The sequence below is a fragment of the Aedes albopictus genome, chromosome 1 (genome assembly GCF_035046485.1).
Source record: "Aedes albopictus strain Foshan chromosome 1, AalbF5, whole genome shotgun sequence".
NCBI lineage: Eukaryota > Metazoa > Arthropoda > Insecta > Diptera > Culicidae > Aedes > Aedes albopictus.
This window is the reverse complement of record NC_085136.1, coordinates 317,584,815-317,728,993: the sequence shown is the minus strand read 5'-3', so window position 1 is coordinate 317,728,993 and position 144,179 is coordinate 317,584,815. Positions and strand designations below refer to the sequence as shown.

The following is a 144,179-nucleotide window of genomic DNA, read 5'->3' as shown; positions in this document are numbered from 1 at the left end:
GGAGGTATAAGAGAAAGAGTGGCGGCCATACTCGCTGCCATTTTGTAACCCCAGCAACTATGTCCTTAAATTTGATAATTTTATGACAAATAATGCGGAATATTATTCGGTTGGTCAATTCTACGATAAATAAGCTTTCATTTGACGTGTTCACATATTGCGTGTGATACAATGCATGAGCTGTACGAGTGCACCGAAATTGTGCTTTCTCTGGGGGGAAATGGGTGAAATCACAGTGATTTTTCAATTGACTGTTTTCCATGACAAAAACGCTTTTTTCAATGCTTTTAAAGTCCATGTTATCAGGTTATATTACGGAAAGCTGTTTAACATCTTTTTCGGGACAATATTTGCCTGAAAAGTACGTCTTTTTAATGAATTTTGAAATGGTTCAAATTAAGATTACAATTTGACTAGTTCAAAGTTTGATTTCTTACCCTAATTCGGTGCATTTTGGCAGTGAATTTACGGAAAAGTTCCCAAAAGAGCTTGAAGCCGATGAAAAAGTTTTCATTTTTTTTTCTATTTTAAAGCGGAAATAAAATTTCATGGGAAAAATTGTGAAAGGTTCTTTCGACGAAATCATATGTGAAATAATGGCTTCTTTATAGCATTTGTGAGTGTCCAGGAACCGTCATCTATATCCAAAATAGACGTTGGGACTATCATTACCTCAATCCACTAGACAACATTCCCATTGTCGCCAAACCCTTCGTCTCTCCGGAACCACCAGGGCAGCGGCGCAGTGTCAAACTCCTCCAGTTTCAGCATCCGAAAAGAGGTTGGTTCGATCAGCCAGGACGTTGATTCCCGTGCAATCGGTGATCAATTCATCGGGCTGCAGAGTAGGGGAGACTGGGGAGACTTGATCCCTTTTTCTTAATTTACCTGAAACTTTAAGAAAAAACACAAAACTAGATCCGATTTCCGTACAAAATGGCAGGTAAACATCTAATGCAAGTTAATACACAACAGAAGGCCTTTAAATTATTGTTAAAGTTTTCAAAACTGTGTTTTTATGGAGGCATGTCTTATGATGTATTTTTCAAAAATGGGTGACACTTGATCCCCCTTTGAGCACATGGTTTATTTAAAGGGAAAATAATTCCAGAGTCTTCCTATTCATTTTCTTTTCGAGTTTTCTTGTATTTTCGATGAATATGGAGTATTTGAAATTGTAAGATTTCCTTAAATTTTTAAGGATATGCAGTTTTTTCAAAATGGGGAGACTTGATCCCCCTTTTATTGGTTTGTACTAAAGTTATAATTATCTGACACATTTTATCATTGAAAAGACTAGAATTCCAAGTAAATAGAGGCTTTTGAATAGAATTTTATTTTTCACATGTATAATCTGGCTTAGGGACAAAACGTCGAAAGACAAAACGTCGCCAAAACATGCCAAAACGTTGAATGCCAAAAGGTCGAATGCCAAAACGTCGAAAGGGACAAAACGTCGAAAGGACAAAACGTCGAAAACGAGTAATCTAAGCAAATAGTGAGTTCTTTATTCTTTTAAAGGATACTCATTCTTTCACTTGTATCTGCCAACTAGTTCAGTGGGAAACCTTCCTGATGCTTCCTGAAACAACACCTCAGGGTCGGCATGTTCCTTGACCAGTTCTTCGTGGGTAGGGAATATTCACACTGTCGTATATAAAAAACTCACATCACGTCACGTTAAGTGTAAAATTATTTATTCCCGAACTTTCCCGGCTTTTCTTCTCTTACTTCTTTGAGGCCCCTTCTACTGGCATGTGTCATCAAATCTTATGTGCGTCCTGACCAAGGTGCTGCCCTAGGACTTGGTGACGCATCTGCATGCATGCATTGTTGCGCGAATATATGCGCCATAATGAAATGGGACATTTTGGCATCGGGCATTAAGATTCTGCACCGAAATCCGGATTTTCCGGTAATCCACGGTGACCAAACTAGTTCCCCCTCTCAATAGAGGGTGACTTTCTGAATCGAATCAACCCAAGATATTTGTGAAAAAATGGCAAACAAATGACCATTTAAGTTTACCAGGTACCAGGATGCCATGTTTTTGCGGGTGCAGTTCTTGATCAAATTTTGAACTGAACAATGTTCAAATATGTTTGATCGCAGCGTGCCGCTTTTGAACTTCAACGCAAATTGATCGCGTTCAAATGCAACACTGCGAGTGGCACACTGTAACAAGTTTCCTTCCACAAATTTTCAACATTACGTCACAGCATCCTTCAGGGTAGCTTCGATGGTAGCCTCTAGCTATCGTCTGCCGGATCTCTGGCACCTTAGGATGGCGATGGCGATCATCGGGTGCATTGTTCCTTCAAGGGCGTCTGGTTTGGTTTACAGCACGACTTGCCGGTACTTTCCATTCCAACGTAAGAGGTGGGAGGGAATGTCTTCCTCAATCAGAACCGGAGTTCTACTTGAAATAGCGGGGTTTTGACTAGCTGTCCTTCTCCGTAATTCATCCGGTATTCACAGAATATGGTACTAGTACAACAATGCTAAGTATCCTCGCAATAATCTTTACTCAGCTAGTGGTTTTAACTGAAGCATTATAGAGCGCAAAATGAATCACAGACCTTCAGCGTTCGGGCAGTGACCCCAGATAACGAGACAATGTTCGTGTGTCCCCATCAATCAGTTCGTCATCCTGTCATCTTGGTGGATCTACCGTATCACCACCCCTCTCAGGCTACCAACAGGATCGATTTGAATTCACACAAAATTTCCAAAAAAAATCCACGCTGAACTGTGAACACATACACACTTTTCGACGTTTTGTCCTTTCGACGTTTTGTCCTTTCGACGTTTTGGCATTCGACGTTTTGTCACCCATTCGTATAATCTGTGTGTAATCCTCGAGGGATCAAGTCTCCCCATGTCACTGTTGTGTATACTAAGCTGAATTAATTAAAATATGTTGACAACAGCCTTAAATGGATAAATAAGTTTGAAAGTATTTTATTTAAACTATGTGCTGTGAAATTTTGACACGATTTGGTTCAATTTTAACTAGGGGTCGCAGTACCGACCACTTTTGGTGAGTACCGGTATTTCGGTACCGAGGCTCACAGTACCGGTAGTACCGGTAAAATACCGGTACTGGAAAAATTTTCACTAAAATGAAGGGTTATCTATTTTGAACAATAAAATCTGCCATTTACCAGACATTTGTGAATTCCGGTTTTCAGGGATGTCATAAAATCAAACCATGAAATTATAAATAGAACAAAAATGTAAATAGATAAAAATATAGATGAAGTTGTATGAAACTGTTTTTAGAGCTATTGTTTAGCTTCTGACCAGTTTTACAAGCAGTACCTTAGCCAGGCTAAAATAAAACAGGAACAACCTCACATATAGAAAAATCAGATAGATAGCTACTATATATAGATAAAAGACGATTAAACTGATTTTTCCCTAATTCCTTCTGAAGAAAAACAAGAAATCCTTATCTAACAAGTTAAAATCAAAGCTAGTAAATCCATTTCCAACATTCGACATCCAATAAATCAACTATTGCTATGATTATCCTGGATTTCCAGAAAGGTTTCATATATGAAACGTTTGTTTGTCATAGTACTTTTTTTTTTTTCTAAATAGTTTATTTATGGCTCGATCGTTTACCTAAAAACTTAACAGAGCCGACATCTTGTCGAATAGTTACAAAAAATATTCAAAAGATTAAATACATATTAATAAAATTGCATTCGGGTGCACTTCTTTCTCGGTCGCGGCACGGAACCAGAGCTTGAATCACCACCAGAAGCTGCGAATTGAGCCCGTCGCTGAGCCACCCTAGCGTTTGCCGTTGTATCCTGACTTTTGTTGACCTCCTCTTTAGATGTGTCTTCTTTCCGATTCATCTCATTCCTAGCTGTATGCATGTTATTGCTTCCATTCGGTTGCACCTGATCCACATTCAAAATGTCCGCGTTTTGGACGATGATTTCTTCCTCCAGAACTTCTATTATATCGTCCTGCACAGTGTCTTGCGAATCCATATCCACTGGTACAACGACCTCTCCAGACACTATCCCAGCGTACGTAAGTTTCTGCGTGTTTTCCCGAACTTGTCGTTGAGGACAAGAGTCCCTCCGATGCCCTTCCGCTTGACATAAGAAGCACGTCTCCTTCAGGCCTTCATAGTAAAGCCTCCCTTTTCGGTTACAAACGTCGATCCATGACGGGATTTTTGTTGCAACCTCCATGAAGACACCACGAACTCCGTTGTGCAAATGATCGAGGCCAAGCCCCGCGGGGAACTTCTCTCGAACCACGCGTTGCACTTTCCCAAATTTTGCCAGTTCCGCAGACAAGCTCTTATCCGTTATCTCCGGCGGCAAATCAAACACACGAATGTATCGCATATTGACTCCCGCAATTGTCATCCGGACTTCTATTGATTGCCCGTTTGAATAGGCGAATCTTCTAGCCTCCGTGTTCTTCCGCAACGATTCGTCCATGGCATCCCGCGACACGAACTTCACGAACAAAGAACGATCGTGTGCCGTTTTATATGCAGTTTCCATCTGCTGCAAGTCAGTGTTCAGCGTCTTCAAAAACGCAGCAATTTCCGCCCAGGACGGCCTTGGGCTACCCGGCGGGAAGCGAAACTGCACCGTATTAACGAACGTTTCGTTCATTTCAATCATTTTTGGCGCTTTTCTACGACACCACCAACGAACGACGGTATGATCGACCGACACACAAAGCAAAGCGATACGCGATATTCAATGCCTAGCAGCGCAAGCCGGAGGCAAAAAAAACTACCTGAGCAAAGAGCACAATCCGTCTACATCGAACAACAGCAGCGACAGAACTGAGTCATAGTACTTGGATTTAAATGTTTTCGTTTTTTTCCTATTGCATATTTGCTATACTAATGACTGGATTTCAACATTTTGGGAGAGATTTCCCAGTACCGAAAGTACCGGTACCAAGGCTTAGTTAGTACCGGTATTTCGGTACCGAAAATTGATCGGTAATACCGGTAATTTCGGTACCGGTACTACCGGTACTACATCCCTATAACACAGTTATTGAGATTTTTCGGAATCGTCTAAAAGATTTCTGAAGGACTGAAAACAAACCATCAGCCGTTAAAAAATAATGCAATGTACAATCGAAATCACTTGTAGCCAAAACATAGTCGTTTGTCCAGGAGTAGTTTTGAAAAAAATATGCTAGAAGAAAAATGTTTTTGATCCCGAGCAAATATGGGGGTAACAAGTCTCCCCAGGGATCAAGTCTCCTCAGTCTCCCCTACAGTCCATGAAAATCAACAACTACCTGTGGAGAACACTGACCGGAGGAACCTGACATTGCACCGCATCAAGGCTGGGTCCCAGGGTGCTCCCGTATGACAATGGTACCGGGCTGCTGATGTAATTAATCGGACGATAGAGCCAACTTTAATTACTGGCTTATAGTTTGACACAATTCATCTCATTGCGATGCAATTAATTTGTTTGTTTACAATTTGATACACAAGATTTATGACGTACTCAGCGGGAGTTTGCATAAATCTGCATCAAGAACGTCATAAATAAGATTAAACTTCTTACTTCTTATAAGTTGAAATAAATTTACCACGGTTTTTTGGCGTTCTTGGTAGAGATCAACCAGGCTGCATTGAGAACGTTATAAATCTGAGTAGAGTAAGGTGGGGCAAAAGTTCGACCCTAGTTGAAAATTCAATTATTTTCTCAAAAAATCGAAGCAGATAAAAATAAATGAATACCGTGTGGTGATTCTACCATCCATGAGTTAAATTTTTGCTGAACAAAGTTACACCAAATGTCTTTTCAATTTTGAGTTACAACACTTTTTGTATGTGTGTGTCTTATTCGAACTCTTGCCCCACCACTGGGGCAAAAGTTCGAATCTTGTGTTTGTGGAATTTCGCTAACCGTAGCAAACTATTTTGACACTTTGGTAATAGGAATATCTAAAACCAATTAATATTTGATGTTGGAACTGAAATACACATTAAAGTTCGATCTGGATTTAACCCAATTCAGGGTTAAATTTACTACATCGAAAATTAGTAGTTCTCGGCCAAATTCAGGTAAAAGAACTTTTTATTTTAACTTTGATCGAGTTTTCTCACTAATTCCATCATTTTTAGAAATAATATTTATATTTTGCCGAATTTTAGTTGTTTACCTAAAGTTGCCGCTTGACTCAAACTCTTGCCCACAATTCGAACTTTTGCCCCACTATGTGTAAAATATGATTTCCAAAACTTTTTTGCAAAAAGTTTTACATACTAAAGCTTCTTCAAAATATGCCTAGTTACGTCCCAAAATGAAATATCGAATTCGATTTCATTTCAATTCCATTCCATGCGTTGGAAGGATTATCCCATATAACATTTTTTTGACCAAAAACCAACATTTTGTCATAAATTTTCGAAATATTAATCAATTTTCATAATTTTTGGAGTGAAAGACTCTTTTTCAAAAAGACTTCGAACAACCTTGACACCAGAAAGAAATAATTTGAATTGAGCTCAAAAACTTCAAAAGAAACTCTTGCCCCACTCGAACTTTTGCCCCACTTTACTCTATTCTTGAGCTACCCTTTCCACCCTTGCGTGTGTTGAAGGGAATTTATAACAATCTTATGGTAATGTGGAATAAAACCACCGATTATTAATGACGTCTTCGAGGAATTCAACTGAAGTTATGTTGAGAAAACTCATGAATTATGCTCTATTAGTCTACTGACCTGAAATAATCATTTTAATAATTTTATTTCTCCATTATTATAGCAGCGCTTTGCAATTTTTGGATGTACCATGCAACATACATATATACGATGAATTTCGCTTAGCAGTTAACAACCTAGTTAAACTAGGAAATTGTTCCCAATTTGTGTTAGAAATTAATACCGAATGTATCATTTTCATGGTGTTTCACCGACTCAATTTAACTAATTATCCAACATAAAAGCTGCAGCAGTGCAGCAGCAACAGAAAACCCTTGAAGTGCTCAGCCAGCAGAGATCAATTCGTCTAGGAGACATCTTGTGAAGTACAATGGATTTTAAGTTATTCTTTATATCAACTCTCCAAGAGGCCCATCTCTTTAGTCTTATGGCGGATTTTTGATCGGGTTGAAGTAATGTTGCAGAGTAATGGCGTTTATATTCGGTTTTAAGGAACAGGTGTTGAATAATAATTCAAAAGAATTATAAAATTAATTTTGTTACTTGCACCTTCCCAACCGCAGGCTCAGATCTAACGCGACGACAGCAACGCTACCAGGATGCTATCTCGCCCCCACTTATTTGCTATAAGGGTCGAATTCGACCCTTTAGGGCACCGGTATGAACTAAGTAGCCGACTCCGCACCCTTGGACCATCTCTCGTATAGCGTCTGAGCAAGCCATTCATCAAGTCCACGCGCCTCTTCCTATGTAGCTACATGACGATGTGGGTGATAGCCGATAAAACGGAATCCCAGCCAAGCTGGTCTGTACACATCCTCAGGACAAAATTGTCCGGAGTCGTGTCCACATCACAGGTGCCAAGCATACATGTGTGAAAACGCGGGCACACGGACAAAACGTGTTCCGCCGTTTCCTCCATACTAAACCGGATGGATTCACTGCCCTATAGAACCAGGCTCTGCCGCTTCCAAACCTCTGGGAAAGCTCCCCCGTCCAGGCAGGTTTGCATAGCAGACCTGAACGTCCCGAAAGCCTCTGCAATAGCTACTTTTTGTGGGATGAACAGTGAGCGCCCCTTATAAACTGGCAGCACTGCCATGTTGCACATTGTACAAGTGTATGTTGTTTGTTTTTATGTTATCCCCTTTTAGTCAATAAGTTAACGTTGCGAGAGAAACATTAAATATACGATAGTCCTTAGCAACACCGCGCGTAGTCTTTCTTTTGCGATCGGGTAATCGTTCTTCGTTTCGGAGGTCGGCCAACAGGTAATGGGTCCAGTTGCGCGGCGCGAGTGACAAGAAATTGCAGCGAATCGAAAAGAAATTGGAGAATATTTCGGTTGATTGTTGGTGCTACTATCGTTCGACGGCAGAATGGCGGAGGCGAAGATCTAATTCGAGCGGCTCAATAATTTCAACTGGGCGAGTTGGAAGTTTCGTATGGCAAAAGCCAACCGTGGTGCCTGTGGGATGGCTGGCGAAGGACGGCAAGGCAAGAGCAACTATCGGATTGGCGTTGGATAACGACCAGTTGTGCCATGTTATGGGCGCAACCATCGCGTACGAAATGTGGGAGGCATTGAAGAGCTACCACGAGCGGGGTTCTTTGACCAACAAAATTTATGTGTTCCGTAAGCTGTGTTCGCTAAAGTTGGAGGAAGGCGGTAACATGGCAAATCATTTGATGGAAGTTGCTGAGCTAGTGCACCTACTAATTGCTCTTGGTGAGGGACTGCAAGAGCACTGGATTATAGCCATCATTTTGTCAAGCCTACCAGCGAGCTATGATGCAGTAATAACTGCTTTGGAGAGTCGTCCAGTGGAAGAGCTGAAACAGGACTATGTCAAGGATAAGCTGCTGGAAGAGTGGAAGCGGAAGAACGAAGGTATGGAATCCGACAAAGCGATGAACACTCAGAAATAAAAGTATACACGGAATTACTATTATTTATGCATTTTGTATCCGCATCTCTCTCACTCTCTTTCTGTTTTCATTCTATCTGGTGCTTCACCTGGGTTGACGAAACACTTCTCTTCAACCCAGGCTAAACGGCAGATAGCATGAAAACAGAAAGAGAGTGAGGGAGATGCGGATACAAAATGCATAAATAATAGTAATTCCGTGTATACTTTTATTTCTGAGTGAAGGCTTCTTTTCGCGGTCGGGCATCCCGTTCGAAAAATGAAAGCGGCGACAACAGCGGCAGAAGAAAGAAGAAGTGTTATTGTTGCCAACAGTTGGGCCATTTCTGGCGGGATTGCCCAAAATTGCATGTGAGCGACGACGACGATGAAGAAGAAGAAGCGAAAGTGTCGACGGTGCACCCAAAGAAGCGGCAACCGACCTATGATGAACAAAGAAACTGTTTTGCTGCTACTGATGGAAAAGAACATCGAGCGAAGGATACGGATGATGATGGTTGGTGTTTAGATTCCGGTTGCTTGATGCACTTGACTGGAAATGTAAGCCTTTTGGATGGATTAGTGGCCTGTAGAAGAAAAGTCGTTTTGGCAGATGGTAGGCAGATTTATTCTAGAGCAATGGGCACGGCAAAATTGAAAGTTAGCAGGGGAAATGACAATCGAGTGATTCCGGTTCAAAATGTTCTTTTTGTTCCCGGATTAGCTGGTAATTTATTGTCTGTTAGTAAAATCGCCGAAAGAGGATTTAGTGTGAGGTTTGAATCCAGAAAGTGCCAGATTGTTAGAGATGGAGAGGTGATAACGGTAGGCAACAGAAAGAAGAATGGGTTGTATGTCGTTGATTGAAAAGTATTTTTAGGAAGTGTGGAAAGTTGTTCAAAAGAGAGTCGTGTGAGATAGAGAACATGCTTAGGAAGAAATGTGGCAGGAGGAGCGACAAAATGAACAAAGATGTGTAATAAAATGGTTATATTTGTAGACGATAGTAATGGAAGTCAATATAGGATTATGACGGGGCTTACACTGAGGAGGAGTGTTGGATGAACAGTGAGCGCCCCTTATAAACTGGCAGTGTATGGTGTTTGTTTTTATGTTATCCCTTTTTAGTCAATAAGTTAACGTTGCGAGAGAAACATTAAATATACGATAGTCCTTAGCAACACCGCGCGTAGTCTTTCTTTTGCGATCGGGTAATCGTTCTTCGTTTCGGAGGTCGGCCAACACTTTTAAGGCCATGTTTGGAACTCCATGATCGCATCACACGCACGCGAGAGAACCGCTACCAGTTTGTCGCCGTCTAAACCAAGTAGGTTTCGTTCATGATGGAGCACCTTCCTAGATACCCCTTCGTCGAAGTATGACGTCTTCCTCCTTCGAGGATTTCACCTTGGCCTATTCGTCTCTTCCTCTACCCGCTGCCTGCTGTTGTTGTAGTCGATACTCTGTAGCGAACCTCCAGGTGAGTGTGGCCATCGTCTACTCTCCAGTTCGAACTACTTGTTAGGTCAGGACTACAAAAGTAACGTCAATAATCGACTTCGCACCGATCCTAAAGGTACTCAGACTGCTACAGAAGAAGACCCCGGTTACTTTGGCGACCACGAAACCCTCATAAGACCCATCCGAGATCTAATTGCCGTTGCTGCAGGTATTCGATATGGATCAGTAGTATGGGACAAACATCAAATTCTCGCTCCAGTCGACTTTTTTGATTCCATTTAGGTCCCATATGAACTGTGCAAAATTTCAGCGCAATCGGTGAAACTATAATTTAGCGCAAGCGGTTCAAAGTTTTCATAGGATTTACTATGGGAAAAGTTACACTATCAGATAAAAAATCCCAGAGGTCGTCCCTAGTCTCCTTAATTCAAAACAATCAATGCTTCTTGTAGAAAAATCATTTATGAAACTTTCTTTCGAAGACCACAAAGCGATTGGATGCTTGTGGAAAAAGTTATTGATTTATTACCGATTAGTGATCCAACGAACGGCTTTTTGTTTTGTTTTATCAGCAGCACTGTACCTGCTGCTGCTGTTTCTGGGGGTGGTGATGCCTCCCGCCACCCCATGCAACAACGGCAGCAGCAGTGCTGCTGATAAAACAAAACAAAAAGCCGTTCGTTGGATCACTAATCGGTAATAAATCAATAACTTTTTCCACAAGCATCCAATCGTTTTGCGGTCTTCGAAAGAAAGTTTCATAAATGATTTTTCTACAAGAAGCATTGATCGATTTGAATTAAGGAGACTAGGGACGACCTCTGGGATTTTTTATCTGATAGTGTAACTTTTCCCATAGTAAATCCTATGAAAACTTTGAACCGCTTGCGCTAAATTATAGTTTCACCGATTGCGCTGAAATTTTGCACAGTTCATATGGGACCTAAATGGAATCAAAAAAGTCGACTGGAGCGAGGATTTATTTTTTCCATACAAGCGTGTCCCATACTAATGGATCAGCTATGATGGCGATATCCGTCCCCCACTCAAAAACCGCCTGACAAAGCAGTTGCTGGTCTGCGTCACAGTGCAACCCCCTGTTCCCTTCCATCTGGGACGGGCCAGTCTTTTCAGGCCTACTCTTCCCAGCCTTCTGGGACGCCTGGATGGGGTTCGACTTGCCGGCATTACTGCCGACCTTCGGGTTTAGTATCCACCTAGCCTAGCGGGCACCGCCGGACAGCTCCCCACCTGACGGCTGCCTCACCTGCTTCTGCGAGTGCTTATCGAGTGTTTATCGAGACCTCCGTCTGGGTAAACTTCGTAAACTTGCTTCCGCCGGTTCTGCCACTGCTGCTGCAGTCTCCACGAGTCTCTCGTGATCTTGCTTGGCATCGTCCATTGACTTACGAAGTCGCAACAGGGTCGTTCAGAGGACCTTGCTTATGTTGGACTTCGTGGACGCAAAGTCGATGATCTTGCCAAGCTGCTGCTCAGCCACCTCTATTGCAAATACTTAGCGTATGTCTTTTTTGGTTGATGGCTTGCAGCTACCACTACTACTACTTACTACTTCCAGTCTTGGGCACCCACGGTGGTGCAGAGGCCCAAATTGAAAGATTTCCATCCTGGGCGATTGCCAGCAATCGCCTTGACCTGTGGCCAGGTCAAATTTCTGTCGACTTGCTTGATTTCGTTATTGAGGCTGCGCCGCCATGAGCCTCTGGGTCTGCCTCTGCTGCGATGTCCTGCTGGGTTCCAGTCTAACGCTTGTTTGCAGACTTCGTTTCCGCCCCTGCGTAGAGTGTGGCCGACCCACCTCCACTTTCGCTCCCGAATTGCTGTCGCTATCGGATTTTGATGACACGTTGGAGATACAATTGTGAGGCCACCATGCACGAATTATATACCGCAGGCATCTATTGATGAAGACCTGTAGCCGTTGCGTGTTCTCCGCTGATACACACCAGGTTTCACTGGCGTATAGCAGCACAGATTTCAAGTTCGAGTTAAAAATTCGGATTTTGGTGCGTCGACTGATCTGGTTGTTTTTCCATTTTTTTTTTCTGTTCGGGTGAGCCACTGCGACCAGTATTTAGATCTTTTGTGGCATTACCCGTATCCTTAGTATTTAGTTCATGTCGTACTTGTGGAGCGGATCTGGTGTGATGGTTAGAACACTTGACTGTCACGCCGAGGACCTGGGATCGAATCCCACTCCCGACAAACTCGCAAAATGTGAGTTTTTCCTTCGGAAGGGAAGTAAAGCGTGGGTCCCGAGACGAACTAGCCTAGGGCTAAAAATCTCGTTAATACAGATAAACAACATGTCGTACTACTCCATTGTCATTGAGAGGCAATGAAGCATCGATTTCTGTACAGTTCCTGTTTTGTTATCCCAGAGGTGCAAGAAATCGATTGCGATGAAAAGGTCCCGTTATCATAGAGATTTAAATCCCAGTGAAAGAGCGCCCCTAATCAAACACAATCTATTTGAATCCCGTGAAAAACAAAACGGTGGTACTGATATTTATCCATGCATCTAGCCCCATCCATGTCTTGCTTCTAGTTTAGTCCCAGGACAACAAAGAAAACCCCGGGGCTTTAGGCTAGTTGCAAAACTCTGTCAAATTAAAGAATGTGTTCTACAATAAGAATACACGTGAGTCCTTGGATTACCAGAACATAACAGTCCTTGATAGGTTAGTACGCAATTAGATACGTAAAGCATGTTTGTTTTCCTAACATCAAGTGTAGTCTCGAATGGGCAAAGTCCGATTCTTTAACTATCAGCAAGGCAGAATAAATGCAATTTTAGAAACTGTCACCAGTAACAAGGACTTTGTACCGCGAATCCTTATTACCAAAACACATTACCCCAACTTGACAAACCGGATGTCACTAGGGTTCGGTTTGGTAGATCATGATCCGTAACGCATCACATAAAGGCGATCTACCTACGTTACCGGCTCCGTTAAAGATCGAGCATATTTTAAACCCCCTCAACCATTCATCCATCAGCACGGGTCGCCTGACACCTTGGATTGGGGTTCCCTGTTTAGTGGACTTTTACCCCCGGAACAGGTGGTCCGTAGTGTTATTCTTAGCCAGTTGAGACAACCGCTACCGACACTACACAGCTATCTAGGCTGATCCGGAGAAGAAGTTAACATTGATGGTTTTCCATACATTTCTTATACTCGCAAAAGCAGCCCTCGCCTTCTTGATCCGTGCAGCTGGCCATTTGGCTACCAAGATATTGGAAGCTTTCAACATTCTCCACTGATTGCCCAGCTACCGTAAAGGTGGAAGGGTTGACCGTGTTTACATCCAACGATTCGGTCTTGTTGACGTTGATGGTAAGACCTGCCGCTGAAGAGCGATTGGCAATATCATCGAGCTTGCTCTGCATATCAGAGCGCCCGAATACCCCACAGACTCCGTTACCGATCGAGCTTCTTTTACACCCCCTCGATTACTCATTCCTCGGCACGGGTCGCTTGATACCTTGAATTGGGGTTAGTAGCCCGCGACTACGCGGCTGACTCGCAAGCGGGGGGTTCGTCAGGTCCTGGGACTGTAATCCCTGCTGCCCGAAGCCTCAAGAAGTCTCAGTCTGTTAAACAGGACACCTGACATTATCGTGTACGCTGAGTTTAAAAGAGTAAACCTTCTACAACTCACACACTCCAGTCCGGACCCTTTCTTCAACATTGGGTATTTGAGTTCAAAGGGGATTTTCATTTCTTGTTGCGCTACTTTAATTGCAGTCCTATAGTGCTCCATTCCATAGACGACAGGACTTATGGATCAACGGCACGGCGCTGCTCAATGAGCCGCTTCCGTCTAATTGATGATGACCAGTTGCAAATTTGAACATGTGATTTTGTGAACGCGCTCGCACGCCATTGCGGTTTTAATTAGGGACGGTAGGTATAGACTTGCTCTGTTTATTGTTATTAGGTGTGCAGCTCACGTATCCCCATAGCGCGTAGTTAGTTTAAGCCGGCGCGGTGGCCGCTCACAAGCTCAAACCGTTGGATGACATTGAGCCCAGTTTATAAGGAAGCTGTCGGTCGCGTGTTCGATCGACTGGCCAATTCAAAGATTAAATTTATATCCTGTAGAGATGGGGAATGCAGGGGGCGTACGTAGGAACGTGGTCGAAATGTCACGTCGGGTGCGCGATTTGGCTGGAAGTTTTAGAGGGAGGGGGTTAATGGTATTACTCGGGAAGCTACGCTGATTGATGTGGAAGAATAGCTAGTTAATTTAAATATTTACAAGATGAGTTGACGGGGGTGTTGTAGGGGGAAGTTTGTCCAACGATTCTGGATTCTTGGGCGGTATTGGAATTCAGTTTTCCTTTGATCGGCGAACGGTAAAGGTCGGGTTTCGGCCAATCAATTCTCTTGGTTAGTATTTCACGAATCTTTCCTAGCAAATCTCAGTAATGATGAAGCATTAGAACGTTATAGTAAGCAATGGAGCACGTTCGGTGTAGTACTAGATTTGTAGTAATGAGTTGAATTTTAGTATGGTGAGAAGGTCAGTTCTCTGTTTCTGCAATGAAATGGTACAAAAAGCGTGGGTATTATGATTCGTTGCCTAATTTGATGCCGTTTGAGCAAAACTTTGGATAACTATGTTGTTTATGTTGCAAGAAATGGAGAAAACAACAACACTGTTGCCCAAAGTTTTGCTCAAACAGCATCAAATTAGGCAAGGAATCATAATACCCACGCTTTTTGCACCATTTCAGTGCAGAAACGAAGAATTGACCTTCTCACCATACTAAAATTCAGCTCATTATTACAAATCTAGTACTTCACCGATCTGTCCTATAGCCTTATGACAGGCAATAGAACTGATAGGCTTTCGTTTCTCCTTAACTCAAACTTTCTATCTCGTTTTCAATAGCATTATGTTCATTTGCACTTTATTTGCATCTGTTAGACAGTGTAAAACTATGACTAACTGCATTATTCCATGGGCAGATGTAATGCCAATATAGTGCCACCGCTTTAGTGCCTAATGCTTACTCTGGTGAATCAACCCATCACGCTTCCTGTTTTCGATAGCTGCCAGCGTAATTCCTCGTCCTGAAGTGTTTGGCTTACGTCCTAAACTAGTTACTGCCAGAATCCGAGTCAAAACCCAGAGTAATCAATCCGTTTTCAAATGACGACGTCGAACGGCACGCACCGCGCCTCTTGAAGGGCGCTTTGCGGGAGCGCAGTAGTCAATAGGGGTTTTTCTCTGATCTGAAGTGGATTTCGCTACCTGCCTGTTCTGTGTTCCACGATGTTTATGGTTTGTTTATAAATTTGCGAAATGTTGCCAGTAGTGTTCGGCATCGCGTTGTATTTGTCACCTGTGCTGTGTGGTTAGACGGCTGATGGTGCCGCTCCGTTGTTGGCATAGTGGGTGATAAGACGAGGAGTTTGATTTCTTCGTTGGGTGTACACGACAAAAGCGGCATAGTGGCAAGGCGGTTCTAATGCTCCTGCCTATTGTTTTATTACACAGAAATGAATCATCATTTCTTGAACTGCCAAATCTTCTTGAACTGTCGAAGCTTAACTTTCGTTGAAAGTTAACATGTATTCTCCTGAAATATTCAGAAAAAGATAAAAAATGACACTCTTTAGTACCTAACCCACCCACCTGTCTAGATTTCGTAGTGTACCATCAGGACAAGTCACACAGGCTGCTCGTGGCCACTTGAGAATGGTTCTTCAAAGCAGATATGACTTTCTAAGATATTTAAGAAAGTGCCCTTCACGGACCGATTGCTAGTAATATTCAATCGATTGATTCAAACGGATGCTCCCGAACGGTGGTAACATGCGGTGAAGTGATTTTAAGGGACCTCTTTTGGATTAGATAATTGAAAATCGATCGACTTGTTCTGGAGGTGGTAAATTTCTATCCGAAAAGAACTTTCAAGTGAGTTGAGTGATTGGGATGAAATTTCTGAAAATGTGACCTATTTTACTGGATATGAACAACTTCTACAAAAGTGCACTGTGTGATTGTTCCTGAAACTGATGAAAATTTCTTGTGTGGTTCTGTTCTTAACCCCCTAACAGGGAATTGGTGGTCTTAAATGAATCCAGCTGAGCTCAACTACCAACCAGTGGCGACGTTCGAGAAGTTCGAAAAGGACAACTACAGAATGGAGAAAGGAACTCCATCGCGGCAGTTTTTGGCGGGAGTGATAGGTGAGTTGGTTGTGAAAGGTGGCGAGTGCTGAGAAACTAGTGAATCTATGAAATGAACCCAACCCAATTCTAAAAAAATGGACTGAAAAAAAAACTGAAGTGATTTGTGAATGTTTTAGCAAATGGTTCATTGAAAAGTCAATCAAAAGAATCAAAGTTAGGGATTTCTTTGTAACGAATCACTTTTTAAAAACTACACTTCTACACAATTTATTGTACGTACTTTACTTAACGACTACCTACACGGAATTCTGGATCAAGAAAGAGGGCGAACCACGCTGCTGGTTCGCTTTTATGAACTAAACGTGCTTACCTAGCGCATTCCATGCGCCCTATCACCTGACTGCCGTGCCGCATGGCGCATGCGCCGTGGTTCGCGCCAACGGCTCCTATTGGCTAATTCACCTAGCAGGATTTCCTAACGCAATTAAGTGAAGAATTTCAAGAGACTGCAAAATTCAGTCATTCCATAGAATATCGATAAAGTTGATCTCAGAATATCGTGATACTTGGTGAATTTGGAGTTCAACGGAAATAGATAGACCCGTATTTTTTACTTCGTCAATAAATATACTGTTTTTTTTCTCATTTTCGTGGTTTCGGGACCAAAAGAGGTACCTGTTTTTATACTTTTATTAGAAAATTCAGATGTAATTGATGTAAAGCTAAAAAAATCATGGATCACCTACATATGCAATATAATGCACATTATTTTATTACTTATGAGGATTTACAACTTAAGAAAAAAAAAAGAATTGTAAGCAATAAAATAGGGGAGACTGGGTAGACTTGATCCCTTTTTCATAAGCTAACTGTAATTTTAACCGTAGTGTGGTCAGCATAAAAAACACCCGTAGTATGCCGGCAGGGTACCCGGGTACCCACGAAACTGAAATGATCATATCTCCGTCAATTTTCCACCGATTTTAATTTTTTTTTTTGGCTCATTCAACTTACAAACTTATTGTCTATCGATATAGTACATATTTGGTTTGGTCACCGTGAGTGCCGGGAAATCCGGATTTCCGGGCTTATGTTTTTATACAAAACAATGCTTGGAATTTTCGGTAGGTTAGTGGCAATATCGGTATCAATCATCCTAAAATTGCTTCAGCACATAGTATCTGACCAGCCTGCGATCATAAAACGTGTTGACTTTATAGCTGCGATTTCGGATCAGGCTTCCCGTGGGGCCATGGCTGGCAATGGCCACTATACGGTATCCTAGGCTCAACGATGTGGGATTGAATATGGTATAAGGACATGATCCCGAAAATCCGGATTTTCCGAAAACTACAGTCATCAGATCGGCGCAACCACATATTTTCTAGATAGATAAAAAACGATAGATAGATAATGAGTAAAAAAAAATTTGAAATCGGGTAAAAATTGACCAAAAAATATGATCATTTCAGTTTCGTGTGTACCCGGGTACCCTGCCGGCATTCCACGTAATAAAAAAAAACAGCGACCCCTCCCCCCGACCCTCCTCACTTGGAAATTCGGTCAACCCCGTTAATAGATATATATTCGCGAGTTCTAAGATCTTGCAGAGTTTCAACTCCCTACTCTCAATAATCATAAAAATATCGAGAATTGAAATCTAAAAAGGTACCCGGGTTCCCTGCTGGCCACATAAGGGTTAAGCAAAACACGAAACTAGATCCGTTTTCCATACAGAATGGCGGGTAAACATCTTTTGCAAATTTATACACAACAGAAGGCGTTTAAATTATTGTTAAAGTGTTCAAAACTGTGTTTTATAGAGGCATGTCTTATGATGCGTTTTTCAAAAATCGGTGACACTTGATCCCCCTTTGAATACATGATTCATTTAAAAGGAAAATAACTCCAGAGGCTTCCTATTCGTTTTATTTTCAAGTTTTCGTGTATTTTAAATGAATATGGTGCATTTGAAATTGTAAGATTTCCTTAAATTTTTAAGGATATAACGTATTTTCAAAATGGGCAGACTTGATCCCCCTTTTCATGGTTTGTACTAAAATAATAATTATTCGACACATTTTATCGTTGAATATACTAGAACTCCAAGTAAATAGAGGCTTCCGAAACGAATTTTATTTTTCACATATATAATATGTGTGTAATTCTCTGTATATACTAATCCGCATTTTTTTTGAATATGTTTATAACAGCCTTATTTGGATAAATACGTTTGATAGTGTTTTATTTAAACTATGGGCTGTGAAATTTTGACACGATTTGGTACAATTTTCACAAAGTTATTGAGATTTTTCGGAATCGCCAAAGGTTTTTGAAGGACTGAAAACAAACCATCAGCCGTTAAAAATTAATGCAATGTACAATCGAAATCACTTGTAGCCAAAACGTAGTCATTTGTCCAAGGGTAGTTTTAGAAAAAAAATGCTAGAAGAAAATTGTTTTCGTTTCCGAGAAAATATTGGGGGAACAAGTCTCCCCAGGGATCAAGTCTCCTCAATCTCCCCTATATGGCTTTATATTTTCAAAAACTCATACATATCTCAAAATCTTAAATGACTAGTATTCCAATAATGTGTTACGCCAAACGTTCTAAATTTTCTGATAAAATATAAAAAAACAGGTACTTCCTATGGTCCCACGACCATGAAAAGATGAAAAATCTAATATATTTAAATTGCATTCGGTTCCACACATGATGTTGAGTATTCTCACTTGCAAGAGTTTTACTCACATGCTTCTATCTCAGCTCAGAAGCATGCTATCCAAAAAAAAGGTGTATGAAGGACATGTACATTGTAGTTTTATCTAGAAGTTTGCCGAATAAAGAAATGCACATTGAAGTTTCATCTAGTTTCGCCGAATAAAGTAAGAGCCACACACGCATATTAAAGTCGTGAGAAAGCTGTGAGCACGAGGTGAGTAAAATTAGTGTAATTTATACTCACTTTGTACTTACCGCTCTCTCACGATGGTATGCGTGCGCGGCTCTTACTTAATTCGGCAAATTTTTAGATAAAACTACAATGTACATGTCCTTCAAACACCGTTTTTTGATAGCATGCTTCTGAAGTGAGTATAACTTTATGCAAGTGAGTATTCTCAACACCGTCTGCACAAACTTGCGCTCTTTCAATATTTTTTTTTTCTGAAAACTGCAGTTTAATAGCTTTTAACCGATAAAAAAATAAAATTGACCAGCTGACTCAAAGGTTATGATTTTTGAAAATTAAAAGTTTGAAGTCTACTTTTTCGGACCATCTTATCCTAAAATTGTCCAACCAAGTATCCAGACATTTGGATTACACTATAGCTGTTCGGATCGTTTAAAAAAGTCCTTCAATTGGCTCCCTTGTCGCCATTTGAAGGCTCATCGATTGGCGCGCTAAATCAACAATTGGCCATTATTGATTTTTTTATCTGTATTAACGAGATTTTTAGCCCTAGGCTAGTTCATCTTGGGACCCACGCTTTACTTCCTTTCCGAAGGAAGAACTCACATTTTGTGAGTTTGTCGGGAGTGAGATTCGATTCCAGATCCTCGGCGTGATAGTCAAGTGTTCAAACCATCACACCAGGTCCGCTCCACGCCATTATTGATTATTTGCAAAAGTTTTAGGTATTTATTCAGGAATTTCAATGGGGAACAAGCAGAAGCTTTCCAAAATTTAAATTAAAGACTTTTTCATAGTTTTTGGATATGCGTGAATGATTTAGATTTTTAATTTCCCAAGATACTTCCATTTATTTTTTTCTTCTTGCATGAGTACCATATCCTTGCATTTAAGAATTTCAAGAATTTCGCTAAGACCAACATTATGATTAGAATTTATCACAACTGTTATACAATTAATTAGAAATTACATTTCGGATTCTTAAGGACCTGGACAATAAATTCCATTGATAAATTGAACAGCTTTTCATGTTTTCTGGATTGTTCTTTAACTGTATTTCTTTTTCAAAAATACTTTATGAAGATTCAGGATTTTCATTTATTGTCGTTTTCAATTTTTCGTAAACATACTAAACATTTCCAGTTTAGTAGTTTTCCAAATATTTATAAACAATTTTTCAAGAAATAGGGTATCGGGATGCTTCGTTGGCATAGTCCCCTCGTTCGGCCTATCTCAATGTAAACCAAAAACTCAAACAAACACGCATAACTGGATATCGGAAAAGCTATGCGCCAAACAACTGTAACATTTCGTTTCTATTTTTGCACTTTGGAGCATTAAAATTGAATGAAAATGTTACTTTGTTTAGCTTTTGTAGACGCCATGATTCTTCGGCTTAATGGGTAGTCTATACACATGGCATGATTTTGGAACATTTCGAATTGACTTTTCAATAACTGAACATTTGATGCGACGGTTAAAGACGCTATTTTGAGCTTGTGTATTTATTTTCAACGAATAATAGTTATTTATGTAACGAGTTGCAAAAAGTTGATTTTTTCAGCACGAGTCGTACATTTCATTATACAACTCATTTGAGTTGCATAATGTTCATAATGCAACTCAAATGAGTTGCAAAATGAACATTATGCAACTATTTTTCATTATGCAACTCATTTCAGTTGCATAATGAACCGGTACGGAAAAGTAGGTCATTATGATACTGAAATGAGTAGTATAAAATATAAATTATAATACTGAATTGCATAAAAACTATTTTACAAATTGAATGTGGGCCGAATATTGAGGACATTTTTTCACTATGTACCCAAATCTTGGCCCATCAGTGAAGTGACGTCAAAAACAGCGATAAAAAGACGTCAACAACATTTCTTGTGTAAGAACCAGAAAGAACGAACAGGAAGAAAGATTTTGTGTGCGGTGACTGTAAAAATATAACACAATAATAGGGTTGCGTTGTTTTCGTTACTATATTAATAAAGTACTTTAGTTAAAGTGATTTATTTATAGTTTTTTAGAAATTTGACTCCGAAAATGTCATTTAAAAGTAAGATTGGTGAACAAACGAATATAATACTTCAGCAGAAATATTGAAAAAATGAGATAATTAGTGGTTCTAGTGCATGGAAAGCAATAGGCCAACGTTGTATCCACTAATAGGCCAATATTTGTACCATAGACCAACGTTGCATACCATGGCATCGAATCTTTTCAACTTAATTAAGTAAATTCTTGAATATTTACGTTAGTTTACTTCCAATTGGTGAAACATGCATTGCCTAGAGTGTGTAATAGGGTCAACATATTATTTCTAGTGCTATTAATTTATGAGTTATGGTCAAAATTGCCTTGACTTGAATTGGCTTGCAAATTAGGCCGAGGAATGGTACATATACAGTGACCCCACACCGATGAATCACCTTAATTTTGTACACTATTTATGAATAACCATGTTGATCAAATGAGTGATCTATAAACTGTGGTTATTTTTGCCAATTCATAAATTGTGGGGTCACTGTACCCTACAATCATAAAACTTCCAAGAACGTTTTAGGAAGTAGCAACATTTATACTAACAGCTTATTGTATCGATAGGAGATAACAATTCTAATTGAATTACCTATGGTAGATTCATAGAAGTCATACATTGACGAGTTCACGAATAAGCATTCATAAAATATTTTATGCAATTCAGTATCATAATTTCTATTTTATGTATATAGGGTATGTGTACCATTCGTTGGCCTAATTTGCAAGCCGCCTTGACAATTTTGACCATAACTCATGAATTAATAGCACTAGAAACAATATGTTGACCCTATTACGCACTCTAGGCAATGCATGTTTCACCAATTGGAAGTAAACTTACGTAAATATTCAAGAATTTACTTAATTAATTTGATAACATTCGATGCGATGGTATGCAACGTTGGTCTATGGTACAAAAATTGGCCTATTAGTGTTGTGTCCACTTGCTTTCCATGCACTAGAACCACTTATTATCACTTTTTTTAATATTTCTGCTGAAGTACTATCTCTGTTTGTTCACCCATCTTACTTTTAAATTACATTTTCGGAGCTAAATTTTCAAAAAAACTTAAGTTCTTTCTTTATTTAGTAACGAAAACAACGCAACCTAATTAATGTGTTATATTTTTACAGTCACCGCACACAAAATCTTTCTTCCAGTTCGTTCTTTCTGGTTCTTACGCACGCAATTTTGTTGACGTCAGTTTATCGGTGTTGTTGAAGTGACTTTACTGATGGGCCAAGATTTGGGTACATATTGAAAAAAAATGTCCTCAAACCCCGTAACGTGGGTAGATCACCTTTGAATGGTGCGTTGCGGTGTAAGATCTACCAAATCGAATTTTGATCTTGATATTTACCGTATTTATAAATATTCCAAGATCAAAGTTTGATGCACTTTTTCGTGTTTTGTAGTTTATTTTGTTTCAACGTACATTTTATTTCAGCAGGATTCAGGTAAATTTATCGTATGATATTATAAAAATATGTAACTGTGGCGAACGTATCACTAATATGTACCTAGTTTATTTGACGTGCGATGTTAATATTATTTTGTATTTCAGATTACCAACCGAAGAATCTAGTAATTCAACCAAATGCCATCAAGATGACGAGGAAACCAGGATGATTCGGGCAGACAACTGATTCTAAGAAGTCCAACTACGGTGCGCCTGAACGTTGACCAAGCGTATCCTTTGGAGTTTACCCTTCCACTAACAACACCCAAATTCCCGCGACACCTAGGCCTGAGAGATCGTAGAGTTGTCTACATCTTTCATAGGTGTCCAAAACTAACCATCCTTTCCCTTTCCTCAGCAGTCGCAAGGACGTGGCCAGGACAGTTCACGACCATTGGAGGATTGCGTCAGTCATGTCTAAGAGTCAGAGATTAGCCCCAAATCTTTGTGCTTTGGTTCGGACGGGAAGGAGGCAACCCTTATAACAGCGGTCTAGGACTGTACGACCTACGAATTTGTGCGACTCGCTTAATGCTAATGCTAATGCTTATGCTAATAGTGAAAAAAATGTCCTCAATATTCGGCCCACATTTAATTAGAAAAATAGTTATTATTCGTTGAAAACAAATATACAAGTTCAAAATAGCGTCTTTGACCGTCGCATCAAATGTTCAGTTATTGAAAAGTCAGTTCGAAATGTTCCAGAATCATGCCATTCATGATCATGTGTATAGACTACCTACTAAGCCTAAGAATCATGGTGTCTACAAAAGCTAAACAAAGTGACATTTTCATTCAATTTTAATGCTCCAAAGTGCAAAAACTGAAACGAAATGACACAGTTGTTTGTCGCATAGCTTTTCCGATCTCCAGTTATGCGTGTTTGTTTGAGTTTTTGGTTTACGTTAAGATAGGCCGAACGAGGGAACTATGCCAACGAAGCATCCCGATACCCTAACTCATTTTGGTATCATAATGGCCAATTTTTCCGAACTGGTTCATTATGCAACTGAAATGAGTTGCATAATGAAAAACAGTTGCATAATGTGCATAATGCAACTCATTTGGGTTGCATTATGCATATTATGCAACTCAAATGAGCTGTATAATGAAAAAATCATTGCATAAAATTTTGTATGGAACTCATTGCAAAACTCGATTTTTTCAGCACTCTTCGTATTTATCCAACTCGGCAAGCCTCGTGTACGACTCGTGCTGAAAAAATCAACTTTTTGCAACTCGTTACATAAATAACTAATAAATTAATACTGAAAAAGACAAAAGATTTTTTGGGTTACTAAAAAGTAAATACAGGTTAGCGCTAACAACGTTTCCTAGAATTTTGAATTTAAGGGAAATGCTTGAAAATATACATTCCTAAGTGAGTATGCTGAGTATTGTTTTCAAAAGAACTTTCGTTAGAATTAGTAAATTTTTAAAAAGCCTTAAAGTTTCATTCTTATAGTGGTAATCACGTTCAAATATGTGCGTGCCTTTTTAGTAGATGTAGTTGTGAAACTGTGAGGGAAACATTTGCACTCCTAACCCGGATGTTAGTTTTATCATTATTTACCCGTTTTACTCAATTCGATTGGGTAATATTTGCATATGCAATCTGAATAGCCTTTGAATTAGTGTGCATTTTTGTGTGAGGAAAAACTCGCGCTAGTGTTCGTATGTTGAAATGTCACTTATCTCTATTGTTCATTAAAAAAAAAAAAAACAAATCGAAATAATTTCAAAACAAAAAATTAAACTGGGTACAGAACCGTTTCAACAAGAACTCTGGCTGTTTCCACTTATAACTTAGTCATCTTGTACCCTAAGGGTTGAAGTCCCAGTGAACGAAGACCGCATTCAAATCGGACGCCTCATTAATTAGCTATAGATTTTTATCCAACTGGAGAAACTTTTACAGTGATCCTCCAACTTCCCAGCAGGCAACATTGCTGCATATGGCGCCAAGGATAGCAGATAGAAATCATGGCCACTATGTTTCACTGCAAAATGCAGTGTTGCACATCGAATAGTTTAAGGCTTTAGGGGGCATCATCAGAATCATCAAACATTGCTCTTAAACTTTGAAGATGTAAATCTCGAGTTCTACTGCATGAAATGAGCTGGAAAATTGATCGTTTGTATGCTTACATGTCATGAACAATCGACTAAGTTTTCAGTTAGATCAGTCCACTGGAACTGAATATTTGCATCGTCAAAGTTTCGAGGGTAATGATGATAAAAGAGACGGAAGATAGCAAAATTAACACGGCGTCTCGTATCACCTTAACCATCATGACTAAAGATTTGGATTGGATAACAATCTTTAGCTAAAAAATGAAGCATGCTATTTGAATGCAGTCTTCGGCAAAGTTGTAGTTGATAGAATAGCATAGGAGTATCAATGGTTAACTAACTCTCCAGGGCACTTGGGGAAATGCTACGGTCGATTGAATGGAAAACATCGTTTTCCCATAGTAATTCCTATACAAACTTTGATAGGCTTGTGCAGTCTCAATTTTTGACCAAATGAGCTCAAATTTTGGGAGAAGGCATTCAGTCTGCTTATAAATCGAATAAGCGGTGTGGAGCGAAACCGATATTTTGAAGCTCGCTATAGCATGTCAAAATACGTGTATTCTCTAAACGCGAACACATATTTTTTATCGGAATGATTTCGAATGGCATATTAGCATGAACAAATTCTATATATACCTAATATAAGATGTTAATCACTTACTCTGGGCCCTTATTTTTTTTTTTAATTTGACGGTTTTAGAAGGTACAAATGCTTCTCTTTTCCTTCCGACATAACACGCTTTAAACACCCTTAAACGCTCCCCTCCTCCGGCAATTCTTTCGGGAAGTCTGCCAGTAATTCCGGCAGGAATTATTTCAAGGATTGCGTTGGCAGTTTTTCAAGGGATTTTGGAATGTCTCTAGAGATCCCTTCGTGTATTTATGAGAAGACTCATCTTCAAGCGATTGCTTTAAGAATTTCTCCAGAGAGCTCTAAGGATTTCTCCGAAGTTTTATATTCCAGCGAAGCCATTTGAAGTCTCTACAGAGATTCCCTTTGCAGTACCAGCAGAAATTATTTTTTCTTTCTATTCTTTCTTGAATGACTCAAGGGGTTCCTCAAATAATCTTTCGGGGATTTTTTTTTGGGAACTATTGAACTGTTGTGGTGTTCTCAGTCTGACATTTTTCAAGGGATAAGCAGTCAACTGTCTGGAGAAGGTCCAATACACGGGACCGAAACGTAGGGCTATGCCAAAATAGCCGTTTGAATTCTGCCAGGCTGAGAAAGCCACAACAGTTCAACATGTGGGAATTATTTCAATGATTTTTTCACGATATCCTTCTATGGGTCTTTCGATCATTTTTGCAGTGATTCATGTGAAAATTCTATCGATTCTTTTAAATTATTTCCAGGAATTCCTTCAAAGATTTTGACAAAAGTCCTCCAGAAATGATTTCGGAAAATATTTTGCAAATTTCTTCGAGAATTCTTTCAGGAACTGCCAGAATCAGGATAAGAAGGAATTCAGGGTATTTCAGAATTTTCCATAATTCCCATAGGAATTTCTTCAGGAATTTATCTAGGAATTTCTTCGGATTTTTTTTCAGGGAAACCTTCAACGACCCTTTCGTTAATATTTCGAGGATTCCTTCGGGAATTCTTTCGGGGTCTTCTCCGAGGATTTCTTGTAAATTTTTCAGGAAGCAATATCTCGTAGCATATTTTCTACTTTATTCATTGTGTAATGATTTGCTTTACTATCTTTTACGTATGAAACATGTTTTTTTTTTGCAAATAAAAACCCTTGAAACTACGTGAAAGTTTTTCAGTTGTGTTATTTAAACTCCTTCAAGTATTCTTCAGGAAACTCCTTCAGGGATTTCCACCAAAATTTTCTAGTGTTGTCTTCGATAATTACTTCAGGCATTTTCCGGGATTTTTTATTCAAGAATTGTTTCGAACTATTTTTCAAGTATTTTTGAAACATATTTTTTACCTTAGCCTTGGCGCAAATACTTGATTTAGTATCTTTGAGGTATATGGTAAAACATGTATAAACTATCTTTATGGGACATGTTTTTGCAAATCTTGCTTGCTTGAAAACTTCCATACCTTTCAAGAAGAGAGTACCTAGATTATTAAAACAAATTTCTGAAAAAATGGCTCCGAGATCCACGAATCTTCTCCAATATCATGCTTAAACATTTACTCTACAATAATTGAATCTTTTTCTTTGAGATTTAATGGAGAAACCCCTGAGTAATTCTGATCGCATGCCTATAGATATTGTTGTGTTATACTCTAAAATCGAATGCACTATTCCAGAAATAATCCCTGAGAGTAGATGAATCTTTAAAATGATTTCCCAAAGAAATCATTTACCTACTTTTTGTTTTCTAATAAATCAGATGTTCCTGAAAAAATCTCTGGAAGTATGCCTTGCGCAAGAATTAATAAAAATAATTGCTTTAAGAATTCCTGAAGCTATTTTTGAAAAATTCCTTTGTACATTCCTGGAGTAATCTCTGAAAGTTTTATAAGCTTAATCTTCGGAAGTTTTTCTGAAGAAAGTCCTGAACGTATTCTTGAATATACCGTGGATGCTCCTCTGAAACAAAAAACGTCAAGGCATTCTTAAAAAATCCTCTGGAAATGGTAGTAAGTATGCTCTGACAAATTTTTTTAAAGAATTCCTGAAGAAATTGCTGGATGAACACCAAAAAAATTTCTTAGTTGTATTACTGAATAAATCACGGTGTCTGGGACAAAAAAAAAACAATATCGAAAAAAAAATCAGTATGGCTAAGTCACCTACCGAATGAAAGCTAAGAGTCTCCACTTTTATATGGTGCTAAGAAGAAAATGTTCTATGGGGGGCCTAAAACAATTTTTTTCGTGATTTCTAGAACAAATTTAAGAGAATTACCCATTTTTTGGGTACCTTTCAACGAAAATTTATATGGGAAAATAACCCCGGATAGAACATTTAGCTCTTGGCATGAAATGAAAGAATAGACTCCCAGCATTCATTTGATGGGTGACTTAGCGATACTGATTTTTTCGAATAATATTCTTCTACCATAGACACCGTGAAATCCATGAAAGTGTTTCAAAAACAAAACAGAACAATTTCTGTAACAAACTTGAAATTTCATCTCTACAATTTTCAAAATAACCCTTGAGGAATCCCAGAAGAAATACTCTGAGGAATTTCATGAAGAAAGTTCTGCGAAAAAAAAAGTTGGAATTGTTCAAGAAGAAATCACCAAGAGAAATTCTTGACCATATATCTGTAAGTCCTATTAAATAATCAGCATTACTGAATACCATACTTGTTCACCTGGCTGCAATTTTGACATATACAACACTGATGCAAAACCTATGGTTTTTGTGTAGTCCAGCGCCATGTGGCGGAAAATTCGGATCTATGGTTTGTGGAAGACCATACCTTACTATCTTGCATAAGTATCTTGCCAAAAATCTTACGGAAATAACTTTGTACACTAGGTCAGCTTTAGACACGAATTCCACTTAAGTGGTGGCTCAAAGCTTGCCTGTTTAGTTTTGTTCTTCTTTCTAGCCTCTTCACGGTTCATTAGTATGAGGTAATAGCTTCTACCTAATCCAAATTCTTCTTCTTTCCATATCATTTCAGTAAATCTAGCATCGGTTGCCCTCGGCACGTGTTTGGGCTGGACCTCACCGGTAAACAGTCAAATAAAATCCAACGATACCAGTGTCAATCCCTTGGATGACATACCGACTGAATCGGAATCATCATGGATCGGTTCCCTGGTGGCCCTGGGAGCTCTGATTGGTAACATCTTGTGTTAATTGCCGTTAGATGTACAAACTTTACTATATATCCTTCTTTTCCACAGCTCCATTCATCGCCGGACCCTTGGCGGAGAAGTTCGGTCGAAAACTTACCCTGCTCGGAAGCTCCGCTTTCTTCATTCTAAGCTACATTATTCTGCTATTCACCACCTCAGTGGGAGCCGTCCTGGCTGCACGGTTGATCCAAGGTTTCGGTGTCGGGTTTGTCATGACCGTCCAAACGATGTACATTGGTGAAATCGCCAGCAACGAGTTCCGAGGGGCGTTGGGATCCCTGATGCAGCTGTGCATTGTCAGTGAGTATTATCCAGAAAGTATGTAAATGACCAACCAATCAATGTGCAATTGTTCCAACAGCTGGTATCCTATACGTATACTCGATTGGACCGTACGTAAGCTACGCAGCGCTACAGTGGGCCTGTCTGGCACTTCCCATAATTTTCGCCGCAACGTTCTTCTTCATGCCGGAAACGCCGGCGTACTACATTTCCAAGGGGCGCAAAAACGATGCCATCGATTCGCTGCGATTCCTGCGAGGTAAATCCGCAGATGGAGTCCAGGACGAACTGGCGGAAACGACCCAGTCGGTCGAGGAATCCATGAAGAATAAGGCCAGCATGATGGATCTGTTCAAGAACAAAGGCAACATCAAAGCGTTGATCATCTGCTCCGGGTTGATCAGCTTCCAGCAGCTATCCGGGATCAACGTGATCCTCTTCTACAGTCAGACGATCTTCGAAAAGACGGGCAGCAGTATGTCGCCGGCCATATCCACTATTTTGGTGGGCGTGGTACAGGTGCTGGCCAGTGGTGCTACTCCGTTGATCGTCGATCGCTTGGGTCGGAAACCGATTCTGCTGGTATCGGCCGGAGGAATGTGCCTTGCCCACGGAACCATGGGGCTGTTCTTCTACATGGACCACATCAAGTCGGAATCGCTGGAGAGTATCATGTGGTTGCCGGTCTTTTCGCTGATCTTCTTCGTGACCGTGTACTGCGTAGGTTTTGGACCACTGCCGTGGGCCGTACTGGGTGAAATGTTCCCGGCGAATGTGAAATCGATCGCGTCGTCGATCGTTGCCTCCAACTGCTGGGTGCTGGGCTTTTTGGTGTTGCAGTTCTTCTCGACGCTGGACGCCGCCGTCGGATCTCATTGGTCGTTTTGGCTATTTGGAATTTTCTGCGGGGTGGCGTTCTTGTTCACGCTGACCACGGTTATGGAAACCAAGGGCATGAGTCTACAGCAGATCCAGGACAAATTGAACGAGTAGGAATGAGTGCAGGGTGTTCGATGAAAGATGATCGATTCTTAAGTATAGTTAAGAGATTTACAGTTATTTATGATATATTGTGACGATATTTTCGAGAATAGATGTTATATTTTATTGTTTGTGGTGAATAAATGTTAAATTGTGTTCAAGATCAGTACCCATAGAGGTGTATTTGTGACGTAAAAATATTGATTTCTGGTCATATCAGACTACCCCTTCTTCCACACCGTCTAATCTTAAAAACCTGAAAACTTGTATGAAGAGTGGAACTCAGTAAGACTCTTCCCTTCTCTAATTTCTACCGTCAGATGTTATTTACTGCTTTGCCGTTGAAAAAGTAATGTCAATCAAAAATTAGAAAAAAAAACTTAAGGTATTGGGAGCGGTAGGCTTCCCTTTATACGTCACTGAAGCCATCTGAAACCCCTTGAACTAATCCCCTGATATCTACTAAAATGCATCGAAACCTCGCTGAGTACCTGTAGACTTCCCTTGAACTCTGCTGAAGCTCCATGAACCTCATAAATCCCCTAAAACATCTCGAAACACTTTTAAAAGTTTTAAAACTCCTCAAGAACCCTCCTCAGACTTTCGTGAACTTTCTTTGAACTCTACTGAAGCCCCCTGAAACTCTCTAAACCGTCCGCAGCCCCTGAAATTAACTGAAACGCTCACATGAAACCTGAACTAACTCGAAACGTCCAAGAAACAGGGATGGGAAAGGTCATTAACCCTAAAAGGGATACCTTCATGGCCTCAGTTTCGTCACCTCGCTGAGTGTGTTCCATCACAGACGAGCTCTGAAAGGCGCCTGGGGTCCAATGGACCCCAGGTATCCCTTTTAGGGTTAAAATGCATTTTTGTTATTTTCTTTTTTCACTACCTCAAGCAAGAAACGATAATCGACTACATCATTCAGTATTATGAATTGGCGATGTTCAAGGATGGAAGTTCGTACCGAAAATGGTGGAAATAGGAAAACAGTATGCCTTTTCTCGTTAAATTTCGTGGTATTTCCCATCCCGGCTCAGAAAACCCCACTAAGATTCTCGCAGACTACCCTTTAACCTCTAACTCTACTGAAACCCTTGGAACTCCCAAAAATATATTGATACGCCTCGAAAACAATCATAAACCTCATAAAACACCTGTAGTTTTCCCTCAAGCTCTATTGAAATTCCGCTGAAATCAACTGATACGCTTAAGGTACCCCGGGGCAAGTGAGAATCGGGGGCAAGTGAGACCTATAGCTAGTATTTTTATTATTATTTATTTTTAAGACTAACATTCTTCATGGAAAACATAGGTATCACACCTACGGATACTTTAAGTACAAACAATGTTATTGTTTCAACCATAAAGAGACCATATACGTTATTGTTGTTCATATGTAGTTTTCAATTCACTAGGTGAGATTGACATGCTCTACTACATTCGTCGTTTAAAAATAAATTTGTCATTTTACAAATACTTTTTCGGTTTCAGGATAGTATTTGGAGTTCTTGCAAATGATTTCAAGCGAAAAAGCTGTATTTTATTTTTATTTATTACCGTTAGTTTACTGCTCTCACTTGCCCCAGTGCATTTCGCTATCTGGGGTAAGTGGGTTCTATGAGAATAAACAAACACAATTTTATGGGGTCATCTCGCCTTGTCCAGCCTAAGATGAAATTAGCACGAAAGTCAATAAAAATTGACGCGTTAAGTAATCTACTGTTGAATTATACTTTATTACCTCTAAAAAAATCAAAAGCGTGTATTTTTTATGTATTTCTCTAAATATCTTCCATTATTTTTTCACATAACTCTGCATAATGAATTCTTTTGAGCATTCAGGAACCGTCCATGAAAAATTAAAATAGGGAAATGACCTTTTCAAAATTCATGATTTAAAAAAAAAAAAACATTATTTAATGATCGTAAGATTATGTAAGGGAGAAGATATTACTGAAAATCTCGAAACCCCAGATTTACTTTTGGCGAGATTCATCAACTATATAATATAGATACCAAGTTTCGAAATCTTTTGTCGCTTCACTTTACGGCGCTTTTTGTATAAAAAATCAATTTATTTTGCATGAGCTGCTAGAGTTGATTCAAGTATTTTTTTCCTCAGCGATTTTTCATGTGTTACGTAATTTATGCACGATACCATAAACCTCTTCTTATTTTAATCTCTAAAGATAGTCATTCACATAAGAGATTTATGATTTATGTTACCTTATTTGTTGCAACTTATATTAAGCCCTTTGAACAAAAACTCTGAATAGGTCCCACTTGCCCCGTGAAACGCAGTAAATGAGGATCTGCTTAACTTTTCATTAGATGCACAATATACGGAATTTTAAAATTTTGAAACAGTTTTAATGTACGTTAATAAGTACAAATATACCAACAACGTCTTTTGGGTTCATTGGAATTATTAAAAAAAATGTGTTCTGAAATTTTTGGCATGACAAAACCAAATTAGCATTTTTTTAGGTCCCACTTGCCCCAGGGTACCTTACCTCTCATCGAATCTGTCATAATAGCCCCCCTGAAACACATAGAACCCTTTTGAAATCTCTCGTCTTTGACCGATTTGAAACACCCTCTGATGCTTTAATGGAAGTCCGTGAAGCCCTTGAATCCCCCTGAAACACTCCTAAATGTCTTTGAAACGCTTTTAAACCCTTCTTGAGAGCTCTCCTGGAGGCCCCCAATGTCCAAAGGTATCCCAGGGGACCCCTCAGACAGCTCCATGTAGGTAATTCTCCATTTTCCACCCGACACATTACCTGAATCAAGGTTGTGATTCCACCCACATCTGTATTTTCAATCGGGGCGTCACGCCAGCCTGTGTGTATGCAACCGCGTTGGATGGAAGCTATAAGACGGGTTTCCAATGCAAAACATCGCGTGAGAGACAAAAGCAACGAGAGGAGTCGCACGCTAAGAACAGTTGGTTCAAAATTTGATTTGTGTCACACAAGTTTTTTTTTCATATACAAATAACCATTTGCATTTTTGATCATCCAATAAAGATGATTTTTTTTTTTGGTTCTAAATGTATTCATTTGGAACAAGAGCTCAGATCACTAAAAGTTCACTAAAGCCGTCCCCATCAGAAAACTAGGGAAGAATCCTTCCATACCTAAAAGTTACGGAACCATCAACCTTATTCTACCGCAATCCAGATAAATATAGAGGTGTTCTGGACGATCTAGAGCTTCAGGTTTTCCCTAGCTCTGTGAATAAGGATTTCTGTCGGGAATCAACTTAGACAGATGATCTTCAGGATGACAAAACAGTATTGGAATATTGGAAAACCAGCACCTATTTCTAACACAGCCTCTCTTATCGTTAGACTTCAGATCACCATAGAAAACAGAATCGCAGAATGATCACGTTCTGATTAACGGCACTTCTCCGACATTATCGACATCAGGACCTATCGTGGCGCTAACATCGACTTCGGCCACTACTACCTGGTGATGGCCAAACTGTGCCAACAACTTTCCGTCATTAACAATGTCCAGTACCGGCGACCGCCACGCTACAACCTTGAGCGACTGAAGCTACTGGATGTCGCCTAAGCCTTGACCTTAGCATACACGCGCACAATCTCGAGGCAGCGGAGCCAGACGAGGATAGGGCAAGGCCTCTAATAATCAAATAAATCCGGAATATATCAACGCTGTACATTTACTTATTTAAGGCATATTTACGTGAAAATTAATGCATTTATCTGACAAAGTTGAATTTTGTCCAACTTTGGAGAGCTTCGTCTCCCCCAACTAGGTTACTAGTGGGTGCCTATGCTAACGCATCATTTGTTCATGGACTTGAAGGCGCAACGACTTCAATTGCACAGAGCTATGGGAAATCAGCGATGAAAACCCGGATGAAAACGACCTTTCCTTGAAAGCTGACCAGACTATTCAAAGTAACGATGGACGTTGTGCAACACTGCGTAAGGGTTTTGGGTGAACTATCCAGTTCATTCGAATCTCGCCATGGACTGCGACAAGGTGCCATAAGCGTAACTAGGTCATAAGTCTAGGGGAGCCATGGCCATATCGATATAGATTTTTATACTCCAGAACTGCTCAAAAGATACTTTCTGCCTGAATCTCGTGATTCTGGAGGGGGCCAGGCCCCACCTGGGATATTGGTATTTACACCAATGAAGGTGACGGACTCTCATGCCTACTCTTAACCTTTCGTAACTCACGCGATTGGCCATCACCGTCAGCACCACGCGAGATTTTTACAAAATATTACAGCGCGATCGCTCCAGAGTTAAACAACGCTGTGGAAGGTGTAATGCGACGAGCCGGACTCACCAGCTGGGGCACGGTTTTCACAAAATCCCGTCAATTTGTGTGCTTCGTGGTCGACATGGACAGTATCGTATCGTCAGAACTTTTGGATTGTATGAAATGGTGCTGTACAGTGTACACCCGCCTGAAATGCGAAGCAGCAAAGGTCTGACTGGCGGTGAATGTGTCAAAGTTTCAGATAAAACAAAAATTGGTTTTTGCTACAATGTTTCTGAAGCGAGTTAACAGCAAGTGAATGTAACTGATTGCAAATGAACGATTTCATCCTTAGGGCAGTCTATATGTCCCTACAGGGTATCCGAAACCAGTAGCGCCCTAGCAGTATCTCTGCGAACCTTAAATGGCTCCCAGTTGACCAGCTGACATCGATTTTTATATCATGGAAGTCGATACGGGTCCGACCATGGTAATCTCCGTAGTGGCGTTGTGCATACCTCAAAAACCGACGAGGCACAGACTAAATTCGTTGGAGGACAGCGTTGTTGTACTGGGGAGCCCAAACAACTGAGCAGTACTCTAATACCGTATTACCCCGCTGGTTCGACACGTTTTAATACGACACTTTTTAATTCGTACCCCGTTTATTCGACATACATTCCCGATCAAAAGTTTGGGGACACCTCCTCAAAAACATGTCATTTTTTAGGCCCATATCTCCGCCAATTTGCGTCCGATTTCAAAACTCTAGGTCTCTTTCAAAAGATAATAAGTCAAAGTAACTTTGAACATTATTTAGGTGAAACTTTTACAAAAATATTTGTATGTAATCTTAACCCAAAGTTGCCAAGTTTACTAAAAAATGAAAATAAACTTTCGGCAGTTTCGCTGGAAATTGGGTCGACCAAATTTTAAGATGAGCTCGGTAATATAATCTATTTTCTATAAGCTTTCAACTGCTTTATATCAAACTTGGCTAAAAGTCTAGGGGAAAAGTTATCAAGTAAGTTAACTCTTGATGTCATCGACCAAAAGTTTGGGGTCACCTTTCAATATGATGGATCAGCCAAAAGTTTGAGGTCACTTTCGTAAAACATGGAAAAGTGTTGTGGTGATATCTTCGTCATCTATTGTTCAATTTTAATTATTTTTGGCTCGTTTCAAAGATAATTAACTAAATTTACGTTTGATGTCTTTAATTTAACGTATTCAACGAATTTTGTATATAAAAATGTTAAGTAAAGTTAACACATTTCACCACATTTAAAAAAATGAGGCATTTTTAGGCATTTAGGCCCGCTATAAGCGGCCCCCAGACGACATCAATATATTGTTGGTTTGAAGAAACACATCAATATATTGATGCCGTGTGAAGGCGACATCAATATATTGATTCAAATATTGAGGGACATCAGAAAAGTTTGATTTCGCGTTCCAATATTTCCCCTCATTTCCCCTCTCAGTTCGATTGCGGTAGCCGAGAGCAGCCGAAGCGAGGTATGTTTTATGCATGTCACCGGCATTTGTTTCGATCGGCATCATAAAAAAAATCGACTTTTGTGAGGAGCGACTCAGTGTGGGTGACCCGGGTCGGTCTCGTTGAAAATATTGTCGAGAATTATTGACAAGAAAAATATTGACAATACTTCTGTCGTCTGGGGCTCGCTGATCGAAAGAAATGCCGGGGACATGCACAAAACATACACTCAGGCAAATAACCGTAAGGAATTCATAAAAACGCATTATGAAACTTAGCCATAACTTAAACATACGATATTCGTATGCATTCATTATAAAACATGTGGAAATGGAACAGATTCTGTTGCCGGTATCCTTAAAACTGCATTATGAAATCATAGAGAAGCCCATACGAATTCATTATGTCACATTATGAAACTTAACGTGTGTTAATAAATTCATCAGAGCTTGATTATGATTTCATAATGTTGTTTTTATGATTTCTTGCTGCTGAATTGTGAAGTTAATTATTCAAATTAAGAAAATCGTAGCGCTTAGCATGGAATTAGATTCTGGGTGAAATGATGCAATGCACGTGTAAATTGACTCTGAAGCGAATGCTTTACGCATGATCTGAACCATTTTGAATCCAGAACTAGTTTATTTGTTGTTGATTGTTCAATTTCATGGTAATGAAGCTTTCGCTCAAGAGCCAAACCTCTCCTAATTTAACCGTTATGTGTCCGACAAACTTTTTGATTTTTTCTGCACCGTGCTTTTTAAATGGGCGCTGGGTACCCGGGTATTCTGTCGGCCACATAAGGGTTAACGAAGATGGTTTACGGTAACTAATTCGTACGAACCGCTGCATATTTGTGACAAATGATGTCGCCGTGGTGCAAATTTAGTTCCTCATTTTTGGAAACTGAAACAGCACATAAAGCACATTATGATTGTCTAACTATAGATGCATTGAAAAGGTTAGTCAGTTCTATGAAAATCAGCATGATCGTTACGAAAATCATAGCTGCCCTATGAACATATTTTTTTTTCATTTTTCTTGCTGTTTCATAAAGTCTACTTTATGAAATTCGTATGTTCAGTTGCCTGAGTGTACTTCGCTTCGGTTGCTCTCGGCTACCGCGATCGAACAGAAAGGGAAAATGAGGGGAAATATTGAAACGTGAAATCAAACTTTTCTGATTTCCCACAATATTTGCATCAATATATTGGATGTCGCCTTCAAACGGCATCAATACATTGATGTGTTTCTTCAAACCATCAAAATATTGATATCCTCTGGGGGCCGCTTAAAGCGGGCCCCACACGAGCATCAATACACTATATCAATATCGGTACTTTTAGTCGAAATTTTCGTCAAACTCATGGTTTTCCCAACGAGTTTTTGGAAAATCTTTCGATTAAGCTGAAGGTTTGATAAAAATTTCGACTTAAAGTACCGATATTGATGAAGTATTGATGCTCGTGTGGGGTCCGCTTAAAGGAGACCCCACACGAACATCAATACTTCATCAATATCGCTACTTTTTGACGAAATTTCCATCAAACCTTGAGCGTAAGGCGAAACTAGAAGCATTCCCTCACTTTTTGGTTTTTGATTTTTTATTAAATAACGAAGCAATATTTTCAAAATCGGTTTTCGTGCACATGTAGAGTATGGATCAAGGTATCTTCTGAATTTTTTGTTGTAGTGGAAAATGTTTTTCGTTTTTGCAAAAACCATTTTTGAACAAAATTTCACAAAAAAATGGTTTTTGCAAAAATGGAAAACATTTTCCACCTCAAAAAAATTCAGTAGACCTTGATCCATACTCTACATGTGCACAAAAACCGATTTTGAAAATATTGCTTCGTTATTTAATTAAAAATCGAAAACCGAAAAAATGAGAAAATGATTCCAGTTTTGCCTTAATCGAAAGATTTTCCAAAAAATCATTGGGAAAACCAAGAGTTTGACGAAAATTTCAAAATAAAGTATCGATATTGATGAAAAATTGATGCTCGTGTGGGGCCCGCTTAAGGGTTCCATACTTACTATCTCAAACAATTTGGCAATGGAACAAAGCGAAGTAATGCCACTATACCCAGGTAACCGCTAAGCATTTAAATAAGCCGTACAGCAGACCGTATTAAGCATTTGAACTGCTTGCTGCCCTACATAAGCAGATTGAATGCATAACTGCCTTGAATTAGCATGTCCTGTGCTGCTCAAAAGCTTTTGGTTGTTAGTTAGCATTTCAAATGCTTTTGGTGTTAACGCGTGGGAGCATTCAGATTGCTTTTTATCTGCTCTTCAAATGCTACGAGCAAAGAGTATGGGAGACATGTTAGGGGCCGTCCATATACCACGTGGACAGAAAAATCGTGATTTTTGACCCCCTCCTCCCTCCCCGTGGACAAGTGTGGACTTTTCACATACCCCTACCCCCTCCCCAAATGTCCACGTGGACCACAAAAAAATATTTTATTTCTTAATTTTATATGTTACGAATGTTTTCTTATTTCAAATTATCTACACAGGCTACCATGGCTCTCTGAATGTTCAACCCATGTACCCCCCGGTAACTTCGAGTCGGTAAACACTACAACTCTGGTGAAGCTCTATCATCAAACAGTTTCGACTTTGGGTTGGTATTAATTGATTATTCACGAGTTGAAAAGTACGCAACAAATTCAGCTTCCGTTTTGTCTGCAACAAAAAAAATCGAGATCATGTCATTATCTGTTACCAGTAGATTAAAGAGTAATCGTCGCACCTTCTTTGTTGCTTGTTTTGTGCCTCTTTTGTCTGACAATTCTCTTCACTGCTTTAGGCTTTACACACAATGAACCAAATTGAAAGCAAGCGGAGCGTGGAGCGTGGAGAACTTGAGCAGCCAACATAATTGAGTAATCTTCGGATCGTTAGTTCAAAACCCAAAAACAACTAAAACTTGCAAAAAATACCACCTTACATCTTCTTCTTCTTCTTTTTTCTGGCCAACTAGCACCGTTCGGCGCCAGTTGTGTTTTACGTCGGCTGGGTCTAGGAGCTAAGCCTTAAATTCCGACGCCCCAGGGAGACAGCCACCACACCTGAGGACCCTACATATCGAACCCATCAACACATGGGCCGGGACCTACGTCTTTAGGGGCCGTCCATATACCACGTGGACAACTTAGAGGGGGGAGGGGGTTTGAGAAAAGTCCACGCTTGTCCATGGAGAGGGGGTGGGGGTTTGTCAAATGTCCACGTGGACAATATTGATTTAAGAGAAAAAAAAATCATCAGCGAAACAAATTCTGTCGTATTATTGATGTGATTCTTCTTCATGAAAGTTTATCTATTATATTATTTTTATTTAATTACTTGTTTTTAGTTGGCGACGGCTACTCAAAGGATGAAATCATAACATTTCATGTCAATTTCTAAATTTATATAGCAAAATTTCTTGAAAAACTATCAGGATTTCGAACTGTCTACTAAAATATACTGAACAAAATTCAGGAGTATCAAAATGAAGCGTAGATCGTCTCAGTGATGGAGTTTCTATCAGAATTTACGTTAAAATTATGAATGGATTTTAAGAGGTTTATATCACTTTTTAATACTACTTCAAAATTTTGAAATACATATTTGTAAATACTTTCAAATAAAGAAACTTTGCAAGTAGTTTCTTCTAAAATGTAATAGTAACGAGTTGCAAAAGGTTAATTTTTGCAGCATGAGTCGTACATTTATCCAACAAGGCTTGCCTAGCTTCATACGATTTTTTGCAAATTTTTTTCATAATCCAACTCAAATGAGTTGCATTATGAAAATTATGCAACTAATTTTTATTATGCAAATCATTTTAGTTGCATAATGAACCTGTACTAATAAGTATCATAATTTCTATTTAATACTACCCATTTCAGTATCATAATGACCTACTTTTTCGTACCGGTTCATTATGCAACTGAAATGAGTTGCATAATGATTTTTCATTATGCAACTCGGCAAGCCTCGTAGGATAAATGTACGACTTTTTGCAACTCGTTACATAAATAACTATTATAGCACTTTAAAGTCAAAGTCATATCACTATGAGTGAGTTTTGAAACTACACTATGCGCTTTCGAAATATTACTGTAATTATTTTTTTGAGCAACGATTAAAAAAAAAAAATCTTTGATAGTTTTCATAATACAAAAGCATAAAAGTCATCTAAAAATATGGGACAATCATGGATTGAACATTCAGAGAGTCATGGTAGCCTGTGTAGATAATTTGAAATAAGAAAACATTCGTAAAATATAAAATTAAGAAATAAAAAATTTTTTTGTGGTCCACGTGGACATTTGGGGAGGGGGTAGGGGTATGTGAAAAGTCCACACTTGTCCACGGGGAGGGGGGAGGGGGTCAAAAATCACGATTTTGCTGTCCACGTGGTATATGGACGGCCCCTTACTTCCTATCCGAGGGAAGGCGTGATCACGGATTTTATGTCTCAGAAAATCCCATCGGCGACGACGGGAATTGAACCCCGACCGACTGGGGTGAGAGGCAACCACGCTTACCACTACACCACCGACGCCGACCTTACATCAGCTGGAGTGTGCAAAGACAAGGAAGCGAGAACGTTGAGAGAGCGAGAAGCAGACGTAAAGCTATTTTTGTTTTGTTTTGCTCGACGAGGCGTTACGCTTCTTTGACATTTTGGTACGACGTTCCTGAAGGTGCAGCACTGAGACAGCCCGGTATTTTGCCAAAGCCTGCTGTGGGGTAGCACAGGGTAGCACTAAACGCGCATATACGGTTAAATAGCATTAAACGCCTTGTCGTAAAGACTACTATAATGCTAAATTAATGCTATTTTAAATGCTTACTGGTTATTCGGGTAGTTACTAACCTCGTATGTGGCTAACCGCGTCTGTGGCCCTTCTTATGAATAGGGAACATGTGTGCGAGTTTCCAGCAGGATGGAAAGATGCCAGAAGCAACGGTAGGGTCTGGAACCATTTGGGCAGGAGCACCTATTTTGGGAGCATGGGGTTCCATCAGGTCCTGGATTGTACGAAGTATTTGTAGTGACCGGAGGAAGGAACAGCCGAATCCTTCATCCGAATGGCAAACGGGAGAAAGGCCTGCGTACAACCTACTCATCCAATGTATTTTACAAGACTGAAGTTTATTTTCCTTTTCATCGCTTGGTTTGTTTTGCCGCCAGCGTTTCACCGCTCCCAAAGCTATATGCCCTGTTTCTCACTTTCTTAGTATCACTCTCAATCCCTACAGTATTGAGTTTCAAAAACGACACTACTAAAAGGGGGAACGCTGCTGGCTACGAGCATGATGTGTGCATCACTCATTGCTCATCCTATTGCTCACTTCTTAGAGAAGAGATTACTAATATCTTTTCGGATTTGAGCTGATGGAGTTCGCTGGTTCGCTATGGAACATGGGCCGTGTGGTGGATCTTCTTCGGGCCGTATTGGAGCAGCACTGCCGTAATTCTGCAAAGTGACGTAAGCGCCATTTAAAATGTCGATATTTTTTGGTATATTATATATAATAACTGGTGTAAAAATAACACTGTGGTATGCCTGCTGTATTAGAATGCAAGATCTAATCGTAATCTATCATCTATGGAAAGAAACTTAGAGGATGAGCAAGAGTTTTGTGCACAACAACCAAAAAATGGACCAAAACGTTCAATGTCGCTTACGTCACTTTGCAGAATTACGACAGAGCAGTTTCAACATCCTCGGCGTCTAAAGTATCGCTCAAGTCTAAGCCAGATAGAAACTGAGATATGCAACGGTGATCACTTGATTAGCATTACGGTACTCGTAGCGGACTACATCGGGTGTTCGGTAGTGGATAACATCGGCATAATCGTTTGCCAGCGTAGTGCTGATGGTAAGCAGTAAAGGTGGATGATGATATGTTGATTTTACTAAAGGAGTAAATGCCTTGCACAAAGGAGGATCTATATCCCACGCACTCACAAAGCAGAGGTTTAAGCAGTGATTACTCTTATTAGTGACATGATTGGTTTGAGAGAATGTCGAAGAGTTGTAGCTGTCCAGCAGCGAGAAGCATTGGAATGGGTAGTGGAGTGGCTCACATCTAGATGGAGAAACCCATTACGCCATTCCTTCCACTAGATACCAGAGAGATTGAAATCGCCTATCACAATGATCTCATCGCTGGGTTTAGCCATGTCCAAGATGGAAATGCCGACCGGCAGTGTGTATTAGTGAGAACTGAGTCTTTTACGCGAGAAGATGGTTTCGATCACGTGGTTTGATTGATGTCCATATCTGTTCAAGCAGATCCAAGAAGAGATTTCTTCCAGAGTCACATTAAACCTTGAGATTTTAGTTATCAGTACGCTACCACCAGTCACTTTTTTACTATGATCAGCACACCGAAAAATTTCGTAGGCGCTGTCGAATATTTGATTAGGAAGCTTCCGGCCGTTCAACCAGGTTTCGGTGATGACAAGAATATCGAAACAGTTATCGGATATGGCTACATGGACCTCATCGCCGTCACCACACACAGGACCAGGACGGCTGTAGGTCGCTGGCGGGAGGGGCTCGATTGTGGCGGGCGGGTCTGAGGTTTCCAAAATGCTGGGGGTAGCTTGCGATCTAAAAAGATTCATCCGGCACCAAATGCACCATGTACAAAACACTTTTAAGACCGGTGGTCCACTATGGACACGAGCCATGGACCATGCTCTAGGATGACCTGCAAGCACTCTGAGTTTTCGAGAGACGCGTGCTAAGGTTCAGCGGCATGCAGGAGAATGGTGTGCGGCGAGGGGAGATGAACCACGAGCTCGTAGCACTCTTCGGCGATCCCAGCATCCAGAAGTTGTCCAAAGTCGGAAGGATACGGTGGACAGAGCATGATGCACGAATGCCAGATAACAACCTTGCAAAGTTACTGATCGGGTAATACAAAATGTATCGCAGAGAGCACGATGGGTGGAGCAGGTGAAGCATGATCTGGCGAGCATTGGGCGTGACCGGTGATGGAGGAAGAGCGGCAGCCACAAACCAAGTATTGTGACTTACTATTGTTCAGCATCACAACAAGTAAATGTATGGATGTAACGATGCGGGGTTTCCAGTTAGCCTAGTGGTAAGGCTTTGGATCGCCAACGGTGGGTTCGATTCCCGTTCCGGTCGGGAACTTTTCTCGACTGCCCTGGGCATAGTGTATCATTGTATTTGCCTCACAATATGCAAATTCATGCAATGGCAGGCAAAGAAAGCCCTTCAATTAATAACTGTGGAAGTGCTCAAAGAACACTAAGTTGAAGTGAGGTAGGCCAAGTTCCAGCTGGAACGTCGAGCCAGAAAGAAGAAGTAGAAGATGTAACGATGCGAGCTTCTACACCAAATTTTGTATTTCTCATCCAGCAAAATCAATTGCTGAGACGCAATCAGCAAATTTCATTTTGCTGAAACATCCGTAATGGTAACTGATAAGTCAGCAATGATTGCAATTGCTGAATCACCAGCAAATCAGTTGTCAAACACTTGTAGTTTCCGGGAAATAATGTTGCGCACTAGGCTGCGGCTTATTTTCAAAAGTTGTTGAAACCTGGAATTCGTAAGCTCTTTTGGATTCTAATGACACAAAAAGGGAAACCTCTGAGTTTAAGCCAAAAATATTGAGATTTAGAGGTCGCGCAATCGCTTCAAAGTCGAATTTTCGAGTAATAAAAAGGTGTTTTCACTTCAAGTGCCATAACTTTCTCAATTTTCAACCGATTTTCAATCTTTTTTATGAATTTCTCATAAATTGAAAATCAAATAAACTCGTAGAACATCATTTTTTTCCAAAATCACGCAAAATGTGAGTTTTTGAAGATTTAATTCATTTTTTTCTTCTTTTTACAAAAAAAATTAACTCTAGAGTCCTATAACTTTTTAACCGTTTGACCAATCTTAAATTTTTTAGCTTGCTTTTGTAGATATTTTTGTTGCCTAAGAATGCTGTGAATAAGTTGTACCTTTAAAAAAACGTTTTAAAATAGATAAATACCAAAAACCGTTCAGAAACACGTATTCTATTGGAAAAATCAGAATTTTGGCAAATTTTAATAGTTTTCATGCTTAGTTTCGAGCTCAAAGTGAAAAATTTATACTAATTAATCATTAGGAAGCCTTAAAATTCAGTTTTTGGGGTGTTCCGAATCAAAAAATATTTTCATGTTCGAAATGCGAGAAAAAAAAAATTGAGAAAAAATCCTCCAATGTGTTCCATATCCCTAAATATGATGTTAAGTATCTGGTTCGGAGTAAAAAATTGCAAATAATCGTCAAAAACTCCAATTATGCGTGAAAAAATCAAGTTTTAAGGCATGTTTTGGCAGTTTTTGGTGAAAAGTATCATAAAAATTACTACTTCGATGAAGAGTTTGTTTAGGACAAAGATAGGCAACAAAAATATCTACAAAAGCAAGCTAAAAAATTTAAAATTGGTCAAACGGTTAAAAAGTTATAGGACTCTAAAGTTAAATTGTTTTGTAAAAAGGAGAAAAAAAATGAATTAAATCTTCAAAAACTCATATTTTGCGTGACTTTGGAAAAAAATGATGTTCTACGAGTTTATTTGAATTTTAATTTGTGAGAAATTCATTAAAAAAGATTGAAAATCGGTTGAAAATTGAGAAAGTTATGGCACTTGAAGTGAAAACACCTTTTTATTACTCGAAAATTCGACTTTGAAGCGATTGCGCGACCTCTAAATCTCAATATTTTTGGCTTAAACTCAGAGGTTTCTCTTTTTGTGTCATTTGAATCCAAAAGAGCTTACGAACTCCAGGTTTCAACAACTTTTGAAAAATAAGCCGCAGCCTATTGCGCACTCATCCTCTCCACAACACTGGATCACCAAGAATTCCGACAAAAAAAGCGTCTTGCAGCCCGAAATGTAAGGCACCGCATCCGTTATGGATATTTTCTGCCTTTGAGCATCCAGATAGCCAGGAAATATCTGATTCAATTATTTAGTTATAATACTTGACAATTCGTTAACATTTTTTGAAAATAAAAAAGAACAAAAAATTTCAGCTGGAGTCGAGCGCGGACAAAATTGCTGGTCAACCAGCAAAATATGCTGTCAATACACATTGCTGAAGATCCAGCAAAACATATTTTGCTGGATGGGTTGCTGTATTTACAGCTTGGCAAAAACCAGCAAAATTTTGCTGATTTACAGTGAAATAAAAATAGTGTGTGTGACCTTGTGTGTGACTATGATTCATACTTTTGTGAATTGTTTTAAGCGTGCACGAGATTCAGGCGTCCCTCTCTCTTTTTCAAAAGTAAATGACTCTCCGACGCTCGTTGGCCAGTGAAGCACGTGGTTGGCTGTTCTTTTTGCGCGCAATCGTTCGCTCCAATATCAATACCCGGTTCGATAGATTGCGAGCGCGCTCGTAGAGCTCGGAGCTAAAATGGTTTGCACATCTCGTTCATGTATTCCTGTAGCTATATTTCCAGGATTGGCGATTACCCGATGATGGGTACCAATTCCACAGCTCAGTAGCGGTGTAGCCTCCGTCGCGAATCGACTCGAAATATTAACTGTAGTGAACAGTAATTCTCCCAGGATCTTACCCAATTCACCCTAAAGATAAACAGTATCTTCCCTTATGGGTGATGGGTATATAAATTGACTGTCTGGCTTTTACGACTGGATGGAAACCTGAGACATAACTAAATAGTTCTCCGCGACGGATGAGTGCAACCGCTGCGCTAGCTGCTGGATGTCTAGCATCCTCACATCACAGACGAGGAAAAGCGACGAGATCGTTTGTTTGTTTTCGAAATTAGTGAACCGTGTGGAAAAGCAGGCACGCGTGTGAATCTTGCGAGTGATATAGGTGATAGTTTTGACGAATTGCTATAGTGAGATCAGCTGGCCGGTCGGGATGATTCAGCTCGTGCTAGATGTCATCCGAAGGAAGCGACAGTATGTGGCAGCTCTCATCGGTAAGATTGATTGAGAAAACGGGAATTTTTCCAATCGCTATCAACGGATGATTCCGTTGTGTGCTTTTTTTGGGTTTTGTTCAAATTTGATTGGATGAACAAGGTCAAGGTTGGGAGTTGAATGTTGATTACTTGGAAAGAATGCAATATTTATTTTGGGAGACACTGCATTGGATTGCTTCATTATAACGGTACTGATGCTGGACCTGAACCTGATAAGCTATCTAATTGATGAGAGGTGAAGATGAAATCGTAACAGCTATCTCGATAATTGCACTGCGTTGATAACGGAATGTGTGCTCATGATTGCACTTTTGGCTTTATGGGGGTTTTGGACGGTACTGTAAAATATTTATTTGCTCTATGAATTTTTGAGATTATGATTATTTGCGCACTGTTGAATCGGTATATGCGTAATTGAAATTCCTCAATGTAGGGTAGAGTGTTTGTGATAATAATGTCGATGCGTTCACATATTCTTGGACTTGATTAGTTATCAATCACCTGCAAATGTGTACTTTTTTCGTTGTACCCGCTCAATTCATGTTTTTGTTTGAGATAGATGTTCTGTAATTTTCACACAAAGACAAACAGACGTTAAACTGGCAAAATTTTCATCGACTACACTTATAACGATCAGCCAGGGGCGTGCACATCGTTTTTCTTCCCGTTTGTCGTTTCACACTTGTGTCTTTTGCTGATGTTGCACAACTCAGTGTTTTGTGAAACATCTGCAGCAACATTTGAAAAGGGCATACAAGCATAGTAAACAATGACTTCAGACGTCGCTGCTGAGCCCCCATTAGCTTATTCACACAAACTAAGACCGTTATCAGATAGAGTGAACATCGATCTTTCGGATAACGGTGTTCATTTGCGTGGGCGGGCTGCTGTTATGCCCTATGGATAGTTTTCGAAAAAAGACACAAGACCTCTTGAACCCTTTTCAAATGTTGCTCCAGACATGTTCACCAGGTGGTGATATTCTAAACTAGGCGATGGATTTAAAAAACAACCCCAGATTAATCCACCTAGCGGTGATGGCGCCTTTCTCGTGCTTTACAAAACCCATTTCAACAGAACTCAAGTGACATGTTGATTAATAATCGCACTTCCATACGTTTAACAAAAATATTTCATGGCACCAGAAATCATATAGTTTATCTGGCTTTTGATGTTTAAGCCACAAACTCTTAAAAAAGCTGCAATCTTGAATTTTGAGCCGCCATTTTGGATTCAAGTCCGCCATCTTGAAAATTCTGGTCGCCATTGTTTTACTCCACCCTTCTTCCTCATACTAGATATACTCATATTGAATGATTTTAGAGTCTAAAAAACAGCCGCCATCTTAGATATTGGATATTGCTATCCTGTTTTATTCGTTGGTATTTTTTACTCCGGAAATCGTCCCTGTACAAAATAAAATACACCCATATGGAATGATTTATTGACCTTAAAAATCATTGAATAGCCGCCATTAGGTCGCCATATTAGATTTTAGATCGCCATCTTGGGTATTCCGATCGTCATTTTTGAACTCCAGACATCTTTTACATATCAAATATACCCATGTTTCATGATTTTAATGCCTAAACCTCCATTAACCCTTATGTGGCCGACAGGGTACCCGGGTACCCAGTAGTATGGGATAAGCATCAAATTCTCGTTCCAGTAGACTTTTTTGATTCCATTTAGGTCCCATATGAACTGTGCAAAATTTCAGCGCAATCGGTGAAACTATAATTTAGCGCAAGCGGTTCAAAGTTTTCATAGGATTTACTATGGGAAAAGTTACACTTTCAGATAAAAAATCCCAGAGGTCGCCCCTTGTCTCCTTAATTCAAATCGATCAACGCTGCTTGTAGATAAATCATTTATGAAACTTTCTTTCGAAGACCGCAAAACAATTGGATGCTTGTGGAAAAAGTTATTGATTTATTACCGATTAGTGATCCAACGAACGGCTTTTTGTTTTGTTTTATTAGCAGCACTGTAGCTGCTGCCTTGGCTGCTGCTGTTTCTGGGGGTGGTGATGCCTCCCGCCACCCCATGCAACAGCGGCAGCAGCAGTGCTGCTGATAAAACAAAACAAAAAGCCATTCGTTGGATCACTACTCGTAATAAATCAATAACTTTTTTTACAAACATCCAATCGCTTTGCGGTCTTTGAAGGAAAGTTTCATTCATTCTACAAGAAGCGTTGATCGATTTGAATTAAGGAGACAAAGGGCGACCTCTGGGATTTTTTTGTTTCAAAGTGCAACTTTTCCCATAGTAAATCCTATGTTAACTTTGAACCGCTTGCGCTAAATTATAGTTTCACCGATTGCGCTGAAATTTTGTACAGTTCATATGGAACCTAAATAGGATCTAAAAAGTCGACTGGAGCGAGGATTTAGTTTTTCCATACAAGCGTGTCCCATACTAGTACCCAGCGCCCGTTTAAAAAGCACGGTGTTGAAAAAAAACAAAAAGTTTGTCGGACACATAACGGTTAAACCACCGCCATCTTGAATTTTGAGACGCCTACTTGGATATTCTGGTAGCTATTTTTGAACTTCGGCCATCTTCCCCATACCAAATACACTCATATTGAATGGAGCCTGAAACTCCATTAAACAGCCGCCATCTTAAATTATAATCCGCCCTCTTGGATTTTAGACCGCTGTCTTTGATGCTCTGATCGCTATTTTGGAACTCTGGATATCTTCCTCATACCAAATATGCCCATGTTGCATGGTTTTAGAGCCTAAAGCATCATTAAATATCAGCCATCTTAAATTTAAAGCCGCCATCTTGGATTTTAGACTGCCATTCTGGTCGCCATTTTAGGACTGCAGGCATCTTCTTCATACCAAAAATACCCCATATTGTATGGTTTTGGAGCCTAAACTCTATAAAACAGCTGCCACCTTGAATTTGGAGCCGTCATCTTGAATTTTTGGCCGACATCGTGGACATCTCCAGTGTTGATTTCCACACAGAATTCGTCAACCATGCTAAAGGTTACAAAAGTCGCCGCAGTTTGATGTGTCGCGATGGGGCTTGGTTTAGTTTTTAATACGGCCAGTTCTACCGGTGCTGGTCCGGATCACTGAAATGGCCATAGCTTCGGAACACCTTATCCGATCCGGACCATTTTTAATAGTAAACAATGCGGTAAAATTCCGGTTCGATTCGAACTATAAACCGAAAAAATCGGCCAATTAGAAGTGCCTTAAAAGTGAGTGCCCTGTTTGTACACAGACATACATACACTACACACCCACATACATACACAACAGACACATACATACACACAGACATCTCAGTTCGTTGAAATGAATTGATTGGTATATCTGGCTTGACCATCCCAGCCTTATATCTAAAATCCGTTTTTGAGTGAACGTATAGCCTTTCAGAACACTTTGGTGTACGAGAAAGGCAAAACTGTTCTAATCAATTCTAATTGTTGCATCCGTACTAGAAGAACGAGAGGAGGACCCCTTAACCATGCATACATTTCTGGTAAGCCCATTCCGATAAAAGGCTGTAAATTTAAGGTGGACGCGGATATGAATCTGGTAGTAAAATTTTATAAGAGAATCTTCCACAAGAAAATCTCCAGAAAATTAATCAGGGATTCTTTCCGGAACTTTTTTGGAGATACTTCGTGAAATGCTTTCCAGCATTTCTCGTCACCACATAAATTTTCTCTCGGAGGTTAACCTGAAGTTTCTCACAGGAATCTTGCATGATTTCCTTTTTTAGGATTTCTTTCATAGATTCGGTCTCTCACGAAATTTCTGCCAGAGTTCCTCCTGCGTATTCTGCAAAAACCCTTTTCGCCTGGGATTAATCCGGAATTTCTATAGGAATTTCTTTCGGGTATGGTCGTGGGATTTGTCCTAGAACTTCTGCCGAGATTCCCACATTTTTCCAGTGCTCCTCCAAGGATTTTCTCAAGAGTTCTTTCCGAGATTATTAAATGATTTCTTGCAGAATTTGTATAGGACTATCGCTGGGATTTCCACTAAAAATCTTCCTAGGTGATTCAGGAGTTTTACAAGGGTTTTCTGCAAGAGTTCATCCCGGAAATTCATCCGGAAGTTATAGTGGTATTGCTCCCAGGAACCCTTACGGGATTTCTCCTGGAGTTCTTCCTGAATTTCTCCCGGGGTTCCTTCTGGATTCTTTTCAAGAAATTATCGTGTGCGCTTGTCTAGAGTTGCTCCTGAGATATTTCTTGAAGGTTCTCGTGGGGTCAGCCGAAGGGGTTGCTGCACAGTACCATCAGAAGCTAGACGAGAGGATAGGAGAGACCAACGGATCTGGAGATGTCAACAGCTTGTGGGGAAGTATCCACGAAGCAGTGACAACAATAGCGCAAGAGGTGATTGGTACCGCTCAGCGACGCCAACGTAATGGTTGGTTTGACGAGGACTGCCAACGAGCGACGAACGAAAAGAATGCCGCCAGAAGTCGACTGCTAGTGGCCGGTACCCGGCAGAACAGAGAGCGGTACAGGGTTGCAAGAGCAGAAGAGAAACGAATCCACCGCAGGAAAAAACGGCAACACGAAGAGAGTGTTATTGCTGAAGCGCAGGAAAGTATGGACAGGAACGATATGCGGAGATTTTATGCATCTGTCAATGGCGCGCGGCACAAGACTGCGCCAGTGCCCACCATGTGCAATGACCGGGAAGGAAATTTGCTGACAGACAAAACAATGGTGGCAGCCAGGTGGAAGGAGCACTTCGAAGATTTGTTGAATGGTAGCAGCGAAGGAGCACCCAGGAACAGGATTAACATAATGGATGACAGTCAAGCAGTGGAACCACCAACACTGGATGAGGTTAAAAAAGCCCTTAAGGAGCTGAAAAACAGCAAGGCTGCTGGGAAGGACGAGATCCCGGTCGAACTTCTTAAGCACGGAAGCGAGCAGCTACATCAATCAATCCATCAGATTATTATAAAGATTTGGGAGGATGAAGAATTGCCCACTAGTTGGTTGGGTGGCCTCATATGCCCAATCTACAAGAAAGGGCACAGACTGGAGTGTGCCAATTACAGAGGGATTACCCTTTTAAATTCGGCGTATAAGATACTGTCGCGTGTCCTGTTCAACAGACTGCGACCTCTTGAGGAGTCCTTCGTCGGCGAATACCAGGCTGGTTTTCGTGAGGGCCGATCCTAGATAAATTTCGGGAATATAACTTGCAGACTCACCATCTGTTCATTGATTTTAAAGCAGCGTACGATTCAGTGAAAAGAAATGAGCTTTGGCAGATAATGTCAGAACATGGTTTTCCGGCGAAACTAATTAGGCTGATACGCGCAACGCTGGATGGATCAAAATCAAGTATTCGGATCGCGGACGAAGTGTCTACGTCGTTTGTGACCTTGGATGGATTGAAGCAGGGGGATGCTCTTTCAAATTTATTGTTCAACATTGCACTCGAAGGAGCGATCAGGAGGTCAGGCGTGCAGAGGAATGGCTCTATCATCACACGGTCGCACATGCTACTCGGTTTTGCGGACGATATTGATCTCATCGGCATCGATCGTAGGGCAGTGGAGGAAGCTTATGCTCCTCTGAAGAGAGAGACAGCGAGGATAGGCTTGACGATTAACTCTACCAAGACGAAGTACATGATAGCGGGTAGAGACAGAAGCAGGCCTAGTGGTGTTAGTGCTGAGGTAGTGATTGATGGGGAAGTGTTTGAAGTTGTTGAAGAATTTGTTTATCTTGGAACACTTGTGACATGTGACAATGACGTTTCCCGTGAAGTGAAAAGGCGTATTGCAGCTGCGAATAGGGCCTTTTACGGATTGCGTAGCCAGCTTAGGTCCCGTAACTTGCAAACGCAAACAAAATTCGCTCTGTATAAGACGCTGATTCTTCCGGTTGCCCTCTACGGTCACGAAGCGTGGACGTTAAAGGAGGTAGACCGAAAAGCTTTTGGAGTTTTGAGCGCAAAGTGCTGCGGACAATTCTCGGTGGGAAACAAGAAAATGGAGTGTGGCGCAGACGCATGAATCACGAGTTGTACCAAGTGTACGAAGATGCGAATATTGTGAAACGTATAAAATACGGCAGACTTCAGTGGGCTGGACACGTAGTGCGAATGTCGGAAGAAAGAATAGCGAAAACAATATTCAGCAGAGAACCCGGTAGAGGTAGGCGACTTCGTGGGCGGCCGCGAACTCGCTGGCTGCACGCGGTTGAAGAAGATCTACGATCCCTACACGTTCGGGGAAACTGGAGGAACATCGCCCAAGACCGACGAAGATGGTGCTCTACTATACGCTCGGCATTGGAGTAAAGTTACTTTGTAGCCAACAAGGTACAAGGTAGGTCTCGTGGGGTTTCTCTTGAAGTTCCACTTGAGATTTCATTCGGAATATATTTTATAAGATTCCTTGCTCTCAAAATGCTCCTTAGAGTTTTTCAGATCTAGGTAATCCTGCCTGGTCTTTCTTCCAAGATTTCTAGTAGGGTACCGTAAACCGGGGTCAAATTGATCAGCGGAGTGAAATTGATCATTTGGGTACCACATTGTGATTGCATACCAGGAACTTCTAAGCGTCGCAATGACCTCAAACTTCTTACCTAATCAGTTCATAGATATCTAGAGATCAGTTTAGACTTTTATTTGTTTAGAAAAAAGTTAGTTTTGACTCATTTTTTTAGGAATTTGCAATGTATTTTGTAACAAATTGCCTACCTTAAGGCGTTAAGGGGGGAAATTTCAAAATTTAATTTTGCATTTTAAGTGTCAAATTTATTAGCTGTAAGAGTTTTGACGCATTATGCGGGTTTAGAAGAGAAAAATTAAGTGGATAAGGGTTTTTATCTTTTTAACCGATGCTTAATTGTATACTGATCAATTTCGCCCCAAAGCGGCATCCTCAATTTTTTGATTTTTGAATTAATTTAACTAAATGTTTAAACTTGTTGAACAAAATTCTGTCACATGGTTTCAAAGAGATCCACTAGGTACTGATTTTGCAGAAATTCTTTTGGCAATATTTGAATTGTCACTCATGTTATTCGCAAAAGTTGTTTTAAAGTGATCAATTTGACCCCGGATTACGGTACATTGATAGTTACTTTCAGGGATGGGAACACTCGCTTTTAAAGAGTTATACTCACTTGCTATTTTCTCATCTCAGAAGCGTGTTATCAAGAAACGATGCATGGACGACTTTTGCCTTGTGGTTTTGTCTAAAACTTTGCCGAATAGAGTAGGGGTCACACACAAATCCCAAAGTCGTGACAGAGCGGTGAATGTGACTCTCCACGAGGTGAGTGTAATTTACATTCACTTCGTGGAGAGTTGCCTTCGCAGTTCCCTCACGGCTTCGGTATGCGTGTGCGACCTGTACTCTATTCGGCAAAGTTTTAGACAAAACCACAAGGCCAAAGTCGTCCATACATCGTTTCTTGATTGCACGCTTCTGAGCTGAGAAATCTGCAAGTGAGTTTAACTCTTTCCAAGTGAGTGTTCCCATCCATGGTTACTTTTGTGATTTTTATTGAAATTAATAATAACATTTCTCATGGTGTTGTTCCCGCGATTTCTTTCTGTTTTTTTATAGACTTTGCGTCGTAGTTGTTTCCAATACCCCTGGCTTTTTAGGTGTCCCTTTTAGGATTTCTCTAATACACTGGAAACTCTTTTTATGCGCATGGCTGGGACTGCAGAAATTAAAAATGTAAAAATGTGCATGAATTTAAAAAAGGGATAAAAAGAGGGAAAGAAGAACCAAATGTCGCAAAGCGCTGAAAAAAATATCGATTGGTCAGCCACTGGTGGTGACCAATCAATCAACATTTCAGTACAATCCGTCATTTTGTTCTTCAGATTTGTGCTCTTGAAAATTCAAGGTGTGGTTTCGTCATATCTTCACCAAAGGGTGTTTCAGGGGCGTTTCAAACGATATTGTGATGGAGTCTCTAAAAATTCTCTGATACTTCCAGAAATGCCTCTAAAATCCCCCTTAAACTCCCTCGGACCCCATGTAGTGCACCTGAGACGCTCCGAAATCTCCGAAAATTCCTCCGTAACGCTTCCATAACGCCTCTGAATTTCGCTGAAAATGCTGTGAATCATTCTTAAGTGCCTCCAAAATCTCCCTTAAACCCTCGCGGACCCCATGTAACGTATCTTAGACCCTCCAAAACCCCCGAATACGCCTGAGTAACGCCTCTGACTTACACCGAAAGTACACTAAAACTTCCTGAAATGCCTCCGAAGTCCCCATTTGAAGAACCCCCTTGAACACTATGTAACGCGCGCGAGACCTTCGGAAACTCCTGTACCTGTAACCCCAAGTAACAATTCAAAATCATTAATAAGCATGCCAGTTGATTAAATGTGCCACAAAGACGCCGACAGTTGTACAAGAGTATATGTTGGACGAAATGGCGAATAAAATAGCTTATTTAAAATTTAACAACTTTTGCTTCATCATTTTATTCAACTACACTGATATAGCTTAACAACAAGATGTTATCATAAAATGTTACGCTTTTATTTAAGCAACGTTGATTAGCAGTGGTACTGTATCACTTAATTATCGTTGTTCATCCTGCTCCTATTTGTAAACAAGATTGCTGATTAGGAGCCTAAGAAAAGCATCCGCGGCTACAAACTTGAAGACCAAACAACCTTCTTGCAGCAGCTCAAAATATCACACTTTTAAAAACATTCTGACTCACCTTTTGCACTACACGCTCCAACGACAGCAAAATCGGCAACAAAAACACCAGAAAATGCTGATGTGGATCCTAGGCGGCTCCTCTGTTTGGTAGGGTAAATCGGGGTAATTTGGCCACCTTAAGCAAAAGTCGATTGAAGATGCAGAAAACAACTTTTAATCTCTCGTACATCGTATGGTCAGAATGTTTCTGATAATACTATACTAGTTGCATGAAAATATCATAGTCTAATTGTGTTTAAATGCCAAAAATGTTTTTTTTAAATGTGTTGTTTATGGGTCGATTTTGAACCATCGGGGTAATATGAGCACCCTGTTTTCAATAAAGAATACAAACTTAATATGCTTCGCTTGATGTTGAATCATATAGTATCATCTTAAAGTGTACAGAAAACAAACTAATTTGAAAGTTATTTAAGGTATTTAAACAAGAGAAGTCTTATTAGATGTTTTTGTTCAGCCCTCGTCGGGGTAATTTGGCCAACAATTTTAAATTTTATTTTTCTAATTTACTAAATTACTTCGTCCTAATGTTTCAATCGCTTCAATATCAGGCCAGTATTGGAGATCCTAGGTGGATTTTCAAAAAATACTAGATTTTAGGTGATTTTCCAGTAGTGCTCAAAGTGCCCCTTTGGCCAAATTACCCCGACTACCCCTATTGACAATCTACTTTAGCCACTTTGCTGCCACCGGTCAAACCAGGCTCAGCTTTCTTATGTTTATATCTTATAGCTGCCTGGAGTTATACATAAGTTTTACACATTCTCCTCCTGACACAAAACAGGAGCAGTGAAAATAAATAAAGTTCACTTGTTTGGGCGTTCAAATAAAAAAAAGTTCGAAGCGGTACCAATCTTACAACACAACACCGTAAATTACTGACAGACTTGCAAAATAATTAGTAAAGCCTGCGCACTTTAGAATCGGTACACTTTCAACCGGCTGCCGCTCAAAAATGGTGTCACTTGGAAAAAAGTGTTGTTAGAAGTAATTGAAGCTTATCTATTGTAGTTTGTAGGAAAAATATAAAATTTGCTGTTTTTATATTTCTAGATGAACTATTGATCTGAATTCGTAAATAGTGCCAGTTTTGTCTGCACACATTGAGCAAAAACCAATCATTGTCAGATTCAAGATTTGTGTAGGAATTTATAATTATCAAACCCACCAATTACGCAGTATAGAATAGTTCTTGGTATTATGATTGTTGATTAAGGGAGGTAAAATATTCCATGAGTGTTTTAAAAATTCCAATATAGCTATGATAAGCTTTTGAAGGGTTTTATGGAAAATCAAAAACTTGCATAGATATTTAAGGTCAAAAAAGTTGTTTTCGCATAAGCTTTAGTTCGGAAAATGTGCATACGAGAAGGATACTATACGAATAGTATTGGTATAGAAGAAACCAATGATTTGATGCAGTACAATATAAATAATCGTGGCTCGAAAGCTGTATGGACTATTGCTGACGAAATTCATTGGATGTGTTTTGATGGCGTGAAATATCTAACTATTTTTTAAATTAAACTGAATCTACTCAGAAGTTTTTTATTTGTGATCATAGAATCACATCTATAGTTTCATAATCTATATGGTTTTCAGTGTTTTATCCATGAAAACTATCTTATTTTAGGCTTATTATGAGGAGTTAGCCCTATGACTGTTAATTTCCGACTACTGTGAGGGAAAACTGCTAATAATTCCAAAATAATCCAGGTTTCGATATGAATAAAGTTGGGCCACTTGATTTGGGGAATTGTAGATCCAAAAAACGATCTCAGGAAATATTTTTTCAAAAAAAATTAGTTTGAGTAAAATTATGTTTTGAATATAGCGTGAATGGACAATAAGGCTATAAGTTTATTATGGTCTTGTGAACCATATTTGTCAAGAGTTTAATGTCGTTACTTGTTTTGAGCATATGTTTGATGAGTATAATTTTGTTTCTTGTGGAAATATCAGCCCGTAAGCTGTAAAATTTGAAAATATTGACGATCATTGGTTTGTGCAGAATGAAATGGCATGAATTTCACAATCAGGTCAAAATTTTATCTTGAAGAAATAAAAACTGTTTTTTTTTTAAATTTTCCTAAAAAATACAATAAATAAGCTTCATTTGCTTCTTACAACATTTTTTTCTAGGTTAAACCGTTTTTGATCTGCAGCCGGTAGAAAGCGTACCGATTCTAAAGTGCGCAGGCTTTATGCATGCTTTATGATTAAACGTAGCGGTTACAATTATTCAAATATTGATCAGCTTCAATGTTTATGAAGACAATTAGTGGAATAAAATATTCAAGCAATGTTTAAGCAGCATATGTACGGTAATGTATTCGACTCAGGGATTGAATATTTATATATTGCTTTAAATCTGCCGATTCATGTAATTCGGATTGAAGCAGAGCAGATGCAGACGAGTGTGAACCCAAAGGTCCAGAGTTCGAGTCTTTCCATTGATGTCATTTGTCCCATAAAATGTAATAAAATAAAGATGTTGGGGGTACATAATTAGAGAGAGATTTTCCAGACACAAATGCAAAAATGGAGAAAGTTAAATCATTTTTCCATTTTATTGCTATAATGATATTGAAGAAACGTTTAAGAATCGTTTTTGTAGCAATTATAAAACCATATCCATAAATAGAAATAAATTTCGTAAGTTGTATCACGGCTCCAGCATGTTTTGATTGTATTATGATGGAATAAATATCGAAGAAAGCTTGTTACTATGCACTACGCTGCTAGTGCACAATAATGGATTCTAAAACCATTCTTAAAGGACTAAACAAATAGCGTCATACAACATTGTTTAATAAACGTTGAAGGAAAGTTTATGATGTTTGTGTAAATTTCTGATGGTTCTAGCGTTGAACAAGAGTTTCACAACCGATGAACGATCATTGGATAAACATTCATTTAATCGTGCTTATAGCACGATTGATGTTGAATAGATTCTCATTTTTGGGACGAACAAGAGTTGAAGAACAGTTTTATTTCAAATCTATTCAAATATAATACGACTTCAGTTTAATAACGGTGCTTTGAGAAACATTTCTTAAAGCAAAAATTGTTTCTTGGGACGCATCCCGTTGAAATCCTCTGAAACTCTGCAATGCTTTTGAAAATCCACTCAGACCCCCGAAACCCTCATGAGATCTCCTGGCACCACGCTGAAACCCTTTGGGACCCCCTGAAACGACCCTGTAACTTTCATTTGCTTTCCATTATAAACTCCCCCTGGCAGTCGTTGCAATAGTTCCCGTCATTATCAAATATTCTAATGCACAATATTTGTTCTGAGTAGCATTCCTTCTTTTTATGCAGGGCATGAAAAAGGCGCATAAATGTTTTTTTTTTTAAATAATGCATAAAAAGAGGTTTTAGTGTAAATACTTCGGGGATTCTTGTCACTTCAGGTTCATTCCATGAATTTCAGGGAGTTCATGAGTTTGTTAATTGCTTTTTGGCGCATAACACCTTTTCAAAAGCATTTAAATAAATTTCAAAGCAATTTAGGGACCTCCTGGGCCTTAAATGAAACCCTGTAAAACGGTAAAACATCCACGGCACCCTCTAAACCATCCTTATTCAACCTGCGATCCCCTGAACCTTCGGAAACGCCTGAAATGCCCCTGAATCCACCTGTGACCCCCTGAAACGCCTCTGAGATCGCTTGGAATTCCCTGAAATCCCTTGACACTGCCTGAAACCTCAAGAAACCCCTGAAGCTCCCAGCAGCTCCATAAAACCCCTTCAAAATTCCCCTAATCCGCCTTGAGATCCCCTGAGATCCGCTAATCCTCCTGAGACGCCTCTTAGATTCCCTGAGACTCCATGAAACGCCCCTGAAATTAAATCTTCCAGAAAACCCCTGAAATTCATTTGAATCTTCCTGAGGCTCTTGGTAACGTCCCTGAATGCCCCTGAAACCCCAAGAGTCCTCCTGAGAACCCACGAAACACTTAAATTATCTTGTGATGTCTGCAGCTTCACCCTGCTACACTGCGCCACTCCACGCTCCCTTGTTATCCGTGTTAATTCCACATCGGCCCGCCGAATAGAGGAAAACAACAATGCACATCTGCCGCTCAAACGTTCTTCATTTGTTCGTCCGGTTCATCGGCTGGTCAGTCGGATGAAAGCTACTGTTCTGTCAGGTAACGAACTGGTATATGTCTGGCCGAAGCCTTCGATACTACGCACCTAATCAAGCCAACGATTGGTTCCAGAACTGCATTATCTTGTGATGTCTGCAGCTTCACCCTGCTACACTGCGCCACTCCACGCTCCCGTGTTATCCGCTTACGGCAGAACGCCGAATAGAGGAAAGCTACAACGTACGTCTGCCGCTCAATGTTCTTCAGTTGATCGTCCGGTTCATCGGCCGGTTCACCCTGCTACACTGTGTCACTCCATGCTCCCTTGTTATCCGTGTTAATTCCACGTCGGCCCACCGAATAAAGGAAAGCAACAACGTACGTCTGCCGCTCAACGTTCTTCAGTTGTTCATCGGGTTCATCGACCGAATGCAAACTACGATTCCACAGGCTGGTCAGTCGGATGAAAGCTACTGTTCTGTCAGGTATTGAACTGGTATATGTCTGGCCGAAGCCTTCGATACTACGCGCCTAATCAAGTCACTGGTTCCAGAACTGTACATATCTTGTGCCGTCTGCAACTTCACCCTGCTACGCTGCGCCGCTCCACGCTCTCTTGTTATCCGCGTACGGTGGCACGCCGAATAGTGGAAAGCTAAAACGCACGTCTGCCGCTCTACGTTCTTCAGTTGTTCGTCCGGTTCATCGGCCGAAAGTAAGCTACTATTCCACTGGATAAAGAAAAGCCACACGACTGAGCTTCCGTTTCAACGACTTTCTGGCTTATCAGCCATACAGCTCGTATGGCACGTCGATTGAAGCAGGCTGCTGTTTTGTTAGGTAACGAATTAGTATATGTCAGGTCGAAGCTTTTGATACTGCGCGCCTAATAAAGTCGATGACTGTTTCCAGAACTGAATGCGTACCATCTGCTCCGCGCTGTATTCATGCTGCTTCCCCACATGTGAGATGCTCTTCTGGACTACGGCAGACAACTACTGATCATCTAGAGTCCATCATCCGGAGGAACCCCTAATTTCAATTGAATTGTTTGTTTATATTTATTTATACAGTTTGTTTTTTATTTATATTTTGAATTTTGTAATTATTGTAAGTTATGCATAAGTTAAAACACTTCCTTCAAAGAGAAACTTTCTCACTGGAAGTGTGCCATGAATTGTAAATGATATATGAAAAGAAGAGGAGGTTTTATGCCTTTGGGAGAAGAGATTCTGATAGAAAGAATTTCACTCCCAGGGGCTTTTCCCTGCTCCATAATAAAAACAATAAAAAAAATAAAAAAAAAAAAAAAATGCCACTGATAACCCCTAAAAACCATTTTATACCTTCTAAACTTACGAAACCTTCTGAAACGCCTCGAAATGCCCCTGAGAACCTTCGGGATGTCTCTGAGATATCCTGGAACGTCTTTGAAAGTCTATGAAACCCTGTCAACGCCCCTAAAATCCCCTCAAATGAGGTTTTAACTTCGAAATTTTATGAAAACACCTGATACTCCTAAAACCACCCATAACCTTTTTGAAAGTCCCCTAGAATTTCTTTGAAACTCCTCTGTCACCCCCTGAGACTTCTGAAATCTTATGAAACGCCCTTGTGCCCTCTTGAAACTCATCTTGGTATACGCCCACGAAGGACTCCTCGAACGGTTTGAATCTGTTGTTCAGAATACGTGACATAATTTGTATTTCTTGGTACAAAAAAAGACACTACACCGTCTTCAGCCAGAGGCTGCACAGACTGAACTGAAAGGGTGTATAATTGGTACACTCCAGTCTGTGCCCTTGTTTGTAAGAAGGAGAAATTAGGACCTCCAGCCAGCTAACAGCTTAACTTCATCTATGAATTCATATTAATTAAACATCTAAATTTTCATTTATTCCCCAGCGAATCTCGCCATCGCCTGCATGGGTGCCAGCATGGCTTGGACGTCTCCGGTGGAACCCAAGCTAAAAAACCTAACCGAATCGCCACTGCCCTCGATTCCAACCGCGACGGAGCTATCCTGGATTGGGTCGATTCTTACTCTAGGGTCTCTAACCGGTACGTTATCATTTCTAGAAATTTTTCAAAAAATCACATGATAATATCCCTTGTTTTTAACAGGTCCCGCTTTCGCCGGCCTTATCGCATACCGCTTTGGACGGAAAGTGGCGCTCCTTGCCAGCGCTGTATTCTACCTGGCCGCTTACGTTCTCTTCCTCACGGCAACTTCTGTGGCCCAAATTCTCGTCGGTCGTTTCATCCAAGGCTGTGGCATCGGGTTTGCCATAACTATCACCCCGATGTACGTCGCCGAAATCGCCACGGACAATCGTAGAGGCGCCCTCGGATCACTCGTCCAAACCTATATCACCTTGGGGATCCTATTTGACTACGTCGTTGGACCGTACGTCAGCTACGTTGCCTTTCAGTGGATTCAGATGGCACTGCCCCTCGTGTTCATACTGGCGTTCATCAACATGCCGGAAACTCCCCACTTCTACGTGTCCAGAGGAAACCACCCAGCTGCGGTACGCTCCCTGACGTTCATCCGAGGGGAGTCCGTATCGGACGTTCAAATCGAGTTCAACTCCATTCAGTTCTCGGTGGAGGAGTCCATGCGGAACCGCGGGTCGTTCAAGGACTTGTTCCGCAATCATGCCAACTTGCGGGCGTTGATCATTTGTACTGGAGTGGTTGTATTCCAGCAGCTGTCCGGCATCAATCCAGTGCAGTTCTTTGCGCAGACTATATTTGAAAAGACCGGAAGTGGTCTACCGGCGGAGCTGAATGCCATAATCATCGGGGTTTTCCAAGTTTTCGCCAGCGTGCTAACGGCACTGATTGTGGATAGAGTTGGTCGTAGACCAACACTGCTAGCTTCCGCAGTAGGAATGTGTTGTTCTCTAGTCGCGCTGGGAACATACTTCTACTTGGACGATTCTGGATCGGCAGCTGCTCACAGCTTGTCGTTCCTTCCAGTTGTCTCTCTGGTGGCGTTCTGCTTCATGTTCTGCACCGGATTCGGCCCGATAGCTTGGGTCTTGCTGGGGGAGATGTTCGCCCCGAACATCAAATCGCTGGCTTCGTCCGTGGTGTCCTCCATCTGCTGGACGACGTCGTTCTTCATCCTTTTCTACTTCTCCGCTCTGGATGATGCGATTGGATCGCACTGGCTGTTCTGGACGTTTGCCATATGCTGCGCTGTGGCATTCGTGTTTACCTACGTGTTTGTGGTGGAAACTAAGGGCTTGAGTTTACCCGAAATCCAGGCCCGGTTGAATGAGAGTGCGCAGGTTATCGAAAGTAGAAGTGGCGTTGGGAAATATTGAGCAGATCTTGAGGCGAAGGAATTTTATGGCTTTGTTTATGATTGCGGTCATTGATGACGGCCCCCACAGTTGTCAAGTAGTACGGATGAAGTGTCCAGCAAAACAAGTGGTCGAACGATTTTTTGATGGCAGCTGGGCAGTGAAAGTGAATGAAATGATTTGGATTGTTAGCTTCAAGTGGCACCACGGCGTAGTCTTTGAAGTGAGTATATGGTCATAAATGAGGTGATACTATATTTTGTATCGAATTGGTTTCGACTAGAGTTGGTGTGCTAAGAGAGTGTTTCGGCTTTGACAGTCAACACCCAAGTAGCACCTGCAACTAAAATAGAAAAGATCATCGTTGCAAACATGTTGCAACTGAGTTTTCATGAAACACCGGATGTTAAAATCCTGTTGTTAAAGCCAAACTGTGGTATAACATATTTATAACAGCTAGCGCAATGTAAATAAACGTCATCGTTAGTTGAAACTTGCGAAACCAATTTGTAACTGAGGTATGATCTGATTGTTTCAACGAATCTTAATTACGACCGTTTACAAACCAAAACAACCAAAACATTGATACTGATTGTTATAAACATGTTTACTTGGAACTAATTTAGAACATAACGAAAAATTTTGACAGAAGGGATGGAAGCTGCAAAATGTGCGACAAAAGGTTTTTGAAATCATAAAAATAATAAAATGAGCTATAAAAACTTTAATGTTTCCAAAAAAACGAAGTCATGTAAAAATAAAATATATCATTTACTTCATAAATTTTTCAACATATTTTATAATTTTATCAAATTAGAGTGGTTAAAAAATTAATTGGAGGTAGAACATTTTTGTTTCATTAAAAAAAATGCAAGTTGATTTTCATATTTAAATAATTGATTCATTATTATACCATAGTTGCTCCATATTAAATTGAAATAACATTATAAACATCAGTAAATTGTTCAATAAAGAATTCATACATTACACCATTCCTTCTTCAAACCAAGAAGAATATTCAATATATATACAATATACAATAAATGCTCCATTTGTTGTTAAATTATGCACTATTTACGTAGTACAGGACGACTGGTACCACTGGAAGGGTTTGAATACATGTTACATTCGAACTAGATAGTGGTGCTCTGAAGCTTCTTAAAAATATCTGGCGAAAAGATGCAGCATTCCGTTAGATTAAATTTAGACATTTTTTCGAACCAACTTTGATTCCTAATCAGGCAAAATGTCAGACACAGCATTCCGTTTTTAAATATATGGTACGGAAGTTTTATCATCTTCTTTTGATCATTACAACGAAACAGGAGTTCTACTAGCACTTCCACAGCTAGCAGCACACGGTGTCAAAATTTTGATTATTATCGAACTTTCATGTACCTTGGATTTTTCTTCATAGAATGTTAGAATTTCGGCTATAATGCATAAATTCAAAATTTGGAAATATTCTATCGGGGAAAATTTGAGTTAGCTAAGTTAGGCCGATGCAAATATTATTTTTCTTTTATGTCCGAGACCTCTCATCAGGTACGAGGGGGGGGACAAAAATAAATAAGGAACAAACGAAAAAAAAACTATTGAAAATTGGAATTTTTACCAACTATTGAAAAAATATTTTTCAACTATTGAAAAATAGTTGCTTGTAAAAAAATTGTCTATTGAAAATGGAGTCATGAGACGCCATGTTTTTTTTTTTCGCCCCTTCAATATTTTGAGATTTTTGAAGGGGGGGGTGACATAAAACAAATTAAATATTTGCATCGTCCTTATTGGCTATTTTCCATACTAAAAATGAATACAGTTTCTTACCGATTTTGGCAACACGAGCTGATTTTTATGTTGCCAAATTGGGGTGTTGCCAAAATCGCTAATTTTTTTTTGTTGATTATTTTCAACTTTTATAAGTCAATTTGGCTTATATTTTTAATATGGACTATTCACAAATTATGAAACGATCCCTGAAGGTGACGTTCATAAATTACGTCATGATTTGTAAAATTGTTGATTTTATAAAATTTAATGAATTTTGATGTTTTTAAGAAGAGTAAGGCTAAAATATAAATACATTTACAAATACAAACGATTTTGCGGTAAAAATTTTTTGTTGCCAAAATCGGTAAAAAATTGTTGCCAAAATCGGGTGTTGCCAAAATCGGTAAGAAACTGTAATTACTATTTTAGCTCAAAAAACGTCCCATACAAAATGTATGGAAAAATTTTTGCCGATGAAATATTTTCAAGTTTTCCGATTATGAATATATAGCCCAAATACTAATCATTTTCGAAGAAAAAGCCGAGGTACATAAATGTTCGATAATAATCGAAATTTTGACACCGTGCAGCATACTTAGATAAATTGAGAAATAGTCATAATGTATTTGGGGGCTATCCATAAATTACGTAATAGTATGAGGTGAGAGGGGGAGTGAGAAATCTTTTGCTCCGTACTAAAATATTTGGGGTTTCCTTCAAAAAAAAAAAAATAAAGGAAGGGATGTCCAAAAAATGATCAAATTCATTTACGTTATAAATGGATATCCCCTTAATTGTCGACGAGAAGTAAACGTCCAAGTGTTTACATTTTTTGGTTGTTTATGGCCTACCGTGTGAAGCAATGTTGTCCTAGACATAATTTAGCAAGTAAAAATTCTAAACTAATTTTCAGCATTTTACGGGTGCATTTAATAAGCTGCTGAAATGAACTCAGTCAAAGCAATATGGCGCGTACATTTTTACTACAAATGTCTAAATTTTCACTCACGAAATGATAAGTAGACTGAGGCGCGTTGAAAATACTGTGCCAGAATGCATGATTTACCAATAAATCAGGAGCGGCACAAAAATTTACGTTCTCGATCAGCCTTTTTTGCAGTTAATTTTACCCACACAATTATTAATCACATTGATGAAACTGTTGACACATAGTCACTGGCAGAGACGAATGTGATGACTAGCTGACTAGTTGTCGAATCGGTCACAATTTGTATGTCGACCATGAGTTGTATCTCGGTTGTAAATCGATTGCGAATTAAAACCGTTTATAACACGAATGGATGTTTTATATTGGCTCCACCTCTTGCGCTTTTTTCGTTGCAATTTAGTCGTTAATAAGACGATTGGTACAAAGGGCACAACATTCAATGTAGTTGCATTTAAATTACAGGAACTTATTAACGTCCAAGTGTGTTGCTTGGGCAAACTTGCATCGGTTACTTTTAAATCTTTGCCGACGTTTCGGTCCGGGGAGTGGACCTTCTTCAGGGCCTGGAATTTTGTTATATCTTATTGACACTACGTATTGACATTAGTGTGTGATTGACTTACTCGATTTTTAAATCAACAAGTTAAAATATTGATTTTTTAATTTTAAAATGTCGGGTTTGAAAGGGTTAGTCTTCCTCCACTGGGGCATCGCTATAGAGGAAGATTCAAATTAGTACTTATACACATCGTTTGACCTAGATTTTGTTGCACAATTTTTCGACCTACATCTGGATGATTTAGCCTCTGCTTGCGGTCAAGGAAGTTTGATGCTGCAGGGGTTTTTTTTACTACAACTGTGCTTGGCACTGTTTGCTACGCAAGGTTCCTAGTATGGCGCACTTGAAACTATGTGTGGATCGAGATTATATGTCCGTCATCATCTGACATTCTCAAAACTGACAACAAACGCTCAATGCGTCAAATAATTCTGCCCTACACACATTTTTGCCAGAGAGAATCGATGAATGGGGCTGGCCAACCCACTTCAATGTGCATAGTTCAAGGAGCCCATAGAGCAAAATAGAAATTCCTCGACTGCCTTGGGCACAGAATATCTTCGCGCCTGCTCACGATATACCTACGAAAGTAAAATGGTCAGTCAGCTGTGGAAGTGCTCATAGAATCTGAGAAGCAGTCCCCTAGTCAGGCCCCACTCCAAAGAAGAAGAAGAAGAAGAACACAACGGCGCCGGCAACGTCCTTACGGTCATCGTGAAAGGAAAGATAGTTTAGTTCGACAGCTGCTAACGTCTTATTCGGCAAGTGGATGTTTGGTAGCCGATAAATGGAGATGTAGTGCAACCTTTGCGAACAGTGGTTCCACTTCACCTGTGCGAAGGTGAACGAGAATATTAAAAATAGAATTTTGTATGCGGGAAATATGCTGTATCATCCAATCGGGAATCCACACAAGCTTCTTCTAGTGCCAGTTCAACATAGATGCCAAAGAGGAATGCGCTCTGCAAAACAAGGCACAGGGGAAGGTGAACGAGAGGGGAAATAGTATCATGCAGAAAATATTGAAGATAGCCAAGCAATACATATTTGAAAATAGGGTACGAAATACTGCAGAAGGAGCAGCGATCAAACGGCCAATTGGAGCAAACTAAGCGACGTTCTCAGTGGGTCCAAAGAACCACGGTATGGCCATGGCAACAGGATCCAGGATGAGGCAAGTCCCAATTATTTCTTTGTCAACGTCGATGCAGCAAATTGAACCATAGATATACTCAATGTAGATATCACCACCTTCCAGCGACGATAGGTTTAGGGTGGACAAAGAACGTGAAATTTGAAAGCTGAAACAGCTATAGGCACGCATTCAACGCATCCACAGACGTCGTATGCAGTCTTTCCTATCTCAGTATTTAGCAGAAGTGCGTCGGATGCAGTAACTACTAGCATATATATTATAACCCAAGTAACCACAAGGCACTATAATCCACCTGGAGGCGAATATAATGCTATTAAGGAGCTGACACGCTCTATATTGGCCGCTTAATAGCCCTGTGTGCCGAAAGTGGCGAAATATAGTGCTAATGGTTACTAGGGAAGTATACGTAGACAGGCATGCAATTCTATTAGTTATCCAGTAGATACTCAGGCCCCAAATTTTAGTATTGCTCAGGGGTTTGTAACACATTGTAACGCAATGCACACTAACAAGTTCCCTTTGCTCGATTCGGTCGTTAACAGCGAAGAATACTGCTCGGTAGCGTAGTCCCGCGAAAAGTAGCATTAAAGCCGTAGGTCGGTGTGATGAGTGTGTGTTGCAAAGTTGGAATTGAGTTCCGTTTGTGATGCTCGATCGCGTAGATGTTCCCGTGGCACCGAATAGTCATCATGATGACTGGTGTAGTTGCATGTTCTCCGGTGGACATAGAGATGGATCCTAATGGGTGAGCATGTTTCATATTATTCCATTCTTGTTTGGATTTATACTATATTTTCAAAAATTGATCTACACTTCTCATGTTGATGCTTGTTCTTTTTCTTCTTCTTTATGGCTCTACGTCTGCACTGGGACTTAACCTTCAAGTTAGTGTTCTTTGAGCACTTCCACAGTTATTAATTGAAGGACTTTCTTTGCCTGCCATTGCATTAATTTGTATAAGGTACACCGAGGCAAGTTGAAACGGGTGGGGCAAGATGAAACGCGAAGTTTTGACATAGTTTTCAATACATTTTAGAAATGTTTCTTTCGTTAAAAGATTGTTTGAATCAAAAACTATGTGTTATGGCATTCAAGCTGTTCACTATCATTGGATAACTTCATGTTAACCCGCTGTTTCATCTTGCCCCACCCGTTTCAACTTGCCCCGGTGTACCTTATTGTGAGCCAAGCACAATGATACATTATGCCCAGGAAGTCGAGAAAATTTGCCCGATCGGAACGGGAGTCGAACCCGCCGTCTCCGGATTGTTGGTCCATAGCCTTTACCACTAGGCTAACTGGAGACCCCATGATGCTTGTTATACTATCTGTTTTTGTCTATCCCTTGTATGTATAACAATCTTTCACCTAATTTGTTTGGTTCGTCACTGTGAGTGTCAACTTGGTTTTTGTTTGATCGAATTAGTATTTGAACGATGAGGATTGCACTAATAATTATCATGTACTAACTCTGTTTTCTTATCTATTTTCATTCCCTTGCATTTTTCATAAATTTTACCTATATTTTTGTACAGTCCATCACTAGGAGGTGCTGGCCAGTGGCCTCAGTATTTGGTTCATCAATAAAAAAAGATCGAAGCATTTTTTAAATTTTATTTTAAATTGAATTGTATACCGAAACATATAAAAATTCCATATTAGCTGAGATTTCGATAAACGGCTCGGAGTTTTTGGCATATATTAATGATTCTCGCTAAACAACGAATATACCACTATCTCGCTAACTTGTTACGATCGAAATATTTTGCCTCCAAAAATATGTATGGTTGATTCAAATCAAATATTTTGAGCAATGGACTTACACAATAACGTAAATGTAAATTTAAATACACAACAAATGTTCGAGATTCCTTTGAAAATGTCTTCGAGGATTTACCCTGGATTTCCTTTACGAATTGTTTCAGAAATTCCTCAAGGGGAATTTAGAGATTGTAGATAAGCACTTTCTAGAGCGTGATTACTGCTGTTTTGTGGTGCCGAACGATATGCCAGTACGAGTAGTTTAGGCTTGTACCGCTATCTGCTCGGCCGCATTTTGTGGCAATTTTGCGGTGTTATATAAAAGAAAATGAACCCAGAATTTCCAACTTTATTGAGACGAAGAAAACTTCACAAACTAAATCATCATGTTACAGATTATTTTAGGAAATGTTCCATGTGTTCCTCCAGAAGTGTCACAAAGAATTATGTGGAATCTGGCATGAATTGCTTCCCAAATTCCTCCATGATTTTTCACAAATCATTTAAGAGATTGTTTGAGAAATTCGCCCAAAATTACTTCAGAGATTCCTCTTGATATTTGTTCAGAACTTTCTCTGGACATTCGTTTGGAGAATGTATTAGATATTCTTTTACAAAATATACCAAAAATTTGTTCAGACATTCTTCTAAAAAATCTTTCTACTAAAATCCAAAAACCAAAAACTCCCTCACGGATTCAATCAAATCTTCCATGGGTTCTTATGAAAGAGTAGGAAGACAGTCTTGTAGAGATTTCTGCAAAAAAATCACTGCAAAAGAATTCTGCTTCATATTTTTTCAGATATTTCTCCAGGATTTCATCCAAGCATGACTCCAGGAATTTCTCTGTGGATTTTTCCAGAAAATCATTAAAAAATTGCTTAGGGTTTTTATTAGGGGATTTCTCGAGGACTTTTTTTTTCCAAAAATATCTCATGAAGTTTTGTTAGGTGTTCCGCCAGGGGGTTCTTCGGTTATTTCTCCTGGAATTTCTTCAAAAAATCCATCTATGAATTCTTAAAATATTCCCGTTTTTTAAGGATTCCTTCAGGAATTGTTATAACTGTATATTATAAATTTTACCATCAGAAAATGTACATAAAATCGAGGGTCCCCTAAATCGAGGTATACCTGTATTGTAAAAAGATTCACAAGTTCTCCTAATTGCGAGGTGATGCAAGATTTCTCTCGTTACATAATACATCCTTAAATTTCTATTCTAAATCGTCAGGGTCTCACCATTCTTTTGTTAATGCTCACAGTTGCACAGATCACATTGCTTACCAATGTGAATCCTGACCTATGGAACCATCTATCCCTCCCTTCTAACAAAAACTCCTTTTCGTGACAACTGTGGAGAGCACAGTAGTACAACCTCTAGTAGCAACAAACAAAATTCCCCAAGCTCTCGGAACGTGTACATTGAGGATGTTAGTCACCAATACTCATGCTCATGCTCATTGTGACGCAATGCATACAGTCATTAAAAACGGTCACGCAGCATTGAATTAGCAAAAGATGGTAATTAAATACTTGCCCAACGTTTTGACACGGGGTTGGTGTCTTCTTCAGAAGGAAATGAATACTGTAGTGTGCTCTAACTCGTTGCCTCTCAAGAGTCGATAGTTTCGTCAAGCGCTGTAGAAATTCCAAACCACACCGGTAGCTGTTTCTGTCAGGTAATTTCCGACAGGCATTTATTGCAACAGTACGTTATCACCGGACGTTCATCGGGCATTGGCGTAGCTAGGGGGGGTTCCAGGGGTGCCTGGCACCCCCTAGAACAAATTTGGCACCCCTTAGAATTTTTCCTTGACAGTCATCTATAATTTAAAATTTCACGTAATAAATTTCGATATTTATTAAAGGCACATTTGAATAAAACTTAGACACACCCGGAATTACTTATACACCTGTTGCACGTTTTGGCGTTTTGGATATTGGTAAGAACAATCAACAGACTTCTCCATGGATTCCTCCAGTAATACCTTTATCTATTCAAGCAGTGATTTCTCTAGGCTTCCTTTGTGGATTCCTCCCGATATTTCTTTAATAAACTTCTCTCAGGATTCTCCAGGCAGTTCAGATGGGGTTGTACATACTAGAAATTTCAGCGGAGATTGATTCAGCAATTTTTCGTAGTATTTCTTTCGAAATTCTTACTATGATACTTATTGGAATTCTTCTAGGGATTCTTCTAAAAGTTTATCTTGGGATTTCTTCAGGAATTCCTGGTGGGGTTATTCAGGATTACCTTCCTGGGATTCTTTCAGAAGTTTCTTCCGGTGATTTTTCCAGGAATTCCTTCAGAGATTTTATTCAGAGATTCTTCCGGAAATTTCTCATGAAATTCCTCCAGGAGCTTATATTGGACTTCCTCCGGGAACTGTGGCTAGGATTCCAGCAAGTTCTCTTAGAACTCCTCCAACAATTCTCACTGTGATACCTAACTAGGGAAGTTCTTTCGGAAATTCTTCCAGAAAACCATCCTGGGATTTTTCTAAAAATCCCTTCGGTGATTCTTCCAGAGATTTCTTCAAGGATTTAACCAGGACTTCCTCCAGAGGTTATTCCAGAAATTCCGCAGGGGATTTCTCCAAGAACTTCTATTGGCCTTCCTCCATGAATTCCGGCTGGAATTCTTCAAGCAATTCTCAGGGATTTCACCGGGTATATTTACATGCTGCAATACTTTCGGGAAATCTTCCTGAGATTCCTTAAAAAAATTCCTCCTGCGATTCTGTCAGGAATTCCTCCAGTATACTTTTACCGATTCTTTCAAGGAGAACTGTAGGTATTCCTCCGGGCACTTGGTATAGGAACTACTTTTAGGGTACCCCCGGCATTCCTGATTCAAGGATTTTTCTAGAAATTACTTCTATGATACCTCCCTGAATTCTAGGAATTACTCCAGACCCGCGCTTCCCAAACTCCCAAGATCCGCTTCCCAATTTTGGGAAGCGCTGCTCCAATTATTCCAACTGGGATTCTTCTAGCAACTGCTGCGGTTCTTCCAGCTATTCTTCCTTAATACATTCTAATTATGTTAGTTCAGACATTATACTACGGTTTCTTCTATAGCTTTCTCTTGGCTTTTTTGCTGGAATCTTTCCAGGTAATCTTCCTGGAGTTCTTGCAGAAATTTCTTTGGTTGTCCTACCTGGGATTTCTCCAAGAACTCATTCAGGAATTCCTATAGAAATGCCTCATGGAATTCCTGCAGAAACACTCTTTGGCCTTCCTCCAAGAATACCTCAAACAACTCCTCCTAAGGTTCTTCCAGCAATTCCTTCAGAAATTCTTACTATGATACGTCCAGATATCCTTCTTGTGATTCCTTTACGAATTTATCCTAGCATTATAGCTGGAATTCTTCCGAGAAATCTTCCTGATATTTCTTCAGAATTTTTTCGCGATTCCTTCAGGACCTTCTCCAAAGATTCTAAGGAATTAGCATAAGTTAAAATACACAATATGTAAAAAAAAATAAAAAAAAAGATTCCTGCTGCTTCTAATGTTTCAGGAATACCTGCTGTAGGTCTCGTCAAGAAATTCTCACGGTGATACCTGTAGGAATCCCTCTAGAGATTTCTCCTGGCCTTCTAGCTAGGATTCTTCTAGGCAGTGTTCCTAGGATACTTCCAGAAATGCCTTTGATCCTTCCAGGGATTTTTCTTGAGACTCATCCAAGAATTATTCTAGAGTTTTCATTTGTGGATTACTATAGAAATTAATCACGGTATTACTCCTGGAACTCCTCTTGGGCTCCTTAAAGAAATTCCAGTAGAAATCTCTAGATGAATCCCTAATTGAATTTCGGGAATAGTAGAAATTTCCAGAGAAATCCTAGAAGGTAATACTAGAGAAAACTCTTAAGAAATCCTATATGAATGTACGGGAAAAAACTTGTAATTAATTAGAAGGCACAGAATGTTGACAAATTGAGAGATGAAAAAAAAAATCGCGTTCTGGTGGGATTCGAACCTACGACTCTGTATTTCTTTGAGGATTCGACATGGTTATTATTCTTTCATTAGCAACCATTATTTCATCAGTAAATTCGTTTTTGCTTAATTTCAATGGCTGTTCCTCTGAAATTATATCAGCAATGTCTTTTTCAGTTGTTTTGCGGATTTATTAGGCAATTTTATTGTGATTATTTTTGAAATTCTTTATGATTTAACTGTATTTATATTCATTGCTTCCGAAAGTTGCTGAATTGGAAAATCTAAAATTCTCAACTGGTCTTGGTCAAAGAAAATCCCATGAAATTCACGAAAAACTTGCTGAAAAAATTCAAAAAGAAATTGTCGGAAAAAAAACATCAAAATTACATTAGAGCTTTCAAAGTAGTTGCCAAAAGAATTCATTTAAGAAATACCAGAGACATTCCTGAATAAAAAATATTAAGACTTTTTAAGGAAATTGGTAAAGTTAAATTTCAAAATAAATTGCGCAGAGTTTGAAATCCCTTTGAGGCAACAAAACTCACGAACGAATGAACCGATCAGCCTAAGTCTTGCACGGTTCGATTCATATTCATGCTGGCTGTGTTTATAAGTTGAAAAAATACGAAAATCAACTAGAAAGGTAAGAAAATTGATCAAGTACTGATTTTTCATGACCTGGGAGGGAAATCATTAAGATCGAAATGAAACCAATCTAGAGTGCGGTGTTATTTTGAGCTCAACAGTTGTCAAACCACCACAGGACGGCAAGACAAAGTTTGCCGGGACAGCTAGTATTCTATATATTCTATAAAAAAAAACAAAGAAATGAATTCGAAGAAATTCTAAAAGAATTTTCCGAAAGCATTAAAAAAATTTCTGAAAAAAAAAAAATTAAAAAGAACCCCCAAAGTAATTTCCGTAGAATCACTGTGACAGAATTTTTAAAGAACCGCCAAAGTTTATTTTTTCAAATAAATTCTCGAAGGAAATCACAAAGAAATTTGCCGAATCAATTTCCAAAGGAATTACCAAAGAAGTTTCCAAAAGTAGTTATTGAAGTTGTCAAAACTTTCGAATGAATTGTTGATGAAACTCCCGAATAAATGTTCAATGTAAGTAACATCGGAATTGCAGAAGGTATTCCGGAATCATCTGCTGCAGGAATTCCTTACTTAAAAACTGAAGAAATCTAGAAGCAAGTGTCTGAAGATTTTTCAATAAAATTATAGAAGCGATTTATGAAAGACTTTCCGAAGGAGTTTTCGAAGGAATACCGAATAGCATAAATAATTAAAGTCCAAAAAATGGACGAAAATCCAAAAAAAAGCAGAATGACTTGCCGAAAATATTAAAAAAATGTGTGGAAGTTCCCAGAGTCATTGTCGAATGGCTTCACTAAAAGAATTCCCTAAGGAATTGTCTGAAGAATAATCGGAGAATTTTTAAAAGCAAATATCAATAGAATTGCTGACATTAACAAAATAATGCTTGAAATACTATTTAAAAAATCAGCTTTATACAGCATTCCATTCACCGGATATATTAATATATGGTAATTACCAATCCAGTCGAAATCGGAATTTGGTGCGAACATCAGCATGCCGATGAGAAAAATCGAAGTTCGCTCGCACAAAACTCCGGGTTTCAACTGGATTGATAATATGTCAGTGAAGCTTCAGAACGGAACTCAGGATAATCGAGTGAGAATTTTGTAGTTTTGAGAATCATACTCACAATTTTTCTATAAAAGTATTTTCGTGTCCACGTGGTAATATTCAACTAATTAAAAAAACGCTCTTTAGCCATTAATTTTGTGGCCAAACCAAATATGCAAATATGTATTCTGATTTTGAAATTTTAAGTATTTATATTTCTTAAAATTGTTCTTGAAAGCTATTTTTATAAGGGTTGTTATTTTGCAATAAAACAAAGAGGATGTCACGATGAATACAAGTTACACGCAAATTTGTGGATATTTTATAGTTTCAGAGATTTACACGTCTAATAATTGCTTAAAAATGTATTCTAATGGACCTGATTGTTTTCAATCCACAAAATAGGGGTTGTCGCGATGATTGTTAAGTACTTAAGTTCAAACTGCAAATACAAATTCTATTTTCCCGCGACGCAGTATATCATTATACTAAGAAAATGAGGTCGGATCGGTATTTCCTTAAAAAGAGCTACCTGAGAGTCACTGAAACTGGCACCCCCTAGGCACCCCCTAGGAAAAAATCCTAGATACGCCAATGTCATCGGGGCAATACGCACTGAGTCAACCGAATCCTCGTCATCAATATTTGACATTTCTGGTTAGAGCTCCCTCCTACCCGTTGGTTGCGAGTGTATCTAGCGTTCTAGATTCGATCGTCATACTATTACCATCAAGTAGAGACGCTTATGACCTTCCAGTCTCTGCGTGTGGACCGAGCATATCGCCGTGCCGCGAGAAACGTGGTGCCCAAGGAGCAACCGGAGTTCGCCTTCAACCCCCCAGACTGGTTGATGTTCGTGAGAAGTTACAACAACTCAACACGTTCCAGTCAACCAGTGATCGTATTCGTATAAGATGTCGCATGAGATGCTAGAGTGGAGGCGATATGCGTACATTTTACATGCGCCTAAATGGAGGCATGAGCGCATTGGCCTCCACTTTATCATGTAACATTTTATACGATTACTGGTTGTCTAGGGTATGTGTGGGTGGATGGATATATCGATGACGAGAACCTAATGCTTCTTCAGCGGTGTCTCAAAGGGAATGTGAAGGAAGCATTTCGGGGACATCTCTATCGTCCGTCAGTCCATGGGCATGGATGCGCATATTTCTTCGCTGCTTCTGGAGTTGGTGGGTGGACCAATGGCAGATTCCGGTGGCAGATTTGCGGACGTTTGGCGCACCCATGACAACAAAGTCACTGTTGGTGGCAGTAGCTCCTCTCTGGAGCCACCAAGGGTTGGCGTCAGCACAATCTTCCAATTGGCAGCACGATTGGTGGGGTGTGGTGCTTGCGGTGGGACTACATAGATTCTTACTAATTCCAGCAGCACTCTTGTCCACAGATATCGCGATGATTAATCGACGATGATCAGGGTGACGAAATCCACAGTGGTTTCATGGTGCCGTTGCGAAGGGATACGCGTTCGTAATCGTAACAGTCACGCGGAAGCAGGAGACAAGAGGAGGGTTTTGTGAACGCGCATACGTCGGAGCGAGGAATCTTCCGAAACCAACAGCGCACACGCTCACTTTTTACTTTTTACAAACTCTCAGTAAACTACTTTGCAAATCGTACAAATTTGCCCAGAAACAAACTCAAAGATGTTTCCCGGCATCCTTGCAACATGCCCTACCCACCGTAGTCACCATCTGCATGTTGGAAATACGGCACAACTGTGCACCTTATTGAAATATTTAGTATGAAAAATAAGGATTATACTTTAAACAACTGTTTACAAACTACATAACATACATTTTTTATTGCATTCTATAATTCTTGCTGGATGTTCTATAGATATTAAAACATAATACAATTCAATTACTCATCGCAGACTCCCGTCAGTACCGTTGTATTCGACTTCCTAGAGTTTCCTTCTTCCCAGCCGCTCTTGAATTTCTTGCAGACTGAGCCCTTTAGTTTCTATCACGAAAAACAAGGTAAACAAGAACGCCAACGCACAAATGATCGCAAAAATCCAAAACGCCCACTCGAACCCAAATGACTCACTAATCAACAGAAAGAATCTCAACGCCATAAAGTCCAAAATCCACGAAACCGACACGTTAATCGTATTCCCGATGGATTTCACGTCGTGGGCAAAAATCTCCCCAGCAATCGCCCATGGTACAGGTCCAAAGCCAAAATTATAGATCGCAATGAACCCAAGCATGCCCGTCAACGGAATCCAGCTGATGTTGTGCGACTCAACGCCCATCTGCTGCATCATAAAGTACGCCCCAAGTAGAATCAATGCCACCGTAAGCCCCAACGCGGAACTCATCAGAACTGGCTTCCGCCCGACGCGGTCCACAAACAGCAACGTCACACAACAACAAACCACTTGAATCACCCCCATGATAATGGTGGACACGTCGGCCGATAGCGATATGTTTGCCTCGTCGAAGATGAGCTCACTGTTCGAGAGGATGCAGTCGATTCCGGTCCACTGCTGGAGCGAGATCAGGGTAAAGCTGATCATCAGGGCTTTCAGGTTGACTGCTTCGGTGAACAGCTTTTTCAGGGCATTGGTGTTTTTGGTTTGTTCCTCATGCTGCAAGAATTGCTTCACGGCTTGCAGGTCCGGTTGAACTTCGTCGGCTGAGGCGTCCCGTAGGTACATCAGCGAAATGGTCGCTCGCTGGTACAAGCCTTTCGATACGTAATAGTGAGGAGTCTCCGGCATTAATCCGAACAGGACCATGAACAGTATCGGAACGGCGCAACAAATCCACTGGAAAGCGTAGTATCCTACGTAAGGTCCAATACAGTAGACGTAAAGGATGCCGATGGTCTGTCCTATTTGAAGAAACGATCCCAGAATTCCTCGGTATTGGTCGCTGGCGATCTCTCCCACGTACATCGGTAACGTAACCAGAATGCAACCACTTCCAAATCCCAGAACAAATCGAGCAGCTATCATGATTTCAACTGTATTCGCCTGCAGTAGCGTAACCCATCCAGCAACGTGGACCAGGGTGCTCAACAGCAGCGTCAGCTTCCTGCCTCGGCGATCGGCTAGGAATCCCGCCGCAAATGGTCCAAAGAATCCACCAATCGCCAGTACGGAGTTGATCCAGGACTGCTCGCTCTCGACGATGACCTTCCCGATCGGGTTATCCGAGAGGCTGTACTCCGTAAGCTTTTTGAACATGGGCGACGGCCAGCCCAGGGCTACGCCCATGGTGATGGCTGAGATTGTAGCTAGATGGGAAATCGTGTGAGATCATCGAAAAGCACTATTGGTAAAAGGAAAGAAACTCACCAACGCCAGCCACTAGAAACTCGCGAAATGTTGCCCTGGAACGATGCATTTTGCTACTGGTTCGCGCGGAAAGTAGGACTATCGATGAACCACGGCTGAAATCATTTCCGATATCATCGATGCCCTTTAATGAATGGGCGAGGGCGAGAGTACTTCAAAAGTGGATAAAAGTAAATAAACAGTTTGTAACGAATTCAGATTGGCAAGATAGCGAACAACACGTATGCCAAGCGTACGTACTATGTAGTATACTGTAGTAGGCTATTCCAAACCATATGGTGCCATCTATTAAGTTGCATTTTGGATGAGTAAGTTTGAATGTAGGCAAACAAAGTAAACTTGGAGTGATAATGTGCACATATAACAAATATGCTTTCATGAACAAGGTTTTTATTGACTCACGGGGATATTTTAAGCCCAAATTTCAGAATCAGGAGAAATTACCACGTTCTCCAAATACTTGGGAGTGGTTTCCCCAGATTCCTAGAAAGAACCTCTCCAGATTCCTGGGCAGAAATATGTCCAGATTCCTGGAAGAAACTCTTCAGATTCCTGCGAGGAATCTCCCAAGGTTTCTGAGAGGAATCTCCCCAGATATTTGGGAGAAATCTCTACAGTTTCCAGGGAGGATTCTCTCCAGATTCCTTCCAGGAATATGTCCAGATTCCTTCCAGGAATCTGGAGAGATTCCTTCCAGGAATATGTCCAGATTCCTTCCAGGAATCTGGAGAGATTTCTTCCAGGAATCTGGAGAGATTCCTTCCAGGAATCTGGAGAGATTCCTTCCAGGAATCTGTAGAGATTCCTTCCAGGAATCTGTAGAGATTCCTTCAAGAAATCTGTAGAGATTCCTTCCAGGAATCTGGAGAGATTCCTTCCAGGAATCTGGAGAGATTCCTTCTAGGAATCTGGAGAGATTCCTTCCAGGAATCTGGAGAGATTCCTTCCAGGAATCTGGATAGATTCCTTCCAGGAATCTGGAGAGATTCCTTCCAGGAATCTGGAGAGATTCCTTCCAGGAATCTGGAGAGATTCCATCCAGGAATCTGGAGAGATTCCTTCCAGGAATCTGGAGAGATTCCTTCCAGGAATCTGGAGAGATTCCTTCCAGGAATCTGGAGAGATTCCTTCCAGGAATCTGGAGAGATTCCTTCCAGGAATCTGGAGAGATTCCTTCCAGGAATCTGGAGAGATTCCTTCCAGGAATCTGGAGAGATTCCTTCCAGGAATCTGGAGAGATTCCTTCCAGGAATCTGGAGAGATTCCTTCCAGGAATCTGGAGAGATTCCTTCCAGGAATCTGGAGAGATTCCTTCCAGGAATCTGGAGAGATTCCTTCCAGGAATCTGGAGAGATTCCTTCCAGGAATCTGGAAAGCTTTCTCTCAGGAATCTGGAAAGATTCCTCTCTCCAGATTCCTGGAAGGAGTCTCTCCAGATTCTTGGAAGGAATCTCTCTAGATTCCTGGTAGGAATCTCTCCAGATTCCTGGAAGGAATCTCTCCAGATTCCTGGAAGGAATCTCTCCAGATTCCTGGAAGGAATCTCTCCAGATTCCTGGAAGGAATCTCTCCAGATTCCTGGAAGGAATCTCTCCAGATTCCTGGAAGGAATCTCTCCAGATTCCTGGAAGGAATCTCTCCAGATTCCTGGAAGGAATCTCTCCAGATTCCTGGAAGGAATCTCTCCAGATTCCTGGAAGGAATCTCTCCAGATTCCTGGAAGGAATCTCTCCAGATTCCTGGAAGGAATCTCTCCAGATTCCTGGAAGGAATCTCTCCAGATTCCTGGAAGGAATCTCTCCAGATTCCTGGAAGGAATCTCTCCAGATTCCTGGAAGGAATCTCTCCAGATTCCTGGAAGGAATCTCTCCAGATTCCTGGAAGGAATCTCTCCAGATTCCTGGAAGGAATCTCTCCAGATTCCTGGAAGGAAATCTTTCCAGATTCCTGGAAGGAATCTTTTTAGATTCCTGGAAGGAGTCTCTCCAGATTCCTGGAAGGAATCTCTCCAGATTCCTTGAAGGAATCTCTCCAGATTCCTGGAAGGAATCTCTCCAGATTCCTGGAAGGAATCTCTCCAGATTCCTGGAAGGAATCTCTCCAGATTCCTGGAAGGAATCTCTCCAGATTCCTGGAAGGAATCTCTCCAGATTCCTGGAAGGAATCTCTCCAGATTCCTAGAAGGAATCTCTCCAGGTTCCTGGAAGGAATCTCTCCAGATTCCTGGAAGGAATCTTTCCAGATTCCTTCCAGGAATCTCTCCAGATTCATTTGAGGAATCTCTCCAGATTCCTGTGAGGAAGCTCTCCAGATTTCTGGGTGAAGTCTTTCCAGATTACTGAGAGAAATATCTGTAGATTCCTGGGTGTGCCTTAATGGCATGGATGTCATCTAAAAAATATATTTACCAACACCTGTTTCGTAAAATCGTGTAACCCTAATTGACTAGTCGTTTATTCTTCAACTTGATATGTGACTTCTTGTGCCCTGTGTTCTATTCTTGCTAAGCACCTAACTTCTAAAAAGGTAAGCAGTCTACTTTAAATACTTCATTAGCACAATGTACAATTCCTTACGCTACTACTGCCGACTCGCTTAAGTACTTACTCAATAGAAAATAGAACGTTCGTTCGTATCCGATTGTTACGCAAAGTCAAAATCACAATTGCTCGAGGAACTGTCCGTCCGTGTTCCAAGATTCAAAATTACGTCCGAGGAAAATTGCTCGCAAATACGTTTCGTTTGTTAACAACACTTACAAAAACCAACAAACAGTTTCGCAAAAAAATTGATTCCAAAACGATCCTAACCTAAAATCACCGCTTGATTCCGCCGGCGGAAGCAATCTGTTCGAGGTTCAGTTTCGCTTTCAGGGCAGCAACACTGCCACTGTTACTACTACTAGTGCTACTGCTACTACTAATACTACTACCATTACTACTGCTAGACCCTCCGACCATCGGAGGCTTCTTCGCGATTGCCGGCGGAATCTGGGGCAGCTTCCTAGCTGGTTTCGATAGGGGATTGTCTAGTTGTGGTTTCTGAGGTAGACTAGGCTTGAGGAATGGTTTGACCGCAACGGTCGGCCGTTGTTTGACGGGCGCGGGTTGCTCTTCGGTGATTTCGTCCAGATCCGTTCGGGACTGATGGTTCGGGGTGCGGGGCTTGCTTTTCTTGAGCTGAACCTCGGCAAAGGGATTCGGCACGGGAGGTTCCTCCGTGGCGGGACTTCGCTTGGGGTGCACTTCGGCGACGACGCTCTGGAACTCGCCGATGGTTTTCTGTCGGGGCAGCTGTGGCAATCGCCGGGCCGGTTTCTCGTCACTCTTCGATCGATGGGCGTGGAAGTCTTGTACTTTTTTAAGCTTGACCTGACTGAGAAGGGTGCTGAGATCAGGTTCTGGGGTGGAGGGTTGTGGAGGTGGAGTGTCTGGTGCTGACTGTTGAGTGATGGCATTCAGGAGAGGGCACTCGGAGTCAACGCTGATCGAGCGTTGCTCGAGGATCGCCGGAGGACCCTTAGCTTTGATTTCATGGATAGCTTCGTGAGCGTCCAGGAGAGTAGAGGTCAGCATGAATGGAGAGCTGACCACTTTATTTTCAATGGTGATCTTGCCGCTGTTATTGATGTTAACTTTAATGAAGTGCTGCGCTGGTTCGACACTAGCTACTGGTGGGGCTGGTGCTGCGCGAGTAGGAAGAGCATCAGGTTTCCTGGGAACTCCAACTGCCTTGGCGGTTGTTGTGCTAAGCTGTGGCGTGGATATTTCCAATCGTGGAGGCTTTGGAGGGATAGTAGACGTAGGTGACGCTGGTGGTACCATGTGGCCATACTTTCGCATTCTGAGCTTTAGTAATACTTTTCTGAGAACTTCGGTAATCATTCCACGATAGAAATAGACTCCGCCAATAATTGCAAGCAAAAGTAGAAGTGTGGGTACAAACAATGACCAGAAAGTATCTAACGAGTCTTCCGGATCCACTATGGGTCCACTATCGATCGATCCACCATGACCAGATTTTTCACAGAACTGTCCTCCAAAACCTACATCGCAATGGCAGTTTCCTTCGCTATTGCATACTCCATGTCCGTTGCATCCGTCTGCGCAATCCTCTCCAACATCGTTCTCTTGCAAATGAGTTAACGATACGCACTTCTGATTCCAACACATCTTCCCTGCTCCGCACTTAGCACCATCCGGGACCAGCCCGGGGTTGACCACTTCCAATCCTAAGTCAACTATGGCAGTGTTACATATCGTCTCCCTCACAGTCCCTCTTGGGCCATAATGGCTGAACTTGGTCGTAGTTAGCTTGGAATATGCCTGAATTCCATAGTCTAGTTTCTCATTTCGATGGCTACAGTGCAGCAATCCACACATCATGTCCTCCTGGCTACATTTCGTATACTCTCCGGTGAGCAAATTGTTTCCACAGTTTCCAAAAATAGACCCGTTTCGATTCGTCTGATAGCAGTATTCATCGATAGATTTACCTGTAGAACCCCACAGAACTTTACACTGGCTATCTCTGGTTCGGCACTGACCTTTGTAACAGTACGCCTTGCCGCCTGCGCAAGGCTCCGTGTCTCTCAAATACACATCTCTTGGACACACAGCCGACTGTCCGTCACAATGCTCTGCTAAATCACACTCCCCTGCTTCCGGTCGACACTTGATCCCGGCTGTCTTGACCTGACAACTATCCAGGTCACAGCACTCCCCAGTTGCGCAGGTCGCATTCACTGTCAATCGGCAGGTCATGGCATCACAGCACTTCGTATCGCACACATGCGGCAATCCGCAGTCACACTCCTCTCCAGGTTCCAGCAGTCCGTTCCCACAGGTACTCTTCACAAACATTTTGGATGGTTTGTTCTTCAGGCACGACCCTAATCCATGATTGAAGGCCGTTTCCAGATCTCTCACGCTACACGAACTCCACTGATTGGGAGCTGCCTGGCTGCGCACCGTCTTGGACGCCATCACGCAGTTACCGTTCGGACAGCGACATTCCGGTCCGTCGTGATCGATGTTGAAGTTATGACCCATCTCGTGAGCGATCGTACTCGCCTGGAGCGCTACGAACTTCGTATCCACCACTTCCACCCCTCCGGACCCTGCGTAGGTACACATTGATCCCATTTCGGCTTTACCGACGACACTGTCCGTAAAGTGCACTCCCGTCAACAGGTGCGCATTGTCATGCGGGATCATCTTTAGCAGTGTGTTCCTTCGATAGCTCAAGAAAGCTTCCAACGTCTTCTTGGAGTCCAAACTGATCTCGATCTGGTCCTTGTCGGACCAGATTACCACTCCAACGAGGGCGATGTAGATATTGAGCGGCCGATAGATGGCGTTCATGACGTTGACCAAGTCCAGACAGTACCGGTGAATTTGCTGTTCGTTTCTGATGCTTCGGTGGAGCATGTTGTCGATCACCAGCACCAGTTCGACGAAGTTCGACTCGGAGTTGGACTTATATGCTGCCCGAATCGCGTCCACGGTGGTTACGTGCGACGCTTCCAATGCTCGTTTGACCTAAAACACACAAAAAGGATTATTAGAACTTGACGATCGTGGTTGATCTTTGCCTGAAACACCTACCCGATTCGGATGTGGCACGAATCCTGCCTGCCGATAAACGTAGTGCTCTTCCCCTTCAACCTCCAACAGGTACGTTTCGTCATGATCGTACACCACTCCGCGGAGACCGTCGCAGATGGACACCGCTACCTGGGACGTTTCCGCTCGGTTACGGATGATGCCCTGCAAACAGGAAACGCAAGTGACGCAAAAGAAGAACGAATTAGTGAGATACATAACTACTGACTGCGGGTATGCAAGAGTGCACGTTTTAACGTGCACGAATGTAAAGGAAACGGGCGTTGCGATAAGCATACACGAGAGTCGTCATCAGCTGCCGATGGATGGCACATGTTGATACGTGTTTGGAACTACGGATGACGGACGTTTACTTTGGACGCTATAGCGCCGCTTTACATTTTTGTTTGCTCTTAATGTAAGAGAAGTTTTCTGAATATCCGTTTCTTGCACGTGTAGGACATAAGCATGGAATTTCGTCAGGTAAAATAGAATAGTTAATCTTATAATCTGGCATAGCTTTATGATGCTACTCTACACGAGTTTTTAAGCCATGGTTTCTTCTTGAAAAGGTTACAAAAAATGATGATAAGTGCGAAGCAGAATTAGCTTGAATAGTCCAGTTGCTCAAAGTCTGTACTGTGAGACTTCAAATCAAAAGACTCGATAATTATTATCATGCTGATCAAGATTCGGATTAACTAACAGAGGAGGATCAAAAAAGAGAGGCGTGAGTGATCATAGCACAGGTTGCAGTAAATAGGCAAGAACTCAAAAACATGGCCATACGTAAAGCTTTTTTTTTCAACACAGGCTCTCTTATCGTTAGACCTGGAGAACACCACAGCAGTCGGAATCTTAAATCTACCACGTACTGATTGGCGGACGATACTTCTTCGACGTCAGAACTATCGTGGCACTAACATCGACTATGACCACTGCGCCCCAAACTATCCGTTATCAGCAATGTACGGTACCGGCGACTGCTACGGTACAACCTTGATCGGTTGAAGCATCCGGATGTTGCCTCAGCTAACGCGCAGAATCTCTACGCCGCGTTGCCAGACGAAGGTGAGCTCGATGTGGCCCTTCTAGAGGACTGCGGGAGTCAAGGCCGAAGTACAGATTAAGCCTCCTAGCAGCCGAAAGCTCTATCGAGTACGTAGAACGAGGTCGACAGAACGAATAATACAGCGAGGAGTTACTGGATGAAAAAGAGAATGCAGTACGGGTGGTAATGCTGCAACATGGAACCTTGAAGAACGATACAAACAGAAGCGGAAACAGCAGACCTCCCTTTTGGGGGAGAAGAAACGACTCATGGACGAAACGGAGTGCGAGGAAAGGGAAATGCTGGGCCGTTCTCAAGATACTGAGGTTCTAATGCAAGCTTAACACATTTCCCAGCGGCTTCGTGCCGCGAACCGAAAATGCAGAGCTAAAGACGGGAGTCTTTCGACGGACAGACGTGAAGTAATCTGGACGTGGATGCAGCACTTCGATCAGCACCGGAATAGTGCGGGAAGCGCAAACATGGTGATCCAAGGTAGTGGGAAAAATGACTATGTCAGTATATCAGGGAGCATAAACGAACCAACTCCCACGTTGAGGGCAGTTTAAGGATGGTATTTGGCAGCTTAAGAACATGTTATCGTGAGCTGAACTCATTAAGATGGGCCCGGAAAAGGTGGCCACCTGACTGCACCAACTAATAGTCCGGAATGATCGCCCAAACAAATGAGTTTGTGTTTGTGGGAAGTCATCAAGCAGGATTCATTGACGGTTGTTCGACGGCAAATCCTCCAAAATGCCGTGATTACAATGTTCCATCTAAAATCATGGACGTTACGGGGCTCGTAGGAAGCTCACCAGACTGATCCAAACTATCCTGTTAATTCGATTCTCGCCCGGGACTGTGACCAGGCGATGGACTCTCGTGTCTACTATTCAATATCTTCCTTTTTTCTTCTAAGTCATGGGGGTCTACCTGGTCTTCCTTGTTCAAGTGTCTGTTGAGCAGATTAGGGACCGCCTCCTACAACCAAAGTAAAAGCTAGGATTTCCATTTCCTCGAACCATTTAACAACTTAACCATCGCCGTTAAACCCTTCGTCTCTCCGGAACCACCAAGAAGGCATAGCTTCAGAGAGAGGCTAGTGCACATCGCACCCTCAAGTTAAGCTGCTTAGTAGAGTGGCCCACACTTATATGAGAAACAAAAATTTTGAAAAATATCTGGTCTGAATCGTGTTTTGGACTCCCAGAAACTATGTTGAAAATTTGAGCTAAATCGAATAAGCCTAAGGGGGCGTTCAACAAGCTTTAAGTTTGTATAGGAAAACATGGCCAAATGTATTCGGAAATCTGAAGTTTTCGTTTTTTGCCGCTAGGTGGCACTGTAAGTGTTTTATTATGAAACACTGTGGTATTATTGTAGGCGACTATATACCAAATAACTTTGTTGAAGACCACGAAGTGATATGACGCCTGTTAAAAAAATATATCCTAGGCAAAGCGAGGCGAAACATTGTTATTGTTTTTCCAGTACATGTTAAGGAATAATATCAATAATTAAATCTCATTACTTTGCCTAACTTTGACTAGGGTATAACTTTTCCCACAGACGTCGAATCACTTTGCGGTCTTGGACAAAGTTGTTTGATATATAGTCACTTACAAGAATACCAAAGAGTTTTATCATTAAACGCTTACAGTGCCACCTAGCGGCAAACATCGAAAACTTTAGATTTCTGCATACATTTGGCCACGTTTTCTCATACAAACTTCAAGCTTGTTGAGCACCACCGTAGGCTTATTGAATTTCGCTTCAATTTTGAACTTAGCTTCTGGAAGTCCAAAACAACCGATTCAGGAGACTTGACATTTTTCAAATTTTTTGTTCTTCATACAAGTGTGGGCCACCGCACAGCGTAGCCTTCAGCAACGAACATTCATTGATGACACGCTTTGGGGAGTCCATCAAGTCAGCATTCTGGCGCATAGTCAGTTTCCCGAATAGTCCTTACCACTCCCTTTGTCCCCGGAAGGCGGGCAGAGTCAACCACCGTGGGCTCGTATTTATCCATCCCAACAGACCGACGTCACGACAGCAACGGTACCTCCCCGCAGCCACTTAATCGCTGTAAAGGTGTAGATACGGTTTGAAGCAACCATGGAATGTTACTTCCTCATGGTGCCTGTTAACCCAACTATCTATCCTCGGAATCAACCTATGGGACAAGCTTTTATTGGTAGAACTGTCCCACGTGCGCTGCTATTTGACCATATACGTATGTCTCTTGTGCCGCGCATTCCCTCAGGCACATTAGCCTACAAGCACTTTCCAGCTTATCACAGTAGCTTTTGGTACTGACCGCCGTGCCACAATACACATACACCGCAGAGTTATCGGACACCACCCGGGACAGTGCCACCATAGCATTTGGAGGCTCTCTTGCAGGCATTATCAACGTGGCTACCGAAGGTAAGGTTATCGTCGATCATCACCCCCAAATCACAGACAAACAGACTTAACACCTACAACAATTTTCGTGAAAATCTATCGCCCAGCTCACACTACCATCACCTGGTGGAAATGTTTCACGATACACCAAGTTGTGCAATATCGTCAACAAAAGGCGCTAGTGTGAAACGTCAAACGCAAAGAAAAACGGAATCCGGAAACTTTAACGTCAATACCTTGTCATACATGACATTCCATAACACTGGACTCAGGATGGAACTTTGCGGGACTCCTGAGGTGATGTGAAAGAATTTCCGACCTCCCTCAGTGTCGTAGACTAGTACTCGATTCTGGAAGTAACTTCCAGGCCAACACCCGATCGCATATGATGTAGAATAGCATGCTAAAGTGGAGGCGATATGCGTACACTTTACACGCGGTTAAATGGAAACATGTACGCAACTGGCCTCCACTTTAGCATCCTATTCTACATCATATGTGCTCGTGTGTTGGCTGGGTTCCGAGAATCTTATACAGGTATCCGGGTATCCGCAGACGCATGAGCCCATCGACAACAGCCGACCAACTGGTGCTTTTGAACGGGTTCCTCACATCCAGAGTCACTACGAATTCCCTCCTATTACGCTGGAGCGCTATCTCGGATGTTTTTGTAATCGACAAGATAGTATCTACGATCGACCTCCCTATTTGGAAGCCGAACTGGTTGCTCGAAAGACCAATCATATCCTTGGTGTGCCTCAACAGTCTGTTGAGGATGATCTTTACCAACACCTTCCCTGCTGTGTCGATGGAACATATTGGTCTATATGCCGACGAGTCTCTGGGTGTATTCACCGCTTTTGGAAACAGTACCAGGCTCTGCTGCTCCCAAACTTTTGGTAAGACTATTGTCCACAAGGGCACTGCATGAGCGATTCCAATTGAAAGCTGTACATACACTTTGAACAGAGCCTAAATGTATTCTATTTCTACTTCATACTTCTTACAACTTATAACAGCACAAATAATCTTCTAATGATTTTCAAAGTATGTGTGTGTAGCACGCAAATTGCGGCTAAGAGTTTTCCCGTCTTCTGCTTCGTTCCCTGGCTCCGAAAACAGACGGCTTAAGCGCCACCTCCGAAGAGGACCGTCTGTCGAGTTATGTTTGCCCGGCAAGAAACCCAACCTCAGGGCGGGTTTGTTTTATAAGAGACCAAATAGCGATTTAGGGACGATACAGAAAACTCAAAAGTACGGTGGATCGAGATATCTCACTTATAGAGGTCGCCTTAAGCGATTCTCAAATTATGGTTGATGCTAACCGTCGTTCTACCAACTCACAAAGACACCACTCACGAGTATCATCATTGGAAGAACTCACCAATTCAAATTTTCCTGTTAGCTTCGGACACGTGAGTGGAGAGACTGATTTCCCAGGCAGTCTATCCTGGCGTACAAAAAGATAAACAAAAAACAGGTAGAACGACGCGAACGTGAGAAATCTCGAAGACCAAAAAAACTGTTACAGGGAAAGCACTAACATTTCACAAAAATACAGCATGTTTGAAGGTAACGAAAACTAACGAAACATTTATTCAATTTGATAACCTAGGTTTATTAACGCATGTTCCTTTCCATGCTATCTCATTCCTTCTTCTAGCTTTCCCTACTGTGTGTGCGGTTTTAAATTGGTTCCTACTCTGGTTTTGGTTCTGTCGACACTTATCTTTTTTTTTTTTTTTTTTTTTTTTCTTTTTTCGTAGAGTGACCAGGTGGAGCTGCATGACAGCTGATAGCAAAGCCTGGACCCTTTCCCAACTTTCCCCCTACTAGTACCAATACACACGATGGACTAGACGATGTCGTCAACTTGAGCAAAGTGTGTAGTAATTAGTATTGGGTCGTAGTAGTTTTTAAAATTACTGTGTTTTAACTATTCCCATCGCACTAGTGTTTTGACCGAATGGAAGCTCCAAAGATGATATGATAATTGAACAATATTTCAATAATCGAAAATCTCCGAGATCACTGGACAACATACAGAGAGAAAAAAAGCTGTACATGTAAACGCCTTCAAGGCACTATTCCTGAGAAATATTACAAAGAAGAGCAAAAAAATTGTCATAGCTAATGTTTACAGGTTTGATATTTTTGAAAATTATTCGGAGACAGCTGCCAGAGCTAGCGTTTTTAGCCGATATGGGCAACTAGTTTTCTGATAGCATCTCTAAACAATAAATCAAATAATAACCTAAGTTTTTTACAATACATTCTGAAAATTATTTCAAGCTGATTACCAATAGTGTCAATAACCGATGTTGGTCATTGACAGCACCAGCATCATCCCCAAATAACTCTCATATTAGTGTTAGGTAACACTTTTTGAGCTTCCATTCGATGTTGTAATGAAATCAGTCAAACCCTATACGTCGAAATATAGTCTATAATGTGTCAAATTGTGTTCTTAATTTCGTCTAGTCGTTTTCTGCATATCTGTGATCATCTAAGTCCGAAGTATTATTACATCTACCGTAACCCTTTAGATTGTCAACCGTCCTAAGTCCTAAAGAAACATGTAACAAAATTCCTGCTTTTTTGGTCAGTGTTATAATACCTACCGTCTAGAATATAAAACAAAAAAGTTCAGTCAGCTGATTTTTGTGTCAAAAATTAAAATGATTAAGATTATTTGTCAACTTCTATATATTCATCCCTACAAAACCTATAAAAAGAAGAAATACAAATATAAACTCATTTCTAAAATCAGCAGTTTTGACTGATTAGGGTCCAGAATTTTCTAAAGGTAATAAATTTAATTGTTAACGTTACCTAATCTGTAAGGCTGTAAGTCCCCTGTCCTGTGTACTTTCGAATTCAAGTGATTAATGATGAGTGTAACGCAGAGACCTCCCCTACCCACTCTTGCGTTACGTTAAATTCAACAATTATTGTTAAATTTGAGAAAATTTAAAGAATGCAAAGATTAGGTCTATGCAAGCTGAATTGTAACTTGTGATAAATGCACTACGGATACTCCTTTGGTTCCCATTAGCACTTACGGCCGATTCCTTCACTTGCGCTCAACTCGTAAACCAGATATACCGTGACCGTACCTAATTCCGTTCACTTAAGGCGATGCACTAAGTCTAACAGCTGTAGAAAACACATCTTCTGCATTTAATGGCTGTAATTGTGCAACGCTGTTTCATTATGTCTCTACATTGCTAGAAAAATATAATCAAGGTTGCAAGTACTCCACTTATTTTGAAAATGGTCGCCAATTTTAACAAGTTGTTGTTCGTAATTCCAATCAGTATGCTCCTAACTCCGTTCACTTGTGTTCCTAATTCCGGTCACTCAAAGTAATTATCATGTTGACAAAATAATCATATTGTTATTGTTTGTTATAGTGATAGTTATATTTTTTTGTGTAAAATACATTTATTTCCGCATTAAAATGTGTTAGTTTTATAATAATTTGAAGTAATAATATTAGATTTTTTCACTGTTGTTGCACATTTTAGAATTTTTCTGGATTCTTAGAGTTTTATCAATTTTCAATGATCTCATTCATTCAAAAAATCTTTTCCGTCATTTTTGCTTCTTACTACATGATTTCAATCAGAGCACACACTAATTGAAAATCAATTCCTTTTCATTTGAATAAATCGTCACTCAAATGATTAGCACAGCACGAAACACGCAAAACATTGCAAAATTCCGCCAGACTGAAAAAAAATCGAATGTCGCGTCAAAGTCGGGTCAATTTTTACCAAATGTTGGACCACTATTGGGCCAACATCGCAAAACTGTTGCGTCTATATTGGGTTTGCAGGCCAAAATAAAAACAGGTCAATGATAGGTTCATGTCGGGTATGACGTCATCTATGACGAATCAATCTTTGAACATATGCGAATAAATATTTAAACAATTTATGCTTGCTGCTGGAATTAGCAATGAATGATATGTATCGGTCATCTATCATCATAGTGCCTTGACTGATGCTGCTGGAGTTGGTTGTTCCGATTGTACTGCATTTTTTTCAGAATTCCTTCGAATCCATATGTTGATTGGAATTAGGAACAAGTACAACCTCTAGTATCCTAATTCCGGTCATGTGCTTTTTTCATTTCCAGCATCATGAGTCGTCGACGAAATGTTTTTTTGATGTTGAATTTATAAAAATATGTCCTTTACTGTTTTGCTTTGATACTTGTTTGATTGATTTTGTTAGTATTTGAATGAAAATACAATTAATATATAAATTGATGCAATTGCCAGGTACCGAAAAGAAAAAAAGTAGTATGGCTGCCAATTGGATGATAAATAACATTTAATGTATTTTCACAATAATACGTAAACAATCATGAAAATTTTAATTATAGTCTAGCGTGTACATAATTATTGAAAATTTTAAAAACAATTTGCAAAAGATTTGCGACAATTTCGGCTAATACTCGTCGTTTTGATTCAAGTGAACGGAGCTGATTGGAATTAGGCGCGGTCACGGTATCTAGCTCAAAGTCCAAGCAGTGGAGAATAAACTGGCGCTAAAATGCTAATGGGTTAAGCCCTCCCATCGCGTCAAGATTGAATATCCAGGGGGAGGGGTTTTGGTTCTGTCGACACTTATCGACACATAATCTTCTCCGAGCTCGGTTAGTTGTGTGGAGTTTAACGCATGCGCATGGTTAATTAGGATTGGTTTTGTTTCTACTCACGGTACCCTTTTTAGATTCGCATCAATGCTGTCGACAAAGAAGAAGCGACGGCGTGGCTGTCGACGGATGGCTTGGCAAAGCAGCACGCTATTCTTAGCGCATCCTCGCTGGTGGTATTGCGACGACTGCACCAAATGCGCGCGGTGCGCGGCGGTTCGGAAAGTGCGCCTTTCTCGCTGTTGGTCACTAAACGGACCGGATCACCGGCGCAGTTGCTCCTCGGTGTCGATGACGATGGGGGTCGTCGATGGCTTGGTCGGTGTGGTGGCTACCACATGGCCGACGTAGAAAAACGTGGGTTTCGGCCGCCTCCGGTGGGTGAATGTTCCGATCACCGAAAAAGTTGCTTGATGGCGAATCTGACGATGGGGGTCGTCGGTGGCTTGGTGGGTACGGTGTCTACCTTATGAACACCGAACAAAAACGTGGTTTGGCCGCTCTGTCGGAACGGTTGTTCCCTTCCGGCTTTCCCCTCAAACCGGGACTTTTGAACGCTGAAGCGTGGGGTCGAGAGCGCGTTTGGCGAAAAAGGCGCGGTGTGCCGAGCTTTCAGCCGTGGATCAAATCCTGAATAAAAAGCCGTCGAACGGCTGTTCGACACGTTTAACGAAAAAGTTCACTCCACACAACAAAAAATATCAATTACCTTTTTCTATTCACTAACACGCACACACAATCTACTTGACCGCACGTAACCTTTTGGCTTAGGTTATTGAACTGGCTAACTAACGGAAAGGAACGATAAGTAACATTAATTCAATCTAAAAGACTTCTCACATTTGAACTATTACCAAATTAAACACACCGCGACACTAAACTTAGAACACGCACTCTCGCCTCTTCCACGGTCCAGGTCAAAATGGACGAGTAGAAGTTCTGTAGGTCCTCAGATAAGGTCGGATCCCAAGACTTCGTGGCCGGAAATACGTAAAATTACCGAAGTAATTTTACGATCTTTTCAAACGACAATTCTCATCAACCACGAATGAGAACCGAATAAATGCTATCTCTTTCATTTTCATACCCATCTGAATGATCTGTATCGCTCCCTCTGTTTTTAAATACCCGATCCAGTTGTATCGAGAGAGTTCGGGCTTGAACATTGAACCTCGAGATTGTTCGGGTTTCGTGGTGTAGTGGGTAGAGCAGCAGGGATCTTATTTGTATGTATTAGACTTGAGAAGGCGACTTGCATGCAAGTTGTATGCGGTTTTGAAGTGCATGTCATTTCGAATGGTGACATTGAATATCGCAAAACATTTATAGTGAACTTTGGAATTTAGTACATTTGACACTGAAAACATTAAATTTGAATGAAAAATAAATTAACACGGATAATAAATTAACATTGAAGAACATGAAAAATATTTAATTTAATATACAATTTATGTATATTTTATATACATTTCACATACCTTATTGAATAAATCTTAAAATAATATTTACACAAAAGTGACCATGCTACATGTGTTACAACTAATACCAATGAGCAACTACATATTAGATTTAAAGAAAATGCTGGTTCTTTGCCTAAAAGAAAAGTAACTATTTGTAGATCTGCAGTTTCTGGGCAGATCATTCCAATTTTTTATAGCGCGATGACGGAAAGATTCTTTTAAATAATTGGTGGAACACAGAGGAACAGTCAGTAAGGACACACGTGAGGATCGAGAATAGCAGAAAAAACTCTCTAAATAAGGTGGAGGATTGTTTAACAACTTATAGGTTTGAATGCATAATCTAAATTTAAAGTGGTCCGTTAAGCTACATCCAAGTATAGCATTTTTGTAATTCGAAATATGGTCATACTTTTTCAAATTGCATACATATCTGGTGACAGCATTAAATGCGAGATTTAATTTCTTTAGGTTTTTCTTAGAGACAAGTCCAAACAAAACGTCACAGTAGTCGAACAAGGGAACTATCAATGATCTAGCAAGCTGAAGTCTAATATGTTGTGGAGTAACATGTCGTAATGTTGCAAGAGAATGTAAAGCATTATAAATTTTACTGCAAACAGAAGTGACTTGGCTGTTCCAGTTTAAATTAGAATCCATCAGAAGACCAAGGTTTTTAACTACTTTTGTGCATTCAATCAGCTCATTTCCAACTTTAATTTGTGGAATATCAGCCAATGTTGAACGTTTAGACCGAAAAACTATGGTTTGAGTCTTCTTCGCATTTAAAGACAATCCATTTTGCTCGCACCATCTTAAGATGCTACGAACATCAGAATTAATGTGTTCTACGATACCAACAATGTCGTCAGGCTTTCCAGAGATGTAAAGTTGGCAGTCATCTGCATATAGATGAAATTTACAGAATGATAGACTACGCGGTAAATCATTTATGTACATTGAAAAGAGAAGTGGTCCGAGAATAGATCCTTGTGGTACACCGTTAGGTACTCGGATTGTACCGGATTTTTATTCTTCATGGTCGGTATAATGGAAGAATGAAAGAAGAAAAAGACATCTCTAATTTTTTGATATGTTATGTATAAATGTCCCAGCTTTCAATTGATGTAAAAATTTTGAAAATCAGTGGTTGCCCTCATGGTGAAAAAAATGTTATGGTATAAAAATCCAAGATGGCGGCCAAAATCAATATGGCCGACCCAACTTTTTATTATTGTAAATAGTCGCTCTATCTTTCCTCTTTTCAACAACAATTCGTTTTGAGGTGGTTGTTGGAGAAACTTTAGAGTTATAACGGTTTAAGTGAGCCACCATTTGACCAAAATCGAGGGGTCTGCAAAAATTGTTGTGGCTCTAACTAACGGGGGGTCCATCAATTTGAGTAACCAAATGCATTTTTCTTACTTTTTAGGCGAGGGCTTTCAGAAAATCGGCACCTTAAACATTTTTGAAGACAAGGTGTAAATAGTGGGCCGGTCTCAGCGAGAATTACCCATATACAAACGTGAAAGTGTTTTGAATTATCTAATAATCCTTAATAATCTTCAGAACATGTGCATTTCTTTGCATTAGTCGACTAAAACTCATGAAAATTGTTCAAAAAAGTACATCTCTGTATGTCTGCAAGCTGAATTATTTTTATATTGTAGATTAACAGCATTCATTCTTACTTACAAATAGTTTCTGTTGCTTAGAGACATTTTTACCCATTATACTGACCATGAAAAATAAAGTCGCCCCATATCACCCTAAAATTGATAAAACTCATGTCAAAACAAATTTCATATGTCTAAAACACAGCGCTTGAAATTGAGTGAATATGAAGAAAACGACCAGTTATCAGCGCCAGCAACCACTACGAACGAATGCGCAAAGGGAGCGAAGAAAACCCGAACCAACTGCTACTGCTGTTCCTCATCGGTCGGTTCGCTTGTGAAGCAAACTGACGGGTGATCGTTCATGCTCAGTTGCTGCGGTGAGTGTGAAGATGGGAAAATGATTCAGTGGTTTTATTTGTTGCTCAAAATTTGTAAAAACAATCATTCTGTTGGTATTGGAATGTTGTACGTGACTATTGTAATCGATTTAATTTGAGTTTATGTTATTTGCACTGTAATAACGGGATAAAAACTAAGTATATTCATTGCCATATACGCCGGCGAAGAGAAAGATTCAGAGAGCCACCACGCATATGAACCACCGTTTCTCACTCTCAGTAATAAAATTGATTGCTCATGCTCCCACTTGCTTCTGAACCATGTTAGCCAATGAAGGTTACAGCCAGGGAATGAAATTATCAGCAAATTGAGACGAAAATGGGCCTTTTCCGAGCAACCGAACAGTTCAACGATTCTTTTTCCAGCGAGAAATGTTTATCGGTCGCTGCCGTTGTCCACGACCTAAGATAGCCGAAAACTGAAAATCGATCTTGCCATTTTCGCTATCCAACTTTATCGCCTTGCCGGTTATCGCGATAATTATCAGGAAGCAAATAACACAAATTGTGCCGTCAACGGGATTCGATCCAAGACCCTCCACAAAAATGTTTCCTAGCGCGCACCATAACCACGCGGCCACACAAGCTGCTCGAGAGGTGGAAGAAATTTGATGCATAAAAGCTACCTTTGGTTGCGACGGCGAAACGGAAAGGCGAACAAAGAGCAAAGAGTAAAGCAGTCGGCTTTTCATTGCTGGTGATAATCCATTTTCGGCGCTGCGGGACGAGCGAGAACACATTCTCGGGAGAAATCCGGGTCTGAATTTATCGCACGTCTTTTTTCGCCGATAATGCGTGTGAGGGAGTTTTCTATGATCGCGATCGTGATCGATAATTTCATTCCCTGGTTACAGCTACCGCTCTGGCTTGAACAGTGTCGGTCAAAGAGGAGCAAATTTTGCTTCGTCCAGGGGAAAACGCTTCATTTTGCAAGCACTGCTAAAACATCACAAAAGTATATACCAAGAAGCAAAACGTGTGAAAATTTGGCGAAATTTTGAAGTTTGAGAATTAATTGCTAAGTGGATCTTTTTTTCTGTAAATTTTTAAGCAATTTTCCTAATCTTATCAGAAATCACTTTATTCCTCAAAAACCAAATATTTTCTAACACAGATTACTAAAACAATGTAACATGGATGTAGTGCATTCATTGAAAGGTATATTTTATCATTTTTGGATGTACCTAGTTTTCATTAGAAACTGTAATTACTCCATGGTGGATCTTTTTTTGTGCCGGTCACTGTACTTGGATCATGCTCGAAGAGCACTTGTAAGTACTTGGAGTGTTGGGATTTGTATAATTTGCATTCCTATTGCACCCCCGAATCAACCAAACCGAGTAGTGGGAGTCCAGACTGAATTTACATTGTACGACATACATTGATGGGTATTGCCAAATTTGAGCAAAGCCAATTGCACAATTAATAAAGAAATTGTTAAGCTGCTTCACCAACAGTAGCCCAAATCCAGATCAACCGAATCACCACTCAAATTCCGAAACTGGGTGACTCAGTGCACCCTTCATCTCGCAATCGATCACGATTCGAACCCGGACAACAATTAGTTACCTTCTCCCTGCCATTGCACTCCTATATACCTCTAGTGTGTTATATCATGTAGCGCAACAAATTGCAATCCAACCTTGGTGACGCACTCGATGATGATTCGACACTCCCGCAACCCAGAAAACAAAATATGAAACGAAATGCTCTGTATGTAAATCATTATCGAAACTTACGTGATAGTGACACATCTCCACCTCGTGCTGCTGGAGTTTCCGAACACGATCTTCACCGCGCTCCTGAACGGCCAAAAAATGCTCCGCCGGTAGCAGCCCATCGTTCAGCCACAGATCTAGCGTCACATTTTCCCCATCCAAGAGGTAGCTCACGCTCAACTGCTCCACCACCGACGGCCCCCGCCGATGACTTTCCCCGAACGGTGTCGCTCCCTTCGGGTCGCTCGAAATCGTTGGGGAAATCCGGACATATCGTTCGAAATTGCCTGCAATAAGGGAACACACAAAAGCACAAAAACGCGGTCAGGTCATATGTTTGCTGCCTGGGGGTATCGATGTAGTCTCAGTTCACCAGGCTAGAAAGAGGTTATGTATAATTAATCAATTATTCAAATATGACGGCGAGCTTGATGCCCCGCGTCAGGTTGGAATTTCACCATCGACCGGCATCGTCCTGGGGAAAACCCGGCGAATGCGAAAAAAAAACAAACAAATTCAAAGAAGAAATGAGAGAATTCACGGAAAAGCTATGCTCATCGAGTTCTCTCACTGACGATGACGATGACGACAGAAGGTGCATGCAACAGGTGGAAGTGAATGACTCGACTCGAGCGATCTCAATTCATAAAGCGTGGGAATGCGGAGCGCACAGCAGTTGCATTATGTACCAAAATCTAATGCTTTGTGACAAAATGAAAAACAAACTTTTTTCGATAAACAATTTCATTTGTACCTTCGGAGCATTAAAAGGCCACATAAAACAATAATGTTTTTGCAGCATGTTGTGTGATTTTGGTAAGCATTGTAACCAGTGCTGAAATAGTTATTTATGCAATTCAGTATCATAATTTACATTTTATATACCTCGGGCCCATAAAGCCGAGGCGGTAAACGCACGGGTATTCAGCATGACCATGCTGAGGGTGACGGGTTCGATTCCCGGTCGGTCCAGGATCTTTTCGTAAAGGAAATTTCCTTGACTTCCTTGGGCATAGAGTATCTTCGTGCCTGCCACACGATATACACATGCAAAAATGGTCATTTGCAGAGGACGCTCTCAGTTAATAACTGTGGAAGTGCTCATAGAACACTAAGCTGAGAAGCAGGCTTTGTCCCATTGAGGACGTTACGCCAAGAAGAGGAGGAGAGGATACCTCGTTTTGGTATCATAATGGCCTACTTTTCCGAACTGGCTTATTATGCAATTGAAATGAGTTGCATAATGAGAAATAGTTGTATAATGTTCATAATGCCACTCATTTGAGTTGCATTATGAACATTATGCAACTCAAATGGGTTGCATTATGAAAAATCATTGCATAAAATTTTGTATGGAACTCGATGCAAAACTTGATTTTTTCAGCACTCTTCGTATTTATCCAACTCGGCAAGCCTCGTTGGATAAATGTACGACTCGTGCTGAAAAAAACAACTTTTTGCAACTCGTTTCATAAATAACTATTATGCAACATGTTCCAAAATAATGATTTTTTCAGCACGAGTAGTACAATAAATTTATAATTAATTTACATTTCATCCAACGAGGCTTGACGAGTTGGAAAAATACAACAAGTGCTGATAAAACAAAACGAGTTTTACAACGAGTAGCATACAAAGTTTAATTTTTGTCATTACGAAAATCACTCAATTTACAGCGTCAGTAGCTGTACTAGGAAGTGTCAGATAAATAATAAAAAAAGACAATTACACCGTCTTCGACCTTGCAGCCTCTACAGACTGAACAATAGTAACATTTGACAACGGACAACATAAATTACAATCAGTGGCCCAGTCGCGAATTTGACGAAAAGTTTTCTCCGACTGGAGCGGGAATCGAACCCACACTCCAAGGCTTACAAGACACCTAAACGACTGACGCCGCTAACCGCTCGACCACGAAACCCACAAGCTGAATTGTACAACCAAGTTTCAAGTAATTTGACCGACAAAAACCCTCCGATAATACCCTTTGTCACTTTCCATATATACCATATTCTTAGGTTCAGCTTCTGAAATAGGCGGTAGGTGATTGAATATAAATATGTTGGAATTTTTTGCCATTACGTCATGAAAATGTCAACTTTTCAATCAACAAAACAAGCAAAACAACAATAAAACGACCTACTCTTTTCATCAAGGCAAAAGTGCCGAAATGTGCCACTTTACGACACTTGTGTTGAAAGTAGCACTTTTCGGCATTTTTTTTAAGGTGAAACATCAATTGCAATTTTGCATACAAACTTTACAGGCACAAATCTGACGAACGAGGCATCGAACCAAGCCGCACTTGTTTATCCTGGCTTTGCTCACTTGCAAAAAGAGGCAACTTTTCCAAATCGAGAGCATTTGTTTAGGAATTTTCAAAATTGGTGCTCTTGAAAACGTGAGTAGTGGACCAAGTCGGCCATCAGCCATGTTTGTATTCTCTAAAGTTTCTCCTTAACATACATTTATCAATCATTTTCGTTTGTGTAAACACTAGGAGGATGAACTACTTGTTTAGTAAAGTTGATAAGCCATACAACTCTTTCGTAACACTTGCTGCAGAAGTACGAAAACATCCTATTTTTCGTTATAAAAAAAATGTATGCAACTTGTAGCAAAACTCGTTTTTTAGCACTCGTCGTATTTATCCAGCTTGGCAAGCCTCATGTGGATAAATGTACGATTTGTGCTGAAAAAATCATCATTCTGCAACTTGTTGCTTAAATAACTATTTCAGCACTGATTGTAACTACAATCTAAGAAATCGTTTGTCTCGGGAAATAAATCAAAGTTAGTAGAGGAGGGTTAGGGGTGAAACTTAGAGGCATGTTAAGTTTCAATGTTTGTAGATTTTTCCACTCTTCGCGTTTTTTTTACGAATTTGTTTCTTTAGTAAAAACACATATTTTCCTAAACTTTGCCAAGTCATTAATTTTTATCTTGTACCGACTTTTCAAATCCTCTATGCAGAATCTCTTTCCAATGAGTCTAATCAATGTCGTACCTTTTAATTCCGCCCTGTTTTGCTTATCCTTTGACAGATACCGTAAACTGGGGTGTAGTTGATCAGTGGGGTGAACCTGATCACTCAATTATCCGCGGATATCGACTTTCAAGGAAGCAACGGTTCTATTTTAACCATTCGCAGTCCAATGACATAATATTAAAATGGAATGGTAACTTCCTTGAAATTCGATATTCGTGGGTAATTGAGTGATCAGGTTCACCCCACTGATCAACTACACCCCAGTTTACGGTACGCGTATTTCGACTACCACTGGTAATCTTCCTCAGTGTCAGTTATCCATTCGGTACTTCTACCAAGCGTTTCTATCCACTTGGATAACTGACGCCATAGATAATTATCTAAGCTGACACTGAGGAAGATTACCAGTGGTAGTCGAAATACGCGTATCTGTCAAAGGATAAGCAAAATAGGGCGGAATTAAAAGGTACGAAATTGATTACGCTCATTCGAAAGATTAATTTTCATTTATTTTGCGTTACATTACAACTATAATAAAACCCAATAAACTAACAATTCTTCGCCACAACACTCGATTCGTGGCTGCAGTCCTCCAAGGCATTCTTGCAGAAATTTCTTCTGAGGATTTAGATGAACGCTTAGGGAATATTTCCAGAAGATGCCTTTGGAGATCTGCTGCAGTACTTTCTGGAGGTTTCAATGAAGGTGCCCTCAGGGAATTTCCATAGGAATGGCTTCTGGAGATACCACTAGATATTCCCTCCGGGAATTCCTTGAGGAGTTCTCTCTGGGAATATCTACAGGAGTTCTCTTTCGGGATTCCTCCAGGCCCCTTCAAAAATTCCTCCAGAAGTTTCCTTTGAAAATTTCAATTGATGTTTCTGCAGAAATTTTGTATAGGGAAATAATTCTACAGATCCCCACAGATGTATTCTTTCATAAGTTTCCTCGACAGATTTGAATGAACGTTTCAACAGGCATTTTTTTCCAGCAGTTCCCTCTGGGGATTCTTCTCTAAAGTACTCTCTGGTGTATAGACATTTATCAAGGACGTCCCTCTGGGGATTTCTACAGGGTTTTGGAGATTTCAACTTAAGAACCTTCAGGGAAGTTTCCTCTGGGAATCCCTTTTGGATTTTCTTCTAAAGATTTCTCCGGAAGTTTCTTTCCGGGGATTTCTCTAGGATTTCCCTCTGGGGATACCTCCAAGTGACCCCTCTGGAAATTCCTCCAATAGATCCCACTGAAGATTCCAATGAAGTTTTCCTAAGTGAATCCTTCCAGGAGTTCATTTTGGGGATTCCTCCAAGAATCACATCTAAGGATTCCTCCAGGAATATTCTTTCAGGAGTTTCCTCTAGAGATGTAAATGGAAGTTCCTATAGGGTACTTCTTATACCTTTTGGGATTCCTATAGATTTTTTCCTTCGGGTTCCTCCCGAAGTTCTCTCTGGGGATTCCTCAAAAAGTTGCCCCTTGGTATTGCTCCAGGAGATCCCTCCGGAAATCTCTTAGAGATTGATCCAGTAATTTCTTCTGGAGATTTAAATGGAAGTTCCTCCAGGGAATTTCTCATGGTGTCACTTCTACAAATTTCTCCAGGATTTCCCTCCAGAGATTCTCTCAAGAATTCTTTCTGGGCATTCTATCAGAAGTTACTTCTGGGCATTTAGATGGAAGGTTCTTCAGGAAATTTATTCTTGGTTTCTTCTAAGGATTCCTCTAGGAGTTCCCTCTGTAGATTTAAATGAAAATTTCCGCAGGGAATTTCTTCTGGAGCTCCTTTTGGAAATCCCACCAGCAAATACCTATAATGAATAATTCAGGAGTACTCTTTCAGGAGTCCCCAGTGAAAACTCAAGAAGAAAACCTCAGAAGAAACTTCTGGACAGGGATGTTTTCGATCACCTGCCAATCGTTTCACTCATTAGTCCATAACTCAATTCAGAAACCTAATATTAAAATGTGGTGTTCGGCAGAGTTGTAGATTACAGTTTTTCCTACAACTATCACCGAGGACGTCATATTCTACCTCTTATATATACAGCGCTAGAGCGCTAGTACCACCTTCTCATACTAAACGATCGAAAAATTCGATCGTTTAGTATGAGTAGGTGGTACTAACACTTTTACGACGTAAATATTAGAGTTATAATATGGCATCCTTGGTGATATTTGTAGAAAAAACACTAATCTTCAACTTTGCCAAACACAACATTTCAATATAAGGTTTCTGATCTGAGTTATGGACAAATGAGTCAAACGATTGCTAGGTGATCGAAAACATCCTTGCTTCTGGAGAATTCCCACAGACTATTCCAAGAAGTATCTCCAAAGATTACTTCTGCAGGAATCCCCAGGCAGGATTCCAGGAGGAATCCTCAGACGCAAATCCTGGTGGTATCTTCAGAGGTATCTCCTGGAGAAATCCTCAGAGAGTTCCTTTAAAAAAAATCCTATAGGAACTTCCAGTGAAATATCTAGAGAAAACTCTTGAATGAATAATCCTGGAGGCATCCTTAGAGGTCTTTCCTGGAGGAATGTCCAAACAGAACTCCTGGAAAAATTTTCGGCAGAAACTTTCATTGAAGTTTTCAGAAGGCACTTCAAGATGAATTCAGACAAATCCTGAAGTAATCCGCAGCGGAAGAAAATCCCCTATAATTACTTTCATTGAAATTCCTAGAAGAAACTTCTAAAAGAATATTCCTGGAAAACCCCTTCGAGATTTTTTCAAGAGATTTTTTGCATAAACTTCCATTGAAATATTCAGATGAAATTCTTAAACGAATTCCCAAAGGGATCTGCTGGTGGTATTTCCAAAGGAAACTCCTGTATGAATCCCGAGAAGGAACGCCTTTGGAGGAATCTGTTACCAGTTTATTTCTGCGTAGCATGTTCTATTTCAAGTGGTAAGTATTTCCCCAATTTTAATATGCATTCGAGGTGGCCCCAATTTGGAGTAGTATTCCTAGACAAAACCAAGGTGTGAACATATAATAAAGACTGTGAACATAAGGGCAATCAGCCAAACAAAACACTATTCCGGAATTGATCGATGGACCAAAACCAATTAACTGAAACCTCATCATCCTGTTAGCGGAGTTTTTTTAACCGTTACCCGACTAGAAGATTCTAACAAAAACATAACATAATTATAACAAACCATGATATGTATAACTCATTGTGATATAATCATGTTTAACATCATTGGTGTTTAAAATTATTATAACTCAATTGTATCATATTGTGTTATAAATGTTGTTCAATAACTCATTGTGAAACAATTTAGTTCTGATTCTTTGACATTCAGAACATCATTTTACACAATTGTATCAAAGTATGATAGAAACTAGTTTTATTGAAGCTAAAATTTATATCATATTGTGTTATAATTTTGATCTGATTATAACAAAATAGGTTATTATTTTGATTAGACCGGTGTACTTTTTGTTACAGTTTTAGTTATTTTAACATCATCCTGCATCTAGTTTATAACAAAATATGTTATAGAAAAACTTCATAACATCATAACACAATGTGTTATAAACTTGATATATTTTTCTAGTCGGGTAGGGTATTTAGCAAAGCAAAGTTAATGTTTTATTTTTCACATAACTTTTTCACGCGGTTTTATTTTACACGATTTTCTCAAAATTTCGCGATGACTTCTTGGAAAGATTCTTCTCTCTTTGTCGCTGTTTCTTTGAAAACGATTCGATAAAAAAAAGTTTTGAAAGCTTGTTAACCCAAGTAACAATTTTGATTTTATCAAAGTTTTTTAGCGATTCAAAAACCCTAAACATAAGGAATCGCAGTAGGCGTTGCCGCGAGTGGTTGTGTTTTGGTTTACATGTCACGCTTTATTCGTGCCTTCTCTTGAACATTTTCTTCCGCGATTCCTCTAGTAAAATTTTCAGCACTACGCCACCGGGACAGTGCTTCCGCGAGTGAAAAGTGAGTCCCTGGAACGTTTTCCGTACAATGGTAGATTTTTAAGTAAATCGTGTGTTTGTTTTTACACCGGTGATTGATTGAGTCGGTACTGTGTGCACCCGGTTATAGAAAAAAAAATGTGTTGTGTATTTTTCCTGAATTACAAATGAACTAGGAAAGCTGAGATTGTGCGACGAATCCGCTGTGATCGATGGACCAAATGCTGCGCGTTTCGTAATCGGGAACGTTTTTAGTACCGGCCTAGGTGCCGGATATGGTTTGGTCAGTTTTTGTTTCGTGTTCGAAAGCTCGTCGTTCGTGAGGTCTCAGCGTGGGTCACGGGAAGTTTCCAGCGCAGTGCTTCCATTCGGAGAAGATCGCGATTATTTGGCTGGCAGGGTCTGAGGGAGAACTTTCCCGTGATGTAAAGAGCGTGTTCAGGAGGAAGATGCGTGAGAGTGCAAAGTTGCGGTAGCTTGTGATGGTGTGTCGGTTGAGATAAATTATACTGGCCAAAAAGGCGTAAAGGTCTGAAAAGTGATGATTTTTAATTGAGTTGGTGTTGAACAGAGGAGCCAGATATACAGATTTTTCTGTATTATACAGATTTTTGACCTTCTATACAGGCAAGATGCAGAGTACAGAATAATACAGATTTTTGATTTGTTATACAGATTTCTCCGGAAGGCATGAATTTGAAACTATTTTCCATTAATTTAATTTCTGCTAAAACTTTAAAGAAATTATGAAATGTTTTAGAATAATAAATACCTGCAAAAATAAAAACCGTCAAAAAGTAGTACATTTTTTTAGTTTCAATTGAAATTTAGGACTCTCGGTGTCTGCTATACTCTCAAATACGGCGATACAGACAAATCTGTATTGATACCGATTTTTGATAAAAATAATCTGGCATCTCTGGTGATGAAATTGCCAGGTAACTTTTGAAAATTGAGTTCAGATGCCTATATTGAACCTAAATGTGGTCATTTGACATCCTTCTAATAACCGTAAATTGAAAAAACGTATTGTGCTTGAGAAACCGACAGCAGCTATAGTATGGCTTGTGTTACCATGGAAACTTGCTGCAATGTTTGGTAGGTTGTCATATAAGGAGATACAGACGGGAACTCAAAAACATCAGGCCTGCTATGATGAGGATCGTGAAAGTCATATCTGTACCATGGATCTAATGACTGTTTCGAATCTGGTGAGATCTTTCTTATTATTTTTATTTCTTTTTTTATATTCTATGTGTTTGTTGAAGTTGTGCTTACACTAGCACGTTTTTGGACGATTGTATATTTGTTTCATTTCAGAGAGCGAGTAAAGGCGCTTAAGCCTAGCCTTTAGAGGCAGGACACAGACCAAATACCTGTGTCCCATCCCAAGGAAAGCAGCATCAGCGATGAAGTGTGTATTAATCTTCTTAGCAACGCCACTCCCAACGAATCTGTCTATCCCTTTTACCTATAAAAACGAAACGGTTGTCCCCGTTTCTTCTAACATCAAATTCAAAAACTTACGTTAATCATATCATTCATAAGTGGATAATCTGATTGCCGTGAATTTTTGAATTATCTTCAACCCCATTAGTCTGCACAGTGGGACTGGCCGAATTAATATTTGTATCATATCATTGTTGATATGCTGCAAATATTAATGCTGACAAGAAAATATCAGAAGAAATTTTGGTATTTCCAGGATGCTTTTCAATACTGGCTGTGCAAGCGCTAGAATAGAATAGAATAGATTCAAAAACCCTAAACATACACACTCAGTTGAGCTCGGTTAATTTCCATTCTTTTGCCGAGATTCGCACAGCCGAGCACTCGGCAATCGAAATTTAACCGAGATATCAGCAAAAAGTCAAGTTTGTTCATAGCAGCACCCATGGGTGCCGCTATAATCAAACATTAAACGTCAAGCGTTTAGCCGAGATTTCAGCGAGTGAACTTTAACTGAGATTCGCACAGCCGATCTCGGCATTCTCCCGACTAGAAAAATATATCAACTTTATAACACATTGTGTTATGATGTTATGAAATTTTTCTATAACTTATTATGTTATATATTAGATGCAGGATGATGTTAAAATAACTTAAATTGTAACAAAAAGTACATCGGTCTAATCAAAATGATAACCTATTTTGTTATAATCAGATCAAAATTATAACACAATATGATATAAATTTTAGCTTAAAGAAAACTAGTTTCTATCATATTTTGATATAATTGTGTAAAATGATGTTTTGAATGTCAAAGAATCAAAACTAAATTATTTCACAATGAGTTATTGATGAACTTTATAACATAATATGATACAATTGAGTTATAATATTGTTAAACACCAAATATGTTAAACATGATTATATCACAATGAGTTATATATATCATGGTTTGTTAAAATTATGTTATATTTTTGTTAGAATCTTCTAGTCGGGCTGTTTTAAGGCTCAAGCATCCGTCATCATTTTTTGGAAAATAAAAAGCAGTTTTCTCGCTGCAAATCAAAACAAGGATCATGAAAATATATTCACTGCATTATATTCCTCATGTGGAGTACAGTGAATATATTTTCATAGCAAAAACTTTTGTTTTGAACGAAAAAACTGCTTTCAAATGTTTGATGATGACAATGATTTCAATGACGAAAAGTTCAACGTTAAGTGTGTAAAACCATTGATGCCGACTTTACAGTCATCTGGAGTGCTAATATGCCTCCATAAGCCCACGTTCTGGCTAGTTGGTCCAGTCTTACTACGATCTACAGCGCTTTCGTATGCAAACCGGCTTAGGATTTCGGGTTGTATCATAGTTTTATCGTATCCCCGATACAACCTTCTAAATAAAACCATCTTCTGACTTGTCAAACATTTGTTTTGTTTATTACTCATTAATGTTCGATCTTCAAAATAAATTATGCTTGGTTTTTTTATACAGCCATCAATTGGAAAGATGTCGATCTGGAATTCAGAGTTGTTTTCCTATTTAAGGCGAAACTGGATCCATTTCCTCACTTTTTGGTTTTTGATTTTTTTATAAAGTAACGAAGCAATATTTTCAAAATTGGTTTTCGTACACATGTAGAGTACGCTGTACCATTGAATTTCTGGGGCTCGAATTTTTTATTTTTATTTTTTTTTCGTAACAAACCTCCAGAGGACACTCCTGAAGAAATTTCCAGGAGCAACTCCTGGGGATCTCCCTAAAGGCACTTTTATTAGAACCCACAGAAGGAACTGTAGGATAATGGATCTCCAGATGAAACTCATAGAATAATCCACAAAGGGATTTCCAGGATAAATTTTCGAAGTAACTTTCATCAAAATCCTTAGAAAGAACTCCTTAAAAATAATCCTGGAGGAATCACCAAAGCGAACTTCTGAAGAAATTTCCTGCAGAAATTTTCTTTGACATTTTCAGAGGAAACTCTTGGAGGAATTCCTAAAGGGATCTCCTGGAGGAATCTCCAAAGGAACTCTGGTAGAAATCCCCAGGTCAAGCTTTTGGATGAATTCCATAAAGCTACTTTTGGGGATTTCTTTAGGAGTTCCCTCCGGAGAATTCTTGAACTCTTTCAGAAATTCCATCTGTGGATTGATAAAGTTTTTTTCTGAGACTCTAGAAACTTCCTCTGATGAATTAAATGGAAGTTTCCGCATGAAATTTGTTCAGGAGCTCCCTTTGGGAATCCCTCCAGGGAAATCCCCAGAAGTAACTTCTTGAAATTCATCCTGGAGTTTCATTTAGGGATTCCTACAGGAGCTCCCTTTGAAGGAACACAACCACCAAACACCCCCTCCCCCTCAAGGATTTCCTGGATGAATTTCTAAGTGCAACTCCTAGAAGAATCCCACGTGGCGTGGCAAGGGTTAGTGACATTTATGCTTTTGGTAGTTTTGTTTAACCCTCCTTGTGCATTTGGGTAATTTTTGACCCAAACCGTACACTACATTAGCGAGCTGGTCTGATACATTAGGAAGGTTAAGATTGAACCGAGGTTAAATCCCCAGCTTGCCTTCTAAGAGCAGTCTGGGCATAATATTAAAAGTAACAAGAATCCAGTCATCTTGCTGTAACGTCCCAATTGGGACAGAACCTACTTATCAGTTTAGTGTTCTTTTCGCAATTCCACAGCTTCTACTGCCAATTACACGTATGACAGACACGAAGGCACCCTATGCCCTAGGAAAACATGGAAATTTCGATTATGAAAATATCCTGACAGTCAGTGTTGTTAATTCCTCCGCAAAATTTGGTTTATTGACCCACAGTGAGCTTGCACCTTTAGTAGGTGAAACCGGGGAGGCACCTCGCGCGATGAACCTCGACATTCATTTTACGCTTGGTGGCCTACTGCCTACTACTTAGGCTGGTGGTACTACTACTATGTGCTTACTATGTTGTGACTTAGTTGAGGCACTCTAGTAAGGGAGGGTGTGAAGCGTAGTAAACATACCAGCCGGCGCGGCACGGCACGTGCACTGTCCATGGGGGTGGCAGTGCGGAAAACTCTGCGCTTCCCTTTAAGTATTTTTTGCTTCTATCGAAACAAGTGCAGAACGTGCTTGATAGCAATATATGTGCATTAAGCAATGCGCACAACCACCGCCAAGCCGGTAGTAAAGTGCGCTCGATTGGACATGGTCATCAAACTCAAGTGGAGGTAGGCAGGTTGGGTCCGATGATGATATCGCAAACAAACAGTAAACTTGTCGCGACGACGACATGGATGGTAGTGCCCAGGCCCACCTGAAGTAGTGAGAAAAGAGAAGAGAAGAGGGAAGAGTGGAACGGAGGTGAGGAGGTGGTTTTACAAACCGCGGAACTGTTCGCATCAGACGTGACGGTATGAATGAATCACAGGCAATTGAGTATGGATGGACGCGTATATATTCGGAGAATCGTTACGTCGGTCGGAGCGTATCGCCTTGTTCCGTGAGGTAGCTGTGAACAGTATTACAATTTGCACAGATAAATTATAGCTAAGATATCACTAGTTAGTTTTTTTTATTTAAAGATCAAGATGGGCTAGCCAGGGATGAAAAACTCGATAATAAAGCTAAATAATATTACTAATAACTGAACATTTGAGATTCTGGAGAAGATCAACTCACGTCTGGAACATAAATGTGTGATTTAGAGTTTTCTTCTCTCTCTTCTTCTTTTTGGTGTAACGTCACCACTGACTGGGAAAATGCCTGCTCATCAGATTAGCGTTCTATGAGCACTTCCACAGTTATCAACGGAGAGCTTCCACTGTCAATGACCATTTTACTGAACTGCAATGACGCCAATCATACTTACGCAAGAAATCTTATCGTCCACATCACATCTACAAAACACCCTACGCAAGACGACATTGAAAGTGCTTGCATATTTCCATGCTCTGTACTTTTACGCAACTTATCCCATATCGGATCTAACCGAATCAAGTACGCCGAATGGTATTTCAATGCACTGTTGTTGAATCACAAACAGTCTGATAACATCGACCAGTTTTTCCTTGTCATAAAGAGTCTTCGCGAAACATCGGGTGGAAGTTAAATATGCGAGCTTGAAAGAACAGGGCCACATAATTTCCATCCATTTCTTCTACATAGTTGTTAAAGTACTGTAGACCGAAAGTTTGGGGGCCAAGTCGCCAATGTAAGTCAGATCATCCATAATACACCGTGGAATTTTGGAGTAGGCATTGTAACCTTTAAGGCCGGCGGCTTTCAAGTTTTGCGTGGTTTTAAGAATTATGAAAGGTGGGAAATTGATTTTGTGTACTGAGCTGTGAAAGAACATGTTGTTAACTTGAATGGTCACGTAGCGGTGCTCAGGTTGAAGCACAGCACTTACACTCCAATACTTTAATATCAAAGTTCAGTTCAGTTTGACCATTGAAAACGTGTTGAGCATCGACAATTCAATCCATTTGTAAGTTTTTATAAAGTTTGATTTGATTCATTTGAAGTAGCAAATCTTTCGCTTCTTGGCTGATACCAAATCATTTTCAAAATTTAGCATTTACAGAAGAAATTAATATTTAACACTTACCATTGCTAATTTCGTGTTGATAACAACATTTATTATCGGGACCCGTGGCGCAGTGGTCCTCACGTTCGTTTTATTAGCGGATGGTCATGGGTTCGAAGCCAGCCCCGGCATTTGCAATTTTTCATCAGCTGCTCTTCCCCCCAAGAGCAGCTGGCACCTGACCCGCTTCGGAGCATATAGCTCTAACGGACCCGGAATTTGGATATCGGCGAACCGCAACTCATAATTGGACCCCCAATCGGACTGGAAAAGGAACATCAGTCACACGTCAGCATCATCGTGCTCATCATTCTACCATGGACAGGGAAGAAGTGTGACAGAAGCACAAAGGCAACCTGTTCGATACAGTAGAATAGAATAGAATTCATTTAGGCGCTGTACAAAGTGGAAATGCAGCGTCCAATTGGAATCGCTCACGTAGTACAAAAGAGCTGTAAATTAGGTTAAGTGATAAAGAATTAAAAAAAAACAACATTTATTAACCAAAAAAATAATTAAATTCTCCCCTAATTGCAAGTATTTTTATTTAAGTACTAATAGATTTTTAACAATCGGCATTACCGAAATTCTGACCAGAAATAGTAAGAATAAATTGAAAACTGGGCTAAAGTTGATCAACTACCAAGGCAAAAAGTGAAAATAGTACGTAAACCGGGGTCAAATTGATCTCCGGGTCGAAATTGATCAGACGATTTTCCGTTAGATAAAACATTCTTCAAATAGTTTCTAAACATATATCGTTTAGTATCGATTCCCAACTGCACGATAGTTGAAAAGAAATTACTTAAAATATGCTAAACCTAACCGAAAAACGTGTGATCAATTTCGACCCGAAGATCAATTTAACCCCTGTTTACGGTACCAAATTTGATGATGTTGAGTCTGAATTAAGTTTAAACTTCTTGCCTTGCTTCTTGCAGAATATTTAGATATTTGTTTCAAGCTTCTTGGAGACGAACTAGCCTTGGGCTGAAAGTCTCGATAATAAAGACAAAAAAAATGTTTCAAAATTATAAAATAATTGTTTGTTTTGTTGTTTGTCGAACAACCAACCAACCAACCTTTTCGAGAAAAAAAACAAGTCTCCTAGACATAAAATTAATTTGCAAAGCCCAATTTCAATTCTAAACTAGCTTCAGTAAACGAGTCGAGAATGAAGTAGGCTTTGCTGAGTGTGGACGAGTTTTGTTTTTCCTCGCTTTTCATTTTTTTTTTCAAATTTTTAAACCTAGGAGTGAAAGTATATTTTTTTCAATAGGATAGTGCAGTTTCAGAGTGAACTTGAAAAAAGGCAATATGTAGTTTCAACAGCTGAAAAAAAAAAGTGTTTTTTATCTGTATTAACGAGATTTTTAGCCCTAGGCTAGTTCATCTCGGGACCCACGCTTTACTTCCCTTCCGAAGGAAGAACTCACTTTTTTGAGAGTTTGTCGGGTGTGGAATTCGATCCCAGGTCCTCGGCGTGATGGTCAAGCGTTCTAACCATCACACCAGGTCCGCTCCAAGAAAAAAAAGTGTTATTCTTTCACCACCATGCGCATTCGACGGGCTTCCGGATTACCGACGCATTTAAACAATGTGAGAGAGGTCGTAATGCAGCAGTCGAAAGGTTCTGGTCAGAAGCGAATCGATTCACTTATTCGGCACTTCAATTATAGGAAGTCGCCGAAGAGGGAAGGAGAACACTCTAAATGAAGGCTCCCAGTTAATTTGGTGAGATTTTTCCATAATTCAATGTATTTCAAACAGAGTCTGTAGTTATCTCTTCTGTTTATTATTTATTTATTCATTTATTTATTTATTTATTTACGATAAATGCATTGGGGTCATTGTAACCCAGAAATTCAAGCTCTTATAGAATGATGACTAATGTCGTCTTTGAAAGACAATTTCGTCAAGAATGTATTGATATGGTAATACAGTGGTTCGGTGAACATTGACCACTGGAAATCTGATATACAGGGCACCATATCGGACATATGAAATAGCATTATATTTTGCCAGTTTTCGCGTTCTGGGCCATTTAAAAGGATACTGTCTTCGGCAGATTTATTGAGAAGACTAAAGCTAAAATAATACATTTTAGTTGGAAATTCGCTGACTACGTGGCGTTAGCCGTTAAGTCTAAACGTCGTATATCTCGCATTCTTGGTCACTTAGAAGAATACTGTCATCGGCAAAGTTGCTCAGAAGAATAAAAAAAAATGTAGTTCGAGATTCATTCACTACGTGGCGCTAGGAGCTTCGAGTTTAGTCTAAACGTCACTTATCTGGCATTCTAGACCACTTAGAAGGATAGCCCAACCAGCAATTGCAAGTCACAAACAAGCAAGCTTGCTGAATAGTTGCTCGATAATGGTAATGATTGCTAAACAACATGATGTTCTACACATAACCATTATTAAGCTGATGTATCAATAAGCATATGTTCCTGTAAAATGTGCTTTTAAACTTGTGGAACAAACGCTTTCAGTCCGTCATATTTCGACTCGACATTTGATCAGATAATGGGATAAATTATGGCTAAAACTGCTTAAGAAACCAAGTTATCATAGAACCAACATTTGAAACAAATGAAATTAAAGGAGTGCCAAGAGCCGTCATCAACGTAATTATGAAGCATTTTTGTCTGTAGCTTGATAAATTGTACCTTGATTTTTTTTTATCTTCAGCTGCAGTTCAATTACATGAAGCACTTGATTTCTGCAGATTATGAGTAAATTACCTGAACATGTGTTGTGAAGCATCATGCTGTACTACATATTTCCATACATTTATAAAGATCATACAAATAAAAATATATTCATTTCGCAATTTGTACATCAGTTCCAGTGTCTGGATACAATGTCTTATAATATCAAAACTTGTTTTTGCCGTATTTGTTACAAGTTTTCTCACCGTGAGATGAAACTTGACAGCGAAACCAGAATGGAAAACACATGTTATGGGCTGGATAGCTGCTGAAGTGTAGGGCGTTGTTCAGTGAATTACTACCACGTGCTGTGCTAATTTAGCACTGCTGAACACAAGTTCAGGAGTGATCATTATTGAGTCACTAGGATGGCGCAGATTTAGGTGATTTTGTAAGTAATTCTTATTTCATAATATGAGTTCTTAACATGACAGTAACTCTCGTGAGAGTTCAACATTTTTGCATTTTATTTATTTTCAGACATTTTGCCAAAGCTTAATAAAAGCTTTCTTGTATAATTGTAAAACGCTTTTTGCAACAAACTATGAAGTAGATATACAACACTATGCTTTATAACTTCTACAAATTTGTGTGAACAAAACCCGAACATACGTTGTACAGGAAATTAAATCAAATGTTATTCAACATTATGCTGTATTATTTCGTCATTATGGTGCCTGTTAAATGAGAGATTGTTAGTCGGGAGTGTCTTCGAAAAAGTTGCTCAGAAAAATGAAAAGTTTTATCACAGAGAAGCAGACGTAACATTTAGAACAACTAATATTAAAAATCATCGGTCACGAAATCGTAATCGCCCAATACTAATCATGCCGTGTTTGGATAAGCCACTTCTAGATGGCGGTAGTGAGCAAACATCAAACAGGAGCAAAAACGATGCCAGCACCACGACTGGTCAATTGACCAACAACCGAATATTTGAATCAACCGTTAAAAAGGTAATCGATGGAAGCGAATAGAGTGTGACGTCTGTTTCTCTGTGGTTTGCTACCACCGCCACCTAGTAATGGCCCGGCCATACACAGTACATTTAGCATTGGGCGATTACGTTTTCGTGATGATTTTTTTAAATGAAATTTGTGCTAAGTGTTACGTCTGTTTCTCTGTGGTTTTATCTAAAATATAAACTCTACCTAAAAAAATCTACCAGTTTGATTTAAGCGTCTTATATCTCGTTTTCGGAACTGCTTAGAAGGATACTGTCTTCTGCAAAGTTGTTCAGAAGAATTAGAGTTTTTCACATGGAAACAATTCGAGAATCACTCACTACGTTGCACTAGTGTTCTTTGTAGCTTTCGGTTTGGTAGAGGCGTTGTATACATATCTGACATTCCGGACAATCTGGAAGGATACTATCTTTGATAAAGGTGCTCAGAAAAATTAAAAGTTTTATAAAACAAACAACAATTCAGTTCGGAATTCGCCTACTACGTGGCGCTAGTGTTCTAATGAGCCACCAGATTGATCAAAGCGTCGTATATCTCGCATGATGGACCACATAGACGAATACTGTCTTCGACAAAAAGCCACAAAAGAAATATTCGTGTATAAAACAATTTAGTTCGAGGTTCACTCACTACGTGGTGCTAGCATACTTGAGAACTTCCAGCTTAGTCGAAGCGTCGTATGTCATGCGTTGTGGACAACTTAAAATATTACTGTCTCTGGAAAAGTTGCTCAGAGCAATAAGAATTTTCGCAAAGATTACCCTTTAATTCAAGAATCACTCACTACGTGGCGCTAGTGCTCTGAGAGAATCTTCTAGTTCAGATTAAGGCTCAAGCATCCGTCATCATTTTTCGGAAAACAAAAAGCAGTTTTTTCGCTGTAAACCAAAACAATGACCATGAAAACATATTCACTGTATTGCATTCCTCATGTGGAATGCAGTGAATACATTTTCATGGCAAAACCTTTTGTTTTGAACGAGAAAACTGCTTTCAAACTCTTGATGATGACGATGATTTCAATGACGAATTGTTCAACGTTAAGCATCATATTTATCGCGTTTATAACCTCCTAGGAGGATACTGTCGTCTACAAAGTTGCTCAGAAAACTAAACACTTGCACAACAGGACATTTTTTAAGAAGACTACACCATCTTCACCCAGAGGCTGTACAGACTGAACATAACTTATATTAGACAACGGACAACACATACGACACCCAGTGGCCCAACGAAGAATTTTTGCGTTTGAAGAAAAGTTTTCTCCGACTGAAGTGAGAATCAAACCCACACTCCGTGGCTTACAATACGCATAAACCGCTGGCGCTGGCACCGCTAACCGCACGGCCACGGTGCTTCAATGACAACGTGGCAAAGTTGTTACGAAGAGTAAAAGTTTTCATGTATAAAGCAGTTTAGTTTGAAATTCACTCGCTTAAAGGCGCTTGTAGCTGTATAGATTAAAATTGGGTTTATGCTGAGAGATTTTCATATCAATTTTGATTTGGAGGAAATTAATTTAAATGCGAGATATAGTCTTGTACCAACTTTTCGATCCCTCTAAGCAGAATACCCTTTTCGAATGAGTGTGGATCCAGTTTCCAGTGGATCCAGTGGATAACTGATACTGAGGAAGATTACAAGTGGTAGTCGAAATACGCGTATCAGTAAAAGGATAAGCAATTAGGGCGGAATTAAAAGGTACGAAACTGATTACACTCATTCGAAGATGTGACATATAGGTTTTCTTTCTCACAAATAAGAAAAAGTGTGTAAACTATTTTTTTGCAATTTCTCATCGTAATAGGCTGTTTTACCTCTCGCAAATCTGACAGGAAAAGGCCTACTTTCCCACACCTAATTAACAGTGCTGTAATGATTCATTACAGCACTGATTTGCGTTGCGTAATGAACCATTACAGCACTGTTTTCAGTTTTGGTCAACTTCTTGATGCTTTCTGGACGCAGTTTTGAAAAATTGTGACAACTGCACAGTATAACCTATTATGATCAGATTTTCTTAAACATTGGCTATGAACATCAGTGTGCAGTTTGATGAAAAAGTTTTGTTGAAAACTATCCTCAAGGGTAATTTATGAAATTGCAAAAAACGTTGTACGCAACTCGGTGCAGAACTCGATTTTTCCAGCACTCGTCGTAATTATCCAACTCGGCAAGCCTCGTTGGATAAATGTACGACTCGTGCTGTAAAAATCGTCATTCTGCACCTTGTTGCGTAAACTACTATTGACGTGCACTTCACGAATTGACTAGCATAAAGCGTTAATTTTTTATCTTGGTTTGAATCTCTGGGGCTTTTATAATTAAATAAGCATGAGAATAAACGAGCTTTAGATGACCATACGATTCGTTGTTGCATTGCAACTCCGTGATTGGCCAGGACAATCTAAACACGAAAGCCGAACAAACATAGCTTTGGAGTAGTTTACAGTGCTCAGATTGCATCTTTCAAAATCAAGGCATCAACGGCACCGGCCACGTCCTTACGATCATCGCGGGAGGGAAGGAATGATCACATGATGCCGGTTGCTACTATAGACCGAGTATACCTCTGTGCTGCATATCCACGGCTGTCATAGGAAGAAGTTTGTGTTAGTGGAGATGGTAAACGTTACATAAACTAAATTCTCTTGAGGAATCGACTGTTGATCTTATGTTTTGAGGTTATGGCTTTCAGTCTTGGAAGAAAAACTCAAAAACGGATTGTTAAGTCTTCATCCGACGTTTCGGTCACTATATTGTGCCTTTCTCAAGGATTTAACTATGCTCCGTTCTCTCGTAACATAGGCCCACAGCATAGGCCAAATTTGTCCCAGACGAACGTATCGTCTGCCGCCTGCGGCGGTGTTTCGGTAGAGGGGAATTCCGAAAACGATCCGGGTCGCAGAACTACGATGCAGTTGCCTGTTTGGCGACCCGGATCGTTTTCGGAATTCCCCTCTACCGAACCACCGCCGCAGGCGGCAGACGATACGTTCGTCTGGGACAAATTTGGCCTATGCTGTGGGCCTATGTTACGAGAGAACGGAGCATAGTTAAATCCTTGAGAAAGGCACAATATAGTGACCGAAACGTCGGATGAAGACTTAACAATCCGTTTTTGAGTTTTTCTTCCAAGACTGAAAGCCATAACCTCAAAACATAAATTCTCTTGGGTTGGAGCGATTCATGCAACCACTCTATAAATCAAGACACTTATTTCAGTTTTTACTGATACATAGAATGTCAACACCTATTGTAACGAATTATTTTTTGTGCATGCTAGAAAAAACTGTATTCTTTGCATCCTGGGACTTACCTTTTCAATAAATTCTAAAACACTACCTGTTTCAATAACATTATTTTGACAATGAAATCACATGAAAAGTACAATGGTACATATAAATAATCAGTTTCTAGCAGTTACTTGAAGAAGGTTTTCTGTTTAAAATCGGTTTACCGGTCAATGATTAGTAATCATTACTCAAATCCAATCCAATCCAAAAACAGTTCAAATTAATTAACAATTCAAATTATCCTACAGTTCCGAATCAATTCTTCCGGTCTCCACTGTATTTGGCCTACACCGGACAAACTGCCAACGTCTGTGGTTTCTTGTACCACCGCAATTAAAACACTCACTCTTTCTTCTCTAGTGACTACACATTTTGTGCATCGTTTTGTGTTTTGTGATTTGCTACTGCTCCGACTATGATGATGATGTATTCAGAGAGGAAACTCTTATGAATCATCAAAACACTTACTCCGCGGCACGGAGCACGCTCCAACACGAATCATCGCCCTTTCGTAACCACCAACAACTAGGTAGGTATCTACAAACGCGAACAGAGATGGAGCCGATTGGTTTTGTGTGTTGGAATGTGGCTAATAATTCTCGGAACGGCATCCGGACGGATTCCGCGCGGGGAGTTGCTACGATTGTCTATGCGTCGTGAATCGATTATCGGTTGCCCTTAGGCAATGGGACTGCGATTATTAAGAATTCATCATACAACCATACTTATCTGTATTTTTTGTATGAACTTTGATTTTGTATAAAACCAAGAATAATACACTCATCCTGATAATTAGAATCTTGATTGAAGCAAACATTCCTCGTTTAAACAAAAATAATTCCATTTAATGAATGATAATATGTGTTCTGCACTGAAGCAAAAAATCGTTTGCTTCCATAATTGCTATGATAACGAATTTTAGAAGCTTAATTTAAGCAAAAATTGAACACTTCCCCTAAATTCGATGAACCGTTCTTAACACATCGCTTAGCACGTATCAGCGCACTGCTTGACCAACAACGAACGGTGGTGATGACCTACCTTGGTTTCCGCTTCCGGGCTCTCTGCTACTGCTGCCACAAACCGCAACTATCACAGCCGACACGATTACTACAACTAGGGTAAAGGCACTCGTTCCCGATAGCATTATTGCACACTGCTGATTGACGGAACAATCCGCCTCTTTTTTGCAACACTGATCCCGATTTACACTCTCGCTTTCCTTTTTTTTTTCGTTTGATAACTCACAGCCCACTAGATCACTTGAACACTAGAGAACGCACAGCCGATCGCAGCAGGCTCATCTCATCGACAGCGACAATTGAGGCTCTTCAAAAGATGATGAATTAGCACCGGTCGCTCTGTTTCTTCGTTTGAACGCGCGCGATTATGACGAATGGCGATGCTTGTTTGACCAGTTATACCCACAAATCGCAAATATTGCTTGCTGTTGGATATTCAAATTATAGCGATTGCACGACTGGATGACTAACAAACTCGTTTCTTCGAGAGGTGTTTATGTTACTCGCGACTGCTGCCTTCTTGAATACCTCAATTATTGAGCACTTCAAAATCTTCAAACAAACAACAAACGACTCTCTTGTTTTACTTGGGGTGCTGATCGGAAATGTGTGCGCGTCCTCATCCAGTCGCGGTCGCGTAACTTCTGATTCTCGGATATTAAAATCACCACGCTGCATGCCTGCGACTCTAGGCCTCTGGCAGAAGTATCGCACGCTGGAGAGAGCGAGCGAGCGAGCGACCACATGTGGTCAATCGTTTGATCGTTATTGTTCTCTTCCATTCTCTGCGGTTCATTCGTTCGCGGCTTGCGGCTGCGGCTGGTTCATTCAATGATAATAAATTGTTAAATTGATCATAATGTAAAGTATATTTCATCAAAATTGTTTCGCTGCGTCAAATTTGCGGAAGAATAACCAATCCATAATCAGTAACCAGTGAAATAGTATTTATATTGCTCACAAATATCATCAATCAGCTCCATTCATGGACGACCCCTTAAATCGCGTCTATGAATGCTTTGTTTTGTTTGGTCGCTTCGATGAACGTCTATCACTGGGTGGAGAGATTGGAGAACTCCACTCGTGTATTGAAATTTCTCAACAACGAATGAATGAATGATGAATATTGTGTGGTTTTGATAAATGTGAGCGAATCGCGATATTAATCGAGTAACCATCCGTCCTACCGAGATGACTCACCTCTGTTTACCGTCTCTCGCTCAGTGTTTTCAATAAAACTGACTGGATGTTGGAGCTATACACAACCGGTTGTCTAGTAGGCCGGTAACAGCGCAGGTAAACTAGCCAGGTGACCGCGTATAGTCTGTGGTTGGGGAACTGATGTCATTGTACTTTCGTGTTGAATGGGGTAGCCCCCACGAAGAAAGGAATTCCGTGACGTGTTTGATTGGCTTGGCGCGTAGGTGTTAAGAATGCCACGTGTTTACAGCAGGGATGAGGACTAACAAAAACTAGGGCTAGGAAAGTGTTCGGATTTTCCTGGCTTTTTATGACTTTTATGAATGATGATTATGTTCTTCGTTATTATGATTCACCATCTAGAAACGATTTTAATCTATAATATACTTTTCTGACCATCAGTTCTCCGAATGCAGTTTCTCTGAATGTGTTTTCTTCTTAGCATTTCCCCGAAAATGTATTACATGTGTCACTTAACTTAAATTTAGCTTTCGTTCTCGATTTGCCTCGTCATGTTTACCTGGTTTCTAACGGTATTTATATGTTGAATTGAGGTTCTGTCAGATAAAAGAGACACATCAAAACAAAAGGCGCGATGTTTATCCTTTGTTCCAAATTGTACGGACAATTATATGCCATATCTCGAGAATGTTGGTAAGTGACAAAGCAGAAGAGTCAATTATTACGAACCCAAAATCAGAACTGTTTGTTGGCTGTTTACCAAATCAAAATGTAAAACTTCTAATCTTTTATCTTCATTATGTTCTGTTCAAGATCAAGAGAACATAAGTTTTTAGAGGAATTTAAGAGGGCTTAAGGGGTAGAGTCAAGGAGTTTTAGGTGCCCTTTAGAGGAATTCCAGGGGGATTTCAGTGGGGTTTGAGACTTGTTCTAGAAGAATTGAAGTCCTTTCAGAGGCGTTTTGAGAGGTACGTTTTAGAGGGGCGTTTTAGAGAGATTCAGGGAGCTCCAGGACCATACCTGAAACCTCCAGAAACACCCCTGAATCACTTCTAAAACGACCGCAAACGGCCCTGAAATTTTCTGAAATGTCCCTGAGACATTCTGAAACTCCCCTTGAACTCTTTTCTAAGATGATGATTCTGTACCCACCATCAGGAATACCTATTGTTTTAATCATACCGGAACGAAATGATCTACCTCATGGATTGTTGTAGCAGGGTAATCTTAAATCATTGGAGACCTTCAAAAAACAACATTTCCGTGACAAAAGACTGGTAACCCCACGAGCATTTGCTCGGAAACCAGTTCATTTAGCTTCTTTAGGCTACAACCAGCGGAACTGACTTCTCAGGCCTAACGATGAACCGTGAAATAATGACTCGGACACAGCAGCTGCGTTTGCCTCTAACACACGCGAAAATACTACCCGACAAACTCTTGAACCCTCTTTAAACGCTTCCAAAAGCCCCCTGAGACCTGATAAAACCTTATTAAGTCTTCCTGGTACCCCCCTGGGAAACATTGAATCGCTCCTTGGACCTCCTGGTATCCCTCTGCAATTCTTTGAGACCCCTGAAAGTTCCTCAAACGCCCCTGAGATGCTCTGAATCCGTCTTGGAACTCCCTGAGACCCCCTCAAACCCATTGGAACCCCACGGAAATCTCTGAAATGCCTCTGAGAGCTTTTGAAACACCCCTGAGACCTCCTGCAACGCCCTTGAGACTTTTAGTACCCTCTAAAACCTAATTTGTGGTGAAGTTACAGGACGAATTACCTGTGGAACTTCTGGAGGAAATCGCAAATTTATTTCGAAGCGAAGTCTCTAAGAAGTTTATTGGCATTATCTAGCTGACACATTGCACGCACTTCTACACCGCGGTTTTTGAACTTCATTGAACGGTATTTTAGTACTAAAGCTGTCGATTTTGATTCTTTTTGCACCAAAATGAAGATAATTGCTTATATTATTGTGATAGTACTTGGAACTCTGAAAAATGTTTCGAGAAAGTAGCAAATTTCTTGTCGTTTGATCAAAAATCGTCATTTTTTGCGATGGTGTCCCGTTACGCTGTATTTCTTGATTTTTTTTTCGAAGTACAAAAGTTCAAATCTCAATTATAAAGCATAAAATGAATCTTCTTTTGAAATCTGGTCGTTTGATATGCTGGTTAGCATGTATTTTACAAAATACCAAAACTTGGAAGTAATAGTTTGATTCTCGTGCAAAACGTAACGCATGGAATGTGTCAGCTGATCACTTACCCGGATCCCTAGAATTGGTTTTACAAAGACCATAGACATGATAAGAACCATTTGAAAATGGTCCAAGACGAAACATTTCAAGGAAATGTGCAAAGAAGCTAAACAAACAAAAAATCAAATTTGCGGAACCATTGTGCATTGTTAGTAAGTATTCATATCCACAGACAAACAGACGTAACACCTTGAACGATTTTCATGGAAATCCATCGCCCAGTTCACACTATCATCACTTGGTGGAAAAGTTGCACGAATGACTGTGTTGTGCAATATCGTCAACAGAAGGCGCTAGTGTGAAACGTCAAACGCATAGAAACACGATGCGCGTGCCTCTGGTTGTGAAAGCCACAACAATGAAAATTTAAAGTGATCGTTAAATGCGTGATCGATGGAAATTTCACAAATTTCGTTATTTTTTAAAATATATCACTCTCAGCTTTTTGTGTTATTCTTTGCTTCTGCGATTCAGACAACTAGAGCAGGGTCTACACGGCTGGCATGCTACTGGGTAATTCGGAGGTACTATGCAAAACAACGAGTGCAGAAACTGTGGCATTTTTAGTGAAGGAGGGATTTGTTTAATCTGATAATGAGGTTGGGTGTCTAAACTTTATTGGCTATTGCTATTAATATGGGCTAATTTGTGGTAAGAATGGTTGTTTTGGTACATACCGGGGTCTTGCTGCATGAGGGCGAGCGCTCGCTGCTGCAGGTGAGGCCGGGTTTGACGGTAGTGAGTTGGAAGATGTCGACTTGGTGGATTTATCCTCACGTACCTGACTGGCGGCTACCGCTGCAGCGCTGGATTGGGCCAAAGGCAATGGCGGATTGTTACGGAGGTAGCCTGGGGATCAAGGACGAGACTGTATTGGCTACGCCGAGAAGGGTTCTCCTGGATACTTTGGACTTTACGGTCCGAGAAATCTCTCACTACGGCGGCTACGGAGCCTGAGAGGAATGATCCTTGTCGGTTCGACCAACACCAACGAAATCGTTGGTTTGGCCCAACGTGCACAGTTGGCTGGGGTAGTTTGAAAATTATATAATCTAATCAAAGTTGCCGAATGTTAAACAAACGGCCTTATGTGCTAACAGAGTTAATTACCTGGCTGGACTATGGTTCGCTTCAGGGTCACACGCGGAACTTTGAGCACATTTAATCACTTGGCTCAACTGTCTTGCACGTACGCCGATTTATCCATTCATTTTCCATTATTTTCTTTCTTTCTTTTTTTATTTTTATTACTTTTATTTTTTTATTTGCCCTTTTACCTAAGCCCGTTAATCCCATAACACAAACTATATAATATCTATCTACTTATCCTACAAACTCAACATGGAATAAAATCTATAAAACACTATACTGTATAGTGTGTGTACAGTTCCTCAACAAATGCACAAATTAAAAACAATATTGGGATAATTGTAACTAAACGGTTTCAATACCATCAACGATTCTTCCAGGAATTTCTAGAGGTATTCCTTGATGGACTCATCGAGATATTTCTTCATTGAACTTATCTTAGAATTCCTCCAGGAAGTCCTGATGGGTGTTCACATGATATTCCTGCAGAGATTCCTCTATAAATTCTTACTCTGTTACTTATCGGAATTCTTCTATGGCTTTTTTCTAGAAATTGCAATTGGGATTCCATCAGGAATTAATAGTGGGATTATTCAAGACAAACTCCCTGGGACTCTTCCAGATTTTCCTCTGGTGATTTTTCCAGGAACTCTTTTATTCTGGGATTCCTCCAAAATTCCTCATTTGATTCCTCCAGGAACTCCTATTTGCCTTCCTTTGGGAATTCTAGTAGAAACTCCTGATGCGGTTTTTCCAGTAATTTCTCCTAGAACTCCTCCAGAAATTCGAACTGTAGTACCTTCAGGAATTCTACTCCTCTAGTGATTTATTCTAGCACTCCTGCCTGTCGGGATATAGCAATCAGCGACTCCCACCGAGTTCAACCCTGAGCAGCGGGCGAGAGCGAAACACGCCACATTATCTGGCAACACCCTTTCGCTTGCCGCTACACACCAACACATGCAAGTCGGGCTCTCCACCGACGGTGCCAGCAGAGTGTGATTCATTCCAGTTTCAACCGTGTATCGAGTAGCATAATAAAGTCTCCTTTCCTTTCGTTTATAGTAAAACCGCGTTCAGTTATTCCCGAGTGAAAACCATTCCCACTGCCTTGCTTTTTCGCCAACACTGCCGGGGGTCCTTTGAGGACCTCTCATGAAAATCAGAGTGGGGTATATCCAGGAATACTTCGTGCATTCCTCTAGGGATTTCTCCTGGTTTGCAGCAATACTATGTCTCCTGCGATACCATCAGGGACTCCTCCATAGATTCTTCCAGAATACCGCTAACGATTCTTCCAAGGAGAACTGTAGGTTTCCTCCTGGTATTTATTTAAGTAGCTTATGTTAGGATTTCCCTAATAATTTTATTTAGATATTCCTCCAGCAATCGGATTTCTATAGAACTTCCTTCCATGATACCTCCCAGAGCTCTACGAAATCCTCCAGAAATTTCTTCAAGAATTCTTAGGATCAATCAAGGCACTTTTCTTGGGTTTATCCCAGAAGTTCCTTCGGTGATTCCTCCAGGAACGTCTTCAGAAATTTAATCCTGAAATTCCAGCTAGGACCCCTCAAGTAATTGCAATTGTGGTTCTACCATTCCTCCTATGACTCCTCCAAAAAATTTTACTGAAATATTTCAGGAGTTTTTTCTAGGGATTTCTCTGAAGATTTCTCGTACGATCATGGAATTCTTGCTGGGATAATTCATGGCAATATTTCTGATATTTTTCCAGAAGTTCCTCTGATGATTCTCCATGACTTCCTTCAGATATTATGTCTAAGTATTTTTCCAGTAATTTCTCAAGGGATTCCTCTAGCTGCTTCTCATAGCCTTCATTCAAAAATTTCAGCCGGGATTCAAGCAATTCTTCCTGAGATTCTTCCATCTATTCTTGCTAGGACTACTCCAGAAATTCTATCTGCGGTACTTCAGAAATGCTGCTAGGGATTCTTCTAGAGCTTTCTTCTGGCTTTCCTGCTGGGACCTTCCGGGCAATCTTCGTGGGATTATTGCAGAAACTGCTTCGGTTGTTCTTCCAGGGATTTTTCCAAGGACTCATCTATGAATTTTTTGCTGAGGAATCCCAGATATTTTTAGTGGATTCCCATCAGAAGTGCCTGGTGGAATTTTAAGAGAAGTTCATTGAAGAAATATCTCGATCAACCCATAAAGGATTACCTTGAGAAATCCTTGGAAGAATCGATAGAGGTATTCCTAGAGGAATTCTTGGTGGCGTCTCTGAATGAATGGAAGGAGCAAATCCGAAACCGCAAAAAAAGCTTAGAATGATATTTCTAAAATCATGAAATTTGAGGTGTCGCTTGACGGTGTTTGTTTGCTTTCGAAAAATGAATCCCGGAATCACCGGAACCGGTTTCCCGGAAATCCGTATGTCGGGTCCAAAATGGCCAAAAGTATTTCGATTAACACAAAAACAGCTCAGAATTATGTACCTATCTTGAAAAAATCACGAAGTTTGAATTTTTAAGTGCCGCATGATGGTATTGTCATGTAAAAACTCAAAGGCATGCTGAATTACATGACATTTAATGGAAGTTTACATGATAATTCATTAGATTTACATGACATGTCATGTAAACTTATGAGAAATCCCACGCTCCAATTATGTGCATTATATGTCAGACATTTATATTATGTTTCCGATCTGTGAAATAATTACTTTCATGTATATATTTATACCTGTATAAAAATTAATTTCTGTCTGTCTGTCTGACCCTTATGCATTCGAGAACTACTGAACCGATCGGCGTGAAATTGGGGCAGGGGAAGGTTCTTAGCTTGGTGTGAGACCCCTCCCATCTCTGGAAAGAGGGGCTCTGATACAAATGAATGCGCAACGAGCTGAGAAAGAAGTTCAACACAATCGCAACCATACCAATCTAGAGTGCTGTGCTGCAATGAGCTCAACAAGTGTGTAGATAATTTGAAGCGGCAATACAATGTTTGCCAGGGCAGCTTGTTACAAATTAGGCCATATGAATAAAACTGAGTAAGTACTCTTTACTTAGATCCAGTCTTGTAAACATTCGACACTTTTCACTACCTTCATTTCGACAAAGAAGGGCGAATATCGACGAAAAGGTTCAAATGAATGTGATCTCTAACAAGATTGCTTAGATCTCTGTGAAGATTCACAGAGATTTACTCCACGGCTTCACATAGAAGATTGAATTAAGAGTATTTACTCAACTTAATTCATATGGCCTATAAAGCCTGTATCCGCAATAATCGGGACACAGAAATACAACTGTAACTCTGCAATAGATACAATGAAATTGCTCAAATTTGGCCTATTAACATCTTAGGATGTGTTTATTTCACCTACAAAATTTCATGTGAATCGGTGCAGTACTTTTTGTTGTAGCAATAAAAGAGTCGAATGTGCGCCATTGAATTTTGTACAGCCCCTAGTTTTGCTTGTCAGTACTGTAACTTTTGAATTTGGCCTAGGAAAGCAAATGGCTGAAATTCTGAACACAAACATCTCAATCTACATTTGTTGCATTGGCAAAATAAAAAAAAACGTACTATCAGCTATTTTATAGTCGAAACATGTATTAGGACTGAATGTGATTTTAGCCATTCAGACAGCAATTAGTCAGCACCCTTTATTGTTTTGATTGTACTATAGAAAGTACTATACCAACTATCATCAAATTTTGCAGGCATAATATACACATAATCAACTACTTTCTGTGAAAATTTCATGAAAATTGGCAGAGAAATTCAAAAGTAATGAATAGGCTAACATCGCACATGAAAAACACGAATAATATTCACTAACACTCACGCCTATCAACACCAGTAGCTTTCGAACCAATTGATCAAAGTTGATGAAATTGTGCAATAAAGTGTCTCTATAAGTACCATGACTGCTGATGAAATTTCATAATTATGATCATATTATGAACCATCTATTATGCGAATGAAAATTGCTCATGATTGTACAAAATGCTTAAAACCACGTCTATTTGTTTTTAATCCACAGTTAAAAGTAATGCATCGATTTTTATGAAATTTGGCACAAATTATAAACATATATCAAAGAGTTCACAGTCAAATTTTTGGCTTTAATCCCGATTTCCACTGAAAAAGCATGAAATATCTACCGACAACTTTCATTAGAAATTGAACATTTTTCATAGTTTCTTCGAACAGTCTGTTAAAAAAATTTATCACAGTTTAAAAAAAAAAACAAGATAATATAGTAGTTACAACTTCGTGATTGACCAGAACAGTTGAAGTTGCACAGAGAACCAAATAATGGGGTTTGGGACAAGCTAACCATTCTCGATGTGCACAGTGTTTGTGCACTGCACACCCGAGAGCTCAATATTTGTAAAGTCAATAACGGTGCCGTCATGCCCTAACGGTCATCGGGAAAAGAAAAGAATGTAAGTTCGGCATGATCCACTAGTTTAACCCTCCTAAGATGTTAGGCTAGGCGCACCACGATGGCGTAGTGCATGTTTATTGAGCCCGTCTGGGTTATGTTGACCCCAAAATCCTACCAGGGGTCATATAAAAACGTGTCGCGGTCTTTATCGCGATGATGATTATATTTTTGGTATGTTTTAGCCTGAGCACCACTATCCTACTTGTTATAAATACATTCGTGTTCAACCATCAAGAAAGAACAAGGGTAAAACTTACACCCATTGTACCTTTGTCTATGACCATTTCGAAAAGTCATCAAAATTACCAGTCCAAAAAAAAAAAGAAAGCACTTCCTAAAAATAGAATCCAGCAAAGTTCGCCGTCCACAAAGCATTATAGGTACCTACCTAGGTAATTCGTCTTCGTTAATCATTGATGGGCCCGCGATGGCGATTGCTGCTGTTGTGAGACGCTTGTTGCACGCGAGTAACTTTGTTGATGCAGTTCAAGACAGACAGGAAAAACAGTGTCGACGACGATGACAACATCGTCGTCGTCGTCGTTGTGTTTTAGAACCGAGATCAAGAATAAGCGACGCGACGACGACTACGGTGGAGACGTTAGAATATTTCCTTTTACGCTGTGCCATGCAATGATGCTATCCTCGCGGGTTCATTTTGCCTTTTTTGTTGTAGATTTATCTCGGAAAAGGACAATTACGATAGCTAAAATTAGTTAAGTTTCCTAATTATACATATGCAATTTTCGTATTTATATTTTAGTCATTCGGGTAGCTAATAGTTGTATTTTTTCATAAAGAATGCCATTTGAAAACTGTGCAGTGTTAAACATTTATTTATGACAGAAAAAGCTCCTTTTATTCTCTCTTGCCATACATAGTAGAATTCTCAACCATTTGTTGGATCAAATCAAGATCCGAAAAAACAAGCAGGTTATTAAAAAGTGGGAAAACAAAATGAGTCTCTTTTTTACAGCTAGTAGCTAATCTAATATTTTTGGCGTAACGTCCTAACTGGGACCAAGCGTGCCATTCAACTTAGTGTTTTATGGGCACTTTCACAGTGAATAACTGAGAGCTTTCTCTGTCAATGATAATTATGCATGTGTATATTGATGCCCAAGTAAGTCAAAGAAATTTACATTACGAATCGTATCTGAACCGACCGGAAATCGAACCCTTCACCCTAAGCATGATCATGCTGAATATCCATACCTTTACAGTTAAGGTTATATTAGCCCTATTATAGATAGGAGCTATCGAAATGTTTAGCCAGAGTTGGTAATAATACACGTTATGCATTCTAAGAGTGCATTCAACAGACTGCCATTGCTATCTGTAGAATGATATTCCGCGAGGCTGTACCGGATGTTTTGCTGGGAACTGACTGCCAGCCAGAGGCATCTTAGTGCCTTTTTTGCTACCGTTCGTAGCAGAAGTTGTTCGTCACCAAACCAGTACCAGACACAGTCAGCAGCAATCGGATATCAGCAGATTGATCGTGTTCTAACTTCTTGCTATATAGTAAGGCAGTGAACAGATTGTGAGAACAACGAGATGCTAGATGCTATATGCTCTCTTCATTGACCCGGTTCGTCTTCAATGAGAGGATGGCGAGATGTTGCGATGCACATGTTTAGATATACATAGCTGTCGCCGTTGAATTTGTTTTGAATTATGGACATTCAAGTCAGCAAATGTGACTAATAGCCATGCTTATCGGTTTTGGTCCGGGTTGACGTAACGTCGCAATTGAGTTGCAAAACACGATAAACGCTCCTTATTCCAGTGATTTCTGCATTCTGTCACAGTTCCTAAGGAACTTTTCGAAAAAGTCCTAGATAAATTCCTGTAAACCTCTCTAGGTGAATTCTCAGAATAATCTCTGAAAGAATCCAGGGGAAGCTTCTGAAGAAATCAGAGAAGGACTTTCCAAAGAAATTCAAAGAGAAATACCTGAAGAAACTCCTTGCGGAATTTCTGATTTAATTTCTTACATCTTTTGAGACATTTTGGGAATAATTCCTGGAGAAGTTTCTTAACCCTAAGGACGCACGCCGTTGTAGGAAGTACAACGCTTCCAAAAAAACCTCGCTCGTCGTACACAGAGCTAGCGTGGTGCAGTATCAGAATCAAACAGAGGCGCGTCCTAAAAAGTTAGCATAATTCCTGGACGATTTTCCGAAGGAAATTCTGAAGGAATCTCTGGAGAAATTTCTAGAAAAAAAAAAAACAAATGGATAAGTACACAAGTTTACAAAATAAAACGAAAGTCGTGAACTTCTGTCAACGACCAAAATTTTTGAAGCACAATTTAGTGCTGATTTCGAAACCGACCTTCAAAAAAATTAAAGTAGAACAGTTTTTGAGTTTTACCTCAATATCGAGTTTTGTAACTTTTCAAAATATGTAATTTACTAAAATTCAAATATATTGCGTTTTGTTCAACCAATTTTAAATCTTTTTCCATAAATTAAAAGCTGAATACAATACCATTCGATCATCTGAATACAGGTTTTACGTCAGATTGATGAAATTCAAGATATTGGCGAGTTTTGGGGACGATCTTCTTAAATTTTAGCCAAATTCCCAAAATTTTTTGAAGAAATGTATTTTTTTCAATAAGAAAAAACCAACTTAAAAATTCTTTCTCGACGTTTATTTGACATATCATATGTAGGCGAGTTACAATAAAAATTTCAGCTCAATCGAAGCATTGATTACGAAGAATGAGATGTTTGAAGTGAGCGACTTTGCTTAAAAATAGAACAAAAATCGATTTCAAATCATCAACGTTGTATGGGAAGTCGAAAAATTTTCCGCTCTACTTTAATTTTTTTCCTTCGCGTTTTCGAATTCAGGGCATGATTCTATACCAAAAATGATCATCAGCTTACCGAGTTCAAAAATGCTGTAAACTAGTGGTATATGTAAAAATCCTTGACAAATCTCCTGAGAAATATTAAACGGAATTCCTAGGAGGTAAACTATCTGAAAGAATTTCTGAAAGAAACTTCTAAAGAAGCCGTTCTGGAGGAGTTCGTAGAGGAATTTCTTTAGAGTACCGTAAACCGGGGTCAAATTGATCTCCGGGTCGAAATTGATCAGACGTTTTTCAGTTAGATCAAGCATACTTTACATAGTTTCCTTCCAAGTATCGTGATGTAGGAATCCTATACTAAACGATACATGTGAGAAAACTATTTAAAACATACTTTATCTAACGTAAAAACGTCTGATCAATTTCGATCCGAAGATCAATTGGGCCCCGGTTTACGGTACCAGGGAAAAATTCTAAAGAATTTTCAAATGAATTATTGGAAGATACTCTTAAACCTGGAAATGTCTGAAGGAATTTCCAAGAATTTCCTTATTAAGTCATAGAACTAATAAATAAGTGCTGTAAGAATCCCCGAAAGAAATTATTATGGAATCCATGATTTTTTTTTTCATATTTAATACTTGGAGCAATTTCTGGCAGAATCTTAAGGCTAATTTTTAAAGCAAACACTGTAAAATTTCATGAGAGCCGCTCTGGAAGAATTTATGAAGAAACTTTTGTGGGGTTTCCTGAAGGAACCTATCCAAAGAAATTTATGTTGTCCAAAAGATGTTTTTTGCAGAAATTTCTGGAGAAATTTTTAAACAATTTCTGAAAAAAAATCTTCGAAAATTTAAAGAGATATATTGATAGCAATCAAAGAGAGATTTTCTTAAAAATATTTGCAAATGAATCCTAGGAGGGATTTTGTAAGGACCCGTGAAGGACCTTTTTCAAAATTCACGAAAAAAATCTGAATAATTTACTGAAAAGTTTCCCAGAGGGTACCGTGGATTAATTTATGAATAAACATCTAGAGAAATTTCCAAATAAATCGATGGAGAGAAATCCCAGGAGGAATTCCTAATAAAATTCATGGAACGATATGATCAATGCAATTTTTTTTTAAGATTTAAAAAGTTAGCTTAGTGGGTTGTAAGAAAGAATTTCAGGAGGAATTGCCAACGATATCCCAGAAGAAAATTTCCGAAAGTACCATCAAGAGAAGGCGAAGAACTTGTTGAGAAATACTTGGAGAAGTTTCCTAAGGAATCGTTGGAGGAATTTCAGAAGGAATTTTTGAAACATTTTCTGAAGATCCTCCCCCAGAGTTTCAGAAGAAATTTGTGGAAGGTTTCTTCTTCTTCTTCTTCTTCTGTATGGCTCTACGTTCCCACTGGAACTTAGCCTGCCTCTCTCGAACATAGTGTTCTTTGAATTTATATCTTGTGAGGCAAGCACAATGATACACTATGCCCAGGGAGTCGAGAAAATTTTCCCGACTGGAAAGGGAATCGAACCCGCCGTCTCCGGAATGGCGATCCATAGCCTTAACCACTAGGCTAACTGGAGACCCCAGGAGCAGTAATAGAATGAATATCTACAGCAATTTTTGACAGAACCATTGCTTAAATTCTAGAGTAGGAAAGTTTTTCTAATTTAATACTTGAAGCAATTTTCTAAAGAATTTTTATACTGGTTTAAAAAACAGTTCCTGGAAAACTTCCTGAGAGCGGTTTTTGCAGAAATTCACGTAGGACTATTTAATTTAGCTTAACTTAACTTCTGAAGTATTTTAAAACAAAAAATCAAGGGGAAATTTCTGTAGCAATCCATGATCAGATTTCCTAAAAAAGTTTTGTGATATATTTCTTGAGGAATTTTGAAGAATTTTTCTAAAGAATATTTCTGAAGGAATCATAAGGGGATTTTTTTAAGTTCTTGTGGGAATTTCTAGAGTAACCTTCAAAAAACCTCCGAAAAACAAATCCGAACAAATTGCTGGAACAATTCTCAAAGGATACCCTGGGGTAATTAGGAGTCAAATAATAAGAGGAATTTCTGAAGAGATCGCTGGAAATAAATCCCGGGAGGAATTTCTTATGCAGTTCATGAAGCGATTTCTGAAATGAACCTTGCAAGATTTTTTAAAAGCGTTAAAGAATTAGCCTAGTGGAATTTTAAAAGTAATTTCTGGAGAAATTGCCAACGAAAATTCCTGAAGAAAATCTTCGAAAGTATCCTTAAGAGAAATAATCTATTAAACAATTCCTGTGGGAATCTGTGGAGAAAACTTTGGTGGAATTTCCTAAGGAATTTTTGAAGGAATTTCGGTAGAAATTTTTGGAAAATTTTCTGAAATTCCTTTGATAGAATTCCTGAAGAAATCAATGGAGGGTTTTCTAATGAATCCTTGGAGCAGTTATTGAATAAATAGCAACAGGAATTTATCAAAAAAAAAAAACACCTGAAACACATGCCATATTCTCTAGAAGAAATTTTTTGTCAATGAATATCTAAAGCATTCCATGAAAAAATTACCTAAGGAATCCTTGGCCATTTTTGAAAGGAAAATTTAAGAAATTTCTGTACAGATCGAAGATTTCGAAGACATTTTTCAAGGAATCTCTAGATGATTTTCTAAAACATCATTCAGAAATTTTTCCGAAAACCCTAGAAAAATTTCTGAAGAAATCTTTAGTAGATTTTGCAAAACATAATTTTGTAAATATTCTGGAAGAAAATGTGGCGGAATTTCTGAAGGAATCTCATTATTTTTGAAGAATGTTTCCGAATGAGTTCGAGTGATTTTTTTAATCCGTAAGGGGTTTAATAAATAAAAGCCTAGAAGATTTTCACAGTGACTCCTTGGAAGAACTTCTAAAGAAATCCACTGAACGCTTTATCAAGGAATCCTTAAAAAAAAATCGAATATTTGGGGGAACACTAAAATAATTTATTAGAAAGTCCCTGGTATAAACTCCAGTAACTGCTGAAGGAGTTTCCAAAAGAATCTTTGGAAGATTTTATGAACGATTTCTAGGGGTAGTTTCTTAAGGAGTCTGTGGATAAATTTCTGTTGGAATCTCTAGAAGAATTCCTGAAGAAAGCCTTGAAGCAATTTCTTAAGAAATACCTAAAATACCCCTTCTATGGAAGAATCCTTGGAAGAGTCACTGGAAGTATTTTTAGGGAAACTTTGTATAAATTTTGAAATGAATCTACAGAAGATTTCAAACTAGAATTTCCGGAAATAATTCTGATATATTTGAATTCGCTGAAATTTCTGAAATAAATTGCGGAAGACTATCTAAAAGAATCAGTGAAAGGATTTTTGAAGGCATTCCTGGAGAAAAAACTGAGGAAATCTATTAAGGTGGGTCCTTCGGTATGAAACGGACACAGATAAGTTAAGCAATACTTTATTAAAGACCACACTGGTCGGAACTGTTTGTTAGAAAAAAAATATTCCATGGTTGTAAAGGGTGTAATAACCCCTCTGGGCAAGGGCGATTGCGGACAATATGTATGTATGGTTTTCTCAAGAAAACTTTGATAAAATTTCTGAAAAAGTTACCAGAAAAATTTCTGAATAAAACTTCTTGCTGGAAATTTTCTATAAATATCGATTAAAGAATTCCTGTGGGAATTTGTGCAGAAAACTTTGGAGCAATTCCAAAGAATCTGCAAAGAATCTGCAAAGAAATTCCTGATGGAATTTATGAAAGATTTTTTGAAATATTTCCTGCAAAACCTCCGAATAAAACTCCGAACGAGTTGCTGAAAAATTCTCAAAAAATACCCTGTTATTTAAAAATAAATATCTAGAAGAATTTCTGAAGGACCGCTGGGAAGAAAACTTGGGGGGAACTTCTGGTGGAATTCTCTTTGAAAGAAATAAAGAGTTAGCTTTGTGGATTTTTAGAAGGAATTTCTGGAAGAATTGCCAACGCAATCCCTGAAGAAAATTTCCGAAAGTACCCTTAAAAGAATGAACATTTCTAAAGTCGAATTTCAACAATATTCAAAAATCCAACTTTTTTAAATAGTACTTTTTAGTTCATCATTTCTTCGTGTCCATCCACAGTACCGCTATAATGTATTAAAAGTCAATGATGCACTTTTTTAAATTGCCCAAAAATATTGGCGGCAGTCATAAATAGGAAAACTCATTTCTCAAATTTATTATTTAAGTTTTATTTTTTTTTGCTTAGGCTCTTTTTTAAAGTTAGGCTAGAGTCAAAATGATCAAGTAGTGATGCTTATTGTTCCTTAGTTTTTTTTCACGAGCATACACGCCAACTTAGAGGGGGCAAGCATAGTTTTGCCACCCACCCCCCCCCCCCATATTTGACGATTTTTAGATTTTTCGAAAGATGCTTTTGCAAAGTTTGAAATAAATCAAGAAATGCAAAAAACAAAAAAAAAAAACAAGCATAAAAAACCACCGCTGCGGTGCAATGGCTTTAAGACTCCCTCTTGGGGGCATCCATGAACACAAGAAATGACGGTTTTTGAACATTCGGTTAATCCACCTGGTAATTATGTCGGTATGGTGCTTCAGATCCGTGAAGTTACCTGCACATGTTAAAAATAATAATGATTATTTTGGAAAAGATATTGGTTTGTGATTCACAAAGAGCGAATTCACTTTCACAGCTCAAACTTCTTCCACTGTACGGTGCAAATATCTTATTTCATGGTACCGATGACAAAAGCACGACAAGACCTTTCCCCGTAGGAAAGTTTATATTCCGGCGGACCACGGTGGGTGGGATGGAAAGGACTATCTTGGGTCAGGTGATGCGCTGGAACAGCCGTGCTCTAAATACCTGGGTGGACGGAACGGACATGCTCTTCTCTGTCTGCAACTCAGCGGGATAGCTATCTAGTATCTAGTAGTTATAAATTTATGGTGTCGTTTGGAGTGCTTTATGGCGAAACGCGATGCGGCAGAGGAAAACAAGACGAATTTGGGTGGTGGCACTGTAGTCTGCCGGTTGAACTTGAGGTAGGTCTGGAATCGAAGCAACTTTCGGGTGGTTGCCAGTGTTTTTGATCTCTCAATATTGACACATTTCACAAGGCGCTTCGTAGAGATTCTTATTATGAAATCCCATCAGCATTGATTATCGTAAAATTTATAAACAAATTGGTGAGCTTGTTTCGTGCTGTTATCATTCCCATTTTCTATTGAGTAATATTTTGGCTATGTAAGGTAAAATAATAGAATAGCGCAGGGGGAGCGGACCTGGTATGATGCTTAGAACACTTGACCATCACGCTGAGGACCTGGGATCGAATCCCACTCCCGATAAACTCGCAAAATGAGAGTTCTTCCTTCGGAAGGGGAGTAAAGCGTGGGTCCCGAGATGAACTAGCCTAGGGCTAAAAATCTCGTTAATACAGATAAAAAAAAGAAAAAAAAAGAAAAAAAAATAGAATAGCGCATTTGTTGTAATTATTCTTTTTTCTTTCTCTAAATTTTGTCACAGCTCTACTCCATCATTGGAACATGACCGTCAACTATTCTTTATCGGTCGTATTCTGATGTCAACGAAATAAGTTGCAGGTGTTTTAGCAACAAATGAATTTAGATCAACTGATGTTGATGTTAGTTACATCTATACTTATAATTGTATACACAATACGCATACTTTTTGCAGAGTTATTTTATTTGAATATTTATTTTTTTTAAACTCTGAGAACATGTCATGGAGCTTCGTTTTTTTTTTAGAAAAGACTTTTACCTTCATGATTATTAATTATAAGTTTACAAATAGTCAAATTTGCGACCTAACGAACAATGAGTAATTTTTACTGGCTACCGAATCTGGCAACTCAATAAACATCTTTGCTTAAAAACTGCTTAAAAAACTTCTGTTCAGCTAGTTCTGTTTCTTGGGAACACTTTACACCATCGTAACTACTGACTCCCAGGAAGTCTAGACATTGTTAGCAATGGAAAACTTTCCCGGGCTGCTTCACATTAAACTTGGCCCGAGCTTCTTCGAATTGCAACAAAAAAATCGACAGCCAAACTTTGCCCTGTAGGTATACATACGCGTAAGAGCGATGCAAGATTTTTCCTATCCATCACGAACCTGGTTGGGGTGGGTTATGGCTCTGCTCCCGAAAAGGGTTGTTGGTTTGGTTACCTTGTCTCTGTAGTAGGTTCACATGCCCATCGCTCCCTGATTGTACCGGCGCACGACGACAGCGAGAACAACCAAGAAGTCTCTGCTCAGTTACTCCAGAGCATAGCGTAGTTACTCTCTCACCGAGTTTCCTTTGTCTATTTGAATGGAAATTCCGTTTTCTGACCACTTTCTCCTGGCGTAACGTTCCAACTGGGACACAAAGTCTGCTTCTCATGAGCACAATAGCACTAGAACAGTTGGGAATAAAAAAAAGATAACCGGCTGTGTTGTTTTGCTACAATGTTTTTTGTGAAAACTTTTTTTTATTAAACATGTACCGTAAAATAGTAAATAACTGATATTTTTGAACAAAAGTAAAACTATTTTTAATTAAACTACTTTATTAAAACACAATTATAACAAATCCAGATATCTATTGCATATGTTTTGTTATAAAACTCTTAACTCAAGTGATCATAATCTTGAAAATTATCAAATTTTGAAAATCTAACAAATTTAAAAACAAGAAAAAGAAAAGATCATCGACCAACCCGGAATTGAACCCAGCATGGTCTAGCTGAATACCCACGCGTTGACCGCCTTGGCTACATGGACCCTACCATTTTCAGACATATGAAGCTAGATATTTGGGGTGTTATAGTGAGCTATCTTCGTGCCAAATTCCACGATTCACGTCGGAGGCGACGACGACGACGCCGGGCGACGCGAGAACCAAGTTCAATGCTACATTTCCTTGTGAATGGGCGACCGACTGACTGAGGCGCCGCCAGGTCGTAAAGAGTTCTTTATTCTAATTTCGCTCAACAGCTCTGTCTTTGGAAGAAGTACTACCTTTCGCCTTTCGGGTCGTTGACTGTTCGGTGCTGCGACTCATGACAGCAGCAGTGCAATGCATAAGAGCTGAAGGAGAAGTTCTTTGTGCCAGGTGGTAATATAATCTTCTGGAAGCACCGATGCCAATGCTCCGAAAGAATACCAAACGGTATTGCATCGCTCGAGGTGACGACAATACCTACTGATGAAAGAATGGGATATTAGATAGCTTACCTACTAGATGACATTGATGATGTGAACAAGGTGGTTTCGTTGAGACAAATGAAAGTTGAGCAATCATCGCAAGGTGTGTGTGATGATTCTTGTGGAATTCGTAATTTCGAAGTCATGACGACCGACGCCAGGAGAGGAACTGGTGTTTTCTTTGTGGTACCGTTGTAAAACAAGGATGATGAACCATGGCGGCTTTGATGACCTGTGGAATGAGTTCAGTTTCTTTGACCATGACTTTGTTTTAGGGCAGTTATGTTCATGAATAAACCACAAACAATTTACAATTTACTGTACTGTTAAAAAAAAAGCTTAAAATTTATCACGAGCTACTACTGGAACCACTTTTATACCATGAACTAGGAGTGCATAAATTTCGTGAATAAATTACGAATGTTGTACGTGTATTCTAAAGGCTTCCAAAGGAGTTTTAGTAGGGGTTTACATTTGATTTAGTGGTTTTTAAACCATTTCAGGGTCGTTTTAAGGGGTGCAATCACCCCTCAATGTCACAATAGATCTCAGAGCTGGTCGCAGTAACTTATATACCCAACAAGGAATAAAAAAGGAGTTTGAGGAGCATTCCAAATGGAATCAGTGAGCTCCAGATCCTCACCTAAGAAGGCCAACTCAGTCCCACTGAGGTCTAGTCAAACGTCCATGAAACTTCCTGAAAGGGCTTTGATAACCCTCTGAAACACTCATGAAACTCACTGAGCTGCTCTGAAACCCCCTGATCTTCTTCTTCTTATTCTTCTTTATGGTTCTACGCTCCCACTGGGACTTGGTCTGCCTCGCTTCAACTTAGTGTTCTTTGAGCACTTCCTCAGTTATTAATTGAAGGGCTTTCTTTGCCTGCCATTGCATGAATTTGTATATTGTGAGGCGAGTTCAATGATACACTATGCCCAGGGAATCGAGAAAATTTTGCCAACCGCGAACGGGAATCTATCCCGCCGTCTCCGGATTGGCGATGCATAGCCTTAACCACTAGGCTAACTGGAAACCCCCTGATACGCCCTTGAAATTCTGTGAATTCCCAGGAGGAGCAATGTTTGAAGGAGCCTCATGAAACGCCTATGTAATTTTCTTGAAATCCCCTCAAACGTCTCTGCCCTGAACATCTGTGAAGTGCTTCAAAACGCCCCTATCCATTTTAGAAACCACCAGGAACCTTTGAAATATCCTTAAACGTCACTGAAACATTCTGCAAGCTTCCTGAAATCAGTTTGAAAAATTCTGCCCCTCTCAGAAACTCTCTGAAACGCCCCCTCTAGAAACTGCATTGTGCCATGAAATGCCACAGGAAAACCACTAAAATCCCTTAAATCACATGAAATCTCCAGAAACGCTCCTCAAATACCCTGAAACGTCTCTGGATCAACTTCTAAAACTCTGGCTACCTAAAACCTTTTGAAACATCTCCGTTAAAGTCCCATGAAACCTCAAAACCCCTTTGAAACTCTCTGGAATGTCTCAAAATCCCGCGAAACGCATTAGAAATTTTCAAGAGATCCTGCATTGCTCACCCTAAAGGTGAAATTGGAGCACGTCTCTCTCTCTCTTCTTGGCGTAACGTCCTCATTGGGACAAAGCCTGCTTCTCAGCTTAGTATTCTATGAGCACTTCCACAGTTATTAACTGAGAGCTTCCTCTGCCAATGACCATTTTGCATGCGTATATCGTGTGGCAGGCACGAAGATACTCTATGCCCAAGGAAGTCAAGGAAATTTCCTTTACGAAAAGATCCTGGACCGACCGGGAATCGAACCCGTCACCCTCAGCATGGTCATGCTGAATACCCGTGCGTTTACCGCCTCGGCTATATGGGCCCTATAGCACGTCCAGGTACCTTTTTGACTTGCGTTTTCAAGAGCATCAATCGTGTCATTCACAAAACGCACGAAGTCAAAATATGCTACTCAATGCTTACCACGAGTGAGCAAGCAAGGAGTAGCAATTTCAGCTCTGTGTGTTGTTTTGATGACGTGATCCGTGCTTTCGGTATTCACAAGGCAGGCCATCTTTCGACTCACTCATATATGTCCTTAAGAACGCCTAGTTTGTCCATTTATCGCTCTCTTCCATAGATCTCCCTGAGAACTCCTTTGGTTCTCCTCCTTAAATGCCACTAAGTCGCAGTCAAGAGCGCCGTAGGCGTAGTGGCCATCATTTTTACATTTTATTGTGAAAAATCTGCAGTAAATGGTACAGACTGGTTTGACGGTCTAGTTTCTGATACGTATGCTATAGGTTTTGGGGTCAATCTCTGGTCCCTTTCTGAGTTGCTTTCTGTTAAGAATAAATATGTTTCTTTTATTTTTGCATTTACAAAACAATTTGAATGGTTCGTCATCTTTGTTGTCGATATGTGTAATATTTTAGTCAAAATGAAAATAAGTGTTTTATGCAATTCAGTATTATAATTTCTATTTTATACTACTCATTTCAGTATCATAAGGACTTACTTTTCCGTACCGGTTAATTATGCAACTGAAACGAGTTGCATAATGAAAAACAGTTGCATAATGTTCATTATGCAACTCATTTAAGTTGCATTATGAACATTATGCAACTCAAATGAGTTGTATAATGAAAAAATCATTGCATAAAATTTTGTATGGAACGCGTTGCAAAACTCGATTTTTTCAGCACGAGTCGTACATTTATCCAACGAGGCTTGCCGACTCGTGCTGAAAAAATCAACTTTTTGCAACTTGTTACATAAATAACTATTAATTCGAATAGATGTTGCATGAACCACATCATTCACCAAAGTGAATCAAGAACATTTCCCCCTTCCCAGAAACAAGAACTCCTTCCCGTGATAGTGCAGAACTAGAGGTTATCTCGGTCTCTAGTGACAACGTACGTCATACTAACATTCTTTCTTTCCCCGATGACCGTAAGGACGTGTCCAGCGCCGTTAACGACTTTTTGTTGTTATGCATAGTGCTCTTTATAATCTATATAATTGAGCACCCCTATGTATGTATGTATATCATATGAATGACAAAGCTTTGCTGATTGTTATCCTACCAGGATGTGATAATATTGAGGAGGTGGCGGTTTTCCTCTATGAAGTTAACGCATTTGCAAGTGCTTCTTTGTATTTACTTGTAGTTGTCTAGTGTAATAAATGGAGCTATGACAAGAGGTCGAGGAAAGGTTGAAAGGTCGAAATAAAAAAAAACTAGCACAAAAGGTGAATGGTTCAAAAGGTATGAAGGTTGAAATTAAGAAAAAAGTAACGAGGGCAAAAGGCCAAAAAGGCGAAGGGTCAAAAGGTCGAAATAAAAAAAAATAACTAACACAAAAGGTCAAAAGGGCATATGTTTGTTGAGTATTTGGATAAATCAAAAGAAAAGGCTCAAGACAAAAAACAAATGCATTGTCTACTAAGTAGCGTTGGGCAATTTTGAATCGATGTTCGCAACATCGATGTTTTTGTTCTGATCAATCGATTTTTTTAATCGATATTGATGCTCCAAAAAATCGACCGAATCGATTTTTTACATTCGATTCAAAAATATTAGAAAAATATAAAAAAAAATCTTTTTTTTTCAGAATGCACTGTAGAATTTTACAATTAAAAATGTACATAAAATCGAGTTGAAATGCACATAAAATCAAGGGTCTATATAATCTAAGGTCCACTAAATCGTGGTATCTGTAATGTAAATCTCAGGTTTCTTGGGAAATCCCTCCCAGGAGTCTAAGTGAATCTTTCTCAGGATTCTGGAGGAATCCTTCTTATGGTGTAGAGAGTCCCTTTTAGAATTCTAGTGCATTCTTCTCAGGATCCTAGGTCAGTCCATCTCTGGGTTCTGATCATTTTTTTTGTGAATCCCCTCTCAGATTCTAGATGATTTTTTCTTAATAATGTGGAAGATCACCTTTTAGGATCCCTCTCAGGGTTCTGGGGCAATCTCTTTCAGGATTTTAATGAGATGTCTTTCTATACTACAGGAGAATTTCTTTCAGGATTCTAGGAGAATCCCTCTCAGGATTCTGGAACAATCCGCCAAGGAGTTCTGGGGATATCCGTCTATGCATTCTGGGAGCACTGGAGCAATATCTCCCAGGATTCTAGGGAAATCCTTAATGAAATTCAGTTAGAATTCCTAGTGGAAGAGTCTATCTCTTTTTTTCTGGGATTAGGTCTGTCAGAATGCTGGTGAGATAATTTTCAGCATTTTGAAGGAATCTCTCACAGAATTTAAGTGGAATCATCAGAATTATGGAAGAGTCCCTCTAAAAATTCTGGAGATTTTTTTCTCAGCTGTATTATATGGGAATACCTATCAGAATTCTGGGGAACCTCTGGATTCTAAGGGAATTCATTTCAGAATTTTGGGGTATTCCCTACCATGGTTGCCTACCAAGGGTGAAATCCCTTTCAGGATTCTAAGAAATTTCTGGATGACCTGGGATGATTTCTCTAAGCATTTTGGAAGACCCTCACTTAGGATCCCACTCAAAAATTCTGAAGTCATCTTTCTCAGCATTCTCAGGAACTCCTCTCAGACTTCTTAGAGAATCATAAGCATCATTCTCAGAATTGTGGCGAAATTCCTCTCAGAATTCTGGGGGAATATTTTTTAGCATTCTGGGGGAATCCCATACAGGATTCTAGAGACATCCTTCTCGGGATTTTGCGATAGATCCTTTTATGGTTCTGGGGAAATATCACTAAGCATTCTGCGGGTACACTTCCCAAGATTCTCTGAAAATTCGACTTTCTGGGGTAACCCCTGTCAGGATTCTGGGGAAATTTTTCTCAAGATTCTGGGGAAATTGTCTCATGATTCTGGAGTAATCCTTGAGATTCTGGGGCTATTTTTTACAAGATTCGAGGGTACTTTCTCTCAGAATTACCCTTTCAGGATTCTGGGAGAACCCCTCTTAGTAATCAGGGACAATCCTTGACATGATTATGACAAGACTAGTTTGAGATACTGGTGTAATAATTTAAAGTATTCTTTAGGAATCACTCTCACAGTTCTAGGACAATCCCTTTCAGGAGTTAAGGGGAGTTCTTTCAAAGATTCTGGGGGGAATCTGAGGTATTTTTTTCTGTTATATTTGGGAATAGCTGGAAGGAATACCCTTCCAGGGAGAATCCTTACAAGATGTTCGGAGAAACCTCTCTTAAGTTTCTAGATATATTTCTCTCAAGAACCTGGAAGAACCCCTCTCATTCTTCTTCTTCTTGTTGGCGTAACGTCCTCACTGGGACAAAGCCTGCTTCTCAGCTTAGTGTTCAATGAGCACTTCCACAGTTTTTAACTGAGAGCTTCCTCTGCCAATAACCATTTTGCATGGGTATATCGTGTGGCAGGCACGAATATACTCTATGCCCAAGGAAGTCAAGGAAATTTCCTTTACGAAAAGATCCTGGACCGACCGGGAATCGAACCCGTCACCCTCAGCATGGTCATGCTGAATACCCGTGCGTTTACCGCCTCGGCTATAAACCCCTCTCATGATGCCTCTCAGAAACTTGTAGAATTCTGGGGAATAACTTTAGGGATTCTGGCAGAATTATTCTCAGCACTCTAAAGAAGTCCATCCAGGATTTTAGGGAACTTCGAAAAGAATACTTGAAAGGATTCTAGAGGAACTCTTCTCAGGGCTCTGTGTAAGTATATCTCGGGTTTTTTGGACAATCCCGCTCAGTATTTTGAGGGAACCTTTCTCAGGAATCTGGAGTTATCCTTCTTAGGCGTTCTAAGCTACCTTTTTCAGAATTCTGGTTCATTTCTTTTAAGTTTCTTGGGGAATCATCTTAGAATTTCGAAAATCTTTTTTTTGTGAGAATCTCTCAGTATTCTAGATGAATTTATTTCAGGAATGTGGAAGTACTACTCTTGGAATTCCTCTCAGGATTCTGGGATAATTCCTCTTAGGATTCTGGAACATTTTTTGAGAATCCCAAAGGAAAGCTTCTCTTAGGATTCTGAGACAATCTATCATAGGATTCTGGGAGAATTCTTCTCGGAGCTCTGAGACAATTTGTTTCATACATAGATATGGAGGAATCTTTCTCAGGATTCTAGGAAAATCCCTAATAGAATTCAGAGAGAATTCCTACCAAGATACTGGAAGAGTCTTGCTTTCTTTTCTAGATAATGTCACTCAGGATTCTGGTGTAATCATTTTCAGCATTCTGAAGAAATCTCTCACATAATTCTAGAAGAACTCCTTTCAGAATTCCAAAGGAGTCCTTTAAAGATCCTGGGGGAGTTTCTTTCAGCAGTCTGCGGGAAGTTATCTCAGTACTATATTGGAATACTTCTCAGAATTCTGGGAAATCTCAGGATCTCAGGATTTTTCTTTCGATTCAAAAATATTGAAAGATGGTTCAAACGTCATTCTGCTCATGGAACGGGGTGAAACGAAACGCAGAATCAAAACAAAACAGCGAAAAGGGTTACCATCAGGGTGTTTTCAATGCCCACAGGATTACTAGAAGTTCAAATTAAAAAATGAACCTCGTTAGTTTTCATGAGGTTTAGTTCAAACCAACGGGAGTAGACGGTAAACGAATCACTTCATAGTTTTGTAATATTTTATCGAAAATAGGTTCGACTGTGCAGTCTTATTTATTGGAACAAACTATTTAATTTTGTCCGACGTTTCGACACCGGGTTTGGTGTCTTCTTCAGGGAAAAATACTGGTTGTTCTTTATCTTATGGAATGTTTGTTCTATAATATCGAATCGATGTGAAAACATCGATTCAAAGCATTCGGTTAAATCGGTGAATTCGATGTCTCAGCCAGATTTGCCCAATGCTACTACAAACGCTTTGAAATGCTTTTTAAATCCTTATGAAATCTTCCCGAGAACCCCTGAACCCCCCTGAAACACCTCAGAAACCTCTTGAAACGCCTCTAAAATCTCCATGAAACCACGCGTGGAGTTCCCCTGCGAGCCTCTGAAGCCCTCTTAAGCCCCCTGAAACCTCCTGACCCACCCTTTTAACGCCTTTTAAAACCCCGTGAAACCTTCCCCTATGAGCCACCTTAGAGACTCTGAAACCTCTTAAAACGCATTTGGAGGCCTTGAAACGCTTTGAAATGTTATGTAACTCCTATTAAACTTGCGTGAAATTCAACTGACAGCCTCTGAAGCCCCCTAAAAGCCTCCTTAAACCCTGAAATGCTTTAAAATGCCACCAATGAAAACCTCATACAGCCTCCGTGAAATTCATCCGAGAGCCTCTGAAACCTCCTGAAACGCATTGAAACGCCTTGAAACGTTTTGAAACGCTTTGAAACCTCCATGAAACTTGCGTTAAATTCACCTGAGAGCCTCTAAGGCCCCTTGAAACGCCCCTGAGACCTCGGAATGCACTGAAACGCCTTGAAACGCTTTGGAACCCCCATGAAACCTCCGTGAAATTCACCTGAGAGCCTCTGAGGCAGTGCTGGGAATGGTAACAGTAGTTTGCTTGAATTTGATGATTGAATCGCTGCCTTTTCATATCCGGGAGAAATTTTTTTTAATCAATATAGTAGGCGATCCAATAAATTGCTACAGTAGCAGCAACAACGCGGGAGCTCCGAATGAGTTTCATTGAAACTCATTTATCGTACAGGTGCACTTCATTAGGATCATATTCTATCATACCCGAAGCACCGAACTCCCCGTGGACACGTACGTTCTCGAAAGCCCGACTATGCCTTTCTGTAGAAATCCTCCCGTTACACCTTTAAAGCATTGGTCCTCGTAGTCCAAAAGTAAAAGTAAAAGTGTGAAATCAAGCTCCCCAAGTTCTCAAGAATAAAATACCTATATTGTATGCAGTGCATATGGATAAATCACTGATGGAGTCAGTTTTTGGACTATGATGTATTTGAAACGCCATTCCTGAAAGCGTCGGCAGAGTAAAAACCCCACACCGATCGGCGTACCGCTCCTAAGCTAGCTCCTAAGAAAGGCTACCAGCATCAACATAAAACAAATCATAATCAGCACATTACTTGTAAATGTCCTATTGTTTTAATTTCATCATTGGAAAATAATTAGCTTTGTAATTGCTTGAGAAGCCACAAGCCGATGCACACTGGTTTTAATCTGCAAGTTCGTCACACACGTCTAATGCCGTTTCTCAACATGTCCGTCCCGATTGTCCGTCCGATTCTTGCCATCAATCCATCAAGGCAACGTTCCGCCAATCGTCTCGCCCCAGGAGCCCGGCTGATTCATCCAGCGACGTCCAGCCTGAAACCAAATCATCTCGAAGCCGTGTTCCCAAAATTGTCCTTGAATACCCCAATCCGATTAGAAAAACCCGTAGGCGACAGAGCGATCTACTGTAGCGAACTACCGTAGCAACATGGGGTTTCTAATGAAATTCAACAAACTAGACTACGGTAGCGGAATGGTTTGCATTCGCAACCATGGGTAGCTGTGATTTGAATGGTTTTGACTCCGCCGAATGAACTTCGTGATTTTTCCCAGCACTGCTCTGAGCTCCCAAACCACAGAAAATCCTTCTCAAATGTTTTCAAATGTATTGAAATGCCTTGAAAACGTCAATGCCATAAAACGCCACTGAAAGTTCCCAGAAAGCTCCATGAGTTTCACCGAGAGAGTCAGAAGTACCCCTAAACGCTTTAGACACGCC

The 144,179-nt window shown here is 40.0% G+C and overlaps 4 protein-coding genes and 1 long non-coding RNA gene across 6 annotated transcripts in view; 2 read left to right on the top strand and 3 right to left on the bottom strand.

The window, feature by feature from the left end:
- Positions 1-29,910, top strand: part of LOC115264141 (facilitated trehalose transporter Tret1-like) — a 43,284-nt gene extending 13,374 nt beyond the window's left edge. The window contains exons 1-5 of one of the 2 annotated variants that reach the window (XM_029867518.2): positions 15,849-15,989; positions 16,133-16,264; positions 28,304-28,465; positions 28,530-28,781; positions 28,843-29,910. In XM_029867518.2, coding sequence (XP_029723378.1) covers positions 16,150-16,264; positions 28,304-28,465; positions 28,530-28,781; positions 28,843-29,756 — 1,443 coding nt within the window. In that variant the 5' untranslated portion in view covers positions 15,849-15,989; positions 16,133-16,149 and the 3' untranslated portion in view covers positions 29,757-29,910. Of the gene's footprint in view, positions 1-15,848; positions 15,990-16,132; positions 16,265-28,303; positions 28,466-28,529; positions 28,782-28,842 lie in introns of those variants that run through there. The other variant, XM_029867521.2, reaches the window with a different exon arrangement.
- Positions 14,948-15,838, bottom strand: LOC134285762 (uncharacterized). The gene is made up of 2 exons (XR_009996605.1): positions 15,708-15,838; positions 14,948-15,651 (listed from the first exon to the last, which is right to left on the bottom strand). It is a non-coding gene; the product is annotated as an uncharacterized LOC134285762 (long non-coding RNA).
- Positions 29,911-45,012: 15,102 nt separating the features above from the next.
- LOC115264129 (facilitated trehalose transporter Tret1) lies at positions 45,013-61,628 on the top strand. The gene is made up of 3 exons (XM_029867481.2): positions 45,013-45,472; positions 60,181-60,336; positions 60,400-61,628. Exons 1-3 carry the CDS (start codon positions 45,412-45,414, stop codon positions 61,605-61,607), a joined length of 1,425 nt encoding a protein of 474 aa, XP_029723341.2. The 5' UTR covers positions 45,013-45,411; the 3' UTR covers positions 61,608-61,628.
- A 13,555-nt stretch (positions 61,629-75,183) lies between these two features.
- Positions 75,184-76,901, bottom strand: LOC109423631 (facilitated trehalose transporter Tret1). Its single transcript, XM_019698617.3, has 2 exons — positions 76,715-76,901; positions 75,184-76,653 (listed from the first exon to the last, which is right to left on the bottom strand). The coding sequence occupies exons 1-2, from the start codon at positions 76,761-76,763 to the stop codon at positions 75,314-75,316; spliced, it is 1,389 nt and encodes a 462-aa protein (XP_019554162.3). The 5' UTR covers positions 76,764-76,901; the 3' UTR covers positions 75,184-75,313.
- Positions 76,902-79,129: 2,228 nt separating this feature from the next.
- LOC115264125 (disintegrin and metalloproteinase domain-containing protein 12-like) lies at positions 79,130-117,243 on the bottom strand. The gene is made up of 4 exons (XM_029867466.2): positions 116,608-117,243; positions 95,659-95,924; positions 82,321-82,482; positions 79,130-82,254 (listed from the first exon to the last, which is right to left on the bottom strand). The coding sequence occupies exons 1-4, from the start codon at positions 116,711-116,713 to the stop codon at positions 79,531-79,533; spliced, it is 3,258 nt and encodes a 1,085-aa protein (XP_029723326.2). The 5' UTR covers positions 116,714-117,243; the 3' UTR covers positions 79,130-79,530.
- Between the last annotated feature and the right edge of the window lie 26,936 nt (positions 117,244-144,179).

Bases quoted from the DNA above. Each gene is read 5' to 3' on its own strand.
- LOC115264129 (XM_029867481.2), top strand. From the start codon at position 45,412: ATGATTCAGCTCGTGCTAGATGTCATCCGAAGGAAGCGACAGTATGTG. The intron at 45,473-60,180 runs GTAAGATTGATT...TTTATTCCCCAG, and splicing joins GTATGTGGCAGCTCTCATCG to CGAATCTCGCCATCGCCTGC. The intron at 60,337-60,399 runs GTACGTTATCAT...TGTTTTTAACAG, and splicing joins TACTCTAGGGTCTCTAACCG to GTCCCGCTTTCGCCGGCCTT.
- LOC109423631 (XM_019698617.3), bottom strand. From the start codon at position 76,763: ATGCATCGTTCCAGGGCAACATTTCGCGAGTTTCTAGTGGCTGGCGTT. The intron at 76,654-76,714 runs GTGAGTTTCTTT...TTTCCCATCTAG, and splicing joins GTTTCTAGTGGCTGGCGTTG to CTACAATCTCAGCCATCACC.
- LOC115264125 (XM_029867466.2), bottom strand. From the start codon at position 116,713: ATGCTATCGGGAACGAGTGCCTTTACCCTAGTTGTAGTAATCGTGTCG. The intron at 95,925-116,607 runs GTAGGTCATCAC...CCCTTATTGCAG, and splicing joins GCCCGGAAGCGGAAACCAAG to GCAATTTCGAACGATATGTC. The intron at 82,483-95,658 runs GTAAGTTTCGAT...TCCTGTTTGCAG, and splicing joins TGGAGATGTGTCACTATCAC to GGCATCATCCGTAACCGAGC.